Source organism: Neomonachus schauinslandi, chromosome 1, assembly GCF_002201575.2.
Source record: "Neomonachus schauinslandi chromosome 1, ASM220157v2, whole genome shotgun sequence".
NCBI lineage: Eukaryota > Metazoa > Chordata > Mammalia > Carnivora > Phocidae > Neomonachus > Neomonachus schauinslandi.
In genome coordinates, this window is record NC_058403.1 from 160,034,066 (window position 1) to 160,178,244 (window position 144,179).

At 42.9% G+C, this 144,179-nt stretch overlaps 3 protein-coding genes and 1 pseudogene across 4 annotated transcripts in view; 2 read left to right on the forward strand and 2 right to left on the reverse strand.

Moving 5' to 3' along the window:
- The window catches only part of CCDC174 (coiled-coil domain containing 174), a 22,866-nt gene extending 1,478 nt beyond the window's left edge, over nt 1-21,388 (forward strand). Inside the window, exons 2-12 of one of the 2 annotated variants that reach the window (XM_044916273.1) lie at nt 1,334-1,438; nt 2,104-2,204; nt 6,830-6,888; nt 9,152-9,329; nt 12,357-12,452; nt 13,443-13,585; nt 13,943-14,037; nt 17,669-17,801; nt 18,745-18,750; nt 19,472-19,618; nt 20,609-21,388. In XM_044916273.1, coding sequence (XP_044772208.1) covers nt 1,334-1,438; nt 2,104-2,204; nt 6,830-6,888; nt 9,152-9,329; nt 12,357-12,452; nt 13,443-13,585; nt 13,943-14,037; nt 17,669-17,801; nt 18,745-18,750; nt 19,472-19,618; nt 20,609-20,907 — 1,362 coding nt within the window. In that variant the 3' untranslated portion in view covers nt 20,908-21,388. The remainder of the gene's footprint in view (nt 1-1,333; nt 1,439-2,103; nt 2,205-6,829; nt 6,889-9,151; nt 9,330-12,356; nt 12,453-13,442; nt 13,586-13,942; nt 14,038-17,668; nt 17,802-18,744; nt 18,751-19,471; nt 19,619-20,608) is intronic. The other variant, XM_021695005.2, reaches the window with a different exon arrangement.
- Nucleotides 21,389-33,289: 11,901 nt separating this feature from the next.
- C1H3orf20 (chromosome 1 C3orf20 homolog) lies at nt 33,290-112,639 on the forward strand. Its single transcript, XM_021695267.1, has 15 exons — nt 33,290-33,758; nt 34,491-34,631; nt 42,492-42,611; nt 50,896-51,031; nt 52,075-52,362; nt 61,686-61,835; nt 62,604-62,724; nt 69,103-69,234; nt 73,520-73,634; nt 74,981-75,233; nt 101,429-101,732; nt 103,880-103,987; nt 105,622-105,764; nt 111,750-111,884; nt 112,543-112,639. The coding sequence occupies exons 1-15, from the start codon at nt 33,290-33,292 to the stop codon at nt 112,637-112,639; spliced, it is 2,712 nt and encodes a 903-aa protein (XP_021550942.1).
- Nucleotides 57,136-58,086, reverse strand: LOC110584883 (annotated as a pseudogene).
- On the reverse strand, nt 91,753-91,872 carry LOC110584884 (thymosin beta-10-like). Its single transcript, XM_044916279.1, has one exon. It carries the CDS (start codon nt 91,870-91,872, stop codon nt 91,753-91,755), a length of 120 nt encoding a protein of 39 aa, XP_044772214.1.
- Nucleotides 112,640-144,179: the final 31,540 nt, after the last annotated feature.

Sequence of the window (144,179 nt, forward strand, 5' to 3'; positions counted from 1 at the left end):
GGGAGCTGTATCTGGACCTTTAAAAAGGGAACTGTCATTTTATCTTTCTTTGCGGAGTACACAGTGGTGATTGGTACAAGTGAGAGATAGGCATGGATATTCACCCAACTGCCCTGTTCCTTTTGCCCTGGCCTTTCCTGTTCTTGAACCCTATGATTCAACTAAACTTACAGTTTCTAGAACATACATAAACTTGGAGCTCTTCTCATTCACTCAATCCACTTTATTTCTAGCTGTTGAAATCTTGCCTCTCTCTTTTTTTTTTAAGTTTTATTTATTTAAGTAATCTCTACACCCAACATGGGGCTCAAAACTCATGACCCTGAGATCAAGAGTTACACACTCCTCTGACTGAGCCAGCCAGGCGCCCCTTGCCTATCTTTTAAGGCTCAGCTCAAAGCTGTCTCTGATCACTGTGGACAGAAGGAAATGCTCCTGTAGCTGAACTTTTATGCTCTTTTCTTCTACCACCTCCCCCCACCTTTTTAAAGATTTTTTTAAGTAATCTCTACACACAGTGTGGGGCTGGAACTCACAACCCCAAGATCAAGAGTCTCATGCTTCACCCCCTGAGCCAGTCAGGTGCCCCTGTTTTCTTCCACTCTTGAAGTCATTTATTACATTTTACTGGTATTATAAGTTACCTTTTTTTTTTAAATTAGGTTGTAACTGTTTGAGGCAGGAGAATGTCTATTTCATGTTTGTATCCTATTCTTCAGTGCTCAGATAGTTGCTGAACAAAGACAGAAATAATAAATTTTGATGATTAAATGAGATTACAGTATAAAAAAGCCAAGTACAGTGTCAGGCAGAGAGAAGGTATTTAAAGTTGTTAGTTCTTTTTTTTTTTTTTTAAGATTTTGTTTATTTGTCAGAGAGAGAGAGAGAGAAAGCACAAGCAGGGGAACAGCAGGTGGAGGGAGAAGCAGGCTTCCCGCTGAGCAAGGAGCCTGATGTGGGCCTTGATCCCAGGACCCTGGACCCTGGGATCAGGACCTGAGTGGAAGGCAGCCACTTAACCGACTGAGCCACCCAGGTGTCCCTTAAAGTTGTTAGTTCAGTGTGAATCTAACAGATGCAAATTTCATTTACTTTGCTTAATCACTCTCCCCTTAGTCCAGTATTGAAGGTTAGGGTAGAAATACATTACCAACAGAACTGGAATGCAGTATGACTTGGTTTTATTTTGTACATTCAGACATTTAATTTTGTATCCATTATGGTCCATTTATAGGAACTTTAAATCTTACTTTGAGAATTACAAGAACTTGGAAATCTAGTCAGTCATTAGAATTAATTAAATGTTTTTGTTTGCTTATTGGTTTTATTCTAGTTGGTAGACCTTAAGGCTGAACTCTTCCGAAAACAAGAAGAATTCAAACAAGAAAAACTTCTAAAAGATTCTGGCGTTTTGGGAAAACCAAAAACAACTAATAAGGTAAAAATAAGATCTAGTTATCTCCATTAATTCCAAATATGGGGGAATTATACCATACCTAGGTTTTTTTGAAAATGTCCTGGTCTCTGCTACATATAAAAATTAAAGGAAACTCCCTTGTAGCTGACCATCTGCATAAAATGTTTTATATTAAAATAGAAATTAGAGCATTTAAAAGAAATTAGAGCATTATAATACTATAATTACTTAGCTCTTCTTTTGGAAGAGTGCATGTTTTAATTAGTGGTTTGTGTACATTCTCATGGAAGATTGCTGTATAGGTATTATTAATCCAAACAGATAAACAATTAGATAATATAGCAATATAGCAGAAAATGTCAGGGTCTTTAACAGTTGTGAATAGGTTGTGGTATTTATTACTTATATTACTAAATCTATTGAATTAAGTTGTAATCATTCAGGAGATAATAGATAAGTAACTATCTTGTAAAGGAATTCTTTATATAATTTAGGGCTTTTTTTTTTTCAGCACTAGCTTTTCCTTGTATAGTCTATTTGCACGACATAGGTTGGCTGTCAGATCTAGTTTTCTCCATTGATTCATAAGATCTAATCCGGTTTTTTTTTCTTCCGATGTGTAAGTAGAGATTTTTGTTTTGCAATCACTTGGTTCTGTTTTGTCTTTTTAAATAAATATGCTGCAGAAACCAAGTATCTGGAGCAAACAGAATGCAGGAGTTTCAAATCGAGCTGAGAAGGATGCAGAACAGAAGATCGAGGAACAGAAGACTTTAGACAAAGCAAGGTAAAGTTAAGCTCTGCTAACTGTAGTTGCCTCTGAGGCTACCCAAGCAAAGAAGTGAGAGTTCCACTTTTACGCTTCTGGATTTACAGTTTTAATTTTGTCATCTTTTCAGTCATATGCTCTATAAATATAAAATAGACTCTAAGAATAATATAATTTGCAGATGTATTTGTAGTCTTTTTTTTTTTTTTTTTAAAGATTTTATTTATTTATTTGAGACAGAGAGAATGAGAGAGAGCACATGATGGGGGGGAGGGTCAGAGGGAGAAGCAGACTCCCTGCCGAGCAGGGAGCCCGATGCAGGACTCGATCCCGGGACTCCAGGATCATGACCTGAGCCAAAGGCAGTCGCTTAACCAACTGAGCCACCCAGGCGCCCCTGTATTTGTAGTCTTAAGAGAAGACATAACCGCAGTCTGAAAGATGAAACAGAGTCCCACTTTGAGCCTTTGTTAGGCTCTAAGATCATCAACAAGTGTTTAAGAAGTGTCCACGTGGTGGTGTGGCTCTGGGCTACTAGGTAATGTGACAGTAGCATTTAGAAACTAAATTTTCCCCCTAGCTTTTTATTTTGAAAAACTTGAAAACAACAGAATAGTTGAAAGAAGAGTACAATGAATCTTCTAATACTTTTTACCTAAGTTCACCAATTAATGTTTTTCCACATCTGCTTTTGCTTCTCTCTTTCTCTCTTCTTTGTGTGTGTATAGAGAAACTTTGTTAAACATCATGATACTTTGCCTCAAAATATTTCAGTATGTATCCACTAAGAGCAAGGACATTCTCCTACATCACTACAATAATGCTGTCATACCTAAGAAATTTAACACCAATAAAATAATATTATCTATTATATGGTCTATAGGCAGAGTTCACCAATTATCCTGATACAATTAAGTCCTTTATAGTTTTTTTTAAATTTAATCCAGAATTCAAAGATTGCACATTGAATTTAGTTTTCATATTTTTCTTGCTTTTTCTCTTTAAGAGGGAGACATTTTGGTTATAGCATGGCTTTCTTTCTTTTTTTAAAAGTTTTTTTTTTTTTTTTTTAGTAATCTACACCCAACGTGAGGCTCGAACTCACAACCCTGAGATCGAGATGTACACTCCTCTAAGCCAGCCAGGCACCCCAGATGGCATATTTCTTTAGTCTCTTTTAATCTAGACTAATTCCCATGCCTTTTTGTTGTCTGTTATACCATTGCTGTTCTTGAAGAATCCAGACCTGTTGATCTGCAGTGTCCCATAATCTGATTAGAGTCACATTAACTGCTTTTGCTTAAGAATATGATGTACATGGTGTGTCCTTCCTGTTAGATCACAGCAAGAGGTTCACAATGTCAGTTTGAGTTTTTATTGGTGATAAAGTTTGATCACTCAGTTAAGTTAGGCCTGCTAGATTTTTCCACTGTAAAGGTGCTTGTCCCCATTTGTAATTAATAATAATCTAAGGAGGGAAACTCTGAGACTATGCTTGTTCACCAACATATTTCCACATCGTTATTACGTTGGTATTTCAAAGTGATGATTTTTCTGATTCTTTCATTCCATCTTTATTTTTCATTCCATTTATTAGCTGACATTCTTCTGTAAAGAACTCTCCCTTATTTGCAGTATCACTCTAGATTCAGAGAGAACCCCAAGTTTTAATGTCTGTCATGACTCATGTGCTTTTGGATCTATTGCATAATAAAAACTGCAGTAGCAAACAGTGGTCACTAAGGTTGCTCAGCTCTTCTGGGTCTGAAAAAAAGAGGCAGGATATTAGCACATTTGGGGGATTGTTTTTCTTGGTATTTGACCTGTTCCCAGCAGACATGGGATATGTTAATTTTTGAGACATCTTTCTCACCTACTGGACATATTCTCAGAATTCTAATTTGTTGAAAGGTACTGTAATCTTTTATTCTTTATAAATGTATAAACTCTGTATAACAAGAGTTTCCCCAGGTACTTTGCTGTGATTTTTTTTCTGTTCAATGACCTGTTAATGTAATACTTTGGCTTCACTGCGCTTGTGAGGAATCAAGTCTTTCCTTGGTCTGCAGGACTTCTGCGTCTCCCCAGAGCTCAAAACAGGCAGGGGCAGTCCCATGAGGGTGTAAGGCCTTAGGCAAGTTACTTCTCCATTGAGATTTTTCTTATCTGTGAAGTGAGGCAGTTTATACTCAGCTCCTGGAGCTCTTGAGGGGATTAAAGGAGTTATGTAGTGTCTGGCACATAGTAGTTTCAGATAAGTGTCCCATGCTCTTGCCCTCTGAATTCCATCTTTCTTACTCGACTGAAGAAATTGTTCCTTGAAGTCTCTAATGACTTCCTCATCTACTAAATCCAGTGGCCATTTCTCTGATATCTTGCTTGATCTCCATTATTCATTTGTAGACTCTTCTGCCATCTTCTTTCTGTTACACTGCATCCAGACTCCTTATCCTTTCCCATGCATTCCTGTACCTGCCTTTCTCTGTCCTTATTTTGTGCCCCTCTCTCCTGTGCTCAGCATCCTCCACCGCTCTGGTCTCTGCTTGAACATACCAAGCTCATTCCCACCTCCTCTTTCCTCTGCCTCACTTGCTTTCTTCCCAAGATCCTCTCATGGTTGGCTTCTTGCTCTATAAGCCTTAGCTCAAATGTCACCTTCAGAGAGGTTTCCCCGGGCTTCCTTTTCTAGCTTAGTGTCCGCCCGGTTACTCTGTCCTGACACCTGTTTTTTTGTGTTTTGTTTTTTTTAATTAAAAAAAAATTATAGACTCTTACTTTTTATTTTCATGAAAAAGTAAGAGTCTATAATGACAGAGGTTATTACATTAAGCCCCCTCTGATATAGGGCAAATTAACCTTTTGGGAGTTGAAGGGCCTCCAGTGGTGAAAACTGCTTTTATTTCCTCCCCTTCACAGCACTTGTCTGAAATCCTCGTTCTCATTGATTCGTTACTGTCCTTCTCCCCTTCTATAACAAGAACTCTTTGAGCGTGGGGACTGTGTCTCGTTGACTGCCGAGCCCTTGGTGCCTGAAACAGTGCTTGGCACAGAGGAGGCCTGGAAGCAGTGCCCGTGGAATGAATGTGTAAAATGGGAGAGGAATCTTTCTGACCCACATGGCAGAGAAGCACATGCTGTAACTGACGGCAAGCTTTCAGGGGTGGTCTAGGCACTCGTCGTGACCACCCTAAGAGGGAGTGCTGTTTTTTTCATCTATTCCAGATTTAGGAATTGGGGGTACAAGAGAGGTGAGGTAAGTCGCTCCAGAGCACACAGCCGTGTGACCAAGGGACTTTATTGTCTTGGGACGCCATTAGAAATGAAATTTTCCATTGTGATTAAGTGTGATTCTTCACAGGCAAAAGCTCAGATGACCTTTTTGGGACTTCTCTTTGCCATCATTAAGTATTTCCAGAATAAAGAATTGCCAGCCGTCTTACTGGGTCTGTACCCACTAAAAAATAAACATCATCAGAATTAATGTGAGCAGAGAGGCTGCTTTATTGAAATACCAGGGTTGATGTTTGTTTTTTATTAGCTGTGTGTCACAAATAAATTATTCATGCTTTGTATAAAACAGATATATATATATTTTTTACCATTTTTAAAATTTAAGTTCCGTTAATTAACATATAATGTATTATTGGTTTCAGAGGTACAGATCTGTGATTCATCAGTCTTAGACAACACCCAGTGCTCATTACATCACATGCCCTCCTTAATGTCCATCACCCAGTTACTCCAGCCTTCCACCCCCTCCCCTCCAGCAACCCTCAGTTTGTTTCCTTTGTTTAAGAAGAGTCTCTTATGGTTTGTCTCCCTCTCTGGTTTTGTCTTGTTTTATTTTTTTCCTCTCTTCCCCGATGATCCTCTATTGTCTTTCTCTGCTTGACTTATGTCACTTAGCATGTCCTCCAGTTCCATCCCTGTCGATGCAAATGGTAGGTATTCATCCTTTCTGATGGCTGAGTAATATTCCATTGTATATGTATACCACACCTTCTTTATCCATTCATCTCTCGGTGGACATCTGGGCTCTTTCCACAGTTTGGCTATTGTGGACATTGCTGCTATAAACATTGGGGTGCAGGTGCCCCTTCGGATCACTACATTTGTCAGATACTATATTTTTAAGAGACTTGTAAGAAGTTGGTCTTTAGCTACCTTAGAGAAGCCTAATAAGCCATGGATGACCAGGGACCCTTGTCTGAAAACAGTAATGCAAAGAGTTTACATTGAATTTGGTGATCTATTTGGAAGGTTATGTATAGAAAATGTTTTTGTTTGGACATCTCTCTCCTTTTTTTGGCATTTAACTTAGGTTGTACTTCGCATTTGCACCTGGAATCTTACTTCATTATTTATTTTCAGGTACTGATTGAGAACTTGTGCCAGGTATTGTTTTAGGCCCTGGGCTACAGTCATAAATAAGAGAAACATGAGCCTGTTCTCATAGAACTGACGCTTAGTCGACAAAGCGGGCGTCGCTGGGTCTGAGGGTCCCCTTAGGGTGGGGTGGTCAGCTTGAGGTACAGCCGCTGCATCATCAGACGGGCCTCTTGTGCAGGGCACGACACGCAGGCAGCCTTAGCAGGAGTGGCAGGTGTTGGACCACTTCTAATACTTGTCTTTTTTTCTCCTAGGGAGAAATTGGAAGAAAAAGCCAAATTATATGAGAAAATGACTAAAGGAGACTTTATAGGTAAATACAATAATTTATTTATACTTCTCTATTTTCTGTAACTTATACAGCCCTATAGTATTTTGTTATTTGTTAGGATAACCGTAAGAACAGGGAGGAAATTTAAGGAATAACACAGATTATTTTCTCTGCTGGCATGGAGACAAGAAAATCCGCAGTAACTGTTGATTGCCTACTGTGTGCCAGGCTGTGTTAGGTGCTCTAAGGGGACAAACAAGGGCAGTATAAGCCAGATTCTCTGCCTCTGCCCTCAAGGGGGTCGTCATCAATGGAGGCCAATGATGCAGACTGAAGCAAAGGTAGGAAACGAGGTCTAAATAGACTAGCATTATAAACTCTTATAGCTATGTTAAAAAAAGACTGGGAGGAGTTATGGGTATATCAGCGTGTTGGAGTTATGTTTCCTTTTCCTTATTTTCTATTTTTTCTGTGATGTGCCTGTAATTCCTTCTAAAATAATAAAAAAATCCCCCTTTCCTCATACCCTCCAGAAAAATAAAACCCAGCCTACAGTTAGATAGCAGAAGAGATTTTACAAGGCACTGTGTATTTCATTGCCAAAAGGCATGTAGGGAAGTCTTTAGGGAGAAGGTAGGCTCTGATAGGGTCTTAAAGGCTTTGGATAGCTGGAGAAAGGGATTCTGCAGGGGGAGAGTGGTGAGAGCAGATCCTCAGAGGGAGGAGAGGGAGGGCCAGTGTCGGCAGGACAGACTAGCGTGGCTGGGCCTGATGGGCTGGGAAGGGGGCAGCAGTAGAGAGGCAGGGCTGGAACCCTGGTCATTGGCTACCCAGACAGCCAAACTCCCTCTTCCCAGATGGCAGAGGCATGTTCCCTGCATGGCAGGGAGCCCCGTGGGGGAGAGTCAGGCACTCTCAAAGCTAGGGGACATGGGGAGAGGCCATGTCTTCTTCCTGAAGAAGCAGCAGGGTGTCCTTTAACCGGGAGACCTCACTATTATGTGGTCTTATAACTCTGCTCTGGGAATGCACATCTCTTTCTCATGTGAGTTATTTTGTGGCTTTAAAAAAAATCAAAGTCTTTTACTTTTGATGCAAACTTGACTTGTATTGTTAATCAAGAAATCAGGTCCAAAGGCCTGTGGATGTGGGGATTTGGTTCTGTCCAAAACAGCAGGCCCTGATGGGCATAGTGGCCCCGCGAGTTTGGGCAAGTTGAGTTTTGGAGCCTCAGTTATTCTCCCCTCTACACTGGGGCTCAACACCAGTACTGGGGACATGGAGCCTAGTGTCTGCTCCATACAGCTCAGTACTGTCCTCAGAGAAGAACTGAAGTGACTGTCTAAAATCCAGCATAGTGGGGCGCCTGGGTGGCTCAGTCGTTAAGCGTCTGCCTTCGGCTCAGGTCATGATCCCAGGGTCCTGGGATCGAGCCCCGCGTCGGACTCCCTGCTCCGCGGGAAGCCTGCTTCTCCCTCTCCCATTCCCCCTGCTTGTGTTCCCTCTCTGGCTGTGTCTCTCTCTGTCAAATAAATAAATAAAATCTTAATTAATTAATTAATTAATTAATTAATTTTAAAAATCCAGCATAGTGAAACTTCACATAAACCTTATTTTGAGTACATCAACTATCTTGGGTTAAATTAAAGTCATGGATTGTTATTTAACTTTCAGTGTATGTTTTAGCTCAGGCAGATCACAAGCCACACGTCTCTGTGTGCCCTGCAGATCCTCGCACTATACCTTGCCTGAAAGTGGTGTTCATCGGGTTGAAAAGAATTCAGATGACTTCTTTTACCCTATACAGTGATCCTTAAAACCTATACCATGGCAGTATAATTAGGGCTAAGTAATGTCGCCCCTTAATTGGGGAGGACTATGTAGCAACAAAGGTCTATTGCTCTGGTCTGGCAACGTGAGCATTGCAGTTCTGCTTCGGCATTTTATCATCGGGTGGATGAGTCTCTTGAAATCAAAAGGTTTGATCTGAAAATTGCATTCCAAGACCGTATTGCTCTCTCATTCGGTTGACGAGGCAACAGAAGGCTTTAAGCACTTTTAAGACTTTTTTGTGTGTTATGTGTTTCTGATGGCCTATTTGCAGCTTCCCTGTCAGGTCCATGGTGGCTCCGTGTCTTTGAAGTGTTCAGGGGGTGCTGGGGGTGGTGGATGCATCAACTAGTGAACTGTCCAGGGCCAGTGTAGCTGCCCAGCGGTGAATGTGACTGCTTCATATCAATTCCATCTGTGGTTTACTTCTTTGAAAAGAATGTCAAAAATCTGAAAATTGATTTTTCTGTCTTAGATGAAGAAGTGGAGGATATGTACCTTGTGGATTTCACGCAGAAGATCATAGACAAACACAAAGAAATGGAGGTGTTTGGTGCCAATAGAGATTCTAGAAAGGCAGCAGAAAGAGATGATGATGAAGAAAATCTTTCTGAAAAAGATATACCTCCTCCGCAGGACCCCAGTGAAGAATGGTTGGTGATAATGATTTGATAATGACACAATTTGGTCATGTTAACATTCTCAGACTTGCGTTTACTTTTTTTTTTTTTTTTAAGTAATCTCTGTGTCCAACATGGGGCCCAAACTTACGACCCCAAGATCAAGAATTCCTTGTTCTCTCGACTGAGCCAGCCAGGTGCCCCAACTTGTATTTATTTTCCGCAAGTGTATTTGTTTGCATGTTATCAAACCACTTCTCCTTATTCTTCCTCAGTTTTCTTTCTTTTAAGATTGGATTTACAGATGCAGAAACAGTAACTCCAAAGAAGAAGTAATTACAAGACTGAGCCAAGTGCAAAAGGCATTAATACACCTGTTTCATTGGCGTGGAAGAGTTGTTTAGACAGAAGCATGTTCCTTTGTTACCCAGGCTGCTGCCCATGTCATTATTCAGACAGGGAGAGTCACTGTCTAGCCGTTGGCGATGTTCATTTCCATAGACAAGAGGCAGGCAGAGCCGGTCCAGTAAACCTTACTGTGGCTGGGACCTTTTCCAGCAGTGAGGTAGACACATTGCGGACCTTGGACCTGCGTAGCACTGGCTCCATCTTTCACTGGCAATATGACCTTGATCAAGTACCAGCCTTGCTGAGGCTGTTTCCTCACCTGTAAAACAGGTGATTGTTTGGCCTTAAACTCCCTTGGAAATCAGAGTATTCTAAGCTACCCAAGAAACTGCTGTCTGTGGAGTATAAGCAGACCTTCTGTAAACTTTTATTGAAATTATCCTGAATTTTATCTACGTGTAGGTGAATGATGGGGAAGCCAAACTTGTCTTTTCTTTATGAGACCAATACGTCAATAAGTAAAGAGACCAGAATGAAAATTCCCTTCTGATGATTTTCTCTACTTAACACTTTGTTTAAGACTGGGAATAATCCTACCTGCCCACCCTCCTGCCTGTGCATCTTCCCTTCCAGGCTCAGATAGTCTCATTATTGTGGTCTTAACAAGGAACTGCTTAAGATGGTTTGTAGCACTTGACCTTCTGTTAGCTATTGGCCCTGCTGGCAGGAGTCGGTGATGAGCATGAGAGAGCAGTGCCAGCTACTGAGGATCACAGGGACCCCACATCTTCATACTACTGAGGGTGTTCCCAGTGGTCCAGAAACAACATTCACGTTGGGATAGAACAGATGTTTGCTTAGCTGCTTTCTAAAAATTTATCTTTGGGCTAGGTTTTCTGGCTGCATACTTGTACAAGCAATCCAAAGGAAAGCACATACAGCGCAGTCTACACCATGGATGCTTTTCTTCATCCTTTTAGTGTGAGTGATTTCTCCCTCACCCGGACTCTGATAGCACTTAGATACGCTTCCAGCTCCTTTGGGTCTTAACCTTTTATTTAGTATTGACACACAACTGGCCTCATTACCAGAAGAAGATTTGAGACAAACTTTGGGTCCTTTTTATATCCTCCCTGCTGTTGTTAGGAAGTGTTTCATGGGCACATGCCTTAACTTCCCCCTGGAGCTCGTTGAAGATGACATGACTCTGAGTCCTCCTTTATTACCCTTGTACCTCAAGTAATTGTTTCCCTGGGGCTTGCTCAGTGATTGCTGATTACACAGAGCACTTGCTGACTACTGTCTTGCCACTTCTGTTTTGATGGGATCTGTACATTTTAGAGACCTTCTTCAGAAACAGAATAGCCTGTGATTGCTTTTCATAGCAGAAATCTCATCTCCTTTGAAAGGTTTAATGTCTTTTTTTTTCCTTACTAATGCCTGTATGATTACAAGCAATTTGTCAGTGATTTGAAGAGTTTGGAGGGCAATTGAAGGTGTCACATGCCACCATATGGTGAAGGAAGACGCACTGCAAGCAGTTCTAACACTTTTTTTGTTTTTAAATTAAGCTCCAGAATTGTAACTACTTGTAAAATCCTTTTGGTAGTTAAGTTCCAGGTGGTGGAAAATCTTTCCGCAAAAATACTGTAAATAATTACTCAGACCATCTGGCTAGATGATTTTCTTTTTCTATTCATTAGAAAAAGGGTTGGGGGGGTGGGAAAGAAACTGCTTTCTGCAGTTGGAGGTTTTATTTCTTGTGGTAAGTAGCGCTAGGACTATAGTAGTAGATTCTCAAACATTCCGTTTTCAAGTCATGGGCTAACAATTGGAATCAGCATGTGGAAGAGGAAAGAAACTGCTAACAAAAGCAAAGCCACATATGTGAGACTCCGACCTTGAGCTGCACGAGCAGTACTGACCCCTTTCTGTGTTTTTAGCACCCTGCTAAAGCCTGGGAAATTCCTTGCCCATAATTAAACAGTAAAAAAATCTGTTGCATCATAATGCAATTGAAATGTTTTCCATGAAAATCTGTCCATATTTCCTGTTGTGGGAAGTTGGTCTTTCATTTTGCCTTGCCGTCTGCCTGGTTCCCTTGGCTGTCTAGTTTGGGCAAAGATGAGGAAAGAGGAACTAAGTAAAAGATAATAGACTGGCCCACTGCCAGGATGCTTTTGCAGTACAAAATGTGTGTTGCTTGGCTTCCTCCTAATTAATGGGTCCTCAAAATATCATGACTTGAGAAATTACTAATTGGAAAGAACTGTACCAATTAGAAGAAATAAAAGAATAAAAAGTCAGATTTGGGAAGACTGAGAAAATGAACAAGTTGAGAATGGTACAGAGCTCGGTTATTCTGATGCTGATAAAATATGTGGAATTGTCTAAACCAGATTGAAGTCAGTTCTGAGATGTTGCAGCAATGGTCTATATGGGGTATTTATTTTTGAAATCAGAGACATACATGATCAATCATTTTCTGCAATTTCTAAACCTAATGTTTAATAAAGGGCATAATGAGCTTATTGTGTGTCAACTTTAAACTTTAAAAATCATGTTCTTATCAGTGGTAATGGTCTCTCAGGTGGAGGGTGTTTCTTGGTAGTGAGACTTACATTAATTTTTTTATTGTGCACCAACTCCCTAACTTAGGGAACCATATGTCATGTACAAAGCCGCCTTCACATGTTTTCACTTTTATTTCAGGGTGGATTATGTGGATTCTTTAGGGCGATCTCGGCGCTGTATGAAAAAGGATTTGCCAGATTTGCTGGAGATGGATAAAAATCTTCAAGGGAGGCTGTAAGTGTGTGATATGCAAAGCTTTGCCCAGGTCTGCAATGCAGACACAGGGATTGTTTTGTGAGTGAGGCTGCTTTTAGTTCATTATCTTTGATGGTCCAGTAAGGAGGGTTTTTTTTAACATACAAAAATATTTGCTGAAGTACTCTTTTGTGGCTAGCATATACACATAATACACACTCAGGGAACAACCTGAATAGTTAATCATCCATACTGTGTAGCTACTAAAACGGATGGATGAGTTGGAGCTGTATCTGTTTATTTGGAAGGGTGTTTCATATCAGAGTCAAAAATATAGAATGAACCCAATCCAGCAAACAAACCTCTGTGGAGAAAGGTGTTTAGGAATGTATACTTGGTTATCCCATAGCAAGTGGGAGCAGAGAGGTAGTTAGCTTTTTAACTTTTTCTTTATACATTTTTGCATTTTAAAGTAAGGGCCTTATAGCTAGATTTTTTTTTACAGGGCCTAAGACACATCGAAGAGATAACTTGTTCCCATGCTCCAGGGAATAAAATTCCCCTCACCAAGGGCAGTTTTTATGAGGAAAATGGTGGGAGAAGGTCCACCTTGTCCAAGTCCTTTAGGTTCAGATAGGCCTGGGGTCAGCACAAGGAAGGAAATGCAGAAGCCCTGAGCTATCTGAGAGAGGCCAGGAGGCGCTACCCGGACTGCAGCATGATGCAGCTTCCTCGGCCCTGTGCAGGTGACCATGCATAGGAGGCTCTGCTGCCTCCTCCCCTTTAGCCCAGAACCAGGGTGGAAAGGAAAGGGATTTGTCTCAAGTGCTGAGGCAAGATTCTGGTGTGCTATTGTAACAAGTCAGCTGCTTGATTAAAGAAAGATTAAGACCGTTTTTGTAATTTCCCAGTGGTATTGGGTCAGAAACTTCTGTAAGGAAGTTGCTTGTCCATGATCCAGCTTACTGAACTGAAGCACTGCTGTCTCACGGCTCTTATCTAAAGAGTTTTGCTCTGTTCCCTTACTAGTTTCGTTAGTCCTGCTAATGAGAAAACCTTATTATCCGAAGATATGAGAAAAGAACTTCAGCGCCAGCAATGGGAGGAAGAAGAAAGAGAGGCCTTGAAAAGGCCAATGGGGCCCATCCATTATGAAGACATTCGTGAAAATGGTATGATCATCTTGCAGCTTTTTAAATCTTTTTTTTTTTAATCTTGAACTAATGGCAAGCATAAAGGGAAGTACAAAGCAGCAGCTCTTATATAGAAATAAAAGATTCTGATTTTGAAATTGAAAATATCCCCTTTGTTCACTTCATAGCCTAAAGAATACTCATATTGGGAATATCATTCCTACAGAGGGTCTATTAATCACAAGGAGATTTTTTTGGGTTAGCTGCTTTTTTTTTTTTTTTTTAAACTTGTGCCAAATATCACTGCGTTTCTTTTAGCTTTGGTAGGAAAGTTAGCCTGAGTCTAATTCATTAATCAGGAAACTCTAATCTTTTGAATAATTTGATTCATTTCAGAGGCCCGGCAACTTGGTGTTGGATATTTTGCTTTTGCTCGAGATAAAGAGTTGAGAAATAAGCAGATGAAAACATTAGAGATGCTGCGTGAACAGGTAAAAATTAAATTCAGAATTGATGTTAAGAAGTATTTGAGTGGTTGGTTTCTTGTTGCACCATATTACAAAAACAATCTATTGGGGCGCCTGGGTGGTTCAGTTGTTAAGCATCTCCCTTCGGCTTAGGTCATGATCCCAGGGTCCTGGGATCAGGCCCTGCGTTGGGCTCCCTGCTCAGTGGGGAGCCTGCTTCTCCCTCTCCCACTCCCCCGCTTGTGTTCCCTCTCTGCTGTGTCTCTCTGTCTCAAATAAATAAATAAAATCTTTAAAAAAAAAAATCTCTTATTTATTTAAGTCAATTAATTAATTTTTGAGCAAGAGAGAAAGAGAATGAGAACCAAGTGGGGGGAGGGGCAGAGGGAGAGGGAGAAGCAGACTCTCAGCTGAGCAGGGAGCCTGATGTGGGGCTCCATCCCAGGACCCAGAGATCATGATCTGAGCCGAAGGCAGACGTGTAACTGACTGAGCCACCTAGGCACCCCACAGTCTATTTTTCAAATTGGTATTCAGAATGGCTTTTTTTTTTAAAGAAATGTTATATTTAGGGACGCCTGGGTCACTGCCTGTGCCTCTGCCTGCCACTCCTCCTGCTTGTGCTCTCTATCTCTCTCTCTCTGACAAATAAATAAAATCTTTAAAAAAAATGTTGTATTTATTAATAGTTAATATTCAGAGCAGTGATGGACAAAAGTGCATCAAATTTTCAATTTTATTAAAGATTGATATTTCTGATATTTAATAATGTTATAGCCATAAACCAGATATTTTATTATTACTTTTTAATTGAAGTGAAATTGACACATAGCATTATATTACTTTCAGGTGTACAACATAACTATTCAATATTTGTGTCTGTTGGGAAATGATCACCACATTAAGTCTAGCTAACATCCATCACCGCATAGTTACAAAATTTTTTTTCTTGTGTTGAGAACTTGTAAGGTCCACTCTCTTAGCAACTTTCAAATATGTGTTACAGTATTATTAACTGCGGTTGCCATGCGCTACATTATATCCCCATGACTTGTTTATTTTATAACTGGAAGTTTAAGTACCTTTTGATTCCCTTCACTCATCCCCTCCCCCCCCCCCACTCTGTCAACCACCAATCTGTTCTCTGTATCTATAAGCTTGTATTTTGGGATTTTTGAGGGGGTGGAGGTTAGAGTCCACATATAAGTGAGATCATACTGTATTTGTCTTTTCCTGTCTAACTTATCTCACTTAGCATAATGCTTTCAAGGTCCATCCGTGTTGTTCAAATGGCAAAATTTCCTTCTTTTTTATAGCTGAATGATATTCTGTTCCACATATATATAAACACACACACACATACATGCACACACACGCCTTTATCTATTCATCCATTGATGGACACTTAGATTGTTTCCATATCTTGGCTATAATTCTACAGTGAACATGGGGGTGCAGATATCTTTCAAGTTAGTGTTTTTTCATTTTCTTCAAATAAATATGCAGAAGTGGAATTGCTGGATCATATGGTAACTCTATTTTTAATTTTTTGAGGAACCTCCATACTGTTTTCCACAGTGGCTGCACCAGTTTGCATTCCCACCAGCAGTGCACAAGGGTTCCCTTTTTTCTACATCCTTGCCAATACTTTTTATTTTCTGTCTGTTTGATAATAGTCACTCTAACAGGTGTGAGGTGATATCTCACTGTGGTTTTGATTTGCATTCCCTTGATGATTAGTGATGTCCGGCATGTGTTTATAGGTCTGTTGGCCATCTGTATATATTCTTTGGAAAGATGTCTATTCAGGTTATCTGCTGGGGGGTTTTTGTTTTTTTGTTTTTATTTGTTTCTGTTTTTTTCTCATCTGCCTGTTTTGTAATTAGATTGGTTTTTGTGGGTTTTTTCTTTCTCACCTTTTTTTTGTACTGCATTGTATGAGTTCTCTGTATATTTTGGACATTAATCCCTTATCAGATAATATGATTTGCAAATATTTTCTCCCATTCAGTAAGTTGTCTTTTCATTTTGTTGATGGTTTCCTTTGCTGTGCAGAAACTTTTTAGTTAGATGTAATCCCATGTGTTAATTTTTGCTTTTGTTGCCTTTGCTTTTGGTGTCACATCCAAAAAATCATGGCCAAGACTGATGTTAAGGAGCTTACTGCCTATGTTTTCTTCAAGAAGTTTTATAGTTTCAAGTCTTATGTTCAAGTCTTTAGTCCATTTTGAGTTAATTTTTGTGTATGGCGTAAGATAGTGGTCCAGTTTCATTCTTTTGCATGTGGCTGTCCTGTTTTCCCACCATTTATTAAAGAGATTGTCCTTTTCCCATTATATATTATTGGTTCTTTTGGCATAAATTAATTGACCATATATGGTTGGGTTTAGTTCTGGGCTCCCTTTTCTGTTCCGCTGATCTCTGTGTCTGTTTTTATGCCAATATCATACTGTTTCAGTTATTATAGCTTTGTACTATAGTTCAGAATCAGGGAGCCTGATGCTTCCAGTTTTGTTCTTCTTTCTCAAGAATGCTTTGGCTTTTCAAGATCTTTTGTGGTTCCATATAAATCTTAGGGTTGTTCTATTATTATGAAAAATATTTTTGGAATTTTGATAAAGATTGCATTGAATCTTTAGATTGCTTTGGGTAATATGGACATTTTATCAGTATTAATTCTGCCAATCTATGAGCATGCTGTATTTTCCATTTCTTTGTGTCTTCAGTTTCTTTCATAATTGCCTTATAGTTTCCCTTGGTTAAATTTATTCCTAGGCATTTTATTCTTTTTGATGTAATGGGAATGTTTTCTTAATTTCTTTCCGATAGTTTATTAGCCTATAGAAGTACAACAGATTTGTGTATGCTGATTTTGTACCCCTTAACTTTTTTTTTTAAGATTTTATTTATTTATTTGAGAGAGAGAAGACAAGCAGTCTGAGGAGCAGAGGGAGAGGGAGAAGCAGACTCCCCGCTGAGCAGGGAGCCCGACATGGGGCTAGATCCCAGGACCCTGAGATCATGACCTGAGCTGAAGGCAGATGGTTAACTGACTGAGCCACCCAGGTGCCCCTGTACCCTGCAACTTTACTGAAGCCATTTATTCTAACAGTTTTTGGGTGGCATCTTTAGGGTTTTCTATATATAATATCATGTCTTCTGCAAATAGTGACAGTTTTATCACTATTATTTATCAGTATCAGAATGCTCTTATAGTTTCACGAAGGTACTTGCTGTTCTATTTTGGTGTTTCAGACTTTAAAATTATAGCTGCTCAGAAGTAACTTATGTAACTTTGATGTTTTAAATTTGGTTTTAAATATGGTACTTTTGGAGTGGCCTGGGTAAGAAAATAGAGAGTTATTTAAGGGATTTATTTAAGGGATTAAGGAGTAGAACAGAATTGGTTGGTTTCCTTGAATGTGAAGATTCCAGGATGCTCTGTGAACACTCGCTAAACTTAGAAAACACACCCAGAGGGCTTGTATAAGAGGACCTCATAGGTCTGCGTTTTGAAGATCTCAAGGCTAGCTTCTTAGAGGTGGCATGAAAACCAATTAGCCTCTTTTTAAAATAAATTATTTCATCCCTTTAAACAGAAATATTGTGAATTTGGCTTACAGTAAATAATGTTCTAATTTTCTTTTGTATTCAGACAACAGATCAGAGAACAAAACGAGAGAACATAAAGGAAAAGCGAAAGGCTATGTTAGAAGCAAGACTTGCTAAACTCCGACAAAAAAAGATGAAAAAGTCAAAAGAAGATGGAGCAGAGGAAGAAAATAGAGGTATATCATGGCGCATGTATCTGACCTTCAAAAGGAAAAATTTTAGTTCCATTGATGTCTCAACAAGTAGGACTGGCAATATGGAAAGGAGCCATTTCGTTTTATTCTCTAAGCAAGCAGAGTACCTCTGAGGTACTGCCAGGAACAGGTTTTTATAACCAGAGTGGTGCAGGGTGACACTCCAAAGAATCTTTTTCTATAGACAAAAATACTAACAAACAGGACATTGTGTTACTTCATAGAACGGCATGGTTTTTTAGTAACAGACTTAACTGAGAGAAGAGATGTTTTAAGATAAAGTTCAGTTGTACACACACGTTTTGGACCGAATTTCTTTTGCTATGGCTATATGTTTTTTGGTTATTATACATTCATTTATTTTAAAGAAGAAATATATTCACAAAATCAAATAAAAGAAAGAATTTACAAATATGAGCCTGGATGGCTCGCGAAAGGTCACAGTGTGTGGAAACACTGTTACATGTGTTCCTGCTGGCTTGCTGCCTGCAGTGTGAGTTACCCTAGTCTGGGCTAAGCTGTGCTGACCAAGACCCCTGCATGGATTGGCTCACACAAGGTGGAAGTCTGTTTTCTATTTTAATGCTTTAGAGGTGGTGGGTTTCCAGGCAGGTAGTGGCTCTGCTCCAGATGGTCAACCAGGCCCAGCTTCTTCCTGTCTTCCTGCTTCTGCCATCCCTAGAGTGTTGCTCTACCTGCAGGGTGGAGGTTTGTTCCCTAACACCTGTTTGCGGCCCAGCCCCAGGGAAGGGGAAGGAGGGGAGAGGAACCAGCTTCTTTAGGAATGTGAATCGAAGGTACACACAACCCACGCGTTTACATCCCACTGGCCCGAATGCAGCTGCAGGGGGCTGGAGAATGGCCCGTCTAGTGAGGTGGCCACACCCGCAGCTGAAACTGGGGGCGTTGTGTTCCTAGGAGGAAGAAGGGGGTGTGGGTGTCAGGGGCATGTACCAGCCTCTCCAGCCCTAACAGAAGCCTGTGCCAAGCCACTGGCCATCTTCGGATCTGAACACAGCTTCAGCTGAGCTCTGAAAGGAGACCAGAAACACTGAGGAGTTGGGAAGTCAACAGTGCCGTTTTGTATGACGCTAGGTCCCTGAAACATGTTAAGCTCTGCATACTGTTACTCTGTTTTTGCTCTACTCCTCAACATCTGTCATTTCCACAACATGTGAAGTGCCAGCACAGTGGTTTTTAAAAACCCATTTTCTTTAAAAATCTGGCCAAAGGTGAATACCCTGCGGCCTGTTGCCATGCGTCAGCTCTTCATCACCCTATGTCCCCTTGCTTTGTCTGAGACTCCTACTTTAGTTGAGTAATTGGGGATTTCTGGCCCTTCAGTTGTTGGTCTGGGGAAGCGGGGTGCCATAGTGGGAAACACAGACTTTGAAATCCATCCAACCTGGGTTTGGATCCTGGCTCTGTCTCTTTTTCCTTGTGTAGCATTTCTGAGCTTAATTTTCCTCATTTATAAAGTAGAAAAACCAATACTGACTTTGTTAGGGTTATTACAAGAATTACATGATAGGTGCTCATCAAATACTAGTTATTACTTTTACTCTCAAGATTAGCATGTTATATTTATTGATTATTTTTTAAATAGCTTTAAGCTTTACTATAATAATGTCTTATTCTCTGGCAAAAAATAGATGTTATTGGACCTTTGCCACCAGAACCAGAGGCTGTGCCAACTCCACGTACTGCTGCCCAGAGTAGCAAAGTGGAAGTCATTGTTCAGGAGAGGAAGGATACCAGGCCCGGAGTGCCCCATGTCCGAGAGTGGGACAGAGGAAAAGGTAAGGGGGCATGGGCTTCAAGGTATAAATCCTTTCCAGTGATGGGCCTTGCACAGGAGATTTTTCTGGTTCATCTCAGTATGATTCTCATGGGTCTTAGTGGTCCCTTGAGGTTTAAGGAATTCTCCAGATCTTTTGACTGGGTTCTTCTTAGTACCCAGGCACTAGCTGTTTGTAAACAGGGGTACTAGAAAGTGTGATCATAAAAGACCAGGGTCTACAATACATCATTTCAAAAGGACAATTTTTTAGAAGCACTGGGTGAAGTTTTGTAAATTCGTGCTACCCCCATGTGGCTTTACAGCTTTGGAATGCCCTTTCTCAGGAGCCACTTTTAAAAATCTTACAAGGTTTGGTATTTTAATGTCCTCTGTGTTCTTTAGCGTCTCCTTTACGTTCAGTTGAAAATAGTCTGCATCTGTACACCGTGATGCCCACAGCAGCTTCTTGTTGGAAGAGGCTATGATTTATGTCTCTTCAAACGAGATGGTTAGAATAGTACATTAGCTCATGCTGTTTGAGCTGATGAGGTCCAAGTGTCAAGTAAAAGATAGGCAAATAGGCGAGTGCCTTAGGTTAGTGCTGCTGTTAGCAGTAGAGCTGAAATACCAAATGAGATTTGGACAGGTGTCTTTTTGTGTCTTCTAAAACTCAATAAAGGTCAAAATTTGTGTTTTGTTGTGAAGTACCTACATCATGTCAAGCAAATAATCTGAGGGTTTGATTTTTCTAGATTTCTCTTTCAATTATAATTTTAGTGCCTTTTTGGCAGTACTTCCAGAACCTACCAGCCTTCCCCACAGAGCCTTCCTTGAATTTTTCCCCATCTGGAAGTAGGCACTCCCTTTTCCTTATATTTTTGTAGGCATTACATAGACCTTATGTTATTGCTATCCTTGTTCTCCAGAGAATGGGAGTTGGCTTTTAATATATAATAATAGAGAAGTAATAATGATCAGTTCTAATAATACTCTTTCTTATTTTTACTAGAATTTTCCTTTGGGTACTGGTCGAAGAGGCAGTCAGATCTCCGGGCCGAGAGAGATCCTGAGTTTGCTCCACCATCAGATTACTTTGTGGGTCAAAAGAGAACTGGTACCTTTGGTAGCCAGACATGGAACAGACCTGCACCTGCACAGAGTGACTCAGGACAGCGCTCTGGCCAGAGCCATGACCCCAGCTCTTCACATACATCATCCACTCCCGCCCCCAGCAGGCCACCACAAGCCGCCACAGTCACTTTCGAAACTCTGGATGATATGATATCGTATTATAAACAAGTGACATGAACTTCAAAACCATTCTCACTTGGGTCTATACTGTGATGGTGCCTTTTTCTCCCAAATTAGGGAAAATATAACTTAGAATAGTATCTTTCTCCTCCTGTCCTTTCCCTAGATGATACAGACTTCAGGTTGGATTTGTCAGCAAGGAAGAAAGTGAATGGTACTTCGGGAATTCTGTGGCCACTTGGCTGTTCATTTCTTTCTGATTGATATGGTGACCTGTCCGTCTGGATTTATGTGTAAGCTGTCATAATATGACCCTGAGGAGTTTGTAATCCTGTTTCCTACCCACTCCCTTGGCTTATTTGATTTAAGCGTTCCATTCCTTTCCTTTTGTAAATACTAGCATGCAGCTCTCTTTGTTCCAAGGATTCAGCTTCCATATCAGTTGATAGAGCATCTGTCAGGAGGCATGTTTGCCTGTCAAAGTGGCAAATGAGGGGACACTGTGTGGGGCAAGTGGTTTAGTCTCCAAGGGGACCCTGAAGCTGGTGGACTGTTAAGCAATAACATTTGAAATGATAAAGAAGACGAGGAAAGAGAACCTCATAATCCAGAAAGGTAGAAGGTGAAGTCACTTTTATTGTCAGCACACAGGCCTTATGGGCATTCATTGTGTGTAGAGTGCCTGGGTCCCATTTGGAGGCTGTTCGCTGAGTCAGAGAGTGAGAGGCTCCTTAGCTTAAGGGTTAGTTTTTCAGCTGGGCCTGTCTCTCTGCTGTGCCCCCTGTAGGCCCTCATCACTTTCAGGAGCCACATCACCTCAGAAGTCTAATTGAAATAGACCTGGGCTGGAGTGAGAGGCAGGGAGGTCCCTTCATCTTTACTACCAGTGAGTTAGTGAGCAGAGCTCCGGAAGCATTTCCTGTGCCTGAATACATCCCGTCCTCTGCCTGCTGCACCTCCGTGTCTTCTCAGCTCCAGACAAGTTGGGCCTGTGGGCCACCAGGCCCATAGGGCTCCAATGGCTGCCTCCCAGGCCAGTGAATTCTGTAAGAACATGCTAGAGCAGATCTTCCAAGTGCCAGAAGGAGCCTCTACTCCTGTGGGCTCTGATCCACATAGTTTCAGTGGTGTTGATGGGAGTGCTCATTACAGATTGCAAACTAGAGCCCAGAAAGGGTCAACGATTTGTCCAAGGTCATGTGGCATCAAACGGCAGTTCTGGGACTTAAATGTAGCTTGTTTAGGCTCATGTTTGCTCCAAATTCGATTTCTCCAGTGCCCTCTGCTCTCAGTCTTGTCACTCCAATATCAAGTAGTACTAGACAAAAATCCCAAATTCTTGCAAACTTAACCTCTGAACTCTGTGCCAAGGGTAAAGTTGCCTGTCCTAAGGGTCATTCTGTCAGTCTGATCAGGCAAATACCTCTTTTTAAAAATAATACATTAAAATCAACTGACCCAGCCACCTTTTTGCAGAAATTGATAAGCTGATCCTAAATTTGTATGGAATTGAAGAGACCCAGAATATCCAAAACAATCTTGAAAAAACAAAGTTGGAGGACGCACACTTCCTATTTCAAGACTTACTACAAAGCTACAGGAATCAAAGCAGTGTTGGTACTGACAGGATAAGCACCTAGATCCATGGACTAACACTGAGAGTCCAAAAAGAAAGCTATATTTCTGTAGTCAGTTGATATTTGACAGTGGTGCCAAGGCCATCCAATGGGGAAAGAATAGCTTCTTCAACAGATGATTTTGGGACAGCTGACTATCCACACGCAAAAGAATGAATTTGGACCCATGACTTGGGCCATAAACAAAACCAACCCAATGTCAAAATGGATTGAAGACCTAAACATAGGAACTAAAACTACAAAACCAACTGAAACAGCTTGTAGGACGAAGGGAGAGGAGACAGAAAAAGAAAAATTGGAATAGTAGAAAGAAAAAATAGAATTATTAGTTATACTGGAATCAAAAAAAATGGAAGAAGGGAAGGAAGAAAACAGACAAATGAGAAAGATGGAAAGAGGGTATGGTTATAAGGTAGAGCAGAAGGACTTGAGAGGCTGTTTGTGGAGAAGGGACAGGAAGTCTGGTCAGGCAGCAGTAAGCCCTGTGGGAGCCAGCGGTCATGAGAGGGATCCCCAAATAACCTTTTGTCGCCCAGGATGGCCCAACCTAAGGTGGACGGCGAAGCACTCTGCACGTTGGCTCATGGTCACTGTCGACTAGTAACTGTAAGTCATTTTCTCTAGGATTTCAAGACTATATAAACATTTCTCATTTTGTCTTAGCATACAGGTAGTTTAGTGTTTCGGGAGCCCAGTTGTTACATCCTCTTGCCTTTCAGACCCAGAGTTCAAGTGTTGACGCAATTCTGGTTTTACCATTTCTCATGGGCCTGTTTTGTACGTATGTATCCAGCAGATGGCGCCAGCATTCTCAAGACTTCAGATTTCACTCTGCAACAGCACCGCCCAATAGAAATACGATGTAAGCCGTTTTCAGTTTTCTGGGAACCACATTAAAAAAGTGAAATTAATTTTATGATATACTTTATTTAATCCAGTATATCCAGAATATTTCAGCATTTAGTTATATTAAAAATACTGAAATATTTTATATTTCTTTTCACACCAAGTGTTAAAAAATCTGTATGTCCACTGATGGACATCTCAATTCAGATGCTAAATTTTCATCAGGAGTACTTGGTCTATATTTATATTTCTTAGAATATACAGTGAAAAAGTAGATTCACACACCCAAGTTGTTCCAAACACACAAACCTTTCCGAGTTTGCCAGTAACTGAATCAAATATCAGTTCTTAATACAATTTTAGTTCCTTAGTCATACTAACCACATTTCAGATGCTTAGAAGACACGACGCTAGTGCTACTGTCCTGCATAGCACAACCCTGATCTGTTTTTATAGGCTTTAGGGTCTGACTACACATAACCCTTCCCTTAGTAACTAAAGGATTGATAAACATTTCTTCCAGGCATGCATTAAGCACGCAAGCTATTCTTACAGCAGTGTTTAACTCAGAGGCAAGGAGTCGTGAAAACATGACCACACCTTATTCATTTTTTTGTAGAGCTAAGCAAAATGTTTTGGATCAGAAATTGCTTTGAATTATTTGTTTTCATTGTAATCTTTCCTCTAGGCCTTTGTGTGTTTTGATACAGTCCCTTTGAATTGGCTAAATAAATCATTTTGTTTGCTTGCAAAATTCCCAAAGGAGAAACTTTAAATCCATATACATGAGATTGCTGCTATGTTTAGCCATACATTTGCCAAAGATTTGTGGGATCGTTTATTTCCTCTTAAAGGCACAGTGCAGCCTGCAGGATGGTTTTCAGCTAACCTTGTTGTGACATCGAGATGAGACAGTAGAATTTAGAATTTGGAACAGCGGTGGGTACTGGTCTTTACAGTTAATACCACATAGAGGAGCCACGCCATATGTGCTTAGTTTCTTTTTCAGCCAGTGCATTGAACTAAGTCAGTTATATGTCAAGCAGTTCCTGTAAAAAGCTATATGGCTAAGGTAAGTGATGATAATTAGAATTTGTTGACCTGCTGAAAATCGTGAGAGAAAATGAAACCCCCTGGCCCTCCCACCCAGCCCTTGTGAGCTGCCTTGGTGAGGCATTTAGCTAGTGTAGGTTATGGACATCTAGCTTAATGTTTAACGTTTGGGGTCGGGGGGAGAGAATGATGTAATAGGTGTACATTATTGTCTAGGAAAACTGGAAAAAAACGAAGCAAGGTGTTTTAATGAAAACCTGGCACTCAGGCCCAGTATTGATCTGTTACTGTGTTTCTTAATAAATCCTGGGCTGCATTTATATACACATGCATATTATTAAGTGCATGTTTGTCCAGTGATGGGAATGGTCAGAAATATTCTCTGTCAACCTCAATTTAAACAGCTTCTTTCTCCACCACATTTCTAACTGCCACGTTCTTCCTAACTCTGAAAACTCGCCTGCTTGGTGGCAGTTTTGCCTGGTGGTAAGCATTTTCACTGGGGTACGTTGTTTTCTATTTCTCTTTCTGATCGTTATCAGCAATGAAGCTTCCATGAACTTGAACATGGGGGGTAGTTTTAGACACTTGACCCCTCAATGCCCCTTGCCCTGCCCCACACCTCTCTGTACATGTTGTTCAGGGTTGTTTATGTAAACTAGAAACACAAAAGTAGGCCCTGTTCACAGCCCAGTTCTCCCAGGTCACAAATGCGTCGGAGAACGGCACTGCTATCTTTGCAGGGGACCCAGGATTTATTGTCTTCTTTCCAAAAATGAATTGATTTTTTTTATCGAGGTTTAGTTTACATATAACATACTAGTTTCAGTTGTACAACCTAATGACTTGACATTTGTATATATTACAAAGTGATCACCATTTTACCATCCATCACCATACATACAGAATTCTTTTTCTTGTGATGAGAACTTTTAAGATCTATTCTCTTAGCAACTTTCAAATATGCAATACAGTATTAACTATAGTCACCATGCTGTACATTATATTCCCATGGCTTATTTATTTTATAACTGGAACTTTGCAGTTTCTGACTCCCTTTACCCATTACGTCCACCCCCATCCTCTCCCTCCGGCAACCACCAGTCTGTTCTCTGTTTCTGTGAGCTTGGCTTTTTGGTTTTTTGGGTTTTTTTAGATTCCACTTATAAGAGAGATCATATGGTATTTGTCTTTCTCTGTCTGACTTATTTCACTTAACATAATGCCCTCAGGGTCCATCCATGTTGAAACTGGCAAGGTTTCCTTCTTTTTGTGGCTGTGTAATATTCCATTATATATGTGAATCACATTTCCTTTATCCATTCATCTATCAATGGACACTTAGGTTCCTTCCATATCTTGGCTGCTCTAAATAATGCTGCAGTGAACATGGGGGTGCAGATATCTTTTCCAGTTGGTGTTTTTGTTTTCATTGGATAAATACCCAGAAGTGGAATTCCTGGATCATACAGTAATTCTATTTTTAATATTTTGAGGAACCTCCATATTGGTTTCCATAGTGGTTGCACCAATTTACATTCCCACTAACAGTGTACGAGGGTTCCAATTTCTCCACATTCTCTCCAACACTTGTTATTTCTTGTCTTTTTGATGATAGTCATTCTAACAGGTGTGAGATGATATCCTATCGTGGTTTTGATATGCATTTCCCTGGTGATTAGGGATGTTGAGCATTTCTTCATAATTTACAAAAATCATCTTTACCTTAGAAGAGGCTTTATATCTCTGCTTCCAGTTATAATCTACATAAGTTTTAAGGGATGTGTGATCAAAGTAAACAAACCATTTTTTAAAATAATGTTTTTAAAACTGAGCTGTGCCGATATTTTTAATTGCTATCTAATAGTTCATCAAATTAATCTACATTGTTGTTAAACACTTCCTCAGTTGTTGGCTGGCTACATTATTTCACTATTAGAAATGAAGAGGCTATAAGCATCTTTTTGTTTGGCTCAACCAGCATTCATCTGTATCCAAGTAGCTTCTCTCCCTCTTTTAAACTGTCCCCCTGGGCATTACTTTCAGAAGTGAGATCACTGGGTCAAAGGGATGATCATTTTTATGTTTCTTGGTGGGTCTTGCCGGGAGACCCATCTTAATAAGGGCCCTTGATGTCCTGATAAATCTCCCTGGTGGAGGTTGCAGGTGGTTTGCAAGTGAATTCTGCTCCAGGATGAGGGGTGACCATGAGGTTTCAGTCTCCTGTGTAAACCTTCCTTGGTGGCAGGCAGTTAAGCTTAATCGTATGTAGTGGCCCCCACTCTGCTTCCTCTTCAGATCACTTCTCTCTCCAGCTCAGCCCTTCTGTCTTCCTCATCTGCTTAGAGAATTCAAGCATCTGTTCAGAACATGCTTTATATACTGAACAACAGAAAGCACAGTGTCTTAATTTTCCTAGTCTCATCTCCACTTCTTCGGAGCACCGAGCGAGGGCTTATTCTCATGCCTGTCCTAGCCGACAGCTTGGCTTGCTCACAGACTGCAGGCACGCAGTTACATCTACACTGCTTTCTGTCTTTATCAAAGCATTTCTGATTAAAACTACAGAGAGCCAGAAACTAGAGATAATAGTAAAGAAAGCCAGGACCAGATGACCTGAGAGAGCAAAGTTTAATTTTGTTTTTAAGTATACCACTGTATATTCTTTAAAAAATAATAAAAAAAAAAGATTTTACTTATTCATTTGAGAGAGAACACGCACAAGTTGGTGGGGGGAGGGAGACAGGGGCAGTGGGAGAGGGAGAAGCAGGCTCTCCGCTGAGTAGGGAGCTTGACTTAGGGCTCAATCCCAGGACCCCGGGATCATGACCTGAGCCGAAGGCAGATGCTTACCCGACTGAGTCACCCAGACACCCCCAGGTGTATGTATTTCTAAAAAATATATTCTTGGGGAGGAAGGATGCCCTTTTCTCTTCTAAACCTATACCCGATTTCACCCCTCAGCTTCCTTCTGACTATGGGTCCTTGCTTTTCCCAAAGCCTGTGCGGAATTTTCCCAGTTTTCACCCCTGTTGTGCTTGTGCTCCACGGCACCCCTGGCAGTTCGCCGTGTCTGTGCTTTTTAAATACTCTTCTGGGTGCACCAAGGACTGGGAGTCCCTTTTCATTGTAGGCAGAAATCAGGGTGCTGTGGGTGTGGCCTCTCTCCTTGGCTAATCCCTCCAGCAACTGGGCTGCTCACATTCCTTCCACTGCACTGCCAGCCCCTGGGAGGGGCTCCCTAGAATACAGATGCCGCCTCCGCTTGCAGTCCTTCTGTGCTTTCCCGTCCCCTGCAGAACGAAGTCCAGGCTGATTGTTTCACGGCTGGTCCCTCCCTGCCCCTCTCGCTCCACACTAACCCACAGCATGCTCTGCTTGCTTCTTCCTCAAACTTGCCAGTTTAGAGCCTCCACCCTGAGCAAGTGTCATGCCCACCACCTGGAATGCTCTTCCTCTCCTTGTTCACTAGTCTAAGTGGTTTCTGGGCCAGTTTCTGTCATTTCCATTGTGCAACCCTCTTCGACCACTCCAAATAATTTCCTTTTTCCATTTAACATTCACTGAGCAGTTAACTGTGCTAGGCATTGTGCCAACCCTGTACATGCATCATCTCACTTATCCTCACAGTCCGGGGAGGTGGGGACTAGGGCCCTTGAGATCATCATGCAGATCAAGTGCCAGGCTCAAGGTCACAAAATTTGAGATTATCACACAGATAAGTGCCAAGCTCAAGGTCACATGGCCTGAGCTCTTAGCTGCCCAGCCACACTGCCTTCTCTGGGCTTCCATTCTGCCTTGCAGAGAGCACTCTGACTTGTCATTGTAGCTTTGTGTGTTTCTCCCCTTGGATCTGTCCTCTTGGGACAGAGCAGCCAGGCAGCAAATCAAATGAAGAAGGCACTGGGCCTGTGGTCATCTTCTATATGCTTTAGAAACTTCTCACACGATCTTTTCATTTCTTTGTGGGAGGTGTTCCTTGAAACTTCGCTTATGGCCATCTGCATGGGTCTGTTAGGCTATGCATGGGACTTTGATGCCGCAAATGTTTTTCAGTTCCTAGTATGTAGCAGCACTGTATTTAGTAATATGGACATTATAAAAGGGAGAGAAGACGTGGCCCCTGCCGTCCAATTGCAGAGATGAGAATTACCACGTGGGACAGAGCTAGTGATTAAAGACAATGCATTTGAATATTTGATCATACAACACATGCAAATTCTTTGGCATGACATACAAGACCTTTTGCGATCTGATTTGAGACCACTTTTCTAACTTTACTACTCTCCCAGAGACCCCAGTCATACTGATGTGTTTTGCAGTTCTCTGAACCCACCGTGCTTTAAATGCCTCTGCTCCCTTGTACATCCTGCTCCTTTTGCCTAGAATGGCAACTTCTGCTCATCTTTTATAACCATCTTCAGTGCTGCTTCTGTGAGACGTTTTTCTTTGGGTTTTCATGGCTCTTGTACATTCTTCTGTAGTGTGACCCTTATTATATTGTCTATAAGTCAGTTTTGTAAGTCTTATGTGCCTGTTAAATGTTGAGCTGCTTGGGGGCAAGGCCTGTGTCTCAGTGATGGAAAAATGAATGACAGAATTAAAATTGGATACATAGAAAGGAGGGTGGGATGATGTTCCAACATGGCTGGTGGTCAGTCTGGAATCACACTTGACTGCAAGGAGAGAGATCTAAACAAAGGGGCCCATTCTCTCCTGTGAAACAAGTTTAGAGGTCGGTAGCCAAGCGCTGGTGCAGGGGTGCTGCTGTGTCCTCAGGAGCCTAGGTTCTGTCACTCTGCTCGGCCACCTTCAATGCACGGCTTCCCTCTCCAAGGTAACTTCATGGCTCTAAATGGCTGCTGGACCTACAGCCATCTCATCCATCCCAAACGAGAAGGGCTGTGAGGAAAGAACAAGCTATGAAGGTAGCCTCCTTTAAAAACATGTCTCAGGGCCGAACCTAGCAGCTCCACTTTAATCCCATAGGCCAGGATTTAGTCACATGGGCACCTCTAGCTGAATTTTGAAGAGATAACCCATATGGCAGTAAATACAGGTCAGGGCACCTGGGTGGTGCAGTTGGTTAAGTGTCCGACTCTTGGTTTCGGCTCAGGTCATGATCTCAGGGTCATGGGATCAAACCCCGTGCCCGGCTCTGCCCAGTGCGGTGTCAGCTTGAGTTCTCTCTCCCTTTCCCTCTGCTCCATTACCCCACTCTCTAAAATAAATAAATAAATCTTTTAAAAAATACAGGTAAATATAAATTATAAATATAACAAATATTTGTGTTGATTATATTTATTATAATACTTATATATAATTAAATGTAAATATAAATAAATATATGATAACTATTTGATTTTAAATGACATTTCTTTAAAAAAAAAACCAAAACAGCTTTTAGAGCCAAATAGACTTTTCTCAAAAGAAGGTATAAATTGGTTCATAAACACGTGAAAGGATGCTCACCATCATTAGTCTTTAGGGAAATGCAAATCAAAATCACAATGAGATACCACTTCACACCCTCTAGAATGGCTCTAGAATCAAAAAGACATAATAACAAGTGTTCACAAGGACATGGAGGAATTAGAAGCCTCCTACATTGCTGGTGGGGCTATAAAATGGTACGGCCCCTTTGGAAACCAGTCTTGACAGTCCCTCAAAATGTTAAACACTGAGTTACCATATGACCCAGCTAGCTGTTCCACTCCTGGGTGTACATCCAAGAGAATCGTGGTGAAAACTTCTATCCACACAAAAACTTGTACATGAATGTTCACAGTATTACTATTCATAATAGCCCCAAAGCGGAAGCAATCAAAATGCCCATCAGATAGTGAATGGATCAACAAATTGTGATATATCCACATAGTGGGATATTATCCTGCCAGAAAAATGAATGACGTAACTGATACGTGCTCAACATGGATGAACCTTGGAAATATGCTAAGTGAAAGAAGCCAGTCACAAAAGACAACATAATGTATGATTTCATTTATATGGAATGCCCAGAACAGGCAAATCTATAGAGAGAAACTAGATTAGTGGGTGCCTAGGAGTGAGAGGGAATGTGGAGTGACTGCTAATGAATTTCTTTTGGGGGTGATGAAAATGTTCTAAAATTAGATAGTAGTGTCAGTTGCACAACTTTGAATATACTAAAAACCATTATACACTTTAAAAGGGGCACATTGTATGACATGTGAATTATATCTCAATAAAACTGCTTTAAAAAGCTCTTATCTGTTTGTCAGACATATCTTCAAAATTAACCTCAAAAGAAATGAGTTGGTAAGGGGTGGGATGGGGAGAATTTCCTCAGACCAGTTAACATTTCAAGGACTGTATTTGTCTTCCCTTCATTTGAGTCCTGGCTTAAAAAAAAAATCTGCCCTTCTTGGTCAGGGTCAGATCCCTCTGGCTTGTCGCCCAGATGACTGAGACTCTGAGTGGTTTCTTTGTTCTACAGACTTATCATTTAAAAAACGAAGTATTGGGGCGCCTGGGTGGCTCAGTTGGTTAAGCAACTGCCTTCGGCTCAGGTCATGATCCTGGAGTCCTGGGATCGAGTCCCGCATCAGGCTCCCTGCTCGGCAGGAAGTCTGCTTCTCCCTCTGACCCTCCCCCCTCTCATGCTCTCTCTCTCTCAAATAAATAAATAAAATCTTTAAAAAAAAAAAATTTAAAAAACGAAGTATTTTTCTGAGTCTCCAAAGCGAAGGAATAAAGATGCCAGGGGGTCAGCAAATAGACATAGGAAGCCACTTACCTGGAAACCAGGATGTCAGAAGGGTTTGCTCTGTGGAACTCTTGTTCCTTGGAGATTTTGTTGCTGATAGATGGGCAGAAGCAGTTCAAGGGCTGTGAGGAAATCAGACTGTTTGGAAAGCTTCTGTGCTGGGAGTCTGCACACAGGCAACTCCCACCCGACTAGGAGCTCTGTCTCGTCCGTCATCAGGGAAATGGGAGAGAGAATAATCTCACCCCAGGTGGTCACACCAGATCGTGCCTGTGAACCTGCTCTGTAAACGGGGGTGGTGTACCCCAGGGGTGAGCTTGGGGTGGCTCCTGAGGACACGGTTTGAAAGGTGAAAGAATGAAGATTGTCTGGCAGGAGAAAAGCACCATGGACAGGGTGGGGAGTGGTTGTCAGGATGGAAGGTGGAATTGACAGTGGGAAGGCTGTGGTAACAAGGATTGTCAGAGGCCCTGGCCAGCAATCCTTCCTCTGCTCTAGAGGTTAACACTGCTAGGCCCCTAGCACATTCCTAGTTTGCCTTTGGGGCCATTTAAGGCAAACAACAGGGGCAACTGGCCTACACTGCATGGAAATGCCAGCAAAGGTGATTCTCTTAGGTCTACCTTTCCTACATATTCTGGATTCTTTTTTTTTTTTTTAAGATTTTATTTATTTATTTATTTATTTGAAAGAGAGAGAACGTGCGCACGCACATGAATGAGGGAGGAGCAGAGGCAGAGGGACAAGCAGACTCTGCTCTGAAAGTGGAGCCTGACACAAGGCTCAACCCTAGAACCCTGAGATCATGACCTGAGTTGAAACCAAGAGTCGGGTGCTTAACTGACTGAGCCACCCAGGCACTCCTGTGTTCTGGATTCTTGAGCATCTTTTGCAGAGGCTCGTGTTCTCACAAAGCCCCTCAGGAATTAAGAGAAATAAGTCATCATTTTTGTGTAATGCAAGATCAAGAAGTGACCTTACATTTTTGTCAGTGTATTGATATATGACTGAAGAATGTCCTTACAGGGTTCATTTTGATCAGATAAATGAAACTTTCAGATCTGATTACAAAACCCTAGTGGATTTTTCCAGCCATTTTTGTGCTTATCAAATTGTTCTTCACACTCCCTCTCTTCAGCCAGTGGTCTATTTTTTATATATATTAAGAAGACAAGAATAAAACACAGTCTAGAAATATGTCAAGGTAAAAACCACCATAGCACCTAGTGCTGTTCAGCTGACCCAGACATGAGTATGCTTATCTGCTAACCCACATATGTCTACTTGATGAGCACTCAGAGCCCTCAAGAGGTTCTATTAAAGTGGGAAAATATTTATTATAGTTCATTGATTTTAAGGTATGCATTTTTTCCATTTTAACATCTCTTAAATTGTGATATCTCTTATAGTCAATGGCATCTTAAATTGATATTTTTTTTTCTTATAAGTTGGTGCATCTTACAATCAATTACATCAGACCTTGATTTGATGAAATGTGGCAAATATTAGTCATTGAATTGAGAAAATTTATTCTCATTCTTTTCCATCTGCCCTTGGATATACATGCTGAATAATTGCATCCCCATCCTTGCATTGCCACCAGGAACTACCCCATCCCCATCCTCCAGAGAGCCAATAAAACATCTTTTGTGTGTTTGCAGGTTTTTATCCATAGACCACAAGTAGATCTTCCACTCCCAGGTCTCTAACTGTAAAAGGTACAGTGGAACCTTTCTCCCTTCCCCATCCTTTCCATTCCTCCAGCACCCCAGGGTTCCTCCAAGAGGTACTCAGTTTGTATGACTGTCCCTGGAACCATTTCTGGAATCCGGTCATCCCCAAGGCCCTTCCCAAAGTAACCCACTAATGTGGGTTCATGTGATGCTGTCTCTGGGAAGAAAAAGGAGGAGGGACATCCCTTTGCCTTCCTGTGTGAGGAGTGATCAATTATTTCCTTATCCTTCCTGGATAGGACCTGCTGGCTCAATGACCAATAAAGGCCATTTCAGCACTTCCATTCTGTCTGTCTCCAAGGCTTCACCTTAGGTAAGCACTGTCACTCTCGTTCACCTCTCAGGGGGCTCTGACTTTCTACAGCTGCAGGTCCATCTGGTCTGAGATGGACAGTATTACCTAGCAGGATGTATACTGTAGCAACATGACTGACATTAAGAGCAACCGAGAATTGTACCAGCAGTACACAGCCTCAGCGCCCAGGCTGCTGGCCCGTATCTCCAAACTGCTCATCAGTTGCCGGAACGCAGGTATTTCTGTACCTAAGGGCATCAGGAACATCTTTGAGTTCACTTGGGAGGAGCTCACTGCCGACCCCATGGTGCCTACCCCGTCCGACATCATGGGCCTGGAGATCAACATTGGACCCCCACCCGTGGTGCTCATGGAATCAGCCCCCGCGCAGGCCCCTGTCCAAAAGAAGCCACCTCCAGTACCAACACCACAGTTGCTGCCCACATCCACTGGGCCAGCCAAGTTAACCCAGTCTCCCACCCATGGCTATCTAGCACACTCTGGCCAGGAGACCCTGCACAGATTCCAGCGGCAGTCTATCCACCTGCTGACAGAGCTGCTCACCCTGAAGATGAAGACCATGGTGGAGTCCGTGTCTGGTAAGGCTGGCTTGCCAGATTCTTCTCCATTTTTTCTGAGCCCAGAAGGATCTGCCCAGACTGATGTGTGTGTCCACCACAGCCATCCCAGACAGGTATATAAGGATATGCTGGGGATAGGTGGCAGCCATGGGTCTGCTGTAGGAATTGAACCCCTTCCCACAACCCCCACAAGAGTCATCCTCTCACCCCTCTCTGTTCTCCACTTTTTCCTCCCATTTCCCCAACGTTGCTGAGTCCAGACTGGAAGAGGCTGTGGAGAACAGTGTGAGGCCAGAGGTACTGAAGGGTGGAGTTTGTAGAAATGATGCACAAGTGGAGAGAGGCAGCACCTAGGAGGAGGGGGTAAATTGAGAGGACTGATTAGTGGTCAGCAGGACCATCCATGGTAAGGGTGTAACCCCAAGATCATGGAGAGTAGATAAAGCCATACCAGTAATTGAGCCTTCTAGATGCTTCTAGAGCCTTCTAGATGTTATTTTCCATACTAATGGCATCAGTACCCTGGCCTATGGGTAGGAAGAGAGAAGGGTAAGGGGGGCAGAGAGCAAAATGCCACCTGACAGGTCTTGAGAGCTCAAGACCCTTCCATTGGGAAGACCCGCATACTTGCTTACTCTAGGAGTAGATCTTCTCTCTACCCTTATTTCCTGGGCCATTTACAGAGGTCCTTTCCTGGAAGCATTAGCCCCGTGCTGAGAGGAAAATGAGTTGCTTCAGTGATTCTTTTAGTAGGTGCCAATCCCCTGGACATCACAAGGCGCTTCGTGGAGGCCAGCCAGCTTCTCCACCTCAATGCCAAGGAGATGGCTTTTGACTACCTGATCGGCACAATGGGGAGAAGTAGCCGCGGTGTTGGACTGATAGGGAAAGGTGGGTACCCAAGCTTCAGCCCTTAGGTGGAAGCTCAAAGAATACCAATAAGAATGCAAGATAGAAAGGTCAAATCCCCAGTTTAAACATTTGACATCTCCAAGAGTTGAGGTGGATTCTCAGATTCTAGAGCAACAGAGATTCTCAAATGCTGCAGGTGAGTATGTAAAGTGGTGCAGTTCCCCTGGAGAGCAGTTTGATAGTATCTGCAATGTGGAAGATGCTCTAGCATCTTACAACCCAGCAATTTCTCCTCTAGGTTATTCCCTAGAGCTGTGCTTTTCAAACTATCTGTGGTGAAGGACCAGTTTGTAAAATTGCCAATCTCTTGTGGATTGACCTTTTTCAAAAATATGATGTCACAGCAATGTCAAATTGCCACAACGTTTTCTAAATGTTTACTTTTAATTTTCGTGCTCATCTAGTCATGGCCTGGTGTGGATTCACAGCAGTCCACTGGCCACACTTGAGAGTCACACTGGCACACGTGTGCAAGTTGTACTGAATGTTTATTGCAGAACTGTTTAGAATGGCAAAGGAAAATAAAATTGGAAGCAATCTAAATGTCCCTCAATGGGAGAAATACAAATTATAGTCCATTTAGACAATGGAACATAGTAAGAAGTAAAAATCAAGCACTTGTACAGCATAGGGACTATAGACAATAATATTGTAATAACTTCATATGGTGACAAATGGTGACTACACGTTGTGATGAACATTTTTTTTTAAAGATTTTATTTATTTATTTGAGAGAGAGAATGAGATAGCGAGAGAGCATGAGGCGGGAAGGTCAGAGGGAGAAGCAGACTCCCTGCTGCGCAGGGAGCCCGATGTGGGACTCGATCCTGGGACTCCAGGATCATGACCTGAGCCGAAGGCAGTCGCTTAACCAACTGAGCCACCCAGGCGCCCATGATGAACATTTTTTAATATATTTTTTAAGTAATATTTATACCTGATGTGGGGCTTGAACTCATGACCCCAAGATCAAGAGTCACACACTCTACCAACTAAGCCGGCGGGGCGCCCCCTGGAGCATTTTGTAATGTACACAAATATCGAATCACTATATTGTACACCTGAAGCTAAGATAATAGTATATGTGAACTGTACTTCAATTAAAAAGAAAAAAAATAAAAAACGAAACAAGCACTAAAACACATATCGTATAGATAAATCTCAACAAATAGTGTTAAGCAAATAAAAGAAAGCAAGTTTTAGAAGGATACATTTGGTATAATACTATTTAAATAAAATTTTAAAAATAGTATATTGCATATGGGTACATTATGCAAAGTACAAGTATAAAAGCGTGAAGGGGAGTAATTCTATACAAGCAAAGTTGGAGGAAGTGCGCTCTGGAGAGGGGTGTAGGGGAACAGGATCTGAAAGACACAGCTATTCATTCTTCTCTAATGTATCTCTTAAGCGCGAAGGATATACAAGTACAGTTGACCCTTGAACAACGTGTGCTAACTGCCCAAGCAGTTGAAAATCCACACGTAACTTCCGACTCCCCCAAAACTCAACTACTAATAGCCTGCTGTTGACCAGAAGCCTTAGTGATAACATCAACTGTTGATTAACACGTACTCTGTATGTGTATGTACCATACACTGTATTCTTACAATAAAGTAAGCTAGAGAATAGAGGATGCTATTAAGAAAATCCTAAGGAAGAGAAAATACATTTATAGTACTTAACCATATTTATCAGAAAAAATTCTCATGTATGTGGACCCACATAGTTCAAACCCATGTTGTTCAAAGGTTCATTTTGAATGCCTAAAAGTCATCGTCACTGTTAGGAGGTTTTGTGGGGTAAGTGTAAAACATTTTATCTCATCACCATTCACCCTCACCTGTAAAATCCATTCCCAGCTAGCATCTCTCCCTGCCCACTGGATGTTTGTCAGGATGTCTTTGATGGTCAGAGGTTCAACATCTGATAATATACATGTGCAGTACAAATAAATGGCATAGTAAAATTGCCATCCTTGGGGAAAAAATGTGGGACTTCATGAAGTCAGTGGAAGTGATGTTGGAAAGCTGCTCAGTTCCCACACAGAGCCTTTGATGCTGGCGAAGTGGAGCGAAACTCGTCAACTGCTGGAAACAGGAAAATCGTCTGGGGCAGTGACTCTGTGGAGAAAGGATGATTTGGGTATCAACGGGTTAAAAATTAAAGCTGATAAAGCCCTTGGATATTTTTGCAAAGGCAAACATGGAGGGACTCATGTTTTATTGCTCTTGTACAGCCATTCAGGAAAAAAGAAAATCACCCCACCTCAAAAAAAATGACACAGTCATTTTTATTGCTTTTAAGAATTAGTGTACGCTTACAATATCAACAAATTTTTGTTAAATACAAAGTAAAAGAAAGTTATTTTGATTACTTTTTTTGAGAGAGAGGGCGTGTGTGAGCGTGAGAGGAGGGATAGAGGGAGAGGGAGAGAGAATCCCAAGCAGGCTCCATGCCTAGTGCAGAGCCAGACTTGGGGCTTGATGTCATGATCATGAGATCATGACCTGAGCTGAAATCAAGAGTCGGACGCTAAACTGACTGAGCGATCCAGGTGCCCCTATTTTGATAACTTTTATTTTTTAGCCTCAATCTAAGTATGCTTTTTTTTTCCTTTTATTAAGTTTTTTTAAGTTTTTAATTTTTTGTTAAAGATTTTGTTTATTTATTTAAGAGAGAGGGAGAGAGAGCACAAGCAAGGGGAGGGGCAGAGAGAGGGAGAGAAGCAGACTCCCTGCTAAGCAGGGAGCCCAACTCAGGGCTCGATCCCAGGACCCTGAGATCATGACCTGAGGTGAAGGCAGCCGCTTAACCAACTGAGCCACCCAGGTGCCCCTTAAATTTTTAATTCTAATTCCAATGTAGTTAACAAAGTGTTATATTCGTTTCAGGTGTACAATATAGTGATTCAGTAATTCTATACATTACTCAGTGCTCATCATGATAAGTGTACTGTTAATCCCCTTCACCTGTTTCTCTCCCCCGCCCCCCACCTCCCCTCTGGTGACCATCAGTGTGTTCTCTGTATTTTAAGAGTCTGTTTCTTGGGGTGCCTGGGTGGCTCAGTCATTTAAGCATCTGACTTGATTTCGGCTCAGGGTTATGGGATTGAGCCCTATGTTGGGCTCAGTGCTAAGCATGGAGCCTGCTTGGGGTTCTCTCTCTCTCTCTCTCTCCCTGCCCCTCCCCCTGCTTGTGTGCTCTCTCTCTTTCTCTCTCAAATAAATAAACAAATCTTTTTTAAAGAATCTGTTTCTTGGTTTGTCTCTTTTTTCCTTTTGTTCATTTGTTTCATTTCTTAAATTCCACATGAGTGAAATCATATGGTATTTGTCTTTCTCTGACTTATTTTGCTTAGTATAATACTCTCTAGCTCCATCCATGTTGTTGCAAATGGCAAGATTTCATTCTTTTTAATGGCTGAGTAATATTCCATTGTATATATATACCATGTCTTCTTTATCCATTCATCTATTGATGGCTGCTTCTGTAATTTGGCTATTGTACTGCTATAAACTTCAGGATGCATGTATCCCTTTGAATTAGTATTGTCGTGTTCTTGGGGTAAATACTCAGTAGGGAATTACTGGATCATGCAGTAATTCTATTTTTAAGTTTTTGAGGAACCTCCATACTGTTTTCCACAGTGGCTGCACCAGTTTGCATTCCCACCAACAGTGCACAAGGGTTCCTTTTTCTACACATCCTTGCCAACACCTGTTGTTTCCTGTGTTGTTGAGTTTAGCTATTCTGACAGGTGTGAGGTGGTATCTCATCATGGTTTTGATTTGCATTCCCCTGATGATGAGTAATGTTGAGTATCTTTTCATGTGTCTGTCAGCCATCTGGATGTCTTCTTTGGAGAAATGTCTGTTCATGTCTTCTGCCCATTTTTAAATTGGGTTGTTTGTTTTTTGGGCATTGAGTTTGTTTTCCTTTTCTAAGATAAAGTTCCAATTGGACTCCCCACCCCCACGCCCCCACTATTTACCAGAACTGGAGGTCTTTGTTTTAAGGGAATTTGCTCTGCCGGTTCTGTTCAGGGTCAGCTATGCCCTGATAACACAGGCCCTCTAACTATGCTGTAACTATTTATACAGATGGTTACCAGCATAAGTGGATTCCTGCACCTCGTGTTCTGTGTAGAGCTTAGAGATCCATTTCATTTGGCGGGGGGATACCGCCTGATGGTCTGTTGCATGGGTAGGAAAGTCCCACCTAGCCCACCTACCCACCCTCAGATCTGCCCATGGTGCTCTCTTACTTGACTATAATGTTCCCTCACCTTGAAAAGGAAATGGTTGTCACCATTAGCATTCTACTTCATAAGGTGCTTGAGCATTCTTGCAGGATCACAGACTTTCACCTGTGATACAGTGACTTCCTGCATCCCTTGTGGGTTGTGGTTAACCTAGTGGAGGAGAATTTGCAGAGACCTGAGCTGAATTCTGGAGAGGCTTTGATGATTTCTGCATCCTGCTGCGTTAGCAGAGTGTTCTACTACACTCACTAGGAAATTGCTCACTTTTCGGCATGTGTGTTCCAGGTGTTCCTCTTTAAACAAGCCTAGAGTTGGAAAAAAAAAATCTAACCAATAAAATATAAATGAAGGAGTGATCCATTTCTCTTGGAATAGCATTGATCCTGGAAGGGCTTGAATTAGTCCTCACAGGGCATTAAAAAGAAGATTCAAACCCTATTGACTTATTTTGCATGACTTTTGTTTTTCTGGACCATCTTATTGCATGAGGTAGAGCAAAGCTGTAACTAGGTCTGGAGTAGTCTTCCCTTAAAGCTATAGCCAGAATATTCCCCTTGCTAAGGTAGCATTTCCTTAGTGGTAAGCCTGCTTCCTGCCTTTTCTCCTTTCCAGTACATACTAGTCCTGCCGTGTCATGAAAGAAAACTAGACTGCTCCTCGATTTTTAGTTGATGGCAATATTATTAAGTAAAATACATACAAAAAAAAGAAAACAAATAATCTTGCCATCTTTACATAAAGCTATTTTTCATTTTTGCGATCTCCTTTGTGGTTCTTCTGTCTCTCCCTGTCTCTGTCTCTCTCTCTTTTTCTCCATGTATATTTTTAAAATACTGTCATTTTCCTGTATCTCAGTTTCCTTTACTGAGACACAGATGTTTGCCAACACAGTTATATGTTGGCTTTTAATAATTGTCATTTTAAGTGGATGTAGACTTTTAATGTTCATGTTCTATAATTAACCAAATGCTTATGTTTTCAGGTTTCTTACCTTTAGTATAATATGCATTATAATATGCAACTTTAAATTTTATTTTATTATGTTAGTCACCATACAGTACATCATTAGTTTTTGATGTAGTGTTCCATGATTCATTGTTTTCATATAACACCCAGTGCTCCATGCAGTACATACCCTCCTTAATACCCATCACTGGGCTAACCCATCCCCCCACCCCCTCCCCTCTAAAACCCTCAGTTTGTTTCTCAGAGTCCATAGTCTCTCATGGTTCATCTCCCCCTCCGATGCTCCCCCCTTCATTTTTCCCTTCCTTCTCCTAATGTCCTCCATGCTATTCCTTATGTTCCACAAATAAGTGAAGCCATATGATAATTGACTTTCTCTGCTTGACTTACTTCACTTAGCATAATCTCCTCCAGTCCCATCCATGTTGATGTAAAAGTTGGGTACTCATCCTTTCTGATGGCTGAGTAATATTCCATTGTATATATGGACCACATCGTCTTTATCCATTCGTCTGTTGAAGGGCATCTCGGCTCTTTCCACAGTTTGGCTATTGCGGACATTGCTGCTATGAACATTGGGGTGCCTATGGCCCTTCTTTTCGCTACCTCTGTGTCTTTGGGGTAAATACCCATTAGTGCAATTGCTGGGTCATAGGGTAGCTCTATTTTTAATTTTTTGAGGAACCTCCACACTGTTTTCTAAGGTGGCTGTCCCAACTTGCATTCCCACCAACAGTGTAAGAGGGATCCCCTTTCTCCACAACCTCTCCAACATTTGTTGTTTCTTGCCTTGTCAATTTTTGCCATTCTAACTGGTGTAAGGTGGTATCCCAGTGTGGTTTTGATTTGAATTTCCCTGATGGCTAATGATGATGAACATTTTTTCATGTGTCTGTTAGCCATCTGTATGTCTTCTTTTGAGAAGTGTCTGTTCATGTCTTTTGCCCATTTTTTTACTTCATTATTTGTTTTTTGGATGTTGAGTTTGAGAAGTTCTTTATAGATCTTGGAAATCAGCCCTTTGTCTGTAGTGTCATTTGCAAATATCTTCTCCCATTCTGTGGGTTGCCTCTTTGTTTTGTTGACGGCTTCCTTTGCTGTGCAGAAGCTTTTTATCTTGATGAAGTCCAAAAAGTTCATTTTTGCTTTTGCTTCACTAGCCTTTGGAGATGTATCTTGAAAGAAGTTGCTGTGGCCGATGTTGAAGAGGTTACTGCCCATGTTCTCCTCTAGGATTTTGATGGATTCCTGTCTCATATTGAGGTCTTTTGCCTGATTTCAAGCTATATTACAAAGCAGTGATCACCAGGACAGCATGGTACTGGCACAAAAACAGACATATAGACCAATGGAACAGAATAGAGAGCCCAGATATGGACCCTCAACTCTATGGTCAAATAATCTTTGACAAAGCAGGAAAAAATATGCAATGGAAAAAAGACAATCTCTTCAATAAATGGTGCTGGGAAAATTGGACAGCTATATACAGAAGAATGAAACTCGACCATTCTCTACTAACTTTAGTTTCTATTGGTTATCAAGATTGATTTCCTAGGAGAGGGATTATTGGAGCAGAAAGTCTCAGTATGTGTGCAGCTTTTGCTAAATACTGTTTTCTAAATGGATTTTGCCTACACCATCATGGTTGACCAGTTTTAGCCTATCTTTACCAGTATTGGCTTTTGTTAATTTCTGCTAAGTTAGAAGGTACTGAAAGTTGTCCTGATCTCAACTTTTGGATCACTAGCGAAGGGTATTGTTTGTGTGTGTGCATCAACCAGTGTGCAGTCTCTGGTTATAGTCTTTGTCTATTTAGGAGGTCAGGTTTGCCATTTTCTTTATGAATTTGAATGAACTGTAATAGATTGCTTAACATTTCCTAACAATTTCATGCCTAACCAATGAAATGACTATATTTGGGAGAAGAATGAGCAAATGATTTGATGAGGTTTATGTAAGGATGATCAAGATTTTCTACTAGTGATGGGGGTGCTAATTTTTTTTAAGTAGGCGCATGGAGCCCAATGCAGGGCTTGAACTCATGACCCTGAGATCAAGACCTGAGCTGAGATCAAGAGTCAGATGCTTAACTGATTGAGCCACTCGGGAGCCCCAGGGGTACTAAATTTTAATTCTCAAGTGGTCAGATATCAAATGATTCTACATTAGACAGTGTGATTCTGCAGGAGACTGATCTGTTGAAGAAGCATCCGATTTCTGTGCCTTGAATAAGGGAATAGCTAGCCCAATGTTAATCTCTTTACCTAGTGCAGCACTTATATCTGCATTTGCCCTCACAGCTATCCTGTCACCTTTTGTACTTGCTGCTCCCTGCTCCCTGCACCAGTGTCATTTCTCTCTTAAGGAATATTGTAGTGGGGTGGGGGGTACTGTAGAAAGGAATATCAAAGATTTCCCTTAATTACTCTGAGCCTGCTCATACATTAAAAAGTCTTTTTCTTCTAAGATCTGGTTGTTTTGTAACAACCAGGGCACTTTAGAATACCCACTCTACCATACTACTAGAACAAAAAGTCCATATTACATTTTTGGTTAAAAAAATAAAAATTGAAAAATTGAAGAAATAATCCCTCTGTCTTCCACTCCAGATTCCTCCATGAACACTCCAGCCATGGGAGTGAACACACCTTACCAGCTTGTCTATGAGTCCTCTACTGGCTGTCTGAGCTTTTCTCTCTCAACTGGAAGGGAAGTCAAGAAGAAAACAGGTAATAGAGGATTCCATCAAGACCTATCAGCCCATCTTTGGGGGTGGAACTGGAGAGGGGAATAGAGGATTTCCAGTGTAGGTTGATGAGATGGCTTGTTTTAGTTTTCTGATAAGAAGGATTAATGGCCATCTTGGCTGTTGGCAGAAGCTATTGACAGATTCTGTCCCATGAATTTTGACACATCTCAACCCAGTCACTCCACAATGCAGTCTCATCATTTGAATGTTTACATGCCCTCCACTCCTGGTGATGTGATTCACATAACATCATTTAAACATCTCCCTGATTCACCTGGGACAACATCCCTATCAAACCCACATCTTCCACCCCCTCAGTATCCCAAACTCATCCCTTCTACTCAGAGAGAGATCTGTGTTGCTCCTACTTACACAGCAAGTGAGGCAACCAGTATCTGAATAGAGGCATTTGGAAAACAGACCTAACAGAATGTCCCAATTGGGCCAGTTCATGCAGGAAGAAGAGAAAGACATAGAGGGCCCTCCTATTTCCACCAAGGAAGACACACAACAGAGAGAAAGGCTTAAGAGAAAGAATAGGTGGCAGATGAGACCAAACAGTATAGCAGCAACCATGCAGCCAGAAGCTCAGAGGAGAAAGAAGTTGGGGCTGGAGAGGGCAGGGCAGGGTCTCATGGAACTTCTGGTTATCTCCCCACCTCCCTACCCAACCAGCTGTGATGGCAGATGGAGAAATGGGGTAGGCAAGGGAGGGCTGTATTTGCAAAGAGATGGTGGGAGGATCAACATAAGGTGGGAGTGCTTTAAGACTGTCCAATCGATTCCCACAGACACTGGAGGTAAGGCTGGAAATTGAGAAGTTTGGATATTATTTCTGACCCCACCCCTGGATGGCTGTGTGATTTGCCTTCCTCCAGGCCTCATCTCCATATCAAGCTGATCCTATATCCTTTCAGTTAGTGACCAAATGTTTAGTGAACAATTGCTAGTTGTCATTCACTGTTCTAAATCCTGGGGGTACACATGTGGACTCTAAGACAAAGAATACCTTCCCAAATGGAACTGACTTCTTCAGCTTCCTTGCTTGGAGTAGATTCAGAGACCCCATCTGATTTCTCCAGTTCCTTTACCTCTGTTGATGTACTTTCTCTCACTGTGGTTCAATAACCCACAGCATCATTTCTAGCATCCCACTTTATGTGCTCCTGGTTTTATTATATCCACTCCTGAAGTGGCCATATTAAACACAATCCCTTTGAAAGAAAACAAAGTATCTTCAAGATACACAGTGATTTCATGATTTTTCTTCCTAATGACCTTGCGGGTAATGCCTTCTGTTGGTCTCTTTGTCTATCTGGCTGTTTTCCTCTGCTACCCCACCAAGATGTGATTTTTCATCATGATGTTGCATTGTTCTCACTAGATGTGTGTTCATGGTGCTGCATTTCTTATAGGTTCTTGATGTGTTTAGAAATTCATCTCACACATGCATGCTAGAATGGATGGTTAACTTTTCCTAATAGTTTATAAGTAACTATGTGACCTATCTTGCCCAGGAGCGTCCCAATTTATGTTTATTTTCCTGACATAACAATTAATGATGCCCATTTCTCTAAAACCTTTGCCAGTTTGGACATACTGTAGAGTTATTCTGGTTTCAGCCACTTTGAATTTTGGACCTCTGCTATCTGTTCATGCACATGTGCTATGACACCTTACCAACTGCCCCCTTTGCAGTTCTAGGGCCAGGCAGACTTGGAGCAGACAGGCTTCAGGAGTTAAGCCTACTCCCTGAGGGGACAACAGCTATTTCTGGAAAGTAGCCCAACATTATAGAAGGAGAACTGAGAGAAGTCTGTCAACAATGGTTCCTGGTTGGAGCAAGAGGCTGTCATCCTCAAGGACTCAAAGCACCTAGGGCCAAGCCAGACATGAATGGTCAGACTAGAAGATGTTCCAGGATGTCAGCCAGCAGCTATCTGGGTCTCAGGGCCAAGTCTCTGGTCTTTGGTGGCAGGAGGAGTGGGGGAAGGGACCAGAAACCACTCATGGTGGCAGATACCAGATATGGTATCCAAGGACCAACCAGAAACCCCGAGGCTTGCTGACAGTGAGGAAGACTTCATTCTGTGGTGCTCAGGGCTCAGCTGGAGCCTGAGTAGTGGCTTTGGCTTGGAACCAGTTTTCATTCATGAAGTTGAGCCTGCATATATTAAGGGAGAGTACGTGGCTCCATTTGGGTGGGCAGCAGAGGCTCAGAAACATGTGGACCTCAATAGATGCCTCTGGAATTTCAGTCATGAAGGACCACCTCCACAATTTCATGTCACCATATCCTTATACCAACAAATACTTGCCATAAGGGGATAACTGAAAATAAGTGCAATAGGCACAAAACATTGCCACCCACAGATTTGAGCAGGCAGAAGAAAGAATAAGCAAAATTGAAGATAGAACAATTGAAATTATTGACTCTGAAGAACAGAAAGAAAAGATTCTTAAAAAATGAATGGAGCCTAAGGGACCTGTGGGACACCATCAAGGAGAATACATGTGCATTGTGGGAGTCTCAGAAGAAGGGAGAAAGGGACAATGAGAATATTTGAAGAAATGTTGGCTGAAAACTTCCCAAACTTGATGAAAGATGTGAGTATAAACATCAGAGAAGCTTGGCAGACTTCAGATAACATGAACTCAAAGAGACCCACACCAAGACACATTATATGACAGAGAACCTGGAAAGCAGCAAGAGAAAACCAAATCATTATATCCAGGGAATTCTCAATAACATCATCAGCAGATATCTCATCAGAAACTTTGGAGGCCACAAGGCGCTGGGCCTGAGTGTTAAAAAGAAAAAAAAAAGACCTGTCAACCAAGAATCCTGTCTTTAACAAAGCTGTCCTTCAAAAGTGAGGGAGCTATTGAAACTTTCCCAGATTGACAAAACCCAAGGGAGTTCATGACCACTAGACCTACCCTTCAAGAAATGCTCAAGGGAGTCCTGCAAGGTGAAATGAAAGGACACTAGACAGTACCTTGAAGCTGTATGGAGAAATAAAGTTCTCAATAAAAGTAAAGATATGGGCAATTATAAAGCTAGTATTATTGTAACTGGTTTGTAACTGCACATTTTGTTTCTTACATGATTAAGAGACTAATACATTTAAAGAAAAAATTAGTGTAAAAGCTAGTATTACTGTAACTTTGGTTGGTAAGTACAAATCTTATTTTCTATGTAATTTAAAAGATTAATACATTTAAGAGAATTGTTATTTTGTGTTTTGGTGCACATAATATATAAAGATGTAATCTTGTGACGGCTGAAAGGGTTGGAGATGAAGCTATAAAAGAGGAGAGTTTTTGTGTGTTACTGAAATTAAGCTGGTAAAAATTCAAATTAGAGTGTTAGAACTTTAGGATGTTAAATGTAATCCCCGTTGTATCCCCAAGGTAACCACAAAGAAAATAGCTATAGAATATATAAAAAAGCAAATGAGAAAGGAATTTAAACCTTTTATGACAATCAGTATAAAGAAAACAATATTGAATGATATGAGGGACAAAAGCCATAAGGCATATAGTAAACAAAAAGTACAATGACAGAAGTCCCTCATCAGTAATTACTTTAAATGTGAATGGATTAAAATCTCCAATCAGAAGACAGAGATTGGTAGAATGAATAAGAACACATGATCCAACAATATGCTGTCTATAAGAGATTCACTTGAGTTCCAAAGACTCAAACAGGTTGAAGGTGAAAGGATGGGAAAAAATCTGAAACTAATGATGTTCTATATATTGATTAATTGAATTAAAATTTTTTTAAAAAGAAAGGATGGAAAAAGATATGCTATGCAAAGAGTAACCAAAGAGAGTAGGGGTAGCAATACTAGTATCAGACAAAATAGACTTTAAATCAAAAGAAGTTACAGGAGAAAAAGCACACTGTGTATTAATAAAAGTTCCAGTACAACAAGGAGATAATATAAGTGTTTAGCACCTAATGACAGACCGTAAGAATATCTGAAGCAAAAAATGTATATCTGAAGCAAAAACTGACAGATTAAAGACAGACAGTTCTACAATAATGTTTGGAAATTTCAATACCCTACTCACAGTAATGGGAAAACAACCAGGCAGGAGATTAGTAAGGAAATAGAGGACTTAAATAACATGATAAACCAATTAGAAAACAACAAAAACAATACACATTCTTCTCAAGTGCACATGGGTCATTTTTCAGGATAGGCCATATGTCAGGCCACAGATTGTCTCAACCAATTAAAAAAGATAGATATCATACAAAGTATCTTTTCTGACCACAATGGGATGAAGTTAGAAGGCAATAACAGAAGGAAAATTAGAAAAAAATCACAAAATTGTGGGAAGTAAATAACACATTCTTTATTTATTTATTTTGAGAGAGAGAGAGAGAGCAGGGGGAGAGGGAGTGGGAGAGAGAATTTTAAGCAGACTTGCGCTGAGTGTAGAGCCTGACAAGGGGCTCAATCTCATGGCCCTGAGATCATGACCTGAGCGAAAATGAAGTCAGATGCTTAACTGACTGAGTCACTCAGGTGCCCTGTAAATAACATTCTTAAACAACCAACACATTAAAGAAGAAATCACAAGAGAAATTAGAAATTAGAGATGAATGAAAATGAGAACATCATATACCAAAACTTACAGGATGCAGCAGAAATAGTACTAAGGGGGGGGGGGGAATTTATAGTCACAAATGATTACATTAAAAGATAAGGATATCACATCAAAAAACCTAAATTTACAACTTAAGGAACTAGAAAAAGAAGAAGAAATTAAAACCAAAGCTAGAAAAGGAAAGAATAAAGATTAGCACAGAGAGAAATGAGAGAATTAAAAAATAACTGAAATTAAAAATTGATTCTTTGAAAAGATCAACACAATTGATAAACTTTTAGCTAGATCAACTAAGAAAAAAAGAGATAAGACTCAGATTACTAAAACAAATTGAAAGTGGGTACTCTATCACTGATTATTCTACAAAAATGAAAAAGATTATGATAGAGTACAATGAACAATTGTACATGAACAAATTGCATAACTTGCATGAAATGGACAGATTCCTAGAAACACAAAACCTACCCAAACTAAATCAGAAAGTAGAAAATTTTGATAGACCTATAGATTAAATCAGTAATCAAAAATCTCCCAACAAAGGGGCACCTGGGTGGCTCAGTCAGTTGAGCATCCGACTCTTGGTTTCAGCTTGGGTCATGATCTCAGGATCCTGCTGTTGAGCCCCGCATTGGGCTCCCAGCTTGGCCAGGAGTCTGCTTGTCTCCCTCTCTTTCTGCTGCTCCCCTCGTTCATACATTCTCTAAAATAAATAACTAAATCTTAAAAAAAAAGTCTCCCAACAAAGAAAAGCCTTAGATTTGATGGCTTCAGTGGTGAATTCTACCAAACATTTAAAGAACTGATTACAATCATACTCACCTTTTCCAAAAAAAAAGAAGAGGGAACACTTCCCAACTCATTCTGTGAGGCCAGCACCAGACAAAGGCATTACAACAAAAGAAAACCACAGACAATATCCTTTATGAACATTGATGCAAAAATCTTCAACAAAATGCTAACAACAGAATTCAACAGCACATTAGGGATTATACACCATGACACCAAGCAGGATTTATTCTTGGAATGCAAGGGTGGTTCAACACACAAAACTCAATCACAGAATGAAGGGGAAAACCACATGATCATGTCAACTGATGCAGAAAAAGCAGTTGACAATTCAACACCCTTTCATGATAAAAAACACTCAGTGAAGTAGGAATAGAAGCATTGCTGGAAGTAATTGAAGAAATAAATAAATGGAAACATATCCTATGTTTATGAACTGAAAGAGTTAAAATTGTTAAAATGTTAATACTATCCAGACTGATCTACAGATTCAAAGCAATCCCTATCAAAATTCCAATGACATTTTGTGCAGAAATAGAAAAATTCATCTTAAAATTCATATGGAATCTCAAGGGACCCCTGAAGAACCAAAACAATCTTGAAAAAGAACAAAATTGGAGGACTCACATTTCCTGATTTCATAACTTACTACAAAGATACAGTAATCAAAACAGTATTGTATTGGCATAAAGACAGACATATAGACCAACAGAATAGAAGAGAGTCCCCAGGAATAAATCTTTGTATATATGGTCAAACAACTTTTGACAAGGATGCCAAGACCATTCAATGGGGCATTCAGTCTTTTCAATGAATAGCACTGGGAAAACTGGATTTCCACATGCAAATGAATGAAGTTGGACACTTACCTAATACCATATATAAAAATTAACTCAAAATGGATCAAGGAACTAAGTACAAGACCTACAACAATAAAATTCTTAGAAGAAAACATAGGCAAAACTTCATGACACTGGATTTGGCAATGATTTCTTGGTATGGTACAGCAAGAAGAAAATGGGCAAATTGGGCTTCGTGAAAAATGTTAAATTTTGTACATCAAAAGACACTATTCATAGAGTAAAAAGGTAGAATGGGAGAAAATATTTGCAAATCATATATCTGATAATTATAATTCAGACTATATAGAGAACTTCTAAAAACTCAACAACAGAAAAAACAAACAACCTGACTCAAAAATGGGCATAGGACTTGAATGGACTTTTTTCCAAGGGAGATATACAGACGATCAACAAGCATATGAAAAAATGTTCAGTATCCCTCATCATTAGGGAAATGCAAATCAAAAACTGCAGTGAGATACTCCCTCATCCCCAGTAGGATGTCTACTATATAAAAACAACAACAACAACAAACAACAAACAAAACACAAGAAAACAAGAGTTGGAAAGGATATGGAGATACTGGAACCCTTGTGCACTGTGGGTGGGAATGCAAAATGGTGTCGCTGTTATGGAAAACTGTATGGCATTTCCTCAAAAAATTAAAAATGGAATTACCATATAATCCAGTAATTCCACTTTTGGGTATATACTCAAAAGAATTGAAAGCAGGGTCTCAATGAGGTAAGTGCATACCCATGTTCATAGCAGCATACGCACAATAGCTAAACCATGGAAGGAACCCAAGTGTCGATCAGTGGATGAATGGGTAAAGAAAATGTGATCTATCCACACAATGGGATATTACTCAGCCTTAAATTCTGACACATGCTATAATATGGAGGAATCTTGAGCACATTATGCTAAATGAAACAAGCCAGTCACAAAAAGACAAATACTAAATGCCTCTTCTTAGATGAGGTACTTAAGAGTAGTCGGACTCATAGAGACAGAAAGTAGCGTGGTGATTGCTGGAGGCTGGGGGGAGTGGAGACTGGGAAGTTATTGTTTAATGGGTAAGAATTTTAACTTTACAAGATGAAAAAGAGTTTATAGAGATAGATGGTGGTGATGGTTGCACAACAATGTGAATGTATCTAATACCATGGAACCATCCAGAGTAAAAATGGTAAGGCTGGTAAATTTTTGTGATGTGTATTTTACCACAATATGTAAAAAAAATTTTTCAATCCAAGTCTCAGTCAATATACGCTACCTTCCACAGAAGGCCTGAGATTAGCCAACATCAGAGAAGTGTTACAGTTGATTGAGTTGGAACTGAGACGTTCTGTCTTCTTTTTTTTTTTTTGAGAGAGAGAGTGGGGGGTAGTGGGGGATGGGCAGAGGGAAAGAAGCAGACTCCCCACTGAGTGCGGAGTCTGATGCAGGGCTCCACATGGGGCTTGATCCCACAACCCTGAGATCATGACCTCAGCCAAAATCAAGAGTCGGACGCTTGACTGATTGCACCACCCAGGAGCTCTGAGAGAGAGAGAATCTCAAGCAGGCTCTACACGCAGCACGGAGCTTGATGTGGGGCTCAATCTTACGACCCTGAGATCATGACCTGAGCCAAAATCAACAGTCCGACACAACCGACTGAGCCACCCAGGTGGCCCTGAGACTTTATCTTTATTCAGAAGTGTGAGAAGGGAATCCCTTCAGCATCTATGACAGTCACATATGCGGACCATCCTGGGGAAACCCGGCTGGGTTTGTCACTCTGCACACATCTGTTCCTTATGCATGCTTAGTTGACTTGCAGAGCGTCATCTCTGTGTTACAAGTGACCTGCCAGGGACTCTTGTCCCTGGGAACCATGAATGATGCCCCCAATTATTTTGACCGTCAGAAGATGCTGCTCTCCTGCTCTCCCTGCCACCTCATCTCCACATGAGTCTTAAGAAACCATTCTCTAAAACTCCTCCCTAACCTCTTCCTCTCCAACCACAGGCAAATCAAAAAACGTAGAAGACATAACCATGCCGTCCTTCCAACGAGGAGCCGGAATCTCTGCCTCCGACAGTGTAGAGTTCAGTGACCCCTGCCCTGAGGCCCGGGAGAAGCTGCAGGAGATGTGTCGCCATATGTGAGTGCCTCAGTGGTTGGGGGCAGATGCGAGAATTGGGTATGGCCACCAGCTACCTGTGTGTGCATGAAGGGGAATTCACAGAAGTGTCGGAGTGGTGCCAGGAAGTGCTGGCTACCCAGTGCCCCCAACGACAGTGACAGGGGTCATGGCCATCCCTCACACGTGCTCCCATCCCCAGTCTCTCCCGACTCACAGTCCTTTTCAGTCCTTACTACAACCTGATGAGGAAGAGGGGGTAGGCCCATTTTGCGGATGAGGAAACTGAGGCAGCCCAAGCAGATGGGTAAGCCATTGCCAGAGGTCCCACAGTTTGGTGGACCTGACACCAGGGCACTGATCTTTGCCTCCTCACCCTTTGCAGGGCTCCTTACACTTTTAAGGCTTTGTGCTCTGACTATTTATTTCTTAACATAATTTGTCAGATGTCTTCCTATAACAATAGCAGCAGCAAAAATCCTTTCAGAGCAAAAACAAACCATTGACATGGGTGATTAATGGTATCTATGATTCTGGGTCCCACGAGTCCTAGTAAGTTAGTCTGTATTTCTCCAAAGACTCAGACCATGGGCCATAAAGGATTTAAAACCTAGCCCCATTTAAGGCATAAGTCTTGGGCTCCCCTGAGCTATTAATGCAGCTACAGAACACGGGAGGAGGGAAGCCGCCCAGCTTGCCCCTTACTGTGATATTCTGGAAGGAAGGTCTTTCCTTGTAACCTCAGGAGTGGGGAGTGAGCAGAGCTTCCAGCTCCCCCCACCATGTCCCACTTCTGTACTCAGTCCCACTCCGTGGGTCCTCACCCCATTGCTGAAGATGGAAGTTAGGAAAGGACTAGTTTCAGAGGGGTACTGGGACCTTCCCAGTTCTTCCTAAAATTCCTGGCTTTAAGGGCAAGGGGGAATGGGGTGGGCAGAGGGAGTCTGGGGACAGGGAAATGGGATGGGAGTCTTGGGAACTGGGCTGGGGCTCTAGAGAGAGTGTCCCTGGTGACTAAGAGCCAAGTGACTTCTTAGAAGATATGTTGGTCTCCTTCCCTGCAGAGAAGCCGAAAGGGCCTTGTGGAAAGGGAGGAATTTCTCCTGCCCCCTGATCTTTCGCAACTACAGGGCAAAGGTGCCCTCTCATCTAATGTCAGCCCCGAAAGGGGACGCTCAGAGCCCAAGCTCCCACCACCCTAACCCTCCAGGTGCTCAGACTTCCACTTCCACCGTTCACCAGCCCCCCGCCCACCACCATCCTCACTTCGTCCGGCATTCTCAGGAGTGGAAGGTATCCAAGAAGATCATCAAGTTCCATTACGCCTTCTATGATGGGTCCTCCTTTGTGTAGTATCCTTTTATTTACTGCTGTCCCTTCTCCCCAGCCACTCAGCCCCAGAAAATACCCAGGCTTAAATAAACCTAAGTATTTACTTTGGCTTTTCCACTGACCGGAGAAGCCTGGTGACAGATTGTCCAGGATATTAGGCATTTGTCCAGGTCAGAGAGGGTTCCCTTTGGAGAAGGCCTGGGTGGGAAGCAATGCATCAGGAAGTCACCTTGGACACCTGTGTTCCTTGCAGGGGTCCTGTCACCCACTCCCCAACGGGCAGCAGAGCTGGACCAGATGCCCAGCCCATTTGGCAGCAAGGCTCTGAGGCCAGAGAGGGTGAAGCACTTATTCCAGGTTCTGCAGTCTGAGTCGGATAAGACATCAAAGAGGAGCCACTAAGCCAGACATCCCTGTCCCTTCCTTGTAGTAATGGATGGTGTCACTCACTTCAGTGTCACAAAAGGAATTTGGTGGCAGAGCCAGGCCTGGATTCAGGGCCGCTTCACCTCTATTTAGGGCCCTCCTCCTGGCACAATTGTTATGCCTTCCAGGATTGTTTCCTGCGGCAGAGAGCAGGAGAGGGGGATGGAAGGGGGCCTTGTTTAATAATAAAACCACTGGGTACTCAGTGTCCCACACCTCTGAACTGTCAAATAGGCTGCCCAGCAGTAGCCCCCCCTCACTTCATTTGGCCTCCTCTCCAACTGAACTGGGAATTCAGAATTTAAGCGCCTTGTCAAAGGAGTCCTATTGTTTCTCTGACCGTAAATGAATCCATTCATCACACTCCGTTCGGCCCTGCTTCCAGGGAGCCCTGTGATATTGAACACAGCAAACTCCTTCCAGGGTAACTGCTGCTTGCTGGGGATCATGGGCTCTCCCTTACCCCTTTTCTGATTCTTCATTGCCTTGAGTAGGATCATCTCCCTGAGCTCGAGAAGCTGTGTCTGTGAATTCTGTTGCTATCAGCAGGACCAGAGCGGGTGGGCTAGAACACAGCTTTCATTCTCTCCCCTGTCCCAGAATCCCAAGGTCCCCCTGGGTGGGACAACCCCAAACCTGCAGGCCCTGCTACTGGCATGCTTGACTCACACGCAGTGACCACATCCTGGCCATCAATGCATTTCCTCTTTGCGAGTCCCAGGAGGCTAGGTTCTAGGCCTAGTTCTTGGTACCCTGCACAGTTCACTTCATTTTTCTCGGCCTTACCTGCCTTCATTATAAGCGGAAGAAGTTGGACCCAGTGATCTTGAAGGAGAAATTCTGTGTTACTGTGTTCCAATGGCCAAAGCTCATGTGTAGCTGTTGGATCCCTTGTAAGCAGAGAAAAATGTTTGGAAGACATTTTCTGGGCTCAGCAGTTACTTCCGGCCTCATGAAGATGGCTGGGCAAAGCTCTCAGGTAGAAATGGCCTATCTGCCCCTGAAGTGCCAGAAAGCTGCTAGCCCTGATTGGTTTGCTCTTTGCACCAGACTCCAGAACCATCCCAGTATGCATTTCATTTGTGTTTCATTCCCTTCATTGTCAGCATCTCCCGGATGTCTTCCCACAACTGCTGATTATCCCATCAAACATCCCTCAAAGCGTTTTTTCCTATGCACAGACTCATCACATTAAAAACAAACCTAATCACTGTGCTCAGCACTGTTCCTTTAGGAATTGGTGGAGCACTCAGAAATACTCTGTGAGGTACACATTTTTTTTTAATATGGAAAAATGTACATCACATAAAATTTCTCATTTTAACCATTTTAAAGTGTATAATTGAACAACATTCACAATGCTGTGCAGCCATCTCCACAATCTAGTTCTGTAACTTTTTCATCACTTTTTCATCACCCTGAAAGCAAACCCCATGTCTGTTAAGCAGACGCTCCCCATTTCCCCCTCCCCCACAGTTCCCGTCAACCACTAACCTGCTTTTTGCCTCTTTGCATTTGCCTGTTCCAGATAGTTCATATAAATGGGATCATGCAGCGTGTGGCCTTTTGTATCTGGCTTCTTTCACTCACCATTATGTTTTCAAGGTTCATCCACATTGTGATATACATCAGTGCCTCCTTTTTTTATTGGGGTGAAATTCACATAATAGAAATTAAATCCTTTTAATATATACAATGTAGTGGCAGTTAGTGCATTTACAGTGATGCTTCCATCACTTGTCTCAAGTTCCACAAATTTTTCATCACCCCAAAAGAAAATCCTATGCCCATTCAGCAGTCACTTTCTGTTTCCCCTACCCTAGCCCTGGCAACCACCAATCTGATTTTTTGATTTGCCTCTTCTGGACATCTTTTTTTTTTAAAGATTTTTTGTTTATTTATTTGACAGAGAGAGACACAGCAAGAGAGGAAAAACACGCAGGGGGAGTAGGAGAGGGAGAAGCAGGCTTCCTGCTCAGCAGGAAGCCTGATGTGGGGCTCGATCCCAGGACTCTGGGATCATGACCTGAGCTGAAGGCAGACGCTTAACTACTGAGCCACCCAGGCACCCCCTCTTCTGGACATCTTATAAATCCTACAATATGTGGCCTTTTGTATCTGGCTTCTTTCACTGAGCATAATGTTTTCAAGGGTTATACATATTATAGCACATCTCAGAATTTCCTTTTTGTGGCTGAATAATATTCTATTTTATGGATGTTCCACTTTTTTCTAATCCATTCATTTGTTTATGGACATTAGGTTTTTCCCACCATTTGGCTATTGTGAATAATGCTGCTATGCACATTCTTATAAGTTTTGTTTGCACACCTGTTTTCAATTCTTTTGGGTCTATACGTAGGAGTGGAATTACCAGGTCATATGGTAATTCTATGTTTAACTTATTGAGGGTCCTCCAAAATGTTTTCCCCAGTGGCTCTACCATTTTATATTCCCACCCACAATGTGTGAGAGTTCCAGATTCTCCACATTCTTGACTACACTTGATATTTTCCCATTTTTAAATTCAGCCATTCTAGTGGATGTAAAGTAATATCTCATTGTGGTTTTGAATGGTTTTCCTAATAACTAATGATTTCAAGCATCTTCATGTGCTTTCCTGGTATATCTTCTTTGTAGAAATGTGTATTCAAGTCCTTTGCCCATTTATTTGATTGTCCATTACTTAATGAGTTGCAAGAATTATTTATATATTATAGATACTAGATCTTTATCAGATAAATTATTTGCAAATTTTTTTTCTATCCTGTGGGGTGTTTTTTCATTCTCTTGATAGTATCCTTTGATGTATAGAAGTTTTCAATTTTTATGGAGTCCAATTTTTCTTTTTTTTTTTCTTTTTGTTCCTTGTGCTTTGGGTTTCATATCTAAGAAACCATTCTTATGCCTATATTGTCTTCTAAGAGTTTTATAGTTATAGATCTTACATTTAGGTCTTTGATCCATTTTCAGTTGATTTTTGCATATGGTGTGAGATCCAACTCCATCCTTTCTCATGTGATACCCAGTTATCCCACCTCTATTTCTTGAGGCTATTCTTTCACCTTTGAATGGTCTTGGCACCGTGTTGAAGATCAGTTAATCATTGATATGTGAGTTTATTTTTAGACCCTCAATTCTATTCCATTCATCTGTATGTCAGTGCCATAGTGTTTTGATTATTGTAGCTTTGTAGTGAAATGTTGAAATTAGGAAGTTTGACTCTTTCAACTTTGTTCTTTTTTCAAGATTATTTTGGTTATTTGGGGTCCTGTGCAAGTCTGTATTATTTTTAAAATCAAATTTTCTGTTTTTGCAAAAAAGAATGATGAAATTTTGATATGAATTGCATTGAAACTGTAGGTCACTGTGGGGCATTTTGCCATGAACAAGATTAAGTCTTCCAATCCATGAATACTAGCAATAAATGATCTGAAATGTTGTATGAACAGCAGTAACATAAAAAAGCAATGAACAAAAGGAAATGATGTCATTTACAATAGCATCAAAAAGAATAAAATACAGGGCGCCTGGGTGGCTCAGTCGTTAAGCGTCTCTGCCTTCGGCTCAGGTCATGATCCCAGGGTCCTGGGATTGAGCCCCGCATCGGGCTCCCTGCTCTGCGGGGAGCCTGCTTCTCCCTCTCCCACTCCCCCTGCTTGTGATCCCTCTCTCGCTGTGTCTCTCTCTGTCAAATAAATAAAATCTTTAAAAAAAAAAAAAAGAATAAAATACTTTGGAATAAATTTAACCAAGGAGGTGTCAGACTTGTACACCGAAAACTACAAAATACTGTTGAGATAAATTAAAGAAGACTGAGATAAATGGAAAGACATCCCATGTTCATGAGGGACAACTGATTTCTGTGTGTTGATCTTGTATCCTGCAACTTCCCTTTGCATGTTTCTAGGAATTTTTTTTTCAACTAGACTATCTCACTTGTAGATATACAATTGTTGATATACATCTCTTATGATATATATATTTTTAAAATTTCTGTGAAGTCAGTAGTAAAGTCTCCACTTTCTGATTTTAGGAATTTGAATTTTCCTTTTTTTCTGAGTCAGTCTAGCTAAAGGTTTCTCAATTTTTTGTTGCTCTTTTCAAAGAAACTACTTTTGGTTTTGTTGGTTCTTTCTAGTGTTTTTCTGTTCTCTATTCTATTTCTCTTTCTTATAATCTTTATTATTGCCTCTCTTCTGCTAGCTTTAACTTTAGTTTGCTCTTCTTTTTCTAGTTCCTTAAGGTGGAAATTATGGTTATTGATTTGAGATCTTTCTTCTCTTTTAATGTTTTATTTATAGCTATAAATTTCTTCCTGAGCTGCTTTCACATTGTCCCATGACTTTGTTGTTGTTGTTGGCATATTACTCCTTTATTAGAAATTGTAAATGAGAAATTATTTCAACATCTGAAGACCAAACTACAATAGAAGATTATTCCATAGGTTCAAGATTTTGAGACATTTTATGAAAAGAGTTTTCTATAAAGTATATCCTTTCCATGGCATGGCAACATCATTCTTCTTTTAAAAAGTTACTGGACAGGGGCGCCTGGGTGGCTCAGTGGTTGGGCGACTGCCTTCGGCTCAGGTCATGATCCTGGAGTCCCGGGATCGAGTCCCGCATCGGGCTCCCTGCTCCGCGGGGAGTCTGCTTCTCCCTCTCCCACTCCCCGTTTGTGTTCCCTCTCTCGCTGTGTCTTTCTCTGTCAAATAAATAAATAAAATCTTTAAAAAAAAAAAAATAAAAAAAAATAAAAAGTTACTGGACAGACATCATTTCCACCATCACTTATATAAACAATTTGTGTATAATCTATAAGTTGTAACTGTTGTAACTGAATCTACAGATTCTACCAAAACTACATTTTTGCAAAGATTCTCTGGGTACCTATTGCAAGAGTGAGCATGATAATTTTTCACGGTGAGATGATCATTGCTATCAAAAGCTGCTGGATTTGTAAACACTTTATCAAACACATCATGAAAACTAGTAGCTCCTAAAACCCAATCTATGGAGACTGAATTTGAATCTGAAATATTGATGCAGTCAAATTTATCCTTGTTCTTTCTTGTTCTATCCTTGTTCCACCATCCTTAGAGATAAAGGTATTGATGTCACTGCTCTTTTCACTTCATCTTCTCTTACACCTGCATCTTCCAAATACTTAAAGATTCTGCCCATAAATTCTGCCCCAAATCCTTTTTCATAAGAATTTTGTAGAAGCTTTTTCTCTGGAGTGCACTGTACAATCCAGGTGTCACTATTGTCATCTATGACTGTATTGTCAAAGTCAAAAATGAGCAAAGTTTTCATGGTTCCAAAAGCAAATTTGGGTTACCAGTATTTGTGTTCCTGTGGGGATGATTTTTGAGCGCTCAGGATGAAACTGACTTGGTATTCCCAAGACAATTAGTTTTACTTCAGAATAGAGCTTATGTTAAACAGTCATGACAATCTTCAGTTTTAAACACCAGCCAGTTTCTAACCAACATTACTCCTACTCTGTATGCAGGGAACAAAGTCTTCTGGTTTGGAGCAAAGAAATGGAGACTTCCTAACTCCAGCATTATTACAGTAGAACACCTGATAGAAAACCTGCCAGGTCTGCCCTGACTGTAGGTGCAAGCACCAGACTGGGCCAGATCCCCAGGGCTCCTCACTGACCCAGGCCAGATGTCAGCAGCCATCCTGGCCTCTGTGGCTTCTCCCTTGGACTCTGCACTCTGACCTCATTCCTGTGCCTTATCCCATAAGTTTTGATATATTGTATTTTTGTTTTCACACCTTCAACTATTTTCTAATTTCCCTTTTGATTGCTTCTCTATCCATTGGTTGTTTAAAGGTGTATTGTTTAATTTGCACCTATCTGAGAATTTTCCAAATTTCCTTCTGCCATTGATTTCTTGTTTCATTCTGTTGTCAGAGAAGGTACTTTCTAAGATTCCAATCTTTTAAAATTTATTGAGACTTGTTTTGTGGCCTAACATATTGTCTCTACCAGAGAATGGTCCTGTGGACTCAAAAAGAATGTGTACTCTGCTACTGTTGGGTGGAGTGTTCTGTTAGGTCTAGTTGGTTTATAGTATTGTTCAAATTCTCTATTTTCTCTATTGATCTTCTGTGTAGTTGTTCTATCCATGATTAAAAGTAAGGTAGTGAAGTCTCCCAACTTCTATTGTAGAACTATTTCTTTTTTTAATCCTATAAATTTTTGCTTCATATGTTTTGGGGCTCTGTTGTTAGGTGTGTATATGTCTATAATTGGTGTATCTTCTTGAGGTATTGACCATTTTCTCAATATATAATGTTCTTCTTTGTTTCTTGTAAAAATTTTTAAAGTCTGTTGTCTCTGATATCAGTATAACCACCTTTGCTGTCTTTTTGCATGGAATTTGCATGGAATAGTTACATGCAATATCTTTTTTCCATCATCTGACTTTCAACCTAGTTGTGTCTTTGGATCTAAAGTAAGCTTCTTTGTAGACAGCATATAGCTGGATCTTTAAAAAAAAAAAAAAACTGTTCTGTCAAACTCTGCCTTTTTGTTGCAGAATTTAATCCATTTTTATTTAATGTAACTGCTGATATGGAAGGGCTTGATTCTGTCACTTTACTATTCATTTTCTATATGTCTTATCTTTTTTTGTTCTTGAGTTCCTATATTATTACCTTCTTTTGTGTTGAACTGATTTTTTTTTTGTCGTATGCCATTTTTATTCCTTCTCATTTTCTTTATTCCATATTTTTTAGTTATTTTTTAGTGGTTACCCTGGTATAATGGGTTGAACAGTGTCTCCTCAAAATTTATATTCACCTAGAACCTCAAAATGTGTTCATATTTGGAAGTAGGGTCTTGGCAAATATAATTAATTAAGATTAAGTCATATTGGCTTAGGGTGGAGCCCAATCCAATGACGAGAAACCAGAAACACACAAAGGGGGAAGAAGGCCATGTGATGACTGAGGCAGAGATTAGAATGGTGCATCCATAAACCAAGTAATGCCAAAGATTCCTAGCAACCACCAGAAACTAGGGAGAGGCAAGGAAGGATTCTTCTCTAGAACCCCCACAAGCTGGGCCCTGTCAACACCTTGATTTTGGATTTCTAACCTCCAGAACTGTGAGAGAATAAATTTCTGTTATTCAGGTTATCAAGTCTGTGGTCTGGATATCATGGAAATCCCAAGAAACTAATACATTTGAGTATTACAATTGACAACAAACAAGTTTCAACTAATACCAGCTTAGGCTTAATAGTACACAAAACTCTGCTGCTAAACAGCTCACCCTTCCTCCTCTACGTTGTTATCGGAAATTACATCTTTATATATGCATTGTGTGCCATTAACATAGATTTGCAATTAGTGTTTTGTGCCTTTGTCTTTCAACTTAGGCGGGGAAAAAAGAGAAATTATAAACCAAAAATACAATAATACTGGTTTTCTATTTACTTATATAGTTACCTTTACTGGTATTTTTTTTCCTTGTATTGCTTTGAGTTACTATCTAGTATCCTTTCACATCAGCCTGAAGTACTCCTAGCATTTCTTGTAGGGCAGGTCGACTAGTGGTGAACCCCCTCAACTTTTATTTATCTAGAAAGTCTTAATTTCATCTCTATTTTTGTAGGATAGTTTTGCTCAATATAGAATTCTTAGTTGATAGCTTTTTTTTTTTTTTTTTTTTTTTGCTCTTTAAATATTTCATCCCAGTGCCTTCTGGCCTCCATGGTTTGTGATAAGAAATTGTCCTTATCCTTATTAAGGATCCCGTGTACGCAATGAGTCTCTTTTCTCTTGCTGCTTTCAAGATTCTCTCTTTGTCTTTGTCTTTTGGCAGTTTGATAATAATATGTCTCAGTGTGGCTCTCTTTGCATTTATTCTCCTTGGAGTTTATTAAGCTTCTTGAGTGTGTACAGTCATGTCTCTCATCAAATTTGTGGCACTTTTAGTCATTATTTCTTCAAATATTCTTTCTTCCCCTCTTCTCTCTCTCCTGTCCTTCTGAGACTCCTGTTATGGATATGTCTGTATGCTTGATGGCCTGCCATAGGTATCTTAGGCTCCATTAATTTTTCTTCATTCTTTTTTCTTTGTGCTCCTCAGACTAGATAACTCTAATTGATCCATCTTTGAGGTCACTGACTCTTCTGCTCCAATCTGCTGCTAAACCCATCTAATGATTTTTTCATTCCAATTATTGTACTATTCAGCTCTAGAATTTCTATTTGTTACTATTTATGATTCCTATCTGTTTGTTTCTTTTTCCCCCATTGGTAGGAAAGCATTTGAAAGCAGTTGAGCCCCAGTGCCAACCACTGAAACTCTTCTGTCTGGGGTACTACTGAAATTCCTGCAGTAGCTGCCCACACCATGTTCCTTTAAGCTGGGACCAGTGCTTCTTGGGATCACCTAGTAGGAAATGAGCAGGGAGACGTTGCCTGCTCTCCTAGACTGATCATAAAGGGAGGCAGCCTGACAGCATTAGAAATATACTTCACAGTTCAGGTCCTGGTTCTGCCACTTCCTTGTGTTGTCATGTAGGATGATCATTTCTTTGCACCTTGGATTCCTCATCTGTAGGATGGCCAATTTGTCCCGGTTTGCCTGAGATTTTCCTGGCTTTAGCACTAAAAGTCCCATATCCCAGGAACACCTACTCATCTGTGAGATGGAGATAATGCTACCTACCACAGGGTGGTTGTGAGGAATAGGAAGAAGATACAGGAAGGCACACAGGGCATGGTTGTGTTCCATAATTATTGTTAATTATGCAAAGTGCAGGGAGGGTCTTTGAAGACTGGAAATGATGCACCAAATAGCTATCATTTTGACATGATACTTTCCATGGAGCACCTGAAAGCAAAACCTGGAGAGTTTTCTGTTAGTTCTCCTTGACCATTTCTGCCAGCTATCCCTCTGGGAACATCGCCATGTGTCAGATCCCCACGTGCTGCAGAGGGAGAGCCATCACTTGCCTCTTTAATGACACACCCAGCTTCTTTCTGGCTCTGTTCAATGCTGATGGACAGGGCTGTGTTTACTACAACGTGAAGGCCTGGTGAGTGGTTTGGGGAAATCCTGGCCCCATGGAATGTTTCTGGTGGTGACAAAGGGAGACAATGAGGTGGTAGTCCATGGGAAAAGGAGGAGCCATCAGTGTCCAGAGGTCTGGGAAGGCAGTGAGGCAGGGCTAAAGTGGGGCCTGCAGGGACATAGGTATTTTGAGGCCTGACCTTGCTTGCTAGATCCATGTCATAGCAAAAGAGAAGGGCAATTCCCCAAGTCCTGCTCCACTTGTACCCCCAGAGCACTAAGATCTGGATTATTGGCTTGATTCATGGAAGAATTACTTAGTGGAGAAGAATGTTTTATACCACAAGTAAGTGAGGGAGAGGCCATGGGTACCACTTCCATGGGGGTTTTTAAGAGAGGCACATATTCTTGTCAGCCAAAATTCAATTTCATAAGAACTGTTTTCAGAAGGAATGACTTACTCTTGTGTTATAGATGTTCCTGTTGCCATTTTGGTGCCTGAGATCTTGTATGCCCAGACTTTTGGGCTCACGTTTCATTTCTTCCCTCCTGGGTTTGGCCTGAGCCTCTATTATCTCTCTCAAACCTGCCCTTTCTGACTGACATTCCTGTAGCATCAACAGATGAAGAGGCATCAGACCAGATTAGGCAGAAGAAGTGAGGCTGCCCACTGGCCTTCATGGTTCTTCTAGTCTAGGACAGTGTCTCAGAGCCCTGCCTGCCTATACCCTGTAGTGATGAGGGCTTCCTTCAGTTGCTTGACATCAACTTCTCACCTCTGTATTTCTCCTAGTTGCCCATACGTCCTGGTCTTGGATGAGGAAGGTGGGACCGCCAATGACTACAAGGGCTACGTAGTCCACAAATGGAGCTGGACTTCCAAGACAGAGACTTTGCTTTCCCTGGAATATAAGGTGGGCATGGACAGCACAGGTGGGGTGGCTTCAGCAACCTTCCTTGGGCTGCCCAGCATTAAGAGTCAGAGGGATACCTGTAAGACAAGTGCCTTGCCCTTAGGAGCTTTATAGTCTCATTCAGCCATTCCCCAGTTGGTGAGCAGGGGTCGGGAGCTGGCTGAGGTTAACTTTTCTCCAGCCTACAACAACTGTTGGCTGCTGTACTGACCTTTCCTAGTAATATCTGTCCTATTTTATTTTTATTGTTAATATTACTACATTTTGATGGTTTAAATGCCTTTCACTTTAGAAGGAACCATTATAGTAGTTGATAGCTTTATTTTTAATGCCTATACATGGCAATAAGAATTGTAATTCTATGTTGGTCTGCCCAGTTTCTGTTTGTATAACTTTACTATGTCATGAAATAAAAAACCTGTAAGTCAAAGGTGGCTGGCAGACAAACTCTTTTTTATTATTCATTTGATTGTTCAGACAGCCACTCATCAAAGATTTATTAAATAATAAATTAGTGTGGAATTACTAATATTAATAATGATAAAGTTAATAAAGTAACTAAATGTGCTTGTTACTTTATTTAAGGCAAAGTTTCTCATCCTTGGCAGAAAAGACACTTTGGGATGGATAATTCTTTGTTATAACTATGCATTGTAGGATATTTAGCAGCATCCCACCAGATACCAGAAGTAACCTCTCCCCAAGCTGTGACAACTGAAAATATCCCCAGACATTGTCAGATGTCCCTGGGGGGGGGGGGGGGGGGGAAGAGTTGCCCTTGATTGAGAATCACTGATCTAGGGGGTAGAAAGATAAGCAATGCCCTTCAAGGAAACCCAAAGTCCAGGAGAGTGACACAAGATAGAGAAGATTAAGGGCAATTAGAGAGGGACAAATTCATAGGGATTCAGAGAAAGATCACAGAACACAAAATCCACTCAAGGTGGTATTAAGAGCCCCAGGGTAAGGGTTATGGACGGAAGTACTCTTAGAGTGTGTGGCAGGGCTCAGGTACCCTACCCCTAATCGTCTGTCTCATACCTGTCCTATTCATCCTCTGCATTGGCCACTGGATTTTCATCCCTATATCTGAATTCCTATAGATCACACCTCTGCTCAGAAACATTCAATCCCTTGAACATATCTCACCCTTCCTATCCCCTTGGCCTGAAATGTGCTCCCTCCTGTCTCTGCCAATCCAAATTTCCCCTCCTTCACAGCCCAGCTCATGCTTCTTCTCCATCCTGGCACTGTAGTCCACATCCAGTTCTCTCTTCTCACAGTACCCACAGTCTGGGTTACTCATATGATAATTAGTCATGCTCTGGTTGCATATAAGAATCCTGTGGAACCTTAAAAAATGCAGATCACCAGACACAGCCTCAGAGAGATTCTGATTCAGGTGGTCTGTTATAAGTGCTAGATTTCTGTATTTTTGACAATCAATTCTGATGTTTGGCCAGGTCAGAGATTGTCAGTCTAGGAGTGTATTGAGTTGTTGTCTTAATATTAAACTTTTTGTAGCTGTATGAAGTTTATAGTCCATGAAGATTATAAATTGATTGCATGCAGGCACCATATATTATGTGTCAGTGTGACCAAGTGGACAGAATGGAATGAGAGCCTGAGAAGCCTTATATAGTGCCAGCTAGCCAGACTCTGGCTTTGAAGCTGTGTGAAAATCACTCAGCTCCTGAGTCTTGATTGTCTAATCAATACAGAGTGGATCACCAGACCAGCCCTGCCTCACACTGCTTTTGTGGGAATTAAATAAAATAATGGCAGGGAAGTTGCTTTGACATCACTAAAGTGTTTGGGTAACATAGTTCAGTTCATTGTCCTATCCCCTGGAGCTGCATACAGAAGTGCACAACAGGGACTGGTGTAGTCAGGAGCGGCCTGGAGTACAAAATGACCCTTGAGTTGCCTCAGGAATGTGGGTGCATATGATTCATGTAGATAGAAGAGGGAAGGGAGAGCATTCTGGGTAGAAGGAATAGCATCTGTAAAGGCTTGGATTTGAGACTTAGTGTGTCATCTTTAAAAGTTCACAGGTGCTTCTTGTGAAAGAAAGGGGGGCAGGAGGTGTATACGCTGTGAGGTAGAGGTGAGATGTGTTGGATGTCAGGCTGAGGAACTTGCTTGTTGTTTTGTAGGCTGCAGTGGCCAGTTTGTTGTCACCCAAATATCTACATTTCCAGTGTTTTTCATTCCTCTCTGAAAATCTAAGTTTCCCTCCAGTTTCCCATCATTTCTCTTCAGTCTGAAGAAGTTCCTTTAGAATTTCTTGAAGTGCAGATCTGCTGACAACAAATTCTGTTTGCTTTCATGTTAAAAATGTCTTTATGAAAGGATATCTTTGCTGAGTATGGAATTCTGGGTTGACTGGTTTTTTTTTTTCCTTCCAGCAATTTAAAAATACTGTTCCACTGTGTATGTCCTCCAAAGTTTATGATGAGAATTCTGTATTTATTCAAATCATTGTTCATTTTTCTAGCTGCTTTTAAGATTTTCTCTTTAACCTGATTTTCTAAGTTTGACTATGATGTGTTTAGGTATGGTTGTCTTTGTTCTGTTGGGGGTTTCCTGAGCTTCTTGAATTTGTAAATTCATGTCCTTCACCAAATTTGGAAAGTCTTCTGTCAATGTTTTAGGGAAAAATGTGCTCAATCTCTCCCCTTTTCCCCTGAGACTCCAATTACATGTATTTTAGAGCTTTCAATATTGTCCCAAAGGTCTCTGAGACTCTGTTCTTTCTTTTTCTTTTAATTTTCAAGAGAGAGAGAGCACGACCAGGGGCAGGGACAGAGGGAGAGAGAGACAATTTTTTTTAAGGATACTTTGTGTGGACATTCAAGTTGACATTGCCTCTTCTTTTTAAAAAGATTTATTTATTTGAGAGAGAGAGAAAGTGTGTGTGGGGGGGGTGCAAAAGGGGAGGGAGAGAGAGAATCTCAAGCAGACTCTCCACTGAGCGTGGAGCGCACCACAGGGCTCGATCTCACGACACTGAGATCATGACCTGAGTGGAAATCAAGAGTCAGTGCTTAACCAACTGAGCCACCCAGGCACCCCCAGAGAGAATCTTAAGCAGGCTCCACACTCATCGTGGAGCCCCATGTGGGGCTCGATCTCACAACCCCAAGATCATGACCTGAGCCAAAATTTGGTTAAGAGTTGGACACTTAACTGACTAAGCCACCCACGCACCCCAACTCTGTTCTTTCTTGTTCAGTTTCTTCTGTTCTCAGCTTGGATAATTTCTATGGATCTAACTCTCAAGTTCACTGACTTTATTCTGATATCTTCATTCTGCTATCATGCTAATCCTGTGAATTTTTAAATTTTTGTATATATATTTTCAAGTCTAGAATTTCCATTTAGTTCTTTTTTAATATTTTCTATTTCTGTGCCGAGATTGTCTATTTTTTCATTTATTACAAATATATTTTCCTTGGCTTCATTGAGTACAGTTAAATTAGCTGCTTTAAAGTTTTTGTCTGATAATTTCAACATCTGGGACATACCACACAGGATTGGCTATCTGTTACCTTGAGAATGGCTCACACTTCACCGGTTCTTTACATGTTGAGTAATTTTAGATCACTGACATTGTGTATGTTGTGTGAGGATCTGTGGATTGTGGAGTCTGAATTTTGATATATTTCTCTGAAGAGTGTTAACATTTTTGTTTTAGCAGGCAGTGAACTAGGTTAGACTCACACCACAAACTTTGTCTTACCTGCAGTAGGCAGGAGCTCACATCTCAGTCCAGTTTTTCTGTTTCCCTAGCAGTAAGCTGTCTTGAGTCTTCTCTGCTCATGCATGGTTCAGGGATTAGCCAGGGATATGGATGGTTTATTCATAGAATTTGGAGCTCTATTTCTTTGGCACTGTCTCTTCTGGAATTTTATCCTTACTTTTCTGTGATTGTAGTTTCCACAAGTTTAGCCCTTTGGTTCTCTAGGCCAGGAAGATGGTGGTGTTTTGGCCATGATGGTGGCTTGCCTTCAGGCTAAAGCTGTAAGGTAGAAATTCATCCCATGCTGGCCCTTTCTTTTAAGTTTTGATTCTTCAAAATTTGCCCACTTTTGTTATTCTTCAGAGACTTCAGGTTATTGTTTTATTGTATTTGTGTCAAGTTCTGTGGGAGGGCCAGCCTGGTAGGAACTGACTCAGTTGTATTGGGAGTACAACCAGTTGGTCAGTTTCTAAGTTGAGGGCTGGCATGCTCAGTTCAGCAGTGTGTAGAAAGTTGACCAGAAAGGCGTTAAGTGTCTGCCTTCAGCTCAGGTCATGATCCCAGGATCCTGGGATCGAGCCCCACATTGGGCTCCCTGCTCTGCAGGGAGTCTGCTTCTCCCTCTCCCACTCCCCCTGCTTGTGTTCCCTCTCTCGTTGTGTCTCTCTCTGTCAAATAAATAAATAAAATATTTTTTTTAAAAAAGAAATTTGACTAGAAAGGGAAAGATCAGAGGATGGGCTAGTTCAAAGATTAGTTATGGAGTTACTAGCCAGACCTGACGTGATGAAGGGTAGAAGCAACATTTTTTAAAGGAGCCATTTTAGTAGAAGGATTCAGTGGCATTCAAGCATCAGCTGTAGGGGATAAATGAGAGGAGAGAGGAGTATAGATGACTCCACAATGGAGTATGTATCTGGGTGGAAACAGAAGTTTCTGAGAGCGTCAGAGATCAATATAGTTTTAGATGTGCTAATTGGGCTCAGTGGCTTTTATGACATAATCCTCTCTTAGGGTGAGAGATTAGGGATGATGGATATATGTGATGGGTTGGCTCATGAATTCCCAAGAAGATGAGTAGTGAATGAGTTTGTAGAGCACCCATATTTGGGGCACTGGAGAGAGGAAGAGAAACCACCCAGGGAGCAGGGATAATAAAAAACAGTTGTACTGTACTAAGCCCTGTGCATGTTTTCCCATGAAATATGCTCAGTGCCCTAGGAAAAAAATTCTGTTACTGTCCCCAGGCTCAGAGAAGCTAACCAACTTGCCTAAAATTGCTCCACTGGTAAGTAGCTACACTGGGATTTGAAACTTGTCAAACTGTAGCACTTGAGCTCTTAACCACAGCTCTATACTACACTCTCTAGAAGAACAGGAGAAGGTAGGGTTTTTTCTTAAGTGGGAGTGATCAACAAGTTTGAAGATGTCAAAAGACTTGACAAGAAGGCAGCCATGGATCAAATGTTTTCCGGGTGCTAGAGAGCACTAGCACACAGACTGTAGAGTATGAGGAAGGGACTCAGTGGTGAAGAAACTGAATGTAGACTTTGGGGCCAATAAATGGTATAGCAGAAGGAAATGGAAGTGAAATGAAGAGTATTCCTTAGTTCAGAGGAGTCCTGGGGTACACATAGATCAGGGACACTGAAGATGGAAGAAAGCATCACCACACAGCAGGTGGGGCTGTAGACTCCTAGGCCCTTGCATAGGGCCTCTGTGCATACATAACTCTCTGCAGACGTGAACCATCCAGGGACCTCACAGGATTGCGCTGCCATATCCTGACAATATCTGCTCATGTGTGTTAGGGATCTTTGTGGCTTGTGAATCCACTGCTATAATCTTCATCTCATTTGAACGTAATACTAGCCTTTCAGCTATTTCCCCTTGAGGAATTTTAGCTTCAGAGAAGCTGGCTTGCTAACAGAGCCTGAATTGGAACTTACTTCTAGAACACAAAATTCTCAGTAAGGAGTGAGTTGCTGTAAAGGCAGCTCATCCTCCCTCATAGGAAATCCCACCCTTTTGGAAGTGATCTTTTTAAAAGGCCCCTTTGGTTCCTCCTCAGGGGAAGAGTAGTGAATATTTGGTGATTGAGGGGAGGGGACTGAGCATGTATGGCTCAGCCCCTGCTGGGTTTCCTTTTGTCATCTGCCCACCCACCCACAGAGGAGTGCATTCTGGTGCTTCCTGCCTTGTTGTCAGCTTCCCAAGGCAGCTCTGTGTGCTCTAGAGCAAGGCTCATAGTCAGACTTGGTGCCTGGGTGCACATGTCTGATTCATAGATAGTGTAGGCTTATGACCCAACCTGCATCTCTATCCAGCTCTACTAGAACCAAAGCTGATTTGCCTCCAGATTCCTATGTCTCTTTCACAGGTGGTTCTAAGCTTGGGCTGGAAAGGGAAGGGGCAGGTATAGGAAAGCATCAGTTAGGTTTTCTGCCAGTCCCCCCAAAAAAGACTGGAATTCTTTCTTCTTTAGGAAAGCTAAATTCCAACAAAAGAACTGGTAGGATCTTACAGCTTTCTCGGCCCCAAGCCAAGAGGAGCTTTGTGCTTTGTGGGGGGGGGGGGGGGGGGAAGGGTGGATAATAGAAGCAGAGACTCCCTAAGAACTGTTTCTTCATCTGCAGGTGAATGAGCAAATTAAGCTGACGGTGCTGAGCCAGGACTCCATCATGGTCACCTTCACCTCCCTAAATGAAACAATAACACTCTCGGTATCAGCCAGCAATTGTCCCCATGGGGTAGCGCATGAAAAACGGGTAAGCCAAAGCAGACCAGGTCCCCAGGCCTGACCCCAGCATGTCTCAATGTGGGTTGCCAGTCCATATCTCAATGCCTGTGCTCCTCTATCCCTCCACCCCCTTCCCCATGCGGGGCCCTACCTCTTTCTCTGACTAATGAATGGACTCCTATTCATCATTCACTGTCTGATGTTAGCACTACCTTCTCTGTGAAACTTCTATCAATTCGGAGTCTTTCATTTGTGATAGTCTCCAAAGCAGATTAGCAAAGCATGGAGAGAAACTATATTGGCTCAGTAAATTGAAAAGTCTATCAGTAGGCAGCTGTAGGCATGGCTGGATCCAGACCCTCAAATGATTCCATCAGATCTTCCCATCTCTTGGCTCTGCTTTCCTCTTTATTGGCTTCATTCTCAGGGAGTTTCTCTCCTTATGGTGACAAGATGATCATGGGCATCTCTGGGCTCGTTATTCTACCAGCTTTGTTCTTTCTAGGAGAAAAAGGGCTTCTCTTTCCTAAGTGCTCAAGTAGAAGTGCCAACACCAACATTGCTGCCTCTGCCTGAAGTGGCCACCGTGGCCAGGAGCACAGGTTGCTCTCACAGGGCAGGCTTGCGTATCATGTCCATCCTGAGAGCCGAAGGGCATGATCAGCCCAGGTATACCACCTGGGTGAAGGATGGGGCAGGAACATCATGGTGCTGTTACCAGAAGAGGGAGAGATGATACTGGAAAGAATAACTACCAATGTGTGTCGATGACCCTCTCCACCACCCCCTTTCCATCCCAAGGAGAGTCCGCCTCTCCCTCTGCTCAGCCCTCCCAGCCATGACTCATCTCTATTCTAGCACTCCTTTATTTATAAACCTATCTTCTCTACCAGACTGAGAATTTCCTGTCATTCCTACTAATGTCTTTCTCCAGGGCTCCAGAACAGGACTGCTTCAAATTAAGTACTTACTAAATGTTTGTTGGGTGGGTAAGAAAACAGTGGAGACTGGAAGCCCAGGTCTTCTATTTGCTGGGTCTTTATGGATCCTACTGTGTTCCTGATCCCGAGTCAACATCATGGAGAGAGATAGAGAGGATGGATCCCCAATCCTTGAGGGGTTACTGGTCTAGTTGAGAACACTTGACATACACTGTGAGACTGGGATAACCAAGGGTTCATTGATGGAGCAAGTCACTTGCATTGCAAACAGGGTGCTTTGCTGGGATTAGTTCACTGGGGAAGGCTCCTTGGAACGGGAGCAGAGGGACCCACACCTCCCAGTTCCTGTGGGCTCAGTCCTGGTTTATACCTGCCAGCCTGGAGGAATTATTTTTTTTGAAGATTTTATTTATTTATTTGACAGAGACACACACAGTGAGAGAGGGAACACAAGCAAGGGGAGTGGGAGAGGGAGAAGCAGGCTTCCCGCTGAGCAGGGAGCCCGATGCGGGGCTCGATCCCAGGACCCTGGGATCATGACCTGAGCTGAAGCCAGACGCTTGACTGAGCCACCCAGGCGCCCCCAGCCTGGAGAAATTATTAATAGCATCTTATTTCACTCTCAAAAGTGTCCTGGTTTGGATGTTCATTTATATGATCATCCAGAGGGCAGTGCACCCTCCGCATGTTCCTGTCTGGGGCTGAGCAAGGCTGTTGTGCTGCAGGGGCATTTGCCACCAACATGCCACAGGCTCATAGACTCACAGAGCTGACAGAGCCCATTAGGAGCAGCCAGCCCAATGTTCTCACTTTACATGGGGACATGGAGGCAGGCATTTGTGAGGGACCCATGCTATATGAACAAGACACAAAGAACACCTGTGTTTCTCTGGGAGGAGAGCATTGCACCTGTTTTCTCACCACCTTTTCATTTGAGCAGCATTTCAATTTCATTAATTCATTAAATAATTCAATAAACATTGATTAGCACTTGCAGTGTGCCAACTTGGCTGCTGGGATGTAGAAATGGAAGAAATCTCACTCTCTCTAGTCTCTAAAATACCTTCCGTCTAATGGAAGGGGCAAAAGCATCAACACCAGTTGTAATCCAGCTGGATTGGTACAGTGTGCCAGGGAGAGGGGCACCATGGAAGCTGCTGGGGTACCAGGAGAGAGTGTTCGTTAAAGGGGCCCCATAGGAGCACCCAGGAAACTCAGATGCCTGTGACTTCAGGCTGCACTGATTACTTCAAAGAGCAGAAGAACCCCGGCTTTTGATCCATTTGGGCTAAGATGATGATCATGCTTATTGATGAGTCCACCCTGCCCATTTGGTTCCATTTTATTACTCTACTCTAAAAATCACTTTTTTGTGTTATATGACTAAGTACACATGATGCATGAGGTCCTATGTCTCTATTTCTTAAAAACCTTTTTAGACTGTGTTTAAAAAATGTGAGCTTACTTTTCTTACCAAAGGCAATAGATATTAGAGTATTGTTCTTTCCCATAAAATGGTAGTGATGCTTCGTTTTCCTAACAACCTCTTGTTTGGTAGTCACTGGAATCTGGATCACTGCTAAGAACCAGGATGTAAGCAATCAAAGACCCCCATGAACAGCCAAGAGAGGTCACTCTCTGTCCATGTACCAAACATGCCCTCTGGGCCTAGGAAAACCCCTTAATAATTCAAGTCTTATTTTATCTTACCTGAATGCAATCTTAGAAGTGAGAACTAGAAGTCCAGAGCTGTGCTGTCCAATATGGTAGCCACAAGTCACAAGTGGCTACTGAGCACTTGTAATGTGACAAGTCTAAATGGAGATCGGCCAAAAGAGAAAATACGCATTGCATTTCAAAAACTTAACATGAAAAGAAAATGTAAAATTTCTCATGAGTTTGATTCCATGTTAAAATAATCATTTTTTTGATATCTTGGGTTAGATAAATATGTTGCTAGAATTAACTTCACCTTTAAGAGCTTTTTCATGTGGCTACAGGAACGTTTACAACCACATGTGTAGCTTGTGTTTTATTCCTAGTGGAGCGTGTGGGTCTAGAAGGTGGTATCTTCATCAGGGAAGCTCACAGAGGCAGTTTGACAGTGTGGTAGAAAGCAGGAAAGTTATTTAAAAGGACATCATAATTCAAAAAGTATAACTGTCTCGGGGACATTTAGCATAGGGCTAAGCAAACCAGTACATTAAAACAGCTTCTGGAAACAGTGCTGGGTTCTAGTCAGTAGTCATTGATGCTGACCCAGAAGACTGACTTGCCATAGAAACGTCAAGGTCATAACCCCTTCTGTTTGAGATAACAGATTTCAGACTAGATAAACAACAGCAAATGAGGAACTATTGGATTTATCGTAGGGAACATGATTTCCAAATGTTGACTTCAGCTGCCAGGTTAAGCATCTTGGAATACTTTGACATGAAATCTGGAGGCCCAGAAAATTGGCTCATGTTCGATTCCTGGACTGTCAGAGCTGCAAGGGGCCCCTGAGAAGACTTGCTGATTGTGCAGGCTGGCCTAGGGTAGGAAAAGGCCATAGAGCCTTGGGCTGTTCCCTTCCATTTCTGGGCCCCAGTGTCCCCATCTGTATAGTGATATGTAAGGGCCTGCCCAGCTTCCACACTCTCCCACCTGGGACTTTTACAGTCCGTTCAACTTCTTCCTATGTCTGTGTGTTTGGGGTTGGTTATCGCTCATCAGCAAAATCCATGGCAGCCTAGAAAATCTGAGGGTGGGAGGTAGGGTGGCCTCGTCCCACTAAGTTCCCATCACTGAGAAGCTTGTTAAATGGCTTCCCCAGACACGCATCACCTTGGAAGGAGCCACCTATCAGAGCGACAAGCAGAACAGCAGTCCCAGCTTTTATGGCCCTGCAGCCAGGCTCCTCACTAAATATTTCTATCGAGGCTGCACTTTGAAAGTGAGGCAACACCTCAATTTAAATGCTTTATTAGCCCAGAGCGCCACCTCAAATCCTTTTTGGAAGCAGGCTGGGTATAAATTACAAATAAATAAATAAAATTAGCCTAGAAGCAGCAGCTGAGGCCAAAAACCAGAAGGATGGTTGAGGCTTTGCTGTTAATTGGGTGCATCCTTTATGGAAGTCCTGCCTGCAGGGTAAAGAAGGACACATAGAGTGACCATCATTCTTCAGAAAATCTGTCCACTATCCATCCCATTCTCTCTACCTGAGGCTTCAATTCCACAGAAATTGGGCTGATGTGCAGGAATTCACTGAGCAGAGGGGGAGAGAGGTGTGTACCAGCAGAGGGGACGACACCTCCTCCAAACCAGAGCAAGGCCTAGTTGTTGGTGGGTTGGGCTAACTGGCTTCTCTCCTCCTTGGCCTTTCCCCAGCTACTGACCCGCATGGATGACAAAATATTTAAGATGAACCGAGCTTTGGCAGAGATCAAGAAGCGGTTTAAAAAGACAGTGTCACAATTTATGAATTCTGTCTTGCTGGCAGCAGGTAAGGGGCAGAAAGGTGGGGGGTGCCTATCTGATAACTTCCTAAATCTTGGGTCACCTGCAAGGCATCTCTGAGGACAGCTTTTTACCACCCAGGGAGATGGGCGGGCAGGGTGACTTCCTCATTGGTAGATGGGTGATAAGACTTGGGCCTCTGAAGCAAAGGTACTTTCTCAGGGCCATGTCATGAGTAATGGAGGCCTTCACCACCTTCAGTTTCTGAGTGCCTTCCCGTGTGTCCTCAGTGTCTCCTGTGGTTGTTTTATTTTCCTGGGCCTCCCATTGTTGTTCTGTAACTCTGACCTACTCCTCCATCTGGTTCACCTTTCAGCTCTATCTCCCATATTGTCCATCCATTTGTAGATCCTGTTCCTCTCCTTGTGGACAATCTCAATAGAAGAGAAAAAAGCAGCCAGCTCACCAGGCTGTCCCTGTTAGGCCACAGGGCTCCCCCTGGGGCCAGCCTGGTGACCCCAGGACCCCTCCCACATCGAGGCTCTCCTGCTGATGGGCCTGGAGACAAAGGAACAGTGACTTCCATTCTATGCCACCCCCTGGCTGGTTCCCAGGGGGCTGTGCTCCAAGGAGTTTCTCCTTATCCCTAAAGACTCAGTTCAACTGTATCCCTCCTCCAGAAAGCCTTCCCTGATTTCCCCAGCAGAATGAGTCTCATACTCCTCTGGGTTCTTACAGCACATACAAAATGTACTCTAATTATAAATCTTAACCTAGCATTGTGAATATTTCTTTGTTTGCCCATCCCCCCGTACCCTGGCTTGGAGTTCTCAGAGGCAGAGAACCCTGTTTGGGTCATCAGTATATTCCCAGCATCCAAGAAATGTTTGATAGGTGAATGAAGGAATGAAGGTCCTGGGCCTCAGAAGTTTTCAGGTCTAGTAGGGAAACTAAAACAAGAACACAAATAAATACAACAAAGAAAGTGATGGAAATTACTTAACTCCAGAGATACAGGGAACAGCATTCTCAGGGAAGAGAACAGTGTGGATGCATTGTGTACCCTGCCTCTATGAGTACAATGGATGACGCAGACCTGAATGAAACATGGGCTCCTTGGCAGAAGAGGGATCTCAGCTGGGTCTTGACAAATGAATAGAAATGAGACTGATTTGTTCTTACATTCAGCCAGCATTTACCGATCCACTAACTGTACTAGGGTTGGAGCTCTGTGCCGGACAGCAGAGGGGAGGCAGCCTGGCGGGAGAACGTGCAAGCGTGGAGGAGTGGCGTGGAAGATGAGCTGAAGGGCTGCTGATATGCAGAGCCCCACAGCAGGGCAGGGAAGGCTGGGCCACGAGGGAGAGTGACAGCTGTGTCTTCTGTTAACAGGCCTGTTCACCATAGAATACCCGGTTAAGGAAGAGGCAGAAATCAGTCGAGCCAAGGTAAAATTGAGTCCCTATCTCGAGCGGAGCACCAAGCCAAGTTTATACTCAGGAGAAGCCCTCTTATTACGATCTCAGTCAGCCCGACCTGAATCCTCAATTGGAGAGTCTTCGAGGGAAGAGCCTGGGGCTGTTTCTATAAGCCCCACTCGGAAGAAGAGCATCAAAATCCAAGCCAAAGCCGTGGTCACACCGAGGTGGGCTTGGGCCTTCATTTTTTCTGGCCTCCATGTGTCAGACATGGTGATGGGCAGTAGGCTCACAATGGAGAACAAAAGAGATGAAGCCCCTCCCTCTTGGAGCTGAAATGTTAGGGGCCGGAGAAGGTAGACAATAAACACATGAAGGAATGAAGTCATTTTAGGTAGTGATAAGGTCTAGGAAGAAAGTAAATCAGGGTCATGGGTTAAAGCAGGAGTTAGCAAACTAGGACCGTTCACCAAATCTGGCCCCCCTGCCTGCCTTTTTATGAGTGAGCTAAGTAAGAGTTTTTACCTTTTGAAGTGCTTGTGGGGGAAAGGATCAAAAGAAGAATATTTTATGACATGTGCAATGATATAAAATTTAAATGTCAGATCCGTAAGTAAGGTTTTATTGGAACAGCCACGCCCACTCATTTACATATTGTCCATAGCTGCTTTCCTGCTAAGACAGAAATGTTGAGTAATTATGACTGAGACCATCTGGCCTGCAAAAACTAGAATATTTACTATCTGGCGCTGTATAGAAAATGTTGACTACTGCCAGGGGTGGATAGTGACTGGGAAGTGGGCTGGGAGGTACTAAATGAGATAGCCAGTCAGGGAAGGCACTTCTGAGGAGGTGATATTTAAATGGGGACCCAGGATGAAAGATGAGAAATAGGCAGCCACAGAGAAGGACACGGGGAAGGAACAGCAGGCAGAGGGTAGAGCAAGCAGAGACCTGTGACAAGAACATACCACCATGCTGGTCTGTGTGAGGGAAAGAAAGACCAGTGCGGAGCATGGTGATGAAGAGGTGACATGGCTGTGAACTGAGGATAGAGAGATAGGCAGGAGCCAGATCAGGTGGCCTTGTTAGTGTTGTAGGAAGCTATCCCATAACTTTAAGACAGGAAGTGGTATCATCTGATTCATGGGGTTTTTTAACTTAAAAAAAATAAAATAAAAATATGTATCTTTTATATTTTTCTATTTTAATTTTATATAATATTAATTAATTATATAAATTTTAATATAATATTAAAAGGCTTGGGGGAAAAGCATTTTGAGGGCCTCATTAAAGTATTTTAATATAATATTAGTATAATATTTCTATATAAAAATACAGAAAAATGAACAAATCCTAAGTGTATGGTCAATGCATATCACGAAGTGAACACACCTTATAACCAAACCAAGGAATAGAACATTACCAGCTCCTTAGAAGTGCCCTCTTGTCCTTGCCCTCCCAAGCCTTCCTCCTCAAAGGGAAGAGTTCTAGCTTCATACATTTGTGAGGTTTTTTAAAAAACTTTATTGAAATGGAACTATTCAGTATGTATTCTTTGGCATCTAGCCTCTTTTTTTCTCAACATTATAATCATGAGTTGTTGTGTATAGCAGTAGTTTTTTCATTCTCATTGCTGTATGATGATGTATTATTTGAATACACTACAAATTATGCATTCTAATGTTACTGGATATTTGGGTTGTTTACAGTTTTGGTAATGACAAACTGTGCTAGTGTTAGCATATGTCCTTATTTATGGTGGGTGGAGCCCGGTGTGGCGCTCAATCCCAGGACCCAAGATCATGACCTGAGTCGAAATCAAGAGTTGGATACTCAACCGACTGAGCCTCCCAGGAGCCCCTATAAATTATGTTTTTAATTTAATTTTTCTATTTGTTGCTGGTTATAGAAAGTCAGTTGATTATATCTCAATTTAAATTTATTTTTAATTTACTTACAGTAAACTTTACTCTTTTTGGTGTAAAAGTCTGTGAGTTTTGGTAAATGCAGAGTTGTGTAACCACCACCATAGCCAAGACACAGAATGGTTTTATCACCTCCCACCGGCCCACCCCCAAATTCCTTCATGTGGCCCCTCTGTAGTCAAACTCTTCACTCACCCTTAATCTCTAGCAACCACTGACCTGTTCTTTGTAGCTATAGTTCTGCATTTTCTAAAATGTCATATAAATCGGATTATACTCTGTATAGCCTTTTGAGTCTAGCTTCTTTCACTTAGCATAATGCATGCAAGATTTATCCATGTTGTGGCACATATCACCAGTTCATTTATTCTTATTGCTGAGTAGTATTCTCTTTCAGGGAGCCCCAACACTATCCCCACATTCAGAGATTTACCAGAACTCATGGGATTCAGCATATATTTGCATGAATGTATGAGTTTTATTACAGTGAAAGGATATGTGATATCCCCTCTTCTATTTCTGATGGTAATTTGGGTCTTTTCTTTTATGTTGGTCAGTCTGGCTATAGTTTCATCAATTTTATTAATCTTTTCAAAGAATCAGCTTTTGGTTTCATTGATTTTTCTCTATTGTTATTCTGTTTTCAGTTCCATTTTTTCTGCCATTTACTTTTATCTTCCTTTTGCTTGTTTTGTGTATAAATTGCTTTTTACTAGTTTCTAAATTGTAAGCTTAGATTATTAGTGAGGTCTTATTTTCTAATATGCATTTAATTCTGCAAACTTCCTTCTAAGCATATTTTGCCTGCATTCCATAAATTTTGAAATGATGGATTTTAATTTTTATTCCATTTAAAATATTTCCTAATTTTCCTGTGATTCTTTGGCCCATGGGTTATTTAGAAATTCAATCTCTAATTTCCAAATGTTTGAGGATTTTCTAGATATCTCTTTGTTATTGATTTTTAGTTTACTTCTGATACAGTCTGAGAACATATTTTGTATGATTTCTATTCTTTTAAGTTTGTTAAGGTTTGTTTTATGACCCCAGAATGTGGTCCATCTTGGTAAGTGCTACATGTGCCCTTGAAAAGAACTGTATTCTGCTCTTGATGGGTGGAGTCTTCAGCAAATCTTTCAATAGAAGATCATGGACAAGTGTCAATGATGTCCAGTGATAGTGCTGTTTAGTTCTTCTGTATCCTTGCTGATTTTCCGTCTTCTTGTTCTGTTGGTTACTGAGAATAGAGTGTTGATGTCTCCAAGTATGATTGTGGATTTATTTCACCTAAGTTTCTTAAAATATGTGTAACTGTTGAAAGCAAAAATTATAACATTTTTGAGGTTTTTCGATATATGTCTTCAATATCTTAAAATTTTATCATATTTTTGCTTCATCAATCTTGGAGCTATGTTGTCAGGTATAGCACATTTGGCTCTTTTATCATTATGTAATGTCCTCTTGATACCTGGTAATTTTTCTTGTTCTGAAGTCCACTCTGTATAATAATAATACACTCACTTCAGATTTCTTTTGATTAGTATTTGCTTAGCATAACTTTTCCATTCTGTTACTTTTAATCTATCTGTATCATTATGTTTAAAGTACGTTTCTTGTGAATAGCATATAGTTAAGTCTTGTATTTTTATCCAACATGACGATCTTTTAATTGGTGTGATTAGACCATTTACATTTTTTTTTTCGTAAAGAAACATCATTTACTCATATATCTGAGATGTGAAACAAATTAAGAGATACATTTTGCCAACTCACCAAAGACAGGCCATATAAGACAAAGAGTGTGAATATCACCATGAAGCCAACAATTACTACAATTTGGATAGATGTTATGATCAGAGCCATAAAAATCTACAGGATAAATATGAAGCCAGCATACATTAATCCCCAAGAGAACCTATGGTAGAAACAAAGTTTTACTTCAGAATTAGACCATTGACATTTAATGTAATTATTGATATAGTTAGATTTAAGTCTACTATTTTATTATTTTTCTGTTTATATCCTGTTTTTGTTTTTTGTTTTGTTTTGTTGTTGCTCCTCTCTTCTCTCCCGCTTTCTTTTGAATTGCTTGAATATTTTTATTTTTTTTTATTTATTTATTTTAAAGATTTTTTTTAGGTAGAGTGAGAAACAGCAAAAGCAGGGCAGAGGGAGAGGGAGAAGCAGACTTCCGCTGAGCAAGGAGCCCAATGTGGGGCTTGATCCCAGGACCCAGAGATCATGCCCCGAGCCAAAGACAGACACTTAACCGATTGAGCCATCCAGGCACCCCTGCTTGAATATTTTTAGTATTCCATTTTAATTTGTCTATTGGCTTTTTAGTATATCTCTTTGTTTTTTAATTTTTATTTTAGTGTTTGCTTTAGGATTTACATTCTATATGACTTACCTTAAACAGCCTATTTAGGTTTAATATTGCCACTTTAAGGGAAATGTAGTAACCTTATAACCATATATTATGCCTCGTTAGTCTCCCACCATTATAGTATGGTTGTCAAATGTATTACATCTACATATATTAAAACCCCTTAACAATGTTATAATCTTTGTTTCAACAGTCATAAATTTTAAAGAACTTAAGAAAAATAGTTTATTACATTTACTCAGATATTTATAATTTCTGTTGCCCTTCTTTAATTTATGAAGTTCTGAGTTTCCCTCTGAGATCATTCTCTTTCAGCCTGATGAATTTCTTCTAGCATTTCTTTTAGAGCAAGCCTGTTGGTGATAATTCTTTTTTAATTTTCCTTCACTTGATCACATCCTCATTTTGCCTTAATTACTGAAGGATATTTTCACCAGATATAAAATTCTGGTTCAACAGCATTCTAAGTATATTTAGTCAAATATTTATAATTTTCTTCTCTCAGTACCTTAAAGGTATTCTCCTGTTTCATAATCTCCACAGTTTCTGATGAGAAATCCACAGTCATTTAAATTGTTGTTCCTACATACGTACTGTGCCCATGCCCTTGCTGCCGCTGCTATAGCAGTACAGTTCTGCTGCTGAAACTGGCCTTGTGGCAGAGCCAGGAGAGGAAAAAGAAGACATAAAGAGAGAATTCTCTTCACACTCCCAGAATCACAGGGATCTCATTTCTTCTTTCTTTGGCTAGAAAAAAGATATTTCCTCAGGGTTTTTATTAACCAGTTCCACTGTTCCCTTCAGATTCAGTTCACCTTGATTGCATTTCAAATATTCAACCAATTTTGTAGTCCCAACATAAATCTAACTTGGTTTTGATATATCCCCTTTTTATATATTGCTAGATTTGGTTTGCTAGTATTTTATCTAAGATTTTGGTACTTGTGTTTATGAGAGAGATTGGCCAATAATTTCTCCTTTCTTGTCATGTTCTGGTCAGGCTGACTTCTTAAAACAATCTGGGAAGGGAGCACCTGGGTGGCTGTTGGTTAAGCATACAACTCTTGATTTCAGCTCAGGGTCATGAGACTGAGCCCCACATCAGGCTCCGCTCTTAGTGTGGAGTCTACTTGTCCCTTTCTCTCTCCCCTTCCCCTCCCTCCACTCAGATGTACCCATGCTGCTCTCTCTCTCTCTAAAATAAATAAATAAATAAAATCTTTTAAAAAAACAATCTAGGAAGAATTTCTTACTTTTCTATTAGCTGCTATTTGTACACTTGAGTTATTACTTCCTTAAATATTTGATAGAGTTTACCCAGTAAAGCCATCTGCCCTGGAATTTTCTTTCAGTGGAAGTTTTAATTAAAACTTTTATTTTTAGGGCGCCTGGGTGGCTCAGTTGGGCTCAAGCCGACTGCCTTCGGCTCAGGTCATGATCCTGGAGTCCCGGGATCGAGTCCCGCATTGGGCTCCCTGCTGGGCAGGGAGTCTGCTTCTCCCTCTCCCACTCCCCGTTTGTGTTCCCTCTCTCGCTGTGTCTTTCTCTGTCAAATAAATAAATAAAATCTTTAAAAAAAAACTTTTATTTTTAATAGATATAGGAGTATTCAGATTTTCTATTTTTGTGTGTGTTTATTTCGGTAAGTAAGATTTTCCTAGGAATTTACCCATTTCATCTAAATGTTTAGATATGTTGAAATAAAGTTTTTCAAAATATCCTCTTGTGATATTTTAAATGACTATAGGATATATAGTGATACCTCCTTTTACATTTATTTGTGCTTTTTTTTCTTTTTTCCTCAAAGTATTAATTTAGGATTATTTTCCTTCTGTCCGAAGAACTGCCTTTAGAATTCCTCTGCTCTTGCTTTTTTTTTTTTTTTTTTTGGTTTTGCCTTAGTATGTCTTTATTTCGCTTTCAATTTTGAATGATACTCTTGTGATTGACAATTATTTTCTTTTAACATTTTAAAGATGCCTCACTGTTGTTTTCTGATTTCTATGACTTCTACATTTCTATTAAGAAGTCAGCTCCCAGTCTTATTGTTACTTATTGTTGAAGGTCATGTGACTTTTTTCTCTTTTTTTTCTCTCCACCTTTTGTTAATGACTTTTCTTTAGTTAGCAGTTTTTCCATGATGTGCCAAGATGTGATTTTTCTTGCATTCATCTTGTTTGTAGTGCTTCTTGACCCGTGGTTTTCAATGATTTTGGAAAATTCTCAGTCATATTTCATTTTCCTTTTCATTTCCTTTTGTCCGTCTCTCCCTTCCTTCTTTCTCTTTTTCTTCCTCTCCCTCTCCTCTCAGCCTGGGATTTCAAGTATATCCATGTTACACCTTTTCACTGAGCTCCATGCATTTTTTTTCCTATTCTATATTTTAAATTCTTTTCTTCCTTCTGTTCTTCAGTCTAGGTATTTTCTACTGACCTATCTTCCAGTTTAATAATTCTCTCTTTAAATGTACTTAAACTCCTGATAAAACTTATCTCTTGAATTTTTGATTTCACTTACTCTATTTTTAAGTTCTAGAATTTCCAATTGATTCTTTTAGAGTTTTAGCTCTGATGAAATTCTTCATCTTGTCTCCTATTTTCTTACACATATTAATCATGGCTACTTTAACATCTGTGTCAGATATCTGTAATATCTCTATCCCTATGGATCTGTTTCTTATAGTTTTCAGTCAAACCTTGACTTTTATATATCTGATTTTTTTGTGTATGCCACTCTGTATGAAAAAATAGAGAATTTGAGGCTCTGGATAATGTAATGTTCCTTCAGAGAAGATTTACCTTTGCTTTCAACTGTCAACTTGGCTAGAGCCAGATCACCCTCATACAGATAGGAATTGAAGCTGTGTTTCAGTCTTTGTGAGTCTTGTGAGTCTTGTGAGACAAGCCCAGGCGCTTGTCTCCTTCTGTCCCACCACTTCTACTTTTCAGGTATAGTTCTTCAGATCCTCAAATAAAAGCCAGGATTGCTTATCAGGGCCATCTTCTTTGGCAGGCCCTGAACTTCCATTTTCCCCCCTACAACCCATGAACACATACATGAGGAACTCTTCTCACCTTCTCAGCCTGTCATTCCCAGGTTTCACTTTCAGAATCAGAATTTGGTTGAGGGGTAAAGCTGTCCTATATGTCACACTTGCTTTTCTTGTTTTCCCTCTTCTTCCAGATCCTGACCCTGAAAGTTCTCACTTACTTGTGAAATGCAGTTAAACAGTTTTTAAACATTTTTTTGTTGAGTTTTTCTCATTTTTCTCAGAAAGGACAGTTCATCTAAAACCCCCTAGTCAGCCATTGTTGGAAGTGGGAACATTTCTGATTCCTTTGTGGGAAAATTATTTTAGGGTGGAAAAAGTAGAATCAAAGTAGTTGGACACTATTTTAGTAATCCAAGTGACAGTGATATTGTGCTATCAGGGGTAGTAACAGAAAGAAGGAGAAAATTAGGCATATCTGTAATAAATTTTGGAAGTAGCGCTAACATAAATAACTGATAGATGTGGTGTAAGAGAAAAGCAAGTTATTATGAATGACTTTGAGGTATTTGGCTTAAATAACTGAATGAGGATGTGTCATTAACTTGGATGGGGAAGAGTGAGGGCAAAGTAGGTTTAGGAGGAGTTAGGTGAGAATAAATGTGCAAATTACAAATATACTCCTTTCAGTATGCATTGGTACCTATATGAGCAGGGATCCTGACCCAGATGGAGAAAATTCAGGATTCATTCAGAGCCATGTTAGGAATTTTCATAGAGCTATTCAGTGGGCCCCTAAGTCTTTTTCTCCTTTGATCTTAAAACTCATTCTCCTCATGTGACAGAAAACGTCCCTAAACCCCTGAGATTATAGGAATTAACCAAGTTTATACAACTCTAGGACTTTCTGGTCTAAGTAGCTCAAACGTTCAAAATCTCACTTTCCTTATTTTTCAAATGGGTATACTAATCCCTGACCAGTCTACCCTCTCCCTGTATGTTCTTCCAAGTTCCTCTGAAGGGCAAAGACTATTAGATTTGCAGAAATGCTATTTGAGCTGTAAGTGCTACAATAACATGGAGTAGTACGTTTATGTATTTTCAAATACCTCAGAAACATTGTGGGAAGTGAGGAAGGAACTAACAAATATGTTTGTCTATTACACCAGAGCTGCTTTACCATATTCTTGGGTTAGGTTTTCCTTAGGCAGCAGGCTACAAGGCAGCAAGGGGACCAGGGTTTATGTGGGAAGCTGGGAGACAGTACTCCCCCTCCAAAGATAACAGTGAGCAAAGGTGAACAGAACCTATAAAAGCCCCCTTTCCTAATCTTTCTTCCAGTCCCAGGAGCCCTACATGGGATGTTGAATAGCAGAGCACCGAGCAGGAGAGGCATTTTCTAGCCACTCTAACATCTGTCCTATCTGGAAAAACAGGCAGCCCAAGTCTGGACGGGAACTGAAGGCAGGAGCTGCTAGGCTTGGGAACTTAAATGCCGGCTTTCAGCATTGCAGATGCCAGAGCTGACAGGTGGAGGGTGGGGGCTGTTCTAAATGGATGGGCCTGTCTGAAGAGTAAAGTCAAGTTAGAATGGGAAGGGGAACCATTGATGAGACCAGGCTGCAGAGTTTGGATTTGACCTGCAGGGCAAATGACGAAGACCTGGACAGAGAGAGCAATGGGGAGGATCTTCTGATAGGAGCACTGATCTGTGGTTGAGAGGAACATTACCCCATGGAGAAGGAATCAGAGAAGTAAATATCCAGCTGTATGCTCCTCCTTCCTTCTGATCTCTTGCTGGTGCTTCCACTGGCAATACCCAACCAGAGCTTCCTAATGCCTGTATAAACAAAAGCAAATGTATTTCTCAAAGCAAATATATTTCTCTTCTTCTTCCGCTTCCGCTTCTACGCCCGCTTCCGCTTCTACGCCCGCTTCCACTTCTACGCCCGCTTCCGCTTCTGCTTCTTTCTTCTTTCTCTTCTTTCTTCTTCAAAAGCATCATATTAAAAATGCTGTTCTGAACTTTGCTTTTTTCACTTCACAATATATCTTAGAAATTGTCCTGTTAATCGCTTTTGACCTTTTTCTGTTGGCTACATAGTATCTATTGTATAGACATTCCGTGATTGATTTGCTCAATCCTTTATTCCTATTCTAAGTCATGCAGAAGCCATGCAGAAGGCAACAACCACATATATTCATCATTTCACATTTGTACAAATATATCTAAATAAATTGCTAGAGATGGAATTGCTGGGTCAAGGGTCCTGTGTATTTATAATTTTAAGACATAGTCCAGGGGCGCCTGGGTGGCTCAGTTGGTTAAGTGTCCGACTTTTGGTTTCTGCTCAGGTCATGATTTCCAGGTCAGGGGATCAGGCCCTGTATTGAGCTCTGTGGGGAGTCGGCTTCCCCTCTCCTTCTGCCCCTCCCCCCACTCACACACACATTCCCTCTCTGAAATAAATAAATTTTTAAAAAAAGAGAAAGAGTCCAAATTAATCTCCATAAATGTTATGCCAGTTTATGTTCTCATCAGGAGAATATGTTACCTTAGTATAGTTTTAATTCATATTTATCTTTAAAATTTTTCAATTCCAGTATAGTTAACATATAGAGTTATATAACTTAAAGGTGTACAATATAGTGATTCAACAACTCTATACATAACTCAGTGCTCATCATGATAAGTATACTCTTAATCCCAATCACCTATTTCACCCATCATCCTACCCACCTCCCCTCTGGTAACCATCTGTTTGTTCTCTATAGTTAAGTCTGTTTTTTGGTTTGTCTCTTTTTTTTTCTTTGTTCATTTATTTTGTTTCTTCTTTTTTTTAAGGTTTTATTTATTATTTGGGATAGAGAAAGAGGGGGGAGGGGCAGAGGGAGAGGGAGAAGCATGCTGCCCGTTAAGCAGGGAGCCTGACATGGGGCTTGATCCCAGGACCCTGTGATCATGACCTGAGCCGAAGGCAGATGCTTAACCAACTGAGCCACCCAGGCACCCCTGTTTTGTTTCTTAAATTCCACAATAGAGTGAAATCACATATTTTTCTTTCTCTGACTGACTTATTTCAATTAGCATTATACTCTCTAGATCCATCCATGTTGTTGTAAATGGCAAGATTTCATTCTTTTTCATGCCTGAGTGATAGTCTATTATATATATATACACCACGTCTTTTTCTATTCATATTGTGATGGACATTTGGGTTGCTTCCATAATTTGGCTATTGTAAATAATACTGCAATAAACATAGGGGTGCATATTTCTTTTCAAATTAATGTTTTTGTATTCTTTGGGTAAATACCCAGTAGTAGAATTACTGGGCCATATGGTAATTCTTTTTTTTTATTTTTTTGAGGAACCTCCATACTATTTTCCAGAGTGGCTGTACCAGTTTGCATTCCCACCAAAAGTGTAAGAGGGTTCCCCTTTCTCTGCATCCTTGCCAACATCTGTTGTTTCCTATGTTGTTAATTTTAGCCGCTCTGACAGGTGTGAGATGATATCTCATTGTGGTTTTGATTTGCATTTCCCTGATGTTGAGTGATAATAAGCATCTTCATGTGTCTGTTGGCCATCTGTATGTCTTCTTTGGAGAAATATCTGTTCATGTCTTCTGCCCATTTTTTAATTGGATTATTTGGGTTTTGGCATTGACTTTTATAAGTTCTTTATATATTTTGGATACTAACCCTTTATTAGATATGGCATTTGCAAATACGTTCTCCCATTCCATAAGTAGTCTTTTGGTTTTGTTGATTGTTTCCTTTGCTGTGCAGAAACATTTTATTTTGATATAGTCCCAATAGCTTATTTTTGCTATTGTTTCCCTTGCCTCAGGAAACATATCTAGAAAAATATTGCTATGGTCAGTGTCAGAGAAATTACTGCCTGTGCTCCCTTCTAGGATTTTTATGGTCTCTGGTGTCATATTTTGGTCCTTAATCCATTTTGAGTTTATTTTTGTGTATGGTCTAAGAAAGTGGTCCAGTTTCATTCTTTTGAACGTAGCTGTTCAGTTTTCCTGATATCATTTGTTGAAGAGACTGTCTTTTCCTCATTGCATATTCTTGCCTGTTTTGTCAAAAATTAATTGACCATCTAATTGTGGTTTTATTTCTGGGCTCTCTAATTTGTTCCATTGATCTACATGTCTGTTTTTGTGCCAGTACCATACTGTTTTGATTACTGCAGCTTTGTAATATAACTTGAAGATGGAATTGTGATACCTCCAGTTTTGTTCTTTTTCAAGATTGCTTTGGCTAATTGGGTTCTTTTGTGGTTCCATACAAATTTTAGGATTATTTATTCTAGTTCTATGAAAAATGCTATTGGTATTTTGATAGGGACTGTGTTAAATATATAGATTGCTTTGGGTAGATGGGCAGTTTAACAATATTTAATCCATGAGCATAGAATATCCTTCCAATTTTTTGTGTTGTAATTCATCAGCATGGAATATTCTTCCAATTTTTTGTGTTGTCTTCAATTTCTTTCATCAGTGTTTTATAGTTTTCAAAGTGCAGATGTTTCATCTCCTTGGCTAAGTTTATTCCTAGGTATTTTATTATTTTTGGTGCAATTGTAAATGGGATTGTTTTCTTAATTTCTCTTTCTGCTACTTCATTATTAGTACATAGAAATGCAACGGATTTCTGTATGTTGATTTTGTAACCCTCAACCTTACTGAATTCATTTATCAATTCTAGCAGTTTTTTGACGGAGTCTTTAGGGTTTTCTATATTTAGTGTCATGTCATCTGCAAAGAGTGGAAGTTTTACTTCTTCCTTACCAATTTGAATGCCTTTTCTTTTTGTTGTGTGATTGCTGTGGCTAGGACTTCCAGTACTATGTTGAATAGAAGTGGTGAGTGTGGACATCCTTGTCTTGTTTCTGACCTTAGGGGGAAAGCTCTCAGTTTTTTCCCATTGAGTATGATGTTTGCTGTGGGTTTTTCATATATGGTCTTTATTATGTTGAGGTATGTTCCTCTAAACCTACTTTGTTGAAGATGTTTATCATGAATGGATGTTGTGCTTTGTCAAATGCTTTTTCAGCATCTATTGAAATGATCATATGGTTTTTATCCTTTCTCTTGTTGATGTGATGTATCTTGTTGATTGATTTGTGAATATTGAACCACCCTTGCATTCCAGCAATAAATCCCACTTGATTGTGGTGAATGATTTTTTAAATGTATTGTTAGGTTTGGTTTGCTAATATTTTCTGAGGCTTTTGCATCTATGTTCATCAGAGATACTGGCCTATAGTTCTCTTTTTTTGTAGTGTCTTTGGTATCAGGTTTATGGTGGCCTCGGAATAAATTCGGAACAGCTTTCCTTCCTCTTCTATTTTTTGGGATAGTTTGACAAGAATAGGTATTAACTCTTTAAGTGTTTGGTAGAATTCACCTGTGAAACCATGGGGTCCTGGACTTTTGTTTGCTGGGAGCTTTTTGATTACTGATTCAATTTTATTCCGTAATTGGTTTGTTCAAATTTTCTATTTCTTTCTGATCCAGTTTTGAGAGGTTATATGTTTCTAGGAATTTATCCATTTCTTCTAGGTTGTCCAGTTTGTTAGCATACAGTTTTTCATAATATTCTCTTTTAATCTTTTGTATTTCTGTGGTGTTGGTTGTTATTTCTCCTCTTTCATTTCTGATTTTGTCTGTTTGAGTCCTTTCTCTCTCTGTCTTTGTTTTTGTTTGTTTGTTTGATGAAGGTTTATCAATTTTATTGATCTTTTCAAAGAACCAGGTCCTGGTTTCATTGATCTGTTGTTTTTTAGTTTCTGTTTTGTTTATTTCTGCTTCTAATCTTTTTCTTTTTCTATCTCCTTTAGCTGTAAGTTTAAGTTGTTTATTTGATATTTTTCTTGTTTCTTGAGTTAGGCTTATATTACTATATACTTCCCTTTTAGAACTGCTTTTGCTGCATCCCAAAGATTTTGGACCATTGTGTTTTCATTTTCATTTGTTCCCGTGTATTTTTTAATTTTCTTTTTGATTTCTTAGTTGACCCATTCATTGTTTAGTAGCATATTGTTTAACCTCTATGTATTTGTAGTCTTTCCAGATTTTTTGTTATAGTTGATTTCTAGTTTCATAGTCAGAAAAGGTACATGGTATGACTTCAGTCTTTTTCAATTTGTTGAGACTTTTTTGTGGCCTAATATGTGATCTATTCTGGAGGATGTTCCATGTGCAGTTGAAAAGAATGTATATTCTGCTGTTTTAGGATGGAATGTTCTGAATATATCTGTTAGATCCATCTAGTCCAATGTGTCATTCAAAGCCACTCTTTCCTGTTGATTTTCTGTTTGGACAATCTATCCATTGAAGTAAGTGGGGTATTAAAGTCCCCTACTCTTATTGCATTACTAATAATTACTTCCTTTATGTTTGTTATAAGCTGCTTTATGTATTTGGGTGCTCCCATGTTAGATGAACAAATATATACAGTTACATTTTCTTGTGTTGTTCCCTTTATGATTAATTATATAGTGTTCTTCTTGGTCTCTTGTTACAGTCTTTGTTTTAAAGTCTGCTTTGTCTGGTATAAGTATTGCTACCCTGGGTTTCTTTTCCCTTCCATTTGCACGATAAATGCTTCTCCATCCCTTCACTTTTAACCTGTACATGTCTTTAGGTCTGAAATAAGATTCTTGTAGACCACTTCTTTAAATTTTTGATCAGGTATATTACTTATCTCAGTTTTGTTTAGGTCTCTTGCTGTGATTTTGTCCTATTCTTTCATTTGGGACATGTTCCTCTGTCTCTTCATTCTGTCTAACTCTTTGTCTGTTACAATGTATTAGGAAAGTCAGCTACATCTCCTGCTCTCGAAAGTAGTGGTCTCACGAAGAAGAGGTCCTATGGTGCCCTCCTATGCAGTGTCCCCTATTCACAATACTGGCGCTTTAGGACTGTCTTGTATATGTGTTCTGTGTACCCTGCTGTTGTGGCTGAGCCACTTTTGCCTTCAGTCCAGTCATCTGCAATGGCTCTCTTCCCCTATTGTCAGCAGGGTTTGATTCCTGTGTTGTTAATGGGTTAGTCTGGGGCCTTCCTGGGCTTGAGTTAAGTCAGACCAGGCATTTTCCAGAGATGCAGTAGCATCGATGTACAGGATGCTTTCCCTGTGTTGTCCCCTGAGAAGTTTTATTGGTGGGCAGGGCCTGTAGTCAGACCAGATGTCTACTCCCAGCCTACTGCTGGGTCACAGTTGGACTGGTGTGTGTGGTTATCTTCCCCTCTCCCTGGGGCAACAGTCACTTTGGAGTGGTGCTGGTCCTTGTTGGGGCTGCTTGCATGTTGCCAGGCTTGTGACATCAATTTGGATGGGCTCTAGCCAAAGGTGTATTAGAGGAGGCCCGTCCGAAGGAAAACATAGGAGTGGGACAGTGGTGTTATCAAGGTCTGAGAAGGTTTGCTGTGGGAGGGGACCTGCAGCCCTTGGAAACCATGGCCTGCCAGGTTGGAGGAGGTGTATCTGCAGAAGTGTGTGGGGGTAGGGTGCACTGTTAGCAAGTTCGGTAGCGAATGTCAGCATGTTGGTACTGTGCTGGTTGTGGTGTCTGTGTGTCTAGGCTGGGAGTAGGGGAGGGAAATGGCACTTGCCAGCTTCTTTGTTCCTGGACAGGTCTCCTATCAATGCCTGCCCCTTTAGCACACACTCAGATTAGTAAACAGATCTCCCTCCCGTTTATCTCAGGCAGCTTTCAAATGGCTGCTTCTCTGCTGTATCTCCATGGGGCTGTTTGTTGTGCTGTCTCTTTAAGGGCAGGGACTCAGTTTCCTATTGCCCTCCCAGCTCTCCCAGAGCTAAGCCTACTGATCTTTGAAGTTCCAGATGTTAAGCCCCACTGATTATAAGAACTCACAAAATTCGGCCCATCTGGTTTTTAAAGCCAAATGTTATGGGGATTCATCTTCCCTGTGTGGGTTCCCTGTGACTGTGGTGCCTGATGTGAGGGTCTATTTCTTTTCCCCTCTTCACCCCTGCAGTGTCCCTCCCTCCTGGAACAATCTTGCGGGTCCATTTAATTTCTGACCATGTTTCCACTCTTCCTATCCTCTTTGATGTGGCCTCCTCTCTATATTTAGCTGTGGAGAGTCTATTCTACCAGTCTTCAGGTAATTTTCTGAACCTATTACATCTATTTACACTGATATGCGTGTTATCTAGTTCTATCTGTGGGAGAGGTGAGCTTAGGATTCTCCTACCATCTTCTGCATTTATTTTATTGTGAGTGAAGTCAAGCACCTTTTATAATTTCTTTTTTCAATTTTTTGTTGTGGTATAAAATGCATATAAAATAAAATTTATCATCCTGATATATTTAAGTGTATTTATTTCAGTGGTATTAAATACATTCATAATGTTATGCGACCATCACCACTGTCCATCTCCAGAACTCTTTTCATCTTATAAAACTGAAACTCTGTCCCCATTAAACACTAATCCCTCATTTCCTCTCCCCAGCCTCTGGCAACCACCACTGTACTTTGTTTTTATGACTTTGACTACTCTAAGTACTTTATATAAGTGGAATCACACAGTATTTTTTGTGTGTGGCTGGCTTATTTTACTTAGCATAATGTCTTACAGGTTCATCCATGCTGTAGTATGTGTCAGAATTTCTTTCCTTTTAAGGGCTGAATAGTCCTTTGTGTACATAGACTACATTTGGTTTATTATTTATCTGTTGAGGGACACTTGTGTAACTTCCACATTTTAGCTACTGTGAGTAATGCTGATATGAAGATGGGTGTATAAATATTTCCTTGAGACCTGTTTTCCATTCTTTTGGGTGAATACCCCTAATGGATTTGCTGGATTATATGGACATTCTATTTTTTTAAAAATTTTTTGAGGAAACATCATATAGTTTTCCACCATGGCTATACCATTTTACATTCCTACCAATGGTATGCAAGAGTCCCAATTTCTCCACATTCTTTTCGACACTTGCTGTTTTCTTTTTCTTTTTCACCTTTTTTTTTTATAGTAGCTATCCTAAGGAGTGTGAGGTGATGTCTCATTGTAGTTTTGACTTCTATTTCCCTGATGAGTAGCGATGTTGAACATCTTTTCATGTGTTTGTTGGCTATTTGCATCTTTTTTTGAGAAATGGCTATTCAAGTTCTTTCTTCATTTTTTTTTTTTTGCCACAAGGTGTGTTTTATTTTCATTAATCATACAAATAATTTGCTGTAATATCCCAGGGCAAACTGGAGAATTTGGCAGTCTGATTGGAGAGTCCCCTCAGAGACTTGCAGGCTGGTGGCATTGGCTTGGAGTGCCTGGGTTCACAGTGCAGCTTGTTACTTATCCGTCTAGCGGGTGACTCTTCTTCCTCTACATGACTGGGGTGTCTTGAAGATGAGAGGGGTGGGGAATCCTCTAGGTTCTTAGGAAATTTCACTTCACTTCTCCTGCTCAATGGGCTCTTTGGCTGGCAGGGTGTTCTTCTCCTGTTTCTCTGTTTTCTTCAGCTTGGCCTTATCAAAGCTGGCAATTTTCCCCATGTCTGGCTTGCCTGCCATTTTCTTAAAGTGATCCATGGAGTTTCACTCCAAGCCTGGTGCCTGGTGCCACTCACATTGCTGCAGCAAGAGACTGCTCTTTCCCCATTTTTAATCAGGTGTTTATTATTTTGTTGATTTTAGGAGCTTTTTAAATATTCTGGGTATTCTCTTATTAGATATATAATTTGCAAATATATTTTCCCATTCTGTGGGTTGTCTTTTTACTGTATGGATAGTGTCTTTTGATTCACAAAATTTTTGTTTTCATGAAATGCGATTTGTCTATTTTTTCTTATGTTACCTGTGCCTTTGCTGTCATATCCTTGAAATCATCGCCAAACCCAATGTTGTACAGTTTTTCTCCAAAGTTTTCTTCTAAGAATTATATTATTTTAGGTTCTTGATCCATTTGGAGTTAATTTTTGTTTAATTTTTGTTAAAAAGAACTTCATTCTTTTGCATGTGTAAGTCCAGTTTTGCCAGCACCATCTATTGAAAAGAAACTGTGCTTTCCCTATTGAATGGTCTTGGCGTCCTTATCAAAAATCATTTGACCATATATGTAAGGGTTTATTTCTGTGCTCTCTATTCTATTCTATTGGTCAATATGTCTGTCATTATGCAAATATCACACTGGTTTGATTGCTGTAGCTTAATAGTAAGTTTTGAAATCAGGATGTGTGAGTCCTGCAACTTTGTTCTTCTTTTTCAACATAGTTTCAGCTATTCATGATTCCTTACAATTCCATATGAATTTGAGGGTTGGCTGTTGCATTTCTGCAAGAAAGGCTGTTGAAATATTGATAGGAAGCACATCAAATCTGCAGCTTAATTGGGGTAGTATTGCCAGTTTAACAATATTAAGTCTTTCAACACAAGAAAATGGGATGTCTTCCATTTATTTATATATTTTAAAATTTCTTTAAAAAAGAGAGAGAGAGAAGGAAACAAACCATAAGAGACTCTTAATGATAGAGAACAAACTGGGGGTTGATGGAGGGAGATGGGTGGGGGATGGGCTAGATGGGTGATGAGTATTAAGGAGGGTACTTGTTAGGATGAACACTGGGTGTTGTATGTAAGTGATGAATCACTGAATTCTCCTCCTGAAACCAATATTGCATTGTATATTAACTAATTAGAATTTAAGTAAAAATTTAAAAGGAAAAAACAAAAAACAATTTCTTTCAATGTTTTGTAGTATTCATTGGGTGAGTCTTTCACTATCTTGGTTACATTTATTCCTAAGTATTTTATCCTTTTTGATGCTATTATAAATGAAATTATTTTCTTAATTCCTTTTTCAGACTGTTCTTCACTAGTGTATAGAAATATAACTGACTTGTGCCTGTTAATCTTTTATCCTGACATTTAACTGAATTTGTTTATTAGCTCTTATTGTGTGTGTGTGTGTGTATATTCTATAGGATTTTCCATATATAAATCATATTATCTGTGAATAGAAATAGTTTTACTCCTTATTTCCAATTTAGACGGCTTTTATTTCTTTTTCTTGTCTAATTGCTCTAGTTAGAACTTCCAGTACAATGTTGAATAGAAATGGTGAAAGTGAGCATCCTTGTCTTATTCCTGATCTATAAGGGGTAAAGCTTTCAGTCTTTTACCATTGGATATGAAGTTAGCAGTGAGTGTTTCATAAATAAATAAATGTCTTTTATCATGTTGAGGAAGTTCCCTTCTAATCCTAGGGTGTTTGAATTATCAAATGTTTTTTCTCTATCAATTGAGAGGATCTTGTGGTTTTTTATCTTAATTTTATTAAGGAGATGTGTTACCCTGATTGATTTTCATAAGTTGAACCACCCTTATGTTCCTTGGGCAAACCCTGCTTAGTCACGGTGTATAATCCTTTTAATATGCTGTTGGATTTGGCTTGCTAGTGTTTATTTCATTGAGAATTTTTGCATCTACATTCATAATGGATATCCACCTGTATTTTTCTTTTCTTTTCTTTGGCTTTGGTATCAGGGTAATCCTGGCCTCAGAATGAGTTAGGAAGTGTTCTTTCCTGATCTATTTTTTAGATGAATTTGAGGACAATTGGTGTTAGTTATCCAAATGTTTGTTAGAATTCAAAAGGGAGGGGCACCTGGGTGGCTCAGTCGTTAAGCGTCTGCCTTCGGCTCAGGTCATGATCTCAGGGTCCTGGGATCGAGCCCTGCATCCGGCTCCCTGCTCGGCGGGAAGCCTGCTTCTCCCTCTCCCACTCCCCCTGCTTGTGTTCACTCTCTCACTGTCTCTCTCTGTCAAATAAATAAATAAAACCTTAAAAAAAAAAAAAGAGGAATTCAAAAGGGAAACCATCTGGTCCTGGGTTTTTCTTTGTAGAAAGTTTTTTGATTACTGATTCATTTTTTTTACTTGTTAGAGGCTTATTCAGATTTTATATTTCTTCTTCAGTCAGTTTTGGTAGTTTGTGTGTTTCTAGGAATTTATCCATTTCATTTAGATTATCTAATTTGTTGATGTACAGTTCATAATAACTTCTTATAATCCTTTCTAGTTTTGTAAGATCAGTAGTAATGTCCCACTTTCATATTTTATTTTAGTAATTTGAGTCTTCTCTCCTTTTTCTTAGTCTAACTAAAGATTAGTCAGCCTTACTGATCTTTTCAGAGAGCCAACATTTTTTAGTTGTTTCTCTATATTGCCTTCTATTTTCTATTTTCTTTATCTTCACTCTACTGAGAATGATTTCCTTCCCTCTACTAGTTTTGGGTTTAGATTGTTCTTGTTTTGCTAGTGCAAAGTTCGGTTAGGTTATTGATTTGAGCTCTTTCTTCTCTCTTAATGCTATACATCTTCCTCTGAGTACTCTTCTCAATGTATCCCATAAGTTTTGGTATTTGGGGTTGTTTTGTTTTCATTAATGTCGAAGTATTTCCTAATTTTTTTTGTGATTCCTTCTTTGACCCATTGACCGTTTAAGAATGTATTGCTTAATTTCTTAATTTATGAGTTTTCCAAATTTCTTTCTGTTAGTGATTTCTAATTTTGTTCCACTGTTATTAGAGAAAATATTTTGTATGATTTCATTCTTTTTTAATTTATTGGGACTTTTTGATGGGTGAATATATAGTTTATGCTGGAGAATGATCCATGTGCACTTGAGAAGAATGTGTATTCTGCTATAGTTGAGTTAAATGATCTATCCATGTCTTTTAGGTTAGTTGACTTAAAGTGTTCTTTAAATTGTCTATTTTCTTGTTCATCTTTTTTATACTTGTTCTGTCTGTTATTGAAAATAGAATGTTGAAATCTCCAACTAGAACTAGAATAGAATTATCTGTTTCTCCCTTCAATTCTGTCAGTTTTTGCTTCATATGGTTAGAAGCTGTATTGTCATATTGCATATATATTCATAATTGTTGCATTTCTAGTGAGAATTACCCTGTTTTTGATATATAATGCTTTATTTGTCTCCTGAAATAATTTTTTACTTAAAGTACAGTTTTATTTGGTATTAGCTTAGCCACACCTGTTCATTTTTGGTTACTATTTGCTTGGAGTTTATTTCTATCCTTTTACTTGCAACCTAGTTGTATCTTTGAGTCTCTTATAGAGAGCATATAGTTAGATCATGGGTTGTTTTTTTCTTTTCCATTTTGCCAATCTCTGACTTTTGTTGAAGATTTTAATCCATTTACATTTACAAGTAATTACTATTAAGGACTTACTTCTTCCATTTTGTTATTGGTTTTCCATAAATCTTACATTTTTTTGTTCCTCAATTCCTCCATTGTTGACTTTTGTTTTTATTCTTTTTATGTGTGTTGGTGTATGGTGTGATGCTTAATTTTGTTCCAACTTGGCTAGGATAAGGGGGACACAGTATTTGGGGGCGTGTCTGTGAATGTGTTTCTGGAAGAGATTAGCATTTGATTCCGTAGACTGAGTAAATAGACCCATCTTTACCAATGGGGGTGGGCATCATCCAATCTACTGAGGGCCTGAATAAAACAAAAAAAGCAAAGGAAAAGTGAATTCCTTCTCTCTCTTCTTGAGCTGGAAAGTCCATTTCTTCCTGCCCTCAGACATCAGAGCTCCTGGTTCTTGGGTCTTTGGACTCTAGGACTTACACAGCAGCCTCCTGGTTCTTAGGCCTTTGGCCTTGAACTAAGAATTATACCATTGGTTCCCTTGGTTCTCAGGTCTTTGGGCTCAGATTAAATTATACTACTGGATTTCCTGGCTCTGCAGTTTGCAGGCAGCAGACTGTGGGATTTCTTGGCCTCTATAATCACAGGAACCAGCTCCTGTAATAAATTTTCTCTGATATATATCCATATATATCCTATATATATACTGTTTCTGGAGAGCCCTAGTTAATGCATACAGTTTTTTAAATGATTTTATTTATTTGTTTTGTTTTAGAGAGAGAGAGAAAGAATGTGAGTGGGGGAGGGGCAGAGGGAGAGGGAGAGAGAGAATCTCAAGCAGACTCCATGCTGAGTGTGGAGGCCGACATGGGGCTCAGTCTCATGACCTGAGCCAAAATCAAGAGCCAGACACTTAACCAACTGAGCCACCCAGGTGCCCTACATACGTTTTTGATTCCCTTCTTAGTTCCTTTTCTATATAGTTTTTAGTTATTTTCTTAGTAGTTGGTCTGGGTATTACAATAACAATCTAGCTTGAATTAATACAAACTTAGCTTCAAAAGTCTGCAAAATCTCTGCTCCTATACAAACTCATCCCCCCCTACCATGTTTTGTTGCCAAAAACTACATCTTTATGCATCATGTGCCCAATTAACATAGATTTATAATTATTGTTTTATGTATTTGTCTTTTAAATCATATAGGAAAAAAAACAGAGGAGTTGAAAATATAATTATGCTGGGTTTATATTTACTTATATAGTTACCTTTACAGTGTTTTTTATTTCTTCATATAGTTTCAAGTTACTGTCTAGTATTCTTCCATTTCTTTTGCAGCAGGTCTACTAGTGACAAACTGCCTCAGCTTTTATTTATCTTGGAATGTCTTGACTTCTCTCTTATTTTTGAAAGATAAATTTGCTTAATATAGAATTCTTTGTTGGAGAGTTTTGTTTTTGTTTTTGTTTTTTTAGCACTTTAAATATGTCATTCTGCTGCCTTCCAGCCTCCATGATATTTTATGAGAAATCAGCTGTTAATCTTATTAAGGATCCCTTGTATGTGATGAACCACTTTTGTTACTTTCAAGATTCTCTTTTTGTCTTTGACTTTCAACAATTGTGTCTCATTGTAGATCTCTTTGAATTTATCTTACCTAGAGATTGTTGAGCTTCTTAGAGTTCTGTAAATTTGAAGAGTTTTTGGCAATTATTCCTTCAAATACTCTTTCTGCTCCTTTCTTTCTTGTCCTTCCCAAGGGCAACTTCCCAACTCCCACTGAGTTTATCTTGGCATTCTTGATGGAGTCCCACATGTAACTGAGGCTCTATTAATTTTTCTTTGTTCTTTTTTCTTCCTGTTCCTAAGAGTGGATAATCTTAATTGGCCTGTCTTCAAGTTTGCTGATTGTTTTTCCTGACTGTTCAGATCTGCTGTTGAATTTTTCATTTCATTTATTATACTTTTCAACTCTAAAATTTCTAGTTGGCTTATTTTATACTTTTTATTTCTTCATTGATATTCCCTGTTTGGTAGGACATTGTTTTCCTGGTTTCCTTTAGTTATTCATTCCTAGTTTCCTTAGTACTTTGGGCATAATTAGGACAGTTGATTTAAAGATCTTTATCTAGTAAGTCCAATAGCTGGAGTTCCTCAGGGATAGTTTTTCTTAATTTCTTTTTTCTTTGAGTGCTTCATAACTTTTTGCTGAAAACTGAATATTTTAATATTATAATGTGGTAACTCTGGAAATCAAATTCTTCCCTCTCTCCAGGGTTTGTTTTTGTTGCTCGTAGTTTGTAGTTGTTTAGTGACTTTCCCAGACTACTGTTATAAAGACTACTTTTTTTGTCATGTGTGGTCATAAAGTCTCTGGTTAACTTAGTGGTCAGCTAGTGAAATTTGACAGACTTCTTAAATACCTGGAGCCAAAAAAACAAAAAACACTCTCCCAGTGTTTGCAGATTAACTGTGTTGAGGTACACTCCTTCAGTGCTTTTAGCCAGGCTGTTTACATCTCTGCTTTGTCTTTCATGTCTCACATGTGCAGAGACCAAAGGTCAGCCAGATGTGAAAGACTAGGGTGTTCTCAAGCTTTTTCTAAACATGGTTCCAACCCTGGGCATGCATGTGCCCCTTTAGATTCCCTAGTATATGTGGAAACTTTCAAAGTCTTTATTCCCTCATGTATTTTTCCCCCAGCATCATCCTCTCCGGTTTTTTTCATTTCTGTACTGTGTGCCTGTCTGTTATCCCTTGCACCAGGAGGTTGTGTCTCTTATATTTCCTTTTAAATGATTTTGAGAGATGCTGTCCAGGAGAAAGTTCCAAGGTGGGCAAAACAAAAGTAAGCTCCTTAGCCAGTCCTTCGGGGAATCTCCAGACACGTCAAACCATGTAATCACAGTTACTTGAGAGAAAAGTCCATAATACCCTCTCTGGTATCAGCAAACCACACCAGGAACATGAGCTGCCATCCCCACAGATGCCACCAAGCTGGGGAGTGGGGGATAGGAAGTGAGTAAGTTAAAACACCACAGTACTCTCTTACCAAAATAGAGCAGTTTCTTTCCTCATTAAGCATTGCCCTGACTGTGGTAAATTTTTAAGTTAGTTTTCAGAGCTCTGATAAAGTTGATTCTGACAGTTTTTGCCAGCTTAATTGTTGCTTTAGTAAAGGGACATAGATTTGGAGTTCTCTACTTTGCCATTTTTGGCAATGTCAGTCTTATATTTGTATAATTTTAAAAATCATTTTTGGGGCACTGGGTGGCTCAGTTGGTTGGGCATCCAACTCTTGATTTCAGCTTGCGTCATGATCTCAGGGTCATGGGATCAGGCCCCATGTAGGGCTCTGTGCGCAGCAGGGAGTCTGCTTGAGGATTCTCTCCCTCTCCTTCTGCCCCTCCCCCTGCTCACACACACATACTCTCTCTCTCAAATAAATGGATGAATCTTTTGAAAAATCACTCATAATTTTTTGTGAATTGTGTATTCACTTACTTTGTTCATATTTTGCTGGGTTATTAACTTTTTCTAATTCATTTATAGTTATTTACATAGTAGGGAAATGAACCACTTGTCTGTGATGGGAGTTTCATATACATATTTCCCAGTTTGTCATTTGTCATTTGTCTTTGTAATGGTTTTGCCACTCAGATTTTTTCATTTTTCTTTTGCGTAGTTAAATTTATCAGTCTTTTTCTATGATGACTTCTGGACTTTGGAATCCTAATTATCAAAGGCTTTACCTACTCTAAAATTATAAAATGATTCATCCCTATTTTCTACTAGAATGTTTATGGCTTAATTTTCTCACATTTAAATTCTTTTTTTTTTATTATTCTTATGTTAATCCCCATACATTACATCATTAGTTTTAGATGTAGTGTTCCATGATTCATTGTTTGTGCATAACACCCAGTGCTCCATGCAGAACGTGCCCTCCTCAATACCCATCACCAGGCTAACTCATCCTCCCACCCCCCTCCCCTCTAGAACCCTCAGTTTGTTTTTCAGAGTCCATCGTCTCTCATGGTTCGTCTACCCCTCCGATTTCCCCCCCTTCATTCTTCCCCTCCCGCTACCTTCTTCTTCTTCTTCTTCTTTTTTTTTTCTTAACATATATTGCATTATTTGTTTCAGAGGTACAGATCTGAGATTCAATAGTCTTGCACAATTCACAGTGCTTACCAGAGCACATACCCTCCCCAGTGTCTATCACCCAGTCACCCCATCCCTCCCACCCCACCCCCCACTGCAGCAACTCTCAGTTTGTTTCCTGCGATTAAGAATTCCTCATATCAGTGAGGTCATATGATACATGTCTTTCTCTGTTTGACTTATTTCGCTCAACATAATACCCTCCAGTTCCATCCACGTCGTTGCAAATGGCAAGATCTCATTCCTTTTGATGGCTGCATCTCACATTTAAATTCTTGATCCATTTTGGATTTATCTTAACTTAGTAAGTTGTGATTAATAGATCTAACCTTTTCCCCCCAAGATATTCATGTTCTTGAAGAAGAGATATTCTTAAGTTTAGCAAGTGTTTATTAGTATCAGGTAGCTTCTGTGAAAATATGAGTAGTTAAATTACTGGCATTGCTCTTGTTTTAGGATGACCTGGTTTTTAATTCTAGCCCTTGTCACTTAATCACTGTATGAACGTGAGCAACCCATTCACCCAGTGGGAATTTTCTGTTTCCCAGTCTGTAAACAGTGATAATAGTTTCTGCCCAGGCTATCACAGGGGATTATTACAAAATTAGCCAAGACAGTGTCTATGCCAGGGACTGTGGATGCATACAATGCTAACCACAATGTAAGGCAGTAGTAATGATAAGAATAAAATCATAGCAGCACTTTATATTTGAATGGTGCTCATTCCCATCTAAATACAACAACATTGAGACAACCCAGTGCAGTGTCTGGCACATAGTAGGTACCTGATTAGTATTTGCATATTTTTTGAATCTCTATTGAATCTTTACTATTTGCCAAGAACTACAATTTATTTCACTAAGCAAAACACTCCAAACTCATGAACTCACTCATGAAATTTATGTTCTGTTGGGATAGAGAAGTACAATAATCAAAATAAGTAAAATGTATAGTATGTTAACTAATGAACAATGATAAGGAGAAAAATAGGGAAAGAGTATTGAGGGTTGAGAGATGCAATTCCAAATAGGACAGTCAGAGAAAGCCACTCTGAGAAGGTGGCATTTGCACAAAGACATAAAGGAGGTGGGAAGGAAAGTGAGTTGTGTGGCTGCCTGGGGGAAGAGCCAGGCAGGCAGAAGGAACAGCAAGAGCAAAGGCCCTGAGGTTGGAGGATAAGCAGAGGCTAGAGCAGCTGAGCACAATAAACAAAGGTGAAAATATTAGAGAGTAAGGGAGGGCAAGGGGCTGAGGAAGGAGGCCAGATCATGTACAGCCTGGAAGGGCATCATAGGGAGTTAGGCTTTTATTCTGTGAAAGATGGAACGCCATTGGAGGGTTTCAAAGAGAATAGTGACGTGACGTGACGTGACGTGACGTGACGTGACGTGACTTGGGTTCTAACAGGAGCCAGGATCCCTCAGTCTGGTGTGTGCAGAATAGATTGAAGAGGGGCCAGGGAAGAAAGCAGAGTGCCATTAGGAGGCCCTTGCAGGCATCCAAGCAAGAAATGATGGTGGCTTGGGCCATGTCAGTAGGAGTGGGGGAGCAGGAAAGTGGGTGGATTCTAGATCATTCTTGAATGTAGAGCAGACAGGCTTCCTGGTAACTTGGATGGGATGTGGGGTGTCAGAGAAAGAAAGGGGTTCAGGATGCCTCCAAAGTTTTTGTTGGATAAAGGAGTCACCAGTTTTGTACTTGAGGAAACTGAGGCACACAGAGGTGAGGGGGCTCCATCCAAGGCCTGAGCACTGGCCCACTGAGCACCTGCCCACTTGTTCCTCGTTGCAGAGGAAAGTCTGGAGAGGTGCGCAGCCCTACCAGGTGGGCAGCCTCACCCTCCGACTGCCCGCTGGTGCTGCGGAAGCTCATTCACAAGGAAGACATCCGGGCTGGCTGCCGGTGCACAGTGAAGGCACCCTTGGTAACGGATGTGGAGCTGGAGCGCTTCCTGTCCGCACCCCGAGACCCCAGCCAGGTACTGGTGTTCGGGATAGTCTCAAGCCAGAACCCCACCAGCACCGCACAGCTCCAGTGGCTGCTCGACACACTCCACAGTCACCGGCAGCAGGGCCGCGCCTCGCCCTGCATCCAGGTTGGTCCAGGGCCCAGCTCGGGAGGCCTCAAGGGAAGACCGCCCCCCAGGGGCGCTAGGACTGACTGAGCATCTGGCTGAGAGGCTGCCCTTCGGCCTCAGCACATGGGCCCCCTTTCACTTCCTTTTCTCCTTGGGGCCTTTGCACATACTCTTCAACACACCATCTGCCATGTTTCACCTGTCTTCTCTCTCTCTGACTCATCCTCCTGTCTGGAGACGAATGTCACCACATCAAAGTGGGTGCTCTTTCTGACCTTGAGATCTTTTCTGCCATTTTCATCCAGAGCACTCCCCATAGCGTGTGGTTATGTATTGGTGTGAGTACTTGGAGCAGAGATGGACTCCCCAATGGATACTCAGGACTCAAGAATGTTCATAGACTGTGGCTGAGTACCTACTGTGTGCTGGCCCCGTGCGAGGCCCCGAGGGGCTCCCAGCATGGTGGGGCAACAGCTATAGCAGCCCTGAGCAGGGCCATGAAAGGCCAGCTCCGGGGGGCTCAGGAGCTGGGAGCAGGGCCTGCCACCTCCAGAGAGTCAGGGAGAGTCTCCCAGGATGAGAGGGTTCGGGCAGGTGGGTGAGTGTTCCCATCAGAGGCAGCAGCCTGTGCAAAGGTGGTCAGGGAAAGGGGCACTTGAGGTCCCTGTTCATTGTGGTTGAAGTCTCAAGGATCTGTCAGGGGCACATAGAACATCCCCTGGTCCTGTCCTGCCTGCAGGGTCGTTCCTGAGTCTCATCATCCTCCTCCCTCAGTAACCTTCCCTGGCAGGTTTAGCACAGTTCAGGGGTGACCCCATTCCCACTCCAACTGGAGGAGAGGATGCCATGTGAGCACATCAGCTTTGTGTCTACCTGGTGACTTCTTTCAAATCCTCTTGGCCCTATGCCCTCTCTGTTCCACTATCTGCCCCTTCTCCCTTTACTGCAGTCCTGACTTCCAAGTTTTTGTATCTGCCCTGGGGATACCCTCTCCAGCTCTCCTCCCAGGACCGTGGCCTCCCTGACCCTATGTGCCCACCCTTGTGCCTGCACTCCAGCCAGTGCCAGGAGCTTGGCATTGGAACCCTTCTGATCAGACACCAAAAGCCTTTTTACTAGTCTTGTACATCCAAGCTGTGTATTCTAGAGTCACGCCCAATTTACATAGACTTAGTGAACACTTATTGAGTCCTGCCCTGTGCTCATCGGTGTATAGACATAGGATCCCTGCCCACATGGGAACTTAGAGGTGACTTTAGTTTACCTCAAGGCTTTTAATTTTTCATTAATAGTTATCTGTAAGCATAAGATGCATGGCAGTCCAGCCCAGCTGTGAGTAGCATGAATGGGGACGGGGCCTGACCTTGAATCTGAGGTAGGAGTGAGCAGTGGGATTTGAGGAGTGTGGAGGACAGTTCTGGAGGGAGGTGTCAGGTTTCACAGTGACTCTGGTTTCACCATCCCAGTGTGTGTGATTAAGGCAGAAATGTTCCTTAACATTGTCTTGCTCTGAAAGCTAGAACGCCAGATATAGTTCTGGATTTCACATTTTAAATAGAAACATCAGGCAGGACAGCTGGAGGCACCTGGAATAAAAGGCAGATAAAACCAGAAAACTTTATACATGAGCTATTTTAATGGATTTGTAGCATCCAGAAAGAAGGAAGAGAAAGAGACCCCCTTTACTCTGGATTGACCAGGCCCCACCTTGAGATGTAGGTTTGATTCAGGTCCCAGCACTGGATCTAATGACAGGGAGGTATCCAGAAGACAGCCAGCAGTGGTGGAGGGTGGAGGAATCCTGAAAATGGTACACCCATGAATATGGTATACCTTCAAATCTCCAACATGGCTTCTTCCAGGCAGAGGGAACAGTCAAGTCCTGCAGACCCTTAGAGGGTGGAGCTAGTGGCTGTCATGTGGTGGGGGGCAGTTATCTCCATGACAGCCTTCACCAGCAGAAGGCCCTAGATGGACCTAGATGATCATGGCAATGGTCATGGGAGGTGTGCATGTGGGGGCTGAACAGCCTGTTGAGCAGGAGTTGGGAGGCCGTGTTGAATGGGGCTCCAGGACTCCATGGAACCTGGTCAGCCTGAGAATGCAGGAATCTGAGTGCATCCTCTTGGCATAGGATTGATGGGCACTTATTTCTGTCTTGGCAGTGCCGGCATGACCCATACCGCCTGCTGCGGTATGACCTGGACAGCTCTCTGCAGAAGGACCCACCCCTGCTGGTGAAGAAGTATGCTGTGGTGCCAGGGATGGTTCTGGTGAGCTGGGGCCAAGGGGGGGGGACTCACCGCCAATTGCCTGCCAACAGCCCCTGTCTCCCACAGCCCCTACCTTTGTGGAATCACAGATATGGGAGGGAGAAAGAGAGAGGGTCTGTGAGATCTGAGGCCCAGAGAGTAGAAGGCCTGACTGAGAGTCACCCAGCTTATAGAGTCAGGGCTGGAGTCCAGTCTCCTGTTCCCAGCCTGACCCCATCCATCCCTCATCCTGGAAGACTCAAGGGAGCAGGGCACACCTAACCTAGAGAACCAAATTCTCTTCATCTGGTTTTTTTGCTTTGTTTTGTTTTAGAGATTGATTGATTGATTAGAGAAAGAGAAAGAGCGTGAGTGGGAGAGGGACAGAGGGAGAGGGGGAGAGAGAATCCTCAAGCAGACTCCCCACTGAGTGAGGAGCCCCATGCAGGGCTCAATCCCAGGACCCTGAGATCATGACCTGAACCGAAATAAAGAGTTGGACATTTAACTTACTGAGCCACCCAGGCACCCCACTCTTCATCTGTTTCTAAGTAACTTTTTACTAAAAACAGGGCATTGTAAAAAAATATATATTCATTGTAGAAAGTTTAGAATATACAATTTAGAGGGGTGCCTGGGTGGCTCAGTTGGTTAAGCATCTGCCTTCGGCTCAGGTTGTGATCTCAGGGTCCAGGGATCAAGCCCCGCATTGGGCTCCTTGCTCAGCAGGGAGCCTGCTTCTCCCTCTGCCTGCCACTTCCCCTGCTTCTCTCTCTCTCTCTCTCTCTGTGACAAATAAATAAATAAATAAATAAATAAATAAAATCTTAAAAAAAAAGAATATACAATTTAGAAAATAATGACTTCCCCATATTACCCAGATTGCCTCATGCAGCAAGTATGTACTGGGCACCTGCTAGATTCAGCACAATTGGAAGCTCTGGGGCACACCCCTGCTAACATTTTGGCCTCTGGCTTTGTTAGTCTTTTTTCTGACTTTGGGGGTACTGCCTTTTTAAATTGTTATTTTAACCACTGCATAAGAATCTGACATTTGATTTCTCTACCTGTGAGCCTTTTGTTGGACATTTAGGTTATTTCCATGTTGGCTGGGCGGGGGTAGAGGGGACATACCAAATAACACTCTAATGAATATCCTTGCACAAAAATCTTTGGACACGTGTCTACTTGCTGGAGACTGACATTAGAGGGTGGGGGTTCAGAGAGCAGTAGGACAAGATCCCTGCCCTCCAGAGGCTCCCATCCCATGGGACCAGCTGATCAGTGCATAGGGATAAGTGGTCCAGTCAGCTGTAGGTGGGTGTGGCGGGGCCCTCTGAGCAGGAAGAAACCCTTCCAGCCCCAGGGCTCTGGAGCGCTTGTGTGTGAAGTGGCATCTGAGCAGGTGGGCCAGCAGGGGGCAAAGGTTGGGATGGTGGGGCTGCCATCTGACTTGGGAGGACTTGATGGGGAACAGCCTCAGCCACACTTCCCTGGGGGGCTTGGGGAGGGCAGCACCCTTCCCCCCACTGCTGAAACCATCAGAGAAAGGCCTGGCTTCTGGCACAAGCTCTGAGAGCCCATGGCACTGGCCTGAGATTCAGTGCTGGTGTGCTGAGGGCCTCTCCCGCCATGTCCTTCCTGTGTGTCTACAGATGTTTGCAGGGGGGAAGCTCCTTTTTGGTGGCTGCATTTTGAATGGATATGGCTTTAGCAGGCAGAATCTGCTGAAACAGATCTTTCAGGCTCAACAAGACTGCAAGATGGGCTACTTCCTGCCAGACAACTACAAATTTAGGTAAAACAGGAAAAACTCGGATGCAGGGGCAGGCATGGGGTGGGAGGAGACCTTGCTCTGGAAGGGACACTGGTGGGGAAAGAAGCTGGCAGCAAGCAGAAGACTTCACAGGTGGCAAGGGAGAATGAGGCCATGTTGTTGGTTTCTCTGGGACACAAGTTGGGGGAAAGGTCCCTCTTGGAGAAAGGGGGACACGGGATGGTTTGCACAGTGCTGGTTTCTGGGGCGGGGAGGCTCATGAAGACAGGTTTGGGTAGGGGTCCTAGGGACACCTCCACCTTTTTCCCCATCACACCCCATCCCAGTCCTGCTTCTCTGTTTACCAGCAGGGCCACGTAGACAAGGGTTCCTCAGGAAGTGAGCTCAGGCCCTTGTGAAGGGAAATGGGGTGGTGCTGGCTTAAGACTGCCTCTTGGCCACTGAGTGCAGGTTTTTCAACCAGGTGACGCCCATCTATTGAGTGCCTCCCAGGCCTAGCTTGGGTGAGATGAACAAAGGTTGGTCTCTTGGCTCAAGAAGCATGCAGCCTGGTCCAGGGAAGGAGCCCACAATTTATGACATTGCTAGAGGCTATGTTAGGAGTGGATTCTGGAATGCCTGGGCTGTACAGTGCAGTGTAAACCTTACTGGGTCAGGGGTCCCAAGACGAGGCGGGAGCCTCAACTCTGCTCTTTATAAGCCAGGGGTCCATTTGCCTCCCTAATCCTCATTGTCTTCACCTTTAAAATGAGGATGGTAAATCCCACCTCTTATGAAAGTGTGTTTGCCAAAGTGCCATATAAACCACAATGAGGAGCAAACACACCAAAGGCCAAAGCATTGCCTGCCTGCGCACAGGGGCTCCCTCTGCCTGCACCCCTAGCACGCTGAGTCCAGACAGCAACCCAACCCGTTCCCACCAGGCCCCTCAGCTTTCTAGGAGTCCTGATGCCAATTTCTCCTCAGCGCACTGAGTTTGAGCTGTGCCAGAATGTCTGCCTGACCCTAAACAGGTTCCTCTAGAAGGAACCATAGAGGTCACACCCTGACCCCAGCATCCTGGACCGCTTAGTAGAGAAGGCAGGATCCCCAGGAGCCCGGGGACATCAGGAAGGGCAGATGCTGCCAGGTGCAGAGAAGAAAGTCATTGAGACCCCACCGCCGAAGACTCAAGGAGGGCTTGGGGGTCCTTCAAGACCAGCTAGCTCATTGACAGTCCCAGGGAAAAAGGGAAACGGAGGCTGTGGGTCTGCTCAGGTTCAAGAAAGAACGATGGGGAGGATGCCATCCAGAAGGCCCAAACTGAAGATGAGCGGAGGCCACTGGCAGATGCCAAAAACAGCAAGCAAAGGCATTTCAAGAGACATTTAATGGATGGGGTGCTTGTGGGTGTGGTAAATGGGGAGTGAGAGAGGCCAAAACTAGTTACAAGGAGATGTAGCTCTTTATTTGGCTGCCACTGTCCTTGCAAGGACCATTTACCCTCTCTGCCTCAGCTGCTTTGTCTGTAAAGCAAGAATGAGCATAGTTTTCATTGCCCTGGGTTGTGCGGATTAGATGAGTTAGGTAGGTGAGAAATTCTGGCACATCACAAACATTTATTGAGAGGTTATAAGTTACAGTTGTTAGTGCTGTTATTATTGCTAAAATGAATTCTAGGCTCCTAATTTGTTACATACAAGGGTTCTGAAAGGACTTCATGCTTACAACAGATTTCAGTAAGTTTTTGAGGAATGGTGGGGAGAGAATCAGCAAACTACCCACACACAAACACAGACACACACATACAGACACACACACAGATGCACACAGAGACATGCACACAGACACACTGAGACACACAAACACACAGATGCACACACAGACAAAAACACACACAGATACACACACAGACACACACATTCATGCACAGTCTAGGTTTTCGAAAGTGGAAGGGGGAGGATTCCTGAGATTATAAACCAGTAGGACTCCTCTTAATTCTAGAATGGCCTATTAGGTTGGCAGTTTGAAAGCACTTAGAGAAAAAAAGGAATGGAATCTGACAAGAAAATGTTGCCATAACAACAGCTCTTTTATCTACATCTGTGAAAGGAACCACCTCAAGCTCAGTGATGTAAAACCACACAGCCATTTCCTATTATTGTCTCTGAGGGTCTGGGGGCTGATGGGGCTCAGCTAGGTAGTGCTTGCTTGGGGTCTCTCATGTGGTCACGTCAGAAGATGACAGTGGCCAGAGTCATCTCAAAGACTTGCTCATTCCCATGCCTGGCCATCCATGCAGACTTTCAGCCAGAACACTTACCACCTGGCTTATCCGTGTGGCCTGGGCTTCCTCAGACATGGTGGGTGGCTCAGTTCCAAAGCAAGTGTCCTGAGATGCAGCCAGGTGGGACCTGTGTTGCCTCCTAAGTCAGGTAGCATCACCTTGCACTGCACATGAGTCCCTAGGGCCAGCCCATACTCAAACGAGGGGAATGAGACCACACCTTTTGATGGGAGGAGTGTCAAAGAATTTTTGGACGTGTTCTACAGCCAGCCACTGGTCCGATTCCTCTTCCAGCAGGGTAACTAGAATAGGAGTGAGACATGCTGTCGGCCTAGAATAACTTCAAGGAAGACACTGGGTGAGATCTCTTGATGTCCTTACGAACAAGATGGTTGGATGTGGCTCAGGCAGATGCTTGTTCGGACAAGTGATCACCAGCAAGTGGTGATTAGCCTGAAGGGCAGAACTCTGTGTTTGGCCTGTCCACTTTTCCCCTAAATATGTAACTTGGATGTGTTCGTGGAAGGCTGATCGATCAGTTGTGCCCTAGGTGGGGAAGGATGACAGAATGGAGGTTCACAGGAGGCTCAGCCGCCAAGCAGTGGTTTGGGAGGTTTATGGTCAGTGGATATGGAAAGTGCCAGCATGACAGAGTGCCATGCTGAAAAACGACCTAGAAATCAGCGCTGTCGGTGTAGCCCAAGGGAGATGCTCTTCCTGGAGTTCTAGTGTTTTCATTTCTGGGTCCTCTGTTACAAGAGGGGGCTGGCAGACAGCCTCACATTCACAGCTAGTGGGGGGGCCCTCACTGTCTCTGGGCGGGAATCATTTCTTCCTTGCCAGAGTAGACTTCCGATCTGCTTGGTTCTGTACAGCTCTAGTGGGAGGATTCGAGGCAGGGAGCTGAGAGGGAGAGGATACAGGTCTGCAGAGTAAATGCAGGGAGGTGGGCAGAGCTGGAGGACAGCTCCAGAAGGCCTGCCCTGCTCACTGGGCACTCAGAGGAGCCAGCCGCAGAGACAGCTGTGGGTTGGGAAGGGCTGAAGGTCTCTCTGTACCTGTTAAGCCGGGTGTCCTGCATCACACGGCCCACCTCCCTTCTCTTTGTGTCCTTTGCTCAGCCCCAGGGCCTGGCACATAGAACCCCCTGGGGACATGTTCACTGAATGATGACCTCAAGCTGATTTTATCCCCGGGAGGCAGAGGTCAGGTCAGACTGAGGAAGGGCTGATTGATAGAGGGTCTACTGATAACCAGTTGCCATGGTCCTCTGGCCGCTCCTCATATACCTCCTGTGAGGGAGGCTCCTCTCCCCAGAAGCAGCCCTCGATTTTAACCCAAAAGTCATGCCCCTCCTATTGCCTGCCCGGGCTTGTGCTCAGCACTGGGGATTTGGAAGTGAACATGATCTCTACCTGCTTTACCTTGGCCAATCCAAAGACGCAGAAATCGATAAGAAAACGAGTAAAGGGAACTAATCATTAGAGGAATGCAAGTCAAAACCACCATGAAATACCACCTCATACCCATTAGGATGGCTACTATCAAAAAAACAAAAACAGCACGTTTTGGCGAGGCTGTGGAGACAGTGGAACGCGCGTGAGCTGCGGGCAGGGATGTGACAAGGCATGGCCACTGTGGAAAACAGTTACACAGCGTTATGATTCAACAATTTCACTTGTGGGTAGCTACCTAAAAGAGCTGAAAGTGGGGTTTTGAAGAGATATTTGTACACCTGTGTTCATAGCAGCATTATTCATAATATCCAAGAAGAGGATGCAACCCAAGTGTCCATCAGTGGATAAATGGATAAAAAAAAATGTGTTCTGTGCATACAGTGGAATATTGCTCAGCCTTAAAAAGGAAGGAAATCCTATCACAAGCTACAACATGGATGCGCCTCAAGGACGTTATGCTCAGTGAAATGAGCCAGTCACAAGAGGACAAACACCGCATGATTGCACTTACATGAGGACCACAGAGGAGTCAAATGCACAGAGACAGATAGGGTGGTGGCTGTCAGGGGCTGGGGAAGGAACAATGGGGAGCTGGTATTTAATGGGGACAGAGTTTCAGTTTGGGAAGACGAAAAAGTCTGGTGGTAGATAGTGGTGATGGCTCTACAGCAATGTGAATGTACTTAATGCCACTAAAGTATGCATTGGAAAATGGATAAATGTTATGTTCTGTACTTTTAACCACAACTTAAAAGTGGGGGGTTAGGGAAGATGCTCTGTGGGTGCTTGCAGCTGAGGGAGGGGGAAGGAAAGGGGCTGTTTTCCCCTGTTAGCGAGCTCCCAGGGCGAGGGCTGATTTGGTCTCCAAAGCCCACCCTCTCTGCTCTGGTAACACTGGTCCCATTCTCCATCCGCCCAGGGCCAGGCAGAGGAGACGGTTTCCCCAGCGGCCAGTACGTTTCATTTGTCAACAGCCCCAGGCCTGGTGGAGGGCCTCACCTGGGGACACTGCTGATGCTCCCCACATCCTGGTCACCCTGACTCTCTCATCTTGTAACCCGCTATTGGAAGCTCTCACCTAGGGGTGCTTTTCCAGTGCCCCACTCGGCTGGATTCCCATTTCTCCATTTACCTGTGCTTTGAGTCCCTAGGAAGTGCTGAGCTGTGACCCATCTGGGGGTGGGGTGGGGGTGGGGCGTGGGGACAGGAGTAGGAGTCCTTAGCACCACCATGGTGCTCAGGAAGTCTCAAGAGACCCACTCCCAGAATCTACTTTCCTACCATCTTTGTCCAAATGGGACCAAAGGGGACAGGGGAGACAGCTCAGTCCATACCTCCATTTTTAATTTTTCTAGCGTTTTCAAAATGATGGAAGATGCCCTCCTCTCCCCTCCCCCCTGCTTGTCTCTTGTCCCCAAAATGCCTTGCCCTCAAGCAAGTGGCATAGCAGGGGCTCAATAAATACAAAGAAACAATGAAACAACAGGGCCTGTCCTGTCTCTGTATTCATTAGTTTCTTAAGACTCCTGTAACAGTGGTCCACAAACTGAGTAGCTTAAACTGAAATGTATTATGTCATGGTTCTGGAGGCCAGAGACAGAGGTGTAGGCAGAGAAGTGCTAGGGTGCTAGGGAAGGCCTTGCTCCAGGCCAGTCTCCTGGCTTCTGGTAGTTCCTTGGCTTGTGGCAGCATTATTACTCCAGGCTTCATGTGGTGTCCTCCCATCTGTTTATCCGTGTCCACATTACCCCCTTTTTTTATAAGGACACCAGGTATGTTGAATTAGAGGTCCACCCTACTCTGGTATAACTTCCTCTTGACTCATTACATCTGCAATAACCCTATTTCCAAATAAGATCACATTCTAGGGTACTGGGGGTTAGGACTCCACCAACCTTTGAGTTTGGGGAGGGGGACACAAGCAGCCCGTAAGACTCTACATAATGGCTTATTTCCTTGGCCTCCTGTGCGCTCTCCTTTGCTCACTTACGGAGCCCTCCTGCCCCACCGGTGGTCAGTGCTGGGTGCACAGATGTCACTGACATAGAGTCAGGGTGACTCCAACCTTAAACAGGGGCCAGAAAAAACAAGCTCCAGGGAGTCTCTGGGTCCCCAGGGGTCAGGCTCTCCCTTTACCCACCCTGGGGAGGAGAAACCCTGCGCTCTTTTCTCTATTGGAGCTGGAATGCTAAATGGCAGTACCAAGCAGGGGCTACTTACTCGGGGCCCCCTCTGGCTGTGCCTCTGCTGAGCCTTGCCCTCCCTTCCCTGCCTCCCCTGCAGCATTCCAACCTATATCCCAGTCCTGGAAGACCCCGACTCAGCCAAGAAAGCAATATCGGCAGACATCCAAGAAAGCTTCTCCTCGTTGGCCATGGGGGACAAGATGGAGGAGTCCCCTCCTGAAGCTGAGAAGAAGTAGGTGGCCACCCCAGCCCCAGGGCTGAGGGGCCCTCCTGTGATCAACAGAATGGGCATGGCTCACAGCAGGGCCCCTGGCTCTGCCACAGGCCACAGAGTTCATGTGGGGCTAAGTGGCTTTGGGCAAGTCACTCCCCCCCGCCCGGGGCGTGGGTCATCTCCAACCATCCCTGATATCTGGCCCATTTAATCAATACCATGTCTAGCTGGGCAGCAAGCCTGCTCCTGGAGCTGCAGGTAGTGGTCTGGGTGGTGGAGATTGAGACCTTTTGTAGACTTTGCAGTGAAACCCTACAACCCAGACCCTCAGTCTGAGAAGGGTAGAGACTGCCTGCCGTCTCCCTGCAAGAAACCTTCAAGACCTGCCAAAAGTCCACTAACTTGGCCATGTTATCTGAAGCGAATTACGTATTCTGCAAGAGTGTAAAAATCACACAATTCTCCTGAAGATAGAAAAACAAAATTGTGAGCACCTAGAAAGGTCACAGGTGCCTCTGGGTCCCCTAGGTTGGAGCAACACCCAGAGGGCTTCAGCTGTGCATGGCGGAGGGCCAGGTGCACTTCTGCTCAGGCCAGGGCAGGGCTCTGAGCGCTGTCCACACCAGTTCTCTCCACCCATTTCCCAGCATTTGCTTCTCTCTATTTTGATTTTTAGAGTGAAACCACCTGAAGTGGATCTGCCTGTTCTCAGCAAAGCCAGGAGGGGCAGTAAGAAGGCGGTCCCCTGGAAAAAACAGGCCTTCAAGAGATGATGCTGCCCCTACGGCTACCCAGAGCTCCAAGCCTGGACACAGCTCCTCTCACATCCACCCCAGCCCTGCCTCCCAAGCCTCCCACCCCCTTTCTCTGAGCCTCTGCATAATAAATAAGCGTGCCTCCAGCATCTGGTTGAGGCCATGGGATAGGCTGGCTCCTACAAGGCCCCCCCACAGCCCTGTTCTAGGCTGAGTCTGTGGAAACCAGAGCTTCCTCTGTGACCATTTAAATCAGCCAGAAAATCCCACATTCCCAAGGAAACAGATGTCCCACTCCAAGGGGGCCAAGCCAAAGGGTATATTAACCCTGGGGAGGTCATGGATGAGACTAAATTGTGCCCTCCTACCCTTAACAGGGTGGAAAAGGGCTCTGCTTCTGGCCCAGATGGATAAGAGGGGATGAGAGCGAAGAGGGAGGAGAGAGACAGAGAAGGAGAGAAGGAACAGATGGAAGACAAGATGGAGGGAGAGCTGGAGAGCCACTAAGAAGTGGCCAGGGGAGGACTGAGGGAGGAGGAAACTAGGGAAGAGGGAGAACAAGGGAAAGGGTCACAGAATGGGATGAAAAAGATGGTGACAGGCCACGCCCAGGGGCCCCTTGGTGGCACCCTGAAAGCCAGAGCGCCTGTGGCCCCCACTGTGTTAATGTCCCCATGTGCCCAGCCTCAGTACCCTTCGGTTGATTAGACACCCCTTCCTGAGCTGACAGGCCTGAAGAGTCCTTCCCAGCATCAGGGACCCAGAGATGGCAGCCCCCTCTCCACCTCTCATGTGCTGACTACCCCCTGGTGGTAGTCACCAGCTCTGGGTCTGTTTGTCTGAGGCTCCCAAGAGCCACTTGCCAGAGCAGGGCCTGGACCCCAGAGGGTCTGCCTGGTTCTCCAAACTTGGAAAAGACTTCAGGCCCTGATCTGTGGGCAGTGTTTGGTGATGTGCTCTACACTTAACTACTTCTGCCCCTTTGGAATAGATGCTTTTTTCAATTTGAATTTTTTGAGGTTTAATTTTTATCCTTTGTATCATTCAAAGGCTGGTTTTGAATTATACATTTATTCCCCTAGAAATGGATTTGAAATGGCATGCTATGTTCTTAAGCTTGCATCTCTTGATACGTAAGGGCTTGATATTTGCTAGGGGTCCTGGGCATCTAACTACTCTTCCCCCCACACCGCCCCTCTGAGCACAAGGGCATACAAGGATTAGAAGGCAAGGGGGAGCAAATTCCACCTCTGTCCTGGCATGCAGGCACCCTCCAGCCCCTCAGGCAGGACTCTGGTAAAGACTGGAATGGAGACACTGGCCCTCCTACCTTCTTCCCTGAATTGAACCCTTGGGCCTGCATGTTAAGTCATGTACTTCAGAAACTGCATGCACAGGGACCACAGAACTGTCTCTAAAGGGCAGGCACCAGCCCAATTCAAGGTGCTTGCCACACTGAAAATTTGCCAAAAATGAGCGGACTTGAGCAGGGACGTCTCTCACTGGTGAAATGGGGCCCAGTGAATGTCCAGTGCTACATAATCAAATTGTCTCTTGAGGAGGAGGGAGAAAAGAAGGAGCCTCTTTGTCCACAGAAACATCAGGAGAGGGGGATAAGGCTTCAACCCCCGACAATGTCCCCAACAAACCAGGTATTATGGGAAGATGTGAAATTATCTGAAAGAGTCATAAACTCTTGTCCGACTACAGCAGCTAGACTTTTCTTTCAAGCTCCCTCCTGTCATCTTCTTCCTTGGATTAGGGAGGTCCAAGGCTTTCCAAAGCAAAAAGGTGTAGCATGACTCAAGGGGACACTCCAGAGATGGCAAACACACAACATACATGCTTCTCCCCCCAGGTCCTTGCAGACATCATTAATCAATCACAGCACTTGGAACTCAAGTGATGCTTCAGAAAACATCTTTAGCACAAAGGTCCAAACTGCCAATTAACTACAAATCTTTGCCATCCATGGAGTAGTCCTCTCCTCTACCTGGGCCTCAGTTTTTTGAAAGATTTCTTGGGGGAAGTGAGGGTAGAATTAGAGCCAGAGCCTAGAGGATAGGTTTTGTTAGGAGGCCTTGCTGTGTGCTATCTGTGCCAGCAGGAAAGTAAGGAGTGGCCCAATTACTCACCTCCTAGATACTCAGTCAATCAGGGGGCCATTTAATGGTCAGTAGCCCCAGGGTCTATAAGAAATGGGAACAGGATGTTCTTATCACTGAGCACTCTTTCCCCAATTCTTGTTCAAGTTGACCCAGTAGAGGGCCCAGGAAAGGGGAAGACTATATCATGAATAGACTCAAAGAAAATTAAAACTGGAAGGAAAGCCAGGGATTAGGGCATCTAATCTCTTACTTTATAAAGAGGGAGACTGAGGCCCTGAGAAAGGAAGGGACTGCCAGAGGCCATACAATCAGCATATGGTTGCATTAGGCAAAGTCCCTGGTGCTGAATCCATTCTTTCTCCTCCACCCAGGGCCAGAGGAAGAGGGAACCAGGCAAGACAAAAATCAGACTTCCATTTCCAACAATAGTATGGATTAAATGGCCTGAAAAAAAAAAATCACATTGCAAAACACATAGAAATGTTGAATAACATAAATCAAATATCCTTTTAATGCATACTGGAGCTCACAAGGTAGTAAGGAAAATCTATAGGTGCTGAAAAGAGGACTCAGGAAACCAAGTATTAAGCAAGCATTAAAACCACAGCTGTCCCGAGGCTGTTTTGTTAATCTCAAATGACCCAGAATCTGGGCTTTAATGGTTGTAGAGAGACATGAGAAAAAACCTTGGGCCTGAACAAGACACCAGACTTTAAATAAGACTCCTAAATATAAATCTGGGACCCTTGATACACACAAAATGACAAGGGAATTTGAATGTCTTAGCCTTGGAGAAAAAATGTTTTGGACCTAAATGTGAATGTATAATCCAGGTCTGCCTTCAGAGAGATTTTGGGTTTAAATGTATGTACATGCTGTCTTTGAGGTCTGGGAACCCCTCAGAATGCTTGGTGGAAGCAAACAAATCCTCTCTGATGATGATCACTCTCAACCTAGACTTCACAGGATTCCCACAGAGATAATCCAATTGAGCCTGAGCTCACAATCCAAAATTTAAAAGTGTAAGCCAAAGCAAATGAAAATATCAAACATTAAATTAGACATCCAAGATACTGGATTTCTCAGACAATATAAAATGAATATTTTCTTAATGTTTAAATATGCAAAAGAAGGAACTGAAAACATAAGCAAAGAACAAGATATAACTAAACAAAAAAGAGATGGCCTGAATTTTGCTTCCAGACATGTTGGAGTAACTGGTACTGGAGTGGGTCTCTTGAAAAATAATAAGGCAAGAGAAACAAAGTTCTACAAATCCCCAGGTTTCTCTCAGAGATACTTTCTGGATCATGGTGCAGGGAAGGAGAATTCAAGCAGAATATGATAGTATTGCTGAACTGAGGAGAGAGATCAGAATTTGGGGAGACGAGTGGTGATTGGAATTTGTGGAGCAGGGTATCAGAGAAGAGAGAGTTATGCAGAGAGAACCCTCAAAATCTGTCTAGGGGTCTCCTTGAGTCTTCAGCTGAATGCTAAACTGCACATGTTTAGGGCATGGCTTCATGAGACCGGGTAAAGAAATACAGGGGAGCTGTGAAGTGACAGTTCACAGATGGTTGGGAGACGTTCAAGTTCCAACCAGTCAGAAGTAGACACATGGGCCAGTAACTTCTTTGACATCAGCCATAGCAACTTCTTTCTAGGTGTCTCTTGAGGCAAGGGAATCAAAAGCAAAAACAAACCATTAGGACTACATCAAAATAAAAAGCTTCTGCACAGCAAAGGAAACAATCAACAAAATTAAAAGGCAACCTACAGAATGGGAGAAAATATTTGCAAAGGACATACCTGATAAAAGGTCAGTATCCAAAATATATAAAGAACTTATAAAACTCAACACCCAAAAAACAATCTAGTCAAAAATGGGCAGAAGACATGAACAGACATCTCTCCAAAGAAGACATACAGTCGGCCAACAGACACATGAAAAGATGTTCATTGTCCCTTACCATCAGGGAAATGCAAATCAAAACCACAGGGAGGTATCTCCTCACACCTGTCAGAATGGCTAAAATCAACAACACAAGCAACAACAGGTGTTGTCAAGGATGTGGAGGAAAAGGAACCCTCTTGCAATGCTGGTAGGAATGCAAACTTGTGCAGTCACTGTGGAAAACAGTATGGAGGTTCCTCAAAAAGTTAAAAATAGAACTTCCTTATGATCCAGTAATTACACTACTGTGCATTTACCCAAAGAATACAAAAACACTAATTCAAAGGGATACATGCTATAGCAGCATTATTTACAATAGCCAAGATAAGAAAGCAGCCGAAGTATCCATCAATTAACGAACAGATAAAGAAGATATATATATTCAACAGAATATTATTCAGCTATAAAAAATGAAATCTTGCCATTTGCAATGACATGGATGGAGCTAGTATAATGCTAAGCAAAATAAATCAGAGAAAGACAAACACCATGCGATTTCACTTGTGTGGAATTTAAGACATAAAACAAGCAAGGGGGGTAGGGAGAGAGAGAGAGAGACAAGAAACAGACTCTTATAGAGAACAAACTGATGGTTACGAGAGGGAAGGTGGGTGGGGGGTTGGTTAAATAGGTATGGAGATTATGGAGTACATTTGTCATGATGAGCACCAGGTAATGTATGGAATTGTTGAATCACTAGATTGTATACCTGAAACTAATATAACTAATTTTAACTAACTGAAATTAAAAACTTAAAAATTCCTCCCCCAAAAACGTAGAGACCTGGGCCTTTCAGTGAAAACCCCAGAAAAGCTAGTCCATATGAGTAGAGATAAGCTAGTCTTGGAGTAAAGGCTAATCTAGACCCTCCCTAGTAAAATTTAAAAACAATTCTTGACAAAACTATAGGGACAGAAAAAAATAGATGAGGGGTTGCCTGGGGTGGGGATGACTACAGAGGGCATGAGGGCATTTGGCAGAGGCAGGGGGGTGATGGGATTATTTTATGTCTTGATTACAGCAGTGGATACCTGACTGTATACATTTGTCAAAACTCACAGAACTGTTTTCCATATTTGATAATAAGAATCTCAATGAATCTTAAGCAGGATAAACACAAAGGAAACATCATCCAGGTACATCATAATCAAGTTGGTGAAAGTTGATGTTAAAGAGAAAATCTTAAGAAGAATCACAGACTCATTATATACTGAAGAAAAAAATATGAATGCTAATTTCTCCTCTAAAATAATGCAAGTACTAAAAAAGCTAACCTACAAATTTTATATCTAGTAAAAATATCCTTCAAGAATGAAAGCAAAAAAAGTAAAAATACAGTAAATGTGAATGAGTTAAACTCACCAATCAATAGGGACTCTCACATACAAAAACTTGTAAACAAATGTTGATAGCATTATCCAAATGTCCATCAACACACGAATGGATAAACAAAATGTGGTACAGCCATACAGTAAAATATGATTTGGCCATAAAAAGGAATATAACACCAATACATACTGTAATGTGGATGAACCTTGAAAACATTATGCTTAGTGAAAGAAGCCAGACACAAAAAGCCATATATTGTATGATTTAATATATATTAAATGTCCACAGCAGGCAAATCTCTGGAGACAGAAAGTGAATTAGTGGCTGCCAGGGAATGGAGAGGAGAAGACTGCTTGAAGGGTATGGGGCTTCATTTTTGGGGTGATGAAAGTGTTCTGGAATTAGACAGTGATGTTGTTACATAACATGAATATGCTGAAATATACTGAATTGTATACTTTAAAATGGTTACATTTGTGGGACGCCTGGGTGGCTCAGTTGGTTGAGCATCTGACTCTTGGTTTCGGCTTAGGTCGTGATCTCATGGGTCATGGGATCAAGTCCCATGCTGGACTCCTCACTCAGCGGGGAGTCTGCTTGAAGATTCTCTCCCTCTGCCCTCCCCCACTCTCTCTCTCTCTCTCAAATAAATAAATAAATCTTTAAAAGAGTTTTTTAAAAAATGGTTAAATTTTGAATTTTATCTCCATTCTTTAAAATCCATAAACCATTGCTGAAAAAATTTTAAACACTTAAGTAGATACACCATTTCATGTATTACAAGTTTCAATTTATATGGAAATGCAAAAGACCTAGAATAGCCAAAAATATTTTGAAAAAGAAGAACAATATTGGAGAACTTATACTACAGATTTCAAGATTTACTATAAAGCTAGAGAAATTAAGACAGTGTGGTATTGGCAGAAAAATAGACATATAGATAAATGGAATAGAATAGAGTCCAAGATTAGAATCATATACAGATGGTCCAATTGATGTTCAACAAAGGAAAAGGTAGTCAGCGGAGAAAGTCTTTTCAACAAATGGTGCTGGAACAACTGAATATCCGTATGGGAAAAAAATTAGAACTTATCTTTACCTCTCACCATTCTCGATAATTAATTCAAAATGGATCATAGATCTTAAGAGCTAAAATTATAAAACTTCTGGAGAAAATATTTGTAATTTTAAGGCGGACAAAGATTTCCTACAACAATAGTAAAAAGTAATGAAAAGAAAAATAATGGACTGGACTTCACCTAAGTCAAATACTTTTGCTCCTAAAAACAAAAACAAAAGCAAAAACAATACTTTCCAAAAAAAATGGTGCACCACAAACTGGGAGAAAAATACAAATTTCTAGAATAGCTAAAGATCACAATTCAATTAGAGGACAAACAAGTCTATTTTTTCTAACTAAGCAAAATATTTGAATAGACATTTTGTAAAAGAAGATAGATGACCAAAAAAAAAAAAATACCCCACACGACAAGATGTCTACCATCAGTCTTTTAAAGAAATGCAAATTAAAACCACAAGTGAGATACTACTAGACATCTATCAGAATGGCTAACAAAATTTAACTGAAAATTTAATAGCTACTGGCAAGTATATGGAGCAACTAGAACTCTCGTACATTGCTGGTGGGAATGTAAAATGGTACAAGTACTTTGGAAGACACTTCAGTGATTTCTCATAAAGTCACACTTATATGACCAGAGGAAGAAGCCAGGTTGAGGAGCAGGCTGCAGACCCCATTCTGTGAGGTGTGCCTAGCAAGACTGGGATGGTTCAGCCTGAACCCAAAGCCTCAAGGAGTCTCAGTCACCGTCCCCATCTCTGCAGGGCTATTCCAGGGCTTGACTGTAAAAGAGATGTTATAGACAGGTTTCAGCATTTTTTCATTGAAATAAGATGAAGTCTCGTAGGCTGAAACCCAAAAACCATAGTAAGAAATCTCCATGAGGACCACTTTGTCCAAAGATCAATGGGGCCAGAGCTAGAGCCATCAAGGTATCTGCTCCCTAGGATAGAAACATCCACTGAGAGTAATTCTAGTTTCTGCCAACATGGCAAACTGGCATGGACTTACTGGCTCCTTCCCTGCAAATCAACCCTGGAGAAACAGTAGCTGACATGATCAAGAAAATATGATCTAAAAGGCCAAAATAACTAATCATTTACTGCAAAAGAAAGACACTGAACAAGAAATACCATCTGAAGCAGAATTGTTGGTAAGATCAGAAAAAAAGTAAGGACAGTCAATATACCAAAGGAGACAAGGAAATAGTTAAAATAAAGAACAGCACACATATGAGGTAAAAGCTGAAGAACCAATTAGTGGGTTGGAAGATCAGCCTGTGGAGCTCTCTGAGAAAACATCAGGAAAAGCTGACAGTGTATAAAATAGAAAAGAAACACTGAAAATGTGGAGGACAGAAAGAAGTGTGGAGGGCGCCTGGGTGGCTCAGTTGGTTAAGCAACTGCCTTCGGCTCAGGTCATGATCCTGGAGTCCCGGGATCGAGTCCCGCATCGGGCTCCCTGCTCGGCAGGGAGTCTGCTTCTCCCTCTGACCCTCCTCCCTCTCATGCTCTCTGTCTCTCATTCTCTCTCTCTCAAAATAAATAAATAAAATTTAAAAAAAAAAAAAAGAAAGAAGTGTGGATAACCCCAGATTATAAGAGTCCCAGAAAGGACAGAAAATAGAAATGGAGAAGGGGAACTACCTAAGAAATAACAAGGATTAATATGCCATAACTGAGAAAAATGAAAGACATCAGAGTGCCAAACAGAAGAGAGAAGGAAAAACACACCCAGACATAGTAGAGGGAAATTTGAGAAAATCAAACAGAAAATTTGAAAAAAGACCAGATAGAGTAGACCACCTAAAAGGAGTAAGGATCTGGCTAACAACAGATTTTTCACAGAAACACCAGATGCAAGAAGAATGAAGTAATCTTGTTTTAAAGAATTGGAGGTAAAATACTGTAAGGGTGGGGGTAGAGAAACTAAAGGGACATAACAGTGTGGTAAAGTATTTAGCTTTTTAGAAGGTAGAGTGGATATTGATATGGTTAAGAATTAATAGGAGACAACAGGTGGAAGAAGGCAGAGTGGGAAGCACACGAATCTATCTGGCCACCTGGGCCTGATGACTTCTGTGTGAATTCTAGCAAACATTTAAAGAGCTAATGCCAATCTTTCCCAAACTTCCTAACTCATACTATAAGGCCAGCATGACCCAAATACCAAAGCCAGACAAAGACACTACAAGAAAACTGCAGACTAATATTCCTTATGAACAGTAATATCTATCCTCCCTCAACAAAATACTAGCAAACAGAATTCAGCAGCATATTAAAAGGATTATACACCATGACACCAAGTGGGATTTATTCCTAGAAAGCAAGGATGGCTTAAAATACAAAACTCAATTGGTGTGCCTAGGTGGCTCAGTCAGTGAAGCGTCTGCCTTTGCATTGTGTCATCGTCTCAGAGTCCTGGGATGGAGCCCTACGTCAGCCTCCCTGCTGAGCAGGGAGTCTGCTTCTCCCTCTCCTTCTGCCCCTCCCCATCCCCTGCTTGTGTGCTCTCTCTCTCTCTCTCTCTCTCAATCTCTCTCTCTCTCAAGTGAATAAATAAAATCTTTTTAAAAAAATACAAAACTCAATCAATGTAATACACCATAGAATGAAGAGGGAAAAAACTATGATCATCTCAAGGCAGAAAAAGCATTTGACAAAATTCAACACCCTTTCATGATAAAAATACTCACCAAACTAGGAATAGAAGGAAATTACTTCCACATAATAAAAGTCACATGTGAAAAACCCACAGCAAACATATTCCATAGTGAAAGATTGAAAGCCTTTCTTCTAAGATCAGGTACAAGGCAAGGATGTCTGCTCTCACCAGTTCTATCCAACATAGTACTGGAAGTTCTAGCCAGGGTAATTAGGCAAGAAAAATAAATAAAAAGCATCTAAATTGGAAAGGAAGAAGTAAAATTATCTCTGTTGGCAGATGATATGATCTTATATGTAGAAAACCCTAAAAGATTCCACAAAAAGCTTTTAGAATTAATAAATGAATTCATCAAAGTATCAGGATACAGTGAACACACAAAAATCAGTTGCATTTCCATACACAATGAGCAATCTGAAAAGGAAATTACAAAAACAATTGCATTTACAATAGGAGCAAAAAGAGCAAAATACTTAGGAATTAACCAAGGGGGTAAAAGACTTTTACAGTGAAAGCTACAGAACATTGCTGAAAGAAATTAAAGACATAAATACATGAAAACACATTTAACATTTTATGGATTGGAAGATTTAGTATCACTAAGTTGTCAATACCCAAAGCAATCTAAGATTCAGTGCATCCCTATCAAAATTCCAATGACATTTTTTTTCAAAAATAGAAAAATCCATCCTAAAATTGGTATGGAATCTCAAGGGACCCCTGAATAGCCAAAACAATCTTGAAAAAGAACAGCATTGAAGGACTCACATGTCTTGATTTCAAAACTTACTACAAATCTACAGTAATCAAAACAGTGTGGGGGGCGCCTGGGTGGCTCAGTTGTTAAACGTCTGCCTTCGGCTCAGGTCATGATCCCAGGGTCCTGGGATCGAGCCCCGTGTTGGGCTCCCTGCTCCGCGGGAAGCCTGCTTCTCCCTCTCCCACTCCCCCTGCTTGTGTTCCCTCTCTCGCTGTGTCTCTCTCTGTCAAATAAATAAATAAAATTAAAAAAAAAAAAAAAAAGAGGGGAAAGGAGTGCCTGGGTGGATCAGTCGTTAAGCGTCTGCCTTAGGCTCAGGTCATGATCCCAGGGTCCTGGGATCGAGTCCCGCATCGGGCTCCCTGCTCGGCGGGAGGCCTGCTTCTCCTTCTCCCACTCCCCCTGCTTGTGTTCCCTCTCTCATTGTATCTCTGTCTGTCAAATAAATAAAATCTTTAAAACAAAACAGTGTGGTATTGGCATAAGGACAGGCATACACATCAGTGGAATAGAATAGAGACCCCAGCAATAAACCCTTGCATATATAATCAAGTGAATTTTGACAAGGGTGCCAAGACCATTCAATGGAGAAGGACAGTCTTTTCAACAAAGAGTGCTGAGAAAACTGGATTTCCACATGCATAAAAGAATGAATGTGAATCCTTACCTAACACCTTATACAAAAATTAACCCAATATGGATCAAGGGCCCAAATGTAAGACCTATAACAATAAAACTCCTAGAAGAAAACATAGGAGAAAATCATGACAACATTGGATTCAGCAGTGATTTCTTGGCTTTGATACCAAAGACACAGCAACAAAAGAAAAAGTAGACAAATTGGACTTCGTGAAAATTTTTTAAATTTGTGCATCAAAAGACACTATCCACAGAGTAAAATGGCAACCCACAGGATGGGAGAAAATGTTTGAGAATCATATATCTGATAAGGGATTAATAGCCACAGTATATAGAAAACTTCTGAACCTGATTCAGAATTGGACCAAGGATTTGAATAGTCATTTTTCAGAAGAAGATATACAAAGGAAAAAAATTTTTTTAAAAAAGAAGATATACAAAGGGCCAGTGCTCACGTGAAAAGATGATCAACATCACTAATCATCAGGGAAATGCAAATCAAGACTATAATGAGATACCACCTCACACCCATTAGGATGGCTGCTATCAACAAAACAAACAAAACAAAAGAACCTAGGGCGCCTGGGTGGCTCAGTTGGTTAGGCGACTGCCTTCGGCTCAGGTCATGATCCTGGAGTCCCAGGATCGAGTCCCGCATCGGGCTCCCTGCTCGGCGGGGAGTCTGCTTCTCCCTCTGACCTTCCTCCCTCTCATGCTCTCTGTCTCTCATTCTCTCTCTCTCAAATAAATAAATAAAAATCTTAAAAAAAAAAAAAAAGAACCTAGAAAACAGCAAGAGTTGGTGAGGATGTGGAGAAATTGGGACCCTTGTGTACTCATGGTGGAAATGTAAAATGGTGCAGCTACTATGGAAAACAGTACGGTGGTTCCTCAAAAAATTAAAAATAGAATTACTAGATGACCCAACAATTTCACTTCTAGGTATACACCCAAAAGGATTGAAAGCAGGGTCTCTGAAAAAAACACTTCTACATTCATGTTCATAGCAGTATTATTCACAAGAGCTAAAAAATGAAAGCAAACCCCAAGTATCTGTTGACAGATGAGTGGACAATCAGAATGTGGTCTATACATACAATGGAATATTATTCAGCCTTAAAAAGGAAGACGATTCTGCAATATGCCTCAGCATGGGTAAACCTTGAGGACATGAAGCTGAGTGAAATGAGCCAGTCACAAAAGGAGAAATACTGTATGATTCCACTTGTATGAGATCCCTAGAGAAGTTAAAACCATAGAGACAGAAATTAAGAACGGTGGTTGCCAGAGGCTGAGGAGAGTGGAGAATGGGAGTTACTGTTCAATGGGTAAGAGTTTCAATTTTACAAGATGAAAAGAATTATAGGGACGGATGGTGGTAATGGTTGCACAACAGTGTGAATGTATTTAATACCACTGAACTGGACACTTAAAAACGCTTAAGATAGCAAATTCATGTGTATTTTATCTTTAAAAAATATGTTTAAAAACCTGCAGCAAACATTTTTCTTAATGAAACCTCTTTAAATGCATTCTCTGTAAAGTCAGAAACAAGACAAGGGTACTACTGTCAACCCCACTATCCAAGAAGTATAGGAAATCCTGAACACTCTACGGAAAGAAATAGAAATAGTTCAGGCTATTATTCAAAATAGCAGAGACTGGGTGGCTTGAGCAACAAACTCATTTCTCACCGTCTGGAGCCTGGAAGTGGAGAGCCAGGGTACCAGCATGGTGGGGCTCCTGGTGAGGTCCTCTTCCTGGGCATGGCCGTTCCTGGGGTGTGCTCACAGAGAGTAATCAATCTCCTGTCTCTTCCTCCTCTTATAAGGACACTAATCCCAGCATGGGGGCCCCATCCTCAGGACCCCACCTAAACCTGATTGCCTCCCAAAGGCCCCCATCTTCAAATGCCATCCTGCTGGGGATTTGGGTTTCAACATATACATTAGGGGGGTGGGGACACAAACACACAAATGTTCAGTCCACAGCGAAGAGCTAGAAGGATGTGAAAGGAAATTATAACGTTGTCAGTGTTGGCAGGTGGATTAATCATTTCTATAGAAAAGCCATCCAAGAATCAATAGACAAACCGGTAAGACTCCTGTGGATTCACCGAGGTGCTGGACACAAGAACAACGCATCTAGTCAGTCAGAGAAGCAGTGGGCCAGGTTACAGGCCCAGCAGCTTGCGGGTCTGAGAAACAGAATGAAATCTCGAACAATGGCGTTAGTGCTAGCCGTGAACCGAGGCAGGAGAAAGCAAGAGTGCTTGCCCCAGAGAGGATGGAGCCCCTCTGCTGAGAGCCCAGGAGCTCTGCCCAAGGCCAGGAAGATACAGAATAAATTCGAGGCCAACAGTTGCTGAGCCCCCGACACCCCTCACCCAGAACCCTCAAGCAACTTCCCTCATCAAAAATCAAAGCTGGCTTCTCCTGCGTTCCCCTCTGGCTCATGCTTTGAGACTGTGGGCAAGTGACTTCGGTCTCTGGGTCTCCACTTCCTCATCTGTAAAGTGGGTATGATGACAATAAAAACCTCCAGGGATATGGGTGGATTAAATAAGATAATGCAGAGGAAGGGCTTAGCTGGTGCTTGCTAAACATGGATGAGAGTAAGTATTTATTCCTAAGGCAATTAAAGAGCCCCCACCTATCCACCCCCACACCAGCCTGCTGGCTGCCTCCCGGCCTCCAGTTCTGTCAAGGGTTAAGGAGTTTGGCTGCTTGCCTAGGAGCAGGAATGAAGCCTCAGCCCCAGCAGCTTCTCCCTATCTGTAAGCAATCTCCTCCTGCCACCCAGCTCAGGCCGTCGGAAATGAAAGCCCCTCTAGGCTGAAGCTCCTCTGCTGGCTGCATCCTAATGACTTTCCCCAGGGAGGAGGTGGGCCCTCCACCCCCGCCCCGCCCCCTCGCCCCCCCCCTCGCCCCCCCCGCCCCGCCCCCGCAGCTTTCTCTTGCTTCCCCGGGTCTTGAGGCTACAAGGACCCGGGAGCTGCCCTGGAGCTGTCAGCTCGCTTGTGGGAGAGAGATTGGGTTATTCCAGCTCCGGGCCCTTGTGGAGTTGAGGAAAGAGAAATGGGGTGGAGGCGCGCTAGGATGGGGTCCTGGAGCTGGGGAGTGCTGACAGTTTGGGGAGTACCGGGTCAGTGTGACCAGGCACCCTGGGTCTCAGAGAACCGATCCATCCTGCCATGGGTCTGCAGATTACGACCCATTTTGTGAGCTGTGAAATCCACGGCCTGGGTTGTGATCTGCATTTTAAAAAAGAGAACCAGAATAGGAAATAGAGTGCATTGCATATAATAAATTGACAAGCTTTATTTCCCTCACCGTGAGTATAGTGGCTAAAAACACAGACCCCAGAGCCCACCTGCCCAGCGTGCGACCTAAAGCACATTAACCTTCAGGGCCTCGGTTTCCTTATCTGTCCATGGGGACAAGATCAGCACCCACATCCTGGGTTATTGTAAGGCCCAAAGGAGGGAATACAGAAGAGCTCAGGGAACATGGAACCCCATGAGTACTGGCTCTTTTTTTGTCCTCACACGCATTTTTCCTCCCTGGGAGTGTAGTCACAAAAGCTTCCTTGAAAGGATTTGAGGATTGGGTACCAGACCTGCTTACACAGAGAATTTGGGGTGCAGCCTTGGGGAGGGGGTTGTTGCTCTTAGCAAATTAGAAAAGAGAATCCTGAGGGGAAAAAGGACAAGCCAGAGTCCCCAGAGGCAGGTCTGCGTGTGCACAGCCCTCCACACTGTATACCACCTGCTGGCCTCCCTTGCCCCAGGGCGGACAAGTTGCTATGGCCGCCGGGATCATTGTGCCCATTTTGAAGATCAGAGTAGAGGCTCAGGGTGGAGGGCATTCTTTGCGGGGTCACTGGTGGCTGCAGGCCTGACTGTAGACACTGACCTGCGCTGGCTACTCAAGCCCGCCCCAAGTGGGCTCTTTTTTGGGGGTGGGGGGTATGGAAATGATAGAAATCCCCCTAGTTTCCCAACAACTTGTCACCTGAAGGGAGGAAATAAACTTGGCGTCCCTTGTAGTTGTCCGTCCTCTGGCCCCGGGTTTGTAGGAGAATAAAGCATCACATGAAGGTAGTTCCCACACGGCATCCGAGTCTGCCAGGAGCCTGCCAGGAGCCCGCCAGGGTCCTACATCTCAGCTAGCGCGGGCCTTTGCCAAGAGCAGTGCTTGCTCAGAGATTCCACTAACAGGGCCTCTGCTATGGCCGGGATGACAGCACAGGGAAGAGCGGACCCTCACTGCGGCTGAGCTTGTCCCAGGATCCCAGTGATGACACTCAAATCTCTTGAGTGCTGGTGATGGGCCCTGCTGTGTGCTTGATCTGCATCTACACAGCCGTCATGCCTGTTTTACAGGTGGGTAAGCTGAGGCTCAGAGGCTGAGGCAGCACCAAAAGGCAGGCTCCAGAGCCTGTGGGTGTAAGAACTGGGCCCCACGGCCTCGCGTACACAGTTGATCCTCACAGGAATCCTGGGAGGTAGGTGTTATAACCCCCTCCCGCTCAGCCATTCAACTGATTTTTAACGAGTGGCTATTATATGCCAGGCCTTGGCGATGTAATGGTGAAAGGACAGGCAGAGACTGACCCTCACTGGATTTATAAATGAGGAAACAATCCGTTCTTGTCCTCTTGCTGCGTGTCAGACACCACACTTAACCGCGTTAGCTCATTGGATGCTCACCTCCATGCCTCCCACACTCATCTATCTCCCCGTTCCAAATGGGAAGCTGAAAGCTGAAAGAAGGCCTGGCCTGTGACCCCACAGCCAGTCTGTGGTGGAGCAGGATCGGATCCAGGAGTCCATGCCCCGGCGACTGCCTCACTGCCCTCAGAAATCCTCCCTGAGCTACCGAAGCCTGGCTGCTGGCTGGCCCCCCGAGCGTACAAGAGCCGACCCTGCTCCCTCTCTCCTCCACTCCATACCCTCTCTCTTCTCTCGCCATTGTGGCACCCTCCTCTCTGTCCTTCAAGCATGCCACTATCCATTTCGACCCAGGGCCTTTGCACAGCCATTCCCTCTGCCTGGAAGGCTCATTCCCTGGACCTTCACGTGGGCACCAACTTACTAAGGTGAGTCTCAGCTCCTCAGAGAGGCCCCTGCCCGCCCCACTCACGTTGTCCTCCACCTCCACCACCCCGGGCCTTGCCAGCACATCCCCTCTTTTATTTCCCTCTTGGTGCCCAGTACTACCTGGTTTTTGTTCAGTTGTGTATTGTCTGTCTCCCTAACGGGGATGCAGGTTCATGGGGCAGGGTTCAGGTTCTAGTTCTAGCCCTACGATGCGGGATCGCCTTGGGTAAGTCACTTCTTTTCTATCAACCTCAGTTTCCTCATCTGTAAAATGGGCATACCAACACCTACCTCTCAGCAGCCTGGCGAGGGTGCCATGTGACAACGGTGTGATGTCTGGTGCACAGTAGCTGGGGATCACACAGTTGGTGGTGTTATAAAAGTGCACGCAACAAATAACCTAATTAAGAAATGGGCAAAGGAGCTGAATAGACAGCTATCTCAAGAAGATATATGAGGGGCCATGAAACACATGAAGAGGGACTCAATACCATTAGCCAGAGGGAAACACAAACCAAAACCACAATGAGATACCACTCCACACCCACTAGAATGGCTCTAATAAACAAGACAGACAATAATGAGTGTTGGTGGGGGTGTGGAGAAATCTGAGCCCTCATGCGCTGCTGCGGGGAATATAAATCAGTGGGGCTGGCAGATCCCCAAACAGTTAAACCCAGAGTTACCACGTGACCCAGCAACTCTACTCCTAGGTGTAGACCCAAGAGAAAGGAAAGCGTATGTCCACACAAAAAGCTGTACAGGAATGTTTGGAGCGACAGTATTCGTAATAACGGATAAGAGTCAAAAAGCATAAACAACTTGGATGTACACCAACGGATGAATGGATAAACAAAATGTGATAGGCTCATCCAATGGAGTAATATTCAGCCATAAAAAGGAACAAAGTGCTGACACACACTACAACATGGATGGACCTTGGAAACATGTTAAGGCTACCCGCCAAATGATTCCATCTATATGAACTGCCCAGAATAAGCAGATCTATAGGGACGGAAAGTAGATGAGTGGTTGCCTGGGCCTGGGGAGGGTTGGGTGGGGGGGAGTGTGGAGCATGACTGCTAATAAGCACAGGGTTTCTTTGGGGGGCATGATGAAAATGTTCCAAAATTGATTGTGGCAACTCAGTGGATATACTGATAACCACCAAACTGTACACTTTACATGGGTGAATTGTATGTGATATTTAAAAAAAAAAAATAGCCCCACAAGCTAAGCTCCCTTGTTAGTGGCCTTTTACAGACAATCAGGCATAGAGAGATGAGTTAAGTTGCCCAGGATCATAGAGTTAGTTATGGCAAGGCTGAGATGAGAACCCAGGCCATCGGCCCCAGGCCCCAGGCTCTTTGTTACTGTGGTTCCTGTTTTATTTGAGTATAGTTGACACACGATGTTACCTTAGTTTGAGGTGACAGAGCCATGTTCTTAGCTGCTTTTATGTATGGCACCTAGGCAAATACTAGAATTCCTAGAGTGCATGCCCTTGTAATCTCTAACAACCCAATATGAAGAGCCACTCTTTATTAGACAGACACCTGCTCATCAGGCTCTGGACAAAGTTCTTCCTCTGAGATTAGCCCATTTTATCACCCCCACTTTTCAGAGCGGGGAACAGGGACAGGGAGGCTCCAGCAACTTCCCCACAGCCAGCTGACAACTAGGCTCAGATGTGAATTCTCCCATCTGACAGACAACCCCTTGCTCGGTCTATGCCTTCCAGCCACCTCCTGGGAAGCGCATGGAGGGGCCGTGGAAACTGGCACTTGCTTTACAGGTGGGGAAAGTGAGGCTCAGAGCCAGCAAGTGCCCTCCCACAGCCCGGCAGCCCTGGGGCTTCCCATTTCCTCCAAGTTGAGGGTAGGTTCCCAATTCCTCCTTCCTCTCCCCACGATTGAGTGGTTCTGAATTGGGTGGGTTTTAATTCTTTCATTCTCCATGATTTCCCCCCAGAAAACAAGACTTGTTAAAAAGAGAAAAGAAATAAAAGGATGCGTTGGTTTTCAGTCTGTGGGTGTCATGGAAATGGCCAGTTACAATAATAAAGCAGGAGGCAACAGGGCAGAGGTGATAGAAGAGGTGCCCCGGGGCAGCGGGCAAAGCTTCTAGGTGAATTCTTCTCAGACCAGACGGGCCAAATGGCTTCTCTCGGAGTGGGAAGGAGGAAGGAAGGAGAAGCATTCTCAGCATCATTGGGCCAGCCCATCATGAGCACCTACTCAGCCTTGGGACCCAGAGCTGGCATATTTAGAGCCACTGCCTTCTTTAAACCTTATAATATGTGCTTTTAGCTCTCCCTTTCACAGATGGGGAAACTGAGGGCAGGGGGGCCCTCAAAGACAAAAGGCAGAGACAAGTACCCAAGTTGGCAGGAACTATGTCCCAGGTATGGCTGGGGAGGTGGTGACGGGGGCTGGGCCAATGTGGGGGCAGATGGAGCTCCTTCCAGGGGCACCCACTTCCATCACGAGGTGCTTACTCACCTGCAGTTGGTGGGCTGAGCTGGAAGGGAGGGAGGGGGTGAAGGACACAGACATCTCTCAGTCTTCTCTATCTCTGTCTCTCTGCGCTCCTTCTACTCATCCTTCCCTCTCCAATACCCCTTTGGCCTCTTTCACTTAATAATGTGTAATGTTCCTCCATGTCTTTTCATGGCTTGGTAGCTCTTTTTTTTTTTTTTTTTTTTTTTTTGCACTGAATAATATTTCTTTTTTTGGTTTTTCCCCGGTTTTTTTTTCCATTCACCTACTGAACAACATCTTGGTTGCTTCCAAGTTTTGGCAGTTATGAATAAAGCTGCTATAAATATCCATGTGCAGGTTTTAGTACGGACATAAGTTTTCGCCTTTTTTGTGTAAATACCAAGGAGCTTGGTTGCTGGATCATATGGTAAAAGTATGTTTATTTTTGTAAGAAACCACCAAGCTGTCTTACGAAGTGGCTGCACCGTTTTGCATTCCCACATGAAAGCTCGTGTTGCTCCACATCCTTGTCAGCATTTGGTGTTGTCAGTGTTTTGGATTTGGGCCCTTCTGATCTGTGCATAGTGTTATCTCACTGTTGTTCTGATTGAAACCTTCATAATGGCATATGATTTTGAGCATCTTTTCATATGCATATCTGCCATCTGCATATCTTCTTTGGTCAGGTATCTGTTCGGGTCTTTTGCCTATTTTTTAATCGGCTTGTTCATTTTCTTTTTCTTTCTTTTTTTTTTTTTTTGGCTTGTTCATTTTCTTGCTGAATTTTAAGAGTTATTTATATTTTTTGGATAACAGTCCTTTATCAGATGTGTCTTTTGCAGATATTGTTTCCCAACCTGTGGCTTGCCTTCTCATTCTCTTGATACTCTCTTTCACAGAGCAGAAGTTTTTAATTTAATTAAAAAAAATTTTTATTTATTTGTTTGTCGAGGGAGGAGGAGCGTGCAAGCACAAGCAGGGGGAGCCGCAGGTGGAGGGAGAGGGCGAAGCAGACTTCCCGCGGAGCAGGGAGCCCGATGCGGGGCTCGATCCCAGCACCCTGGGATCATGACCTGAGCCGAAGGCAGATGCTTAACCGACTGAACCATGCAGGCGTCCCAGAAGCTTTTAATTTTAAGGAAGTCTAGATAACCAATGATTTCTTTCATTTATCTCGTTGGTGTTGTATCTAAAAAGGCATCGCCAGACTCAAGGGCATCTGTATTTCCTCCTACGTTATCTTCTAGGAGTTTTATAGTTTTGCAGTTTACACTCAGGTCAGTGATCCACTTTGAGTTAATTCTGAGGTAGGGTGGAAGGTGAGTCTGTGTCTAGATTCATTTTTTTGCGTGTGGATGTCCCATCATCCCAGAACTGATTGCAGGAAACATCATCTTTTCTCCATTGTATTGCTTTTGCTCTTTCATCAGAGATAAGTAGATATTTTGGGGGGTCTATTTCTGGGCTCCATCTTCTCTTCCAAGGATCTTTTTGCCTATTCTTTGACTCGTACCACCACGTCTGGATTTACTGCAGCTTTTTTTTTTTTTAATTTTATTTTATGGTATTATGTTATGTTAGTCACCATACAGTACATCATTAGTTTTTGATGTAGTGTTCCATGATTCACTGTTTGCGTATAACACCCAGTGCCCCATGCGGAATGTGCCCTCCTTAATACCCATCACCGGGCTAACCCATCCTGCCACCCCCTCCCCTCTAGAACCCTCAGTTTGTTTTTCAGAGTCCATCGTCTCTCATGGTTCGTCTCTCCCTCCGATTTCCCTCCCTTCATTTTTCCCTTCCTTCTCCTAATGTCCTCCATGCTATTCCTTATGTTCCACAAATAAGTGAAACCATATGATAATTGACTTTCTCTGCTTGACTTACTTCACTTAGCATGATCTCCTCCAGTCCCATCCATGCTGATGTAAAAGTTAGGTATTCATCCTTTCTGATGGCTGAGTAATATTCCATTGCATATATGGACCACATCATCTTTATCCATTCATCTGTTGAAGGGCATCTTGGCTCTTTCCACAGTTTGGCTATTGCAGACATTGCTGCTATGAACACTGGGATGCCTATGGCCCTTCTTTTCACTACATCTGTGTCTTTGGGGTAAATACCCAGGAGTGCAATTGCTGGGTCATAGGGTAGCTCTATTTTTAATTTTTTGAGGCACCACCACACTGTTTTCCAAAGCAGCTGTACCAGCCTGCATTCCCAGCAACAGGGTAAGAGGGATCCCCTTTCTCCACAACCTCTCCAACATTTGTTGTTTCTTGCCTTGTCAATTTTTGCCATTCTAACTGGTGTAAGGTGGTATCTCAGTGTGGTTTTGATTTGGATTTCCCTGATGGCTAATGATGATGAACATGTTTTCATGTGTCTCTGAGCCATCTGCATGTCTTCTTCAGAGAAGAGTCGGTTATCGCAGCCACACAGGTCTAACGGCCATACCACCCTGAACGCACCCGCTCCCCTCTGGATTTACAGGAGCTTTATAGCAGGTCTTGGAGTGGGTAGCGTCAGTCCCCCGACTTTGTCCTTCCAGTCTCTTCATTCTGTAGAAGTGTAAACTGAGACATCAAGAAGTTAAGTAACTCGCCCAAAGTCATGTAGTCAGTGGCTGAGCAGGATCTGAACTCGAGTCTTTTGATGACAGAGCTTGTGCTTCAGACAGAGATTAAAACACAGGAAATGGGAAAAGAGAGAAGGAAGGAGGAAGAGAAAAAAAGGTAGGGGGAGGAGGAGAGAATGTCAGAAAAAGAAAAAGCAACGATTTCCCCCCAGGAATAAGACGTGGGTCTCTCCTGCGACAGCTCAGAGGAGGTGGGGCAGAGAGAGGGTGTCAGGGAAGAAGCGGCCAGCAGAGGTGAAGCGGAGGGAAGGCCCTGCAGGGGCGCACAGCCTTGGCACACTGGAGTTTTTGCTGGAAGGGAAGGTCTCTGGAAGGGAGCAGTAGAAGGTGTGGGAAAGTGCTAAAGGGCCTCAAATGATACCAAAGTAGGACCTCTGACTGCCAGGACCCAGTTCCCGACTTTCCAGAGCAAACCTGTGCCAAGATGCCTGGGACAGAGGTGGGGCGATCAGGAGGGGTGGCAACCCGGAATCCCCTCCCTCCTGTGCCCAGGCTTCCAGCTGGCATCACAGTGTCCTCAGTTTAAGGATGCTCCCCACCTGTGAGCCCCAACTGTGAGCACTCGAGCCAGGAAGATTCCCGGGCCATGGACACTTGGCCATAGCGTGGATTTGGGAGCCCGGCATGGCCCTGAGCCGGAGAAATAATTAGGTCTCCTCCCCAGGCCTCCAGGCCAGCCCTCCTACCTTTCCTGCTGCCTTTGTGGTGGCCCAGACCCCCATCAGGGCTCCTCTGGACGACCCTGGTCACCTGCTCCCCACAGTCCGGCCCTGGCACTCCCTGTTCAAAACTCCCTGCTCCCCTTTGCCTTTGCAAATGCTCCTTCCCGTCTTCTTTCTCCCTGTGCCCTCACCTACTTTACTCCTTCTCACATTTCGGGTCTCAGACATCACCTCTTCCAGGAAGCCCTCTCCAAGCCGGGTGGGACTCCATGTCCCTCCTGGGCTTCTGCAGCTCCCTCCTCCCACATCCCATAGGCATGAAGGCCTGTCTGCGTCAGCCTCCTCCATGGACTCTGCACTCCTCTGGGCAACACCCAAATCTCATCTGTCACTGATGCCCCTGCTCCTGCCAGGGGGTGTTTGCTGAATGACTATGTGACTGACTGAGAGAGTATTGAAAGGAAGGAGGCAGGCTGGTAGGGAGGGTGGGAGAGGGCAACAGCCACACAGCTTCGGTTTTGATCAGCCCTGACCTAGGAGCACACCTGCATGCCCCAGAGAGGACTCCAATATACCCCGCAAGGCTCCCTTCTTTCCCTGATAACCCCACAAGAGCGCCGGTACATTCACTGCCTGGGTCATCTCTCACCTCAGTTTAGAGGCAGCCCTAGGCTCCCATTCTCCAGCAGTTCTCCCTCCTGGCCAGTACTGTGCCTGAAATCCCTCATGAGAGCCCTCCTGACAAGAGGCTCCGCTCAGCGGGCACAGTTTATCCGACTGCCTCAGGGACGGACAGTGTGCGGATCACCCCCCATCTCACTGAAACCTCCTGAAGGCCTCGGGAGTAGGTGCTCCTATGAGACCATTTCGCAGAGGGGAGTGTCCGCGCCATCCAGAGTGAGGAACTCCTTTAGCTGGTGCAAGAAGCCTGGGAGTCAGCGACGTGGCCCAGTACTGCATCAGTGACAAATTTGCTTAAGGACACAACTGGGTTTTGTTGACCGTTTCCTCTGCTGTGCAGAAGCTTTTGATCTTGATGAAGTCCCGAAAATTCATTTTTGCTTTTGTTTCCCTTGCCTTTGGAGGCGTGTCCTGAAAGAAGTTGCTGTGGCCGATGTCGAAGAGGTTGCTGCCTGGGTTCTCCCCTAGGATTCTGATGGACTCCTGTCTCACATTGAGGTCTTTCATCCATTTAGAGTTTATCTTTGGGTATGGTGTAAGAGGATGGTCGAGTTTCATTCTTCTGTGGAAAACAGTTCAATAGTTTCTCGAAAAGTTAAACACAGAAGCCAGCAATTCGTGGCTCAGTCGGTTAAGCGTCTGCCTTCGGCTCAGGTCATGATCCCAGGGTTCTGGGATCGAGCCCCACATCGGGCTCCCTGCTCAGTGGGGAGTCTGCTTCGCCCTCTGCCACTCTCCCCCACTCGCACTCTCTCTCTCTCATTTTCTCTCTCTCTCTCAAAAGTAAATAAATAAAATCTTAAACAAAAAAATAGAGAATCGTGTTTGTAGGGTTGCAGTGAGTGGGCTTATGTCAGTCCTTTTGTTTGGGGTACATGCTGCGTCTGTCCACTCTCCATGATATTTGTTCCCCTCTTCTTTCTTGTCCCCATGCCTTTTCCTCTAGGAAATAGGACCAGATGGGATCCAACCTTTGCCCCACCCACCCTGCCCAGGCTCTGGAATGTCTGAAAACCTTTCTGCAGAGCCAGAGCCAGCTCAGCATTCCTGTGGGTCCCCAGGCCACTGGGGGGCGTCCCCACACTGACCACTAGCTGGATCTGCCCACGCTTGAGCTGTGTGGACGCACTGACCTCACACCTTCCGCCCTGCATCCTCAGGGCCTAGGAGCAGTAACGAGTTTCGCTTTCTGTCCACCAGGGTTTTCCACCTCATGCCCTGCTCTCTGTGTACATTCTCACTACACCCCGCCCCGTCCTCCCTGGGACATGAGGACCAACTATGAGAGGTAGTGAGGCTGGTGAGGCTACCTGGAGGATGAGCAGCTGACCCGGGATGACACATGGTAGTGGATGTTGGGCTGGGCCCCCACACTCCATGACAGAACCCCTGGGAATGAGCAGAGGGAGCGAAGGGCCTCAGCACGGTGCCTCTTCCCGGCACATGAGCTCAGCCAGAGGCCCAGGGCTGCCCTGCCGCACATCCAGCCTGCTAGCCACAAAGCCAGGTCCCCCAGACATCGGGAATTTATGACTCCCTCAGAGAGGCTGAAATCTGACCCCCAGAGAGGACAATGCTTACTACCAAAGACTGCCATTTCTGACATGTGAAAGGTGAAGAAGGCTCCTCCAAATCCCTCAGTAATAATAATTATAATAACTTTTACTGGGGCACCTGGGTGGCTCAGTCGGTTAAGCGTCTGCCTTCGGCTCAGGTCACGATCCCAGGGTCCTGGGATCGAGTCCTGCATTGGGCTCCCTGCTCAGTGGGGAGTCTGCTTCTCCCTCTCCTGCTCCCCCTACTTGTGCTCTCTCTCTCTGTGTCAAATAAATATTTTAAAAAAAATAACTTTTATCATATTTATTGTCAACACTTTACAGGTATTAACTCGCTTCCTTCTCTGAAAAGCCCTATGATCTAAGTGCTTTTATTATTCCCATTTTGCAGATGGGGACACTGAGGCACAGAGAGGTGAAGAGACCTGTGCAAGGTCATACAGCAGGTCAGAGGCAGACCAGAGAATTTGGTCCCATACTTGTCAAAAGTGAGCGGAGGGAGCAAGGCTGTGGTGTGCCTGTTCCTGCCAGAGTCTGCAGCTGCCCCCACCCCCATGCGGCAGGGCCAGCCCCTCCTCGCTGGCCTGGGTCGAAGCCGGAGCCACAGAAGCCTGGAAGGGCCCTTGACACCTACCTCCCACCTGACAGGTAAGCCCCTGACAGCTTCCCTAATATGTGGGCATGCCATCTCTGCTTGCACACCTCCAGTAACGGGGGGGCTCACTCCTTCCTGGCCACCTGTGCCCTCCTTGCTCTGTTCTGCCCAAGAGAAACCTCTTCTTAATTCCAGAGTCCATGACTGTGGGCCCAAGGGGCTCTAAGGGTGGTTGGGGAAATTAAAATGAAGACAGGGCTACCACCACCTGTGTGCGTGTGTGCGTGGGGGGGGGCTGCTGGTGCGAGGGCTGGTGGGAAGTGGTGGCTTCAGGGCTCTGCTTCCACCCAGCCTCCCCACCTTTGCCCTCATAGTGAGGCCAGCCCAGTGCACCGTTTCCAGGGTCTGGCCCTTTTAAATTTAGCTGCAGGAAAAAGCAGTTTGTGCAGGCCTGGAACGCAGAGACAATCAGCAACAGGAAAAAGTCATCCGAGGGGAGTTTTCAATGAATTATGGAGGCATTGTTCCTGCGCCCAAGGAGCCGGGGCTGCTGCTGGTCCAGGCTTCACTGACCCAGCCCGGGCCTTTGGGGCCAAACATTGCCTGGAGCTGCGTCAGGACAACACAATGTGGGCGTCTGAAGGCCAAAAAAAAAAAAAAAAGGCAGAGGAAGAAAAATACTGGAAATTCCCTGTGTCCCAGCAATGGAAGAGCCCTTCTTGAAAATCAACAGCAAGGGAAAGGTTGCTGGCTGCCCAGGCAGGGGGCCTCAGGGAGCGGGAGGAAGTCGCAAGTGATATTTTGAGATATTTTCAGTCTGATGTGATGCCGGTTGATTTTCCAAAACATGAGGGCCTCATGCTGGGGGGAGAGCTGAGGTTGGACAGGGCTGACCGGAGGTGGGGCTGGGGCTCAGGATGGGCCAGGATGAGGACATAAACAGAAGCTGACCCAGTTGGAGAGCTCTAGTGTCCCAGCTGGCTGACTTACAGACCCCTCGAAGCCCTGGAAGACCCGGGAGGGGGGGGGTCTCCTGTGGATCCAAAGGCCCTTCCAGACCTCACCTTGATGAGAGGACCACGGACAAACATTGGGATCCCCTGCACAGAAAGCCTGCTAGGTGGCCAGGCAGATTCTGCTTGCTCACCTCTCCCAACGGAGAGCTCACTACCTATGGGTCAGCCTGTCCCATTTCTGCACAGCTTGGACTGGGGAAAACAATAAGAATGCCTCAGAAGGTTTGGTGAACAAACCAAAATCTGTCCTCATCGAGCTGACATTCTAGAGTGGAGACCCAGACAGGGCACATAATTAATAACGTTTAGAGTATGCTAGAAATTGCAAGCACTATGAGAAGATAAAGCAGGGAAAGGAGTAGGAAGTGGTTGGGAAACAATTCTAAAAATAAGGAGCTAGGGAAAAAACTTCTCTTCACTCTCAGCTGGGACCCAGCTCCCTGGAATCTATGTAGGGCCTTGCTCTGCCTCCAGGGCCCATGGCTCATCTGCTCCCCCGTCCTGGAATAGCCCTGCTGTTCCAGGCTGAGCAGAGCCAGCTACTCATGGGAAAGGGACTCCAGCCCCCTCCTCATGCGTCTCTAGCAGCTCAGAGCTGAACGCCTTTCCCAGAGGTAGACAGAGCACTTTAAACCCTCCGTCTCTATGAATGCACCTAAGGTCCCAATTTAGCTGTTTTAGCAGCTGTAGCCCACTGTCACCTCCTGATGGGCTCAGGACCTCCATGCCCCCCTCTAAGGGTAGTGTGGGCTTGCAGACCCAAGAACAAGAATTTGCATTTATCCCTGGTGTTGCGTCTTGTGGAATTCTGTCCAGACGGCTGGCAGAGATCTCCTTGGCACAGAAATGGACCACATATGAGACAGACAAAGAGTTAATACTAATGTGCAACGAGTGGCTAAGAGTCTCTAGGAAAAATACACGATAAAAATAGAGAAATACGGGCAAAGAATACCATCAGGCAATTCACTGCAGAGATGCAAACGGCCAATAAGCACATGAAAAGACGCTCTGCCTCTCAGGCAGTTGTGGAAATACAAATGAAAAGAACAAGGAGATGCTCTTTCTCTCCCACCAGATTGGAAAAAAATATTAAATATTGATGACATCCAGGGCCAGCGAGGAGGGGGCAGTCACGGCAGTTTTGACACTGCTGGTGGGAGGGTGAGCCGCCACAATCTTTTGGAACAGTGATCTGCAGTTTCTATTAAAGTTTAAAATGTGTATGCCCTCTGATCCAGCAAGTCCACCGTGGAGAATTCATCCTGCAAAACCACATAGACACATAAGGTGATACAGACAAGGGTGTTTGTTGCAAAAAGACAAAAAGAGAAAAAAAAGAATGTATTAAATGTTGATCACTAGGACAATGATTGAAAGAATTTGGGGACATTTATTCTATAAAATATTAGGCAGCTGATAAAAATGATCAGGTCTGTATGTACGTCCATAGATGTGGATGAATCTGGAACTGTATTTAGGATATGTTATTCGACAAAAACCAAGTTGCAAAGTCAGGTGTATGGCGTGGTCTTATTTTTGTAAATATGTCTAAAAAAGTAAGCCAGAAAGAAATATTTACCAAACTGCTCATGTCGGTTACCACAGGGCAAGAGGATAGCTAGGGGCAGGATGATTATATTTTTTACGTCACTTCTGTATTGTTCGACTTTAACGGTAAGTTTTCAGAGCTCTAATAATTTATTATTTTATTATTTTTTGTAATAATTTAAGTAGCAAATACTTTTTCCGAAAAGTCATTGCTAAGTGGTCCTTATTGGAGATCCGCCTGTCATGTCATCATCATGAACAAAGGACAGTAGTAGTCTGCCTGCTGAGCTGGGGGGGAGTCCAGCTTACTGTGGACCCCCTTCTTGGGCCCTCCAAGGGATATTCACATGTCTAATTCCCTCTTAACCCTCACCCTAGCAGCAAGGGCATTGCTTACTAAGCCTCATGCGTTCCCCCTGCCTCAGTTTCCCATATCTGCCTCTCTCATAGTTCTTCCTGCCTTCGCTGTCCTGTGGGTAGCACTGGTTCCAGAAACTGCAGAAGGGACTGGGCCGAGTTTCTTAATCTTGGTCAAAGATTTGGGAGGGGGGTCTCCGAGTCTAGACCCAGGACAGAGTTTCCATCTTGTATGCCAGCTGTGAACAGAGGCAGAGGCTGCTAGGCAGAAAGGGACCCGGAGGCCACTTCTAGCCTCCCCGGGCGAGTGTTGCATTGCTTAGGGACATCTGCTCTCAGCAAGGGAGGCGACTGGGAGCACCACAGCTCCTGCACAGCCATGCTTGCTCTAGACCAGTGATTCCCAGTCATGAGGTACGCAGAAAAATCACTGAGGATCTTAACGGGCAGATTCAGGACCCACAAACCTGGGGCGGGGCTGAGGACTGCATTTCTAACGAGCGCTGGGAGGATGCCAATGTTGCCGGCTCCGAAAACCACCCTTTGGGGAGCATGGGGCAAGGATATTTGATATTTCCATTCACCTCTACCTCTGTTCTTCCTTAAAGTGTCACACACTTGCAGACAGAACTTATCAGCCCCTCCCCACCTCCCAGCACTTTCTATAGCCGTCACATTACGTGGCTCTTGGAACAGCCCAAGTTACCATTCTCTTCCTTGACAGGTGAGGAACTGGAGGTCCGAGGGCAAAGGACTGGCCTGCAGCCCCCCAGCTGCGGGAGGCAGAGGTCCACCTGGATGACAGATCCATCACCGACCTCCCTCACCCCCAACCATCTCTTCTCTGGAGCCAGAAAGCATCCAGAAAGACCCTGCTTTTCCCCCTTTGCAAAGCGCTGTGTTCACAGACATAAATAAGGCCCCAGGCCAGCCCGGCCCCTCCTCCTCCCTGGGCCACATCTCTCAGCAGGCCTGGTCTGGGGCGGCCGTGGAGGGAAGGGAGGCTCTCCGACAGCGTGAGTTATGGGCTCCTGGAAGCCCATTAGTCACCGAAGCGAGAGAAGTTAACTCCAGCTTATTAACTCTAAACGTTTATTATTCACATTGATCACCTCGCAGACAGCGCCCGCCACCCCACCCTCTGGAGCCAGCCAGCGCATTCCCGATCGCAGGATGGCGAGTGGGCTGACGGGGCTCCCAAATCCAAAGTCCCCAGGGCATGCGGGCAAGGCACCCTTCTCTCCTCCGTGGCTCTGTCACTCATCCGCTCCCCACACATCTGCCAGCCCCTGTTCTGGGCCAAGCCCTGAGCCCCTGGGGAGCCCTGGGTGCACAGACACACCACTTCCAACCCCCCGGGGGGTGGCCGTGAAGTGAGGGAGGTGGGCAGCCTGGTGGGGAGGAACACAGCCTCGGGGGGCAGTCTGGTTTGATTTCCGGCTCTGCCACTCGGCAGCAGGTGCCCTTCTGGACAAGCCTGTGACTTTCAGAAACTCCATTTTGCCATCTATAAAGTAGGGATGCATTCATTCAGTTGACAAATATATGTTGAGCCCCTACAGTAAAGAACAGAAAAGCTCCCTGCCCTCGTGGAATTCTGGAGATGGAGACAGACAGAAGGCAACTGAGGAAGACACACAGAGTCATTTCAGATGGTGGTGAGTGTGATGAAGAACGGAATCCTGAGTCACATGGAAGAGAGTGACTAGGGGCATTGGGGGTATTACTGGGGGTGCCCAGGGGTGGCCTCCCCAAGGATGTGGCCTCTGAGCGGAGACCTGAGTGATGGGAAGGGGCCATCTGGGCCAAGGGGAGTCCAGGCAGAGGGAGCAAACAGCAAGAACAAAGGAAGACCGTGGGCCAGGCTGAGCTTGGCTGCAGGTGACAGAGAGGAGCCAGGGTGGCCGAGTTAAGTGAGATGAGGGAAGAGAGAAATGGGAGGCCAGCAATTGTCCTGAAGACTGCAGCTTTTGTTCTTGGTGCGGTGGGGAGCTGCTGGGTGGTTTCAGGTGCAAAAGGCCATTAGGTATACAATCGTACTTGACCTCCTTCCATAGCTATTACAAAATGTGGTGGACACTGGGTGTCCGCTCTGCTCTGCATCACGGGACAGTGTTCCTGTCCCCCAGCTGCAGTGATATTGGCTGCTAATGGCCAACAGCTGTCCCCTTATCCTGAATATTGCCTTTGGCTGCCACTCTTCTCCAACGTGGGCCCCCTGGCCTGGAGTTGGGGCCGAATCTGTGGTGTGCTTTGCATGCCAGAGCTCCCTGGTGTCATGGCAAGAACAGGCTGAGGCCAGTCTCCAGCTGAGACCAGAGTCTCCAGCCTTGCCTGGTGCTTTGCTCTTGTCCCCCTTGCATCCCTCCCTCCCTGCTGAGAGCGTGTCTTTTGTGTAGTTCTCGTGAACCTGGGCCCCTGGCTCGGGCTCTGCTGCCAGGAACCTAACCTGAGGCCAGGGTCAGATCAGATAGTGATTGTAAAGGATGAGTGCGGTGCCTGCCACACGGCGGCGACAGGGCGACCAACTGTCCTGGTTTGCCCAGGACGTTCATGGCTTTAGCACTGAAGGTCCGGCATCCCAGGAAACCCCTCAGTCCTGGACAAACCAGGACAGTTGGTAATTCACCGGAGGTAACTGCTGATAGGATTCATTCATTCATTCATTCACCAAATACCTCCTGGTGTCTCTCTGTCAGTGGAGGCGTGACAGGGTCTCATCCTCAGAGCTCACAGGAGGCAGGCAAGGTCATCGGATGCTTGCTTGGGCCTGTAAGGTCAGGAGAGCCATCCTGGGTGGTGAGGCGGGGGCTGCCCCTGAAGGAGAAGTTGCTGTCCAGTGAATGGTGGGGGGAGGGGGTGTTCAAGGCAGAGCACCCACCCTGGTGAGCTGATCAGGAAGGTCCTGACCTTCGGATCTACAAATGCAGAGAGAGGCCATGAGAAGCAGGTTCTGGGCTCCCATCATCCATGCCATCAACTGCTCCAAGGCTCAGTTTCCCCATATGAGAAGGTCCCTCCAGCTTCAGCAGGAAGCCAAGAATGTTTGCCAAATAAAGGCCCCTTTGGGAAGAGCCGTCTGAGGCCGCTGAGGCCCCTGAGCCATTAGTCCAGATGGTTAAGACAGGACAGGAAACTCCCCTGAGCCAGCAGGCACTGTGCTGGTCTCTGAAGCCCCGTGACGACCCAAACAAGTAGGCCTATTATCTCCATTTTACAGACAGGGAAACTGAGGCTGAAAGAGGAGCACTGACTTGCCCAGAGTCCCCCAGTCGGTGAGTAGCTGACCTGGAGCAGGATCCCTGCGCTCCCAGGCTCCACAGCCACCGAACCATTCATTAATTCAAGGATGTAAAGAAGACATCATCACCTCCGCTTGCTTTATGCACTCCCCCTTTTATTCTTTATTTATTTATTTTTTATTATGTTACGTTAATCACCATACATTACATCATTAGTTTTTGATGTAGTGTTCCATGATTCATTGTTTGCATATAACACCCAGTGCTCCATTCAGTACATGCCCTCCTTAATACCCATCACCAGGCTAACCCATCCCCTCACCCCCCGCCTCTTTAGAACCCTCAGTTTGTTTTTCAGAGTCCATAGTCTCTCATGGTTCGTCTCCCCCTCCGATTTCCCCCTCTTCATTTTTCCCTTTCTACTATCTTCTTTTTTTTTAACATATAATATATTATTTGTTTCAGAGGTACAGATCTGTGATTCAGTAGTCCTGCACAATTCACAGCGCTCACCATAGCACATACCCTCCCCAATGTCTATCGCCCAGTCACCCCATCCCTCCCACCCCACCCCCCACTCCAGCAACCCTTAGTTTGTTTCCTGAGATTAAGAATTCCTCATATCAGTGAGATCATATGATACATGTCTTCCTCTGATTGACTTTTTTCACTCAGCATAATACCCTCCAGGTCCATCCACGTCGTTGCAAATGGCAAGATCTCATTCCTTTTGATGACTGCATAATATTCCATTGTATGTATACACCACATCTTCTTTATCCATTCATCTGTCGATGGACATCTTGGCTCTTTCCACAGTTTGGCTATTGTGGACATTGCTGCTATAAACATCGGGGTATGCACTCCCCTTTTATCCACGCTCGCTTACAGAGGAGACTGAATGAAAGTGCAGGTTCTAGAGCCACCGTGACTGGGTTCGGGCCCCAGCTCCACCACAGAGAAGCTGTGGGGCCCAAGGCAAATGATTTGCCCTTTCCATGCCCAGAGTTCCTCATCTCTCAAAGAGGAGATCAAAACAGCGCCTCCTCCAAGGGCTGTTGGGGGGATTAAACAGGCGAGTATATGGAAAGTGCTTACATCAGAGCCTGGCACATCATGTCAGCTGTTATAGCTTGTT

Bases quoted from the DNA above. Each gene is read 5' to 3' on its own strand.
- LOC110584884 (XM_044916279.1), bottom strand. From the start codon at position 91,872: ATGGCAGGCAAGCCAGACATGGGGAAAATTGCCAGCTTTGATAAGGCC.
- C1H3orf20 (XM_021695267.1), top strand. From the start codon at position 33,290: ATGACTGACATTAAGAGCAACCGAGAATTGTACCAGCAGTACACAGCC. The intron at 51,032-52,074 runs GTGAGTGCCTCA...CCTTCCCTGCAG, and splicing joins CAGGAGATGTGTCGCCATAT to AGAAGCCGAAAGGGCCTTGT. The intron at 75,234-101,428 runs GTGGGCTTGGGC...TCCTCGTTGCAG, and splicing joins AAAGCCGTGGTCACACCGAG to AGGAAAGTCTGGAGAGGTGC.